Source organism: Crocodylus siamensis, chromosome 10 (genome assembly GCF_052110815.1).
Source record: "Crocodylus siamensis isolate JL-2025a chromosome 10, ASM5211081v1, whole genome shotgun sequence".
Lineage (NCBI taxonomy): Eukaryota > Metazoa > Chordata > Crocodylia > Crocodylidae > Crocodylus > Crocodylus siamensis.
Genome location: NC_143404.1, coordinates 43,601,725 through 43,724,592, shown reverse-complemented (window position 1 = coordinate 43,724,592; position 122,868 = coordinate 43,601,725). Strand labels below are relative to the sequence as shown.

The 122,868-nt window shown below is 48.8% G+C and overlaps 1 protein-coding gene, 1 long non-coding RNA gene and 1 pseudogene across 13 annotated transcripts; 1 reads left to right on the top strand and 2 right to left on the bottom strand.

The window, feature by feature from the left end:
* Positions 1 to 45,404: 45,404 nt before the first annotated feature.
* Positions 45,405 to 49,266, bottom strand: LOC149856523 (syncytin-2-like; annotated as a pseudogene).
* A 23,817-nt stretch (positions 49,267 to 73,083) lies between these two features.
* Positions 73,084 to 81,170, bottom strand: LOC149856522 (uncharacterized). The gene is made up of 3 exons (XR_016444383.1): positions 80,875 to 81,170; positions 75,824 to 76,202; positions 73,084 to 74,399 (listed from the first exon to the last, which is right to left on the bottom strand). It is a non-coding gene; the product is annotated as an uncharacterized LOC149856522 (long non-coding RNA).
* Positions 81,171 to 81,312: 142 nt separating this feature from the next.
* Positions 81,313 to 121,887, top strand: DELE1 (DAP3 binding cell death enhancer 1). 12 transcript variants are annotated; one of them, XR_016444381.1, is made up of 13 exons: positions 81,361 to 81,482; positions 85,362 to 85,488; positions 86,513 to 86,636; positions 87,301 to 87,436; positions 87,888 to 88,031; positions 94,648 to 94,703; positions 98,131 to 98,221; positions 99,813 to 99,955; positions 108,795 to 108,934; positions 111,170 to 111,303; positions 116,716 to 116,808; positions 118,329 to 118,485; positions 118,770 to 118,904. XR_016444381.1 is itself a non-coding variant. In XM_090064195.1 (12 exons), exons 4-12 carry the CDS (start codon positions 87,358 to 87,360, stop codon positions 119,024 to 119,026), a joined length of 1,179 nt encoding a protein of 392 aa, XP_089920321.1. In that variant the 5' UTR covers positions 81,355 to 81,482; positions 85,362 to 85,494; positions 86,513 to 86,636; positions 87,328 to 87,357; the 3' UTR covers positions 119,027 to 121,887. The 12 variants fall into 12 exon arrangements, 11 of the variants coding, with proteins under 11 accessions (XP_089920312.1, XP_089920321.1, XP_089920320.1 ...); XM_090064195.1 differs by lacking the exon at positions 108,795 to 108,934 and having other exon boundaries at positions 81,355 to 81,482; positions 85,362 to 85,494; positions 87,328 to 87,436; positions 111,145 to 111,303; positions 118,770 to 121,887; XM_090064194.1 differs by lacking the exon at positions 108,795 to 108,934 and having other exon boundaries at positions 81,355 to 81,482; positions 85,362 to 85,494; positions 111,145 to 111,303; positions 118,770 to 121,887.
* The last annotated feature ends 981 nt before the right edge of the window (positions 121,888 to 122,868 follow it).

The following is a 122,868-nucleotide window of genomic DNA, read 5'->3' as shown; positions in this document are numbered from 1 at the left end:
TACGGCCTTGAAGCCACCAGGTCAAGCCCCTGTAAGCGAATGGGGCCTTTCAGCCACCAGGTCAACTCACTCCAAGTGAATGGGGCCTTGTAGCCACGAGGGTTAACCCCAGGCAAGCGAAAGGGCCTTGCAGCCACCAGGTCAAACCCAGGTAAGCTAGTGGAGCCTGGCAGCCACTGGGTCAAGCCAATGCAAGCAAATTGTGCCTTGCAACCACTAGGTCAATCCCAGGCAAGTGAATGGGCCCTTAAAGCCACAAGGTCAACAACAGGGAAGCGAATGTGGCCTTGCAGCCACAAGGTCAACCCCCTGCAAGCTAATGGGGCCTTGCAAACACCAGGTCAACCCCAGATAAGCTAATGGGAACTTGCAGCCACCAGGTCAACCCAGTGCAAGTGAATAGGGCCTTGCAGCCACCAGGTGAAGACCCTGTAAGCGAATGGGGCCTTGCAGGCACCAGGTCAACCCACTCCAAGTGAATGGGGCCTTGCAGCCACCAGGTTAAACCCAGGCAAGTGAAAGGGGCCTTGCATCCACCAGGTCAACCCCAGTCAAGTGAATCTGGCATTGCAGCCACGAGGTCAACCCCAGGCAAGGGAATGGGGCCTTGCAGACACTAGGGCACCCCCAGGTAAGCGAATGGGGCCTTGCAGACACAAGGTGAACCCAATGCAAGTGAATGGGGCCTTTCAGCCACCAGGTCAACCCCCTGTGAGCCTATGGGGTCCTGCAGCGACCAGGTGAACCCCAGGTAAGTGAATGGGGTCTTGCAACCACCAGGTCAACCCCAGATAAGAGAATGGTGTCTTCCAGATTCCAGGTCAACCCAATGCTTATAAATGGGTCTTTGCAGCCACCAAGTCAGCCCCCTGCAAGCCTATGGGGCCCTACAGCCACCAGGTGAACCAGGTAAGTTAATTGGGCCTTGCAGCCACCAGGTCAACCCCAGGCAAGCGAATGGGGCCTTGCAGCCACCAGCTAGACCCAATGCAAGCGAATGGGGCCTTGCATACACTAGGTCACACCCAGGTAAGCGAATGGGGCCTTGCAGACACCAGGTGAACCCATTGCAAGCGAATGGGGCCTTTCAGACACTAGGTCAACCCCCTGTGAGTCTATGGCGTCCTGCAGCAACCAGGTGAACCCCAGGTAGAGTGAATGGGGTCTTGCAACCACCTGGTCAACCCCAGGAAAGCAAATAGGGCCTTGCAGCCACCACGTCAACCCCAGGTAAGCGAATGGGACCTTGCAGCCACCAGGTCAAAGGCAGGCAAACTAATTGGGCCTGGCCCAGGTGGCGGGTGCACTCCTTGGAGGCTTAAGCCTGGGTGGGCGTGGGACATGTTGGAGGGTTAAGGCCCTGGCGGTTGTGTGGATCCTGCGTCCACACTCCCGGTGGTTGTTTGGGAGTGAAGCCCAGGGCGGAAGCAAGTCTGGGCACCAGGTCAACCCCTGGCATGCCAGGTGGACTTTTGGAGCCCAGGTCAACCCCAGGCAAGTGAATGCGGCATTGCAGACACCACGTCACCCCAATGCAAGCAAATGGGGCCTTCCAGCCACCAGATCAACCCCAGGCAAGCAAATGCGCCCTTGCAGCCACCAGGTCAACCCAATGCAAGTGAAGGGGGCCTTGAAGCCACCAGGTCAACCCCAGGCAAGCAAATGGGGCCTGGCCCAGGTGCGGGGGGCACTCCTTGGAGGCTTAAGCCCGGGTGGGGGGTGCACTTGATGCAGGCTTAACCCCCTGGCAGTTGTCCGGGTCCTGTGTCCTCACTCCCAGTGGTTGTTTGGGAGTGAAGCCCATGGCGGCAGAAAGTCTGGCCACCAGGTCAGCCCCAGGCATGCCTCGGGGGACTTTTGGAGCCCACGTCAACCCCAGACAATTGAATGGGCCCTTCCAGACACCAGGTCAACCCAATGCAAGTGAACGGGGCCTTGCAGCCACCAGGTCAACCCCAGCCAAGCCATTGCGGTTTTGCAGACACCATGTCCCCCCCAGGCAAGCGAATGGGGCCTTCCAGCCACCAGGTCAACCCCAGGTAAGCGAAAGGGGCCTTGCAGCCACCAGGTCAACCCCAGGTAAGGGAATGGGGCCTTGCAGCAACCAGCTCAACCCCAGGCAAGTGAACGGGGCCTTGCATCCACCAGTTCAACCACAGGTAAGCAAAATGGGCCTTGCAGCCACCAGCTCAACCCCCTGCAAGCCTATGGGGCCTTGCAGCCACCACGTGAACCTCAGGTAAGTCAATGGGACCTTGCAGCCACCAGGTCAAAGGCAGGCAAACTAATTGGGCCTGGCCCAGGTGGCGGGTGCACTCCTTGGAGGCTTAAGCCCGGGTGGGCGTGGGACATGTTGGAGGGTTAAGGCCCTGGCGGTTGTGTGGATCCTGCGTCCACACTCCCGGTGGTTGTTTGGGAGTGAAGCCCAGGGCGGAAGCAAGTCTGGGCACCAGGTCAACCCCTGGCATGCCTGGTGGACTTTTGGAGCCCAGGTCAACCCCAGGCAAGTGAATGCGGCATTGCAGACACCACGTCACCCCAATGCAAGCAAATAGGGCCTTCCAGCCGCCAGATCAACCCCAGGCAAGCAAATGCGCCCTTGCAGCCACCAGGTCAACCCAATGCAAGTGAAGGGGGCCTTGAAGCCACCAGGTCAACCCCAGGCAAGCAAATGGGGCCTGGCCCAGGTGCGGGGGGCACTCCTTGGAGGCTTAAGCCCGGGTGGGGGGTGCACTTGATGCAGGCTTAACCCCCTGGCAGTTGTCCGGGTCCTGTGTCCTCACTCCCGGTGGTTGTTTGGGAGTGAAGCCCATGGCGGCAGAAAGTCTGGCCACCAGGTCAGCCCCAGGCATGCCTCGGGGGACTTTTGGAGCCCAGGTCAACCCCAGACAATTGAATGGGCCTTTCCAGACACCAGGTCAACCCAATGCAAGTGAACGGGGCCTTGCAGCCACCAGGTCAACCCCAGCCAAGCCATTGCGGTTTTGCAGACACCATGTCCCCCCCAGGCAAGCGAATGGGGCCTTCCAGCCACCAGGTCAACCCCAGGTAAGCGAAAGGGGCCTTGCAGCCACCAGGTCAACCCCAGGTAAGGGAATGGGGCCTTGCAGCAACCAGCTCAACCCCAGGCAAGTGAATGGGGCCTTGCATCCACCAGTTCAACCACAGGTAAGCAAAATGGGCCTTGCAGCCACCAGCTCAACCCCCTGCAAGCCTATGGGGCCTTGCAGCCACCACGTGAACCCCAGGTAAGTCAATGGGACCTTGCAGCCACCAGGTCAAAGGCAGGCAAACTAATGGGGCCTGGCCCAGGTGGCGGGTGCACTCCTTGGAGGCTTAAGCCCGGGTGGGAGTGGGACATGTTGGAGGGTTAAGGCCCTGGCGGTTGTGTGGATCCTGCGTCCACACTCCCGGTGGTTGTTTGGGAGTGAAGCCCAGGGCGGAAGCAAGTCTGGGCACCAAGTCAACCCCTGGCATGCCTGGTGGACTTTTGGAGCCCAGGTCAACCCCAGGCAAGTGAATGCGGCATTGCAGACACCACGTCACCCCAATGCAAGCAAATGGGGCCTTCCAGCCACCAGATCAACCCCAGGCAAGCAAATGCGCCCTTGCAGCCACCAGGTCAACCCAATGCAAGTGAAGGGGGCCTTGAAGCCACCAGGTCAACCCCAGGCAAGCAAATGGGGCCTGGCCCAGGTGCGGGGGGCACTCCTTGGAGGCTTAAGCCCGGGTGGGGGGTGCACTTGATGCAGGCTTAACCCCCTGGCAGTTGTCCGGGTCCTGTGTCCTCACTCCCGGTGGTTGTTTGGGAGTGAAGCCCATGGCGGCAGAAAGTCTGGCCACCAGGTCAGCCCCAGGCATGCCTCGGGGGACTTTTGGAGCCCACGTCAACCCCAGACAATTGAATGGGCCCTTCCAGACACCAGGTCAACCCAATGCAAGTGAACGGGGCCTTGCAGCCACCAGGTCAACCCCAGGCAAGCCATTGCAGTTTTGCAGAAACCATGTCCCCCCCAGGCAAGCGAATGGGACCTTCCAGCCACCAGATCAACCCCATGCAAGCGAATGGGGCCTTGCAGCCATCATCTCACCCCGCTGCAAGCCTATGGGGCCCTGCAGCCATCAGGTCAACCCCAGGCAACTGAATGGGTCCTTGCAGCCACCAGGTCAAGGCCAGGGAAGCGAATGGGGCCTGGTCCAGGTGCGATGGGCACTCCTTGGAAGCTTAAGCCCGGTTCGGGGGGGCACTTGATGGAGGCTTAAGCCCCTGGTGGTTCTGCGGGTCCTGAGTCCGCACTCCCGGGGGTTGTTTGGGAGTGAAGCCCAGGCGGCAGCAAGTCCGGGCACCAAGTCAACCCCACGCATGCCTAGGGGGACCTTTGAAGCCCAGGTCAACCCCCAGGTAAGCGAATGGGGCCTTCCAGCCACCAGGTCAACCCCAGGCAAGCGAATGGGGCGTTGCAGCCCCCAGGTCAACCCCAGGCAAGCGAATGGGGCCTTGCAGTCACCAGGTCAACCCAATGCAAGTGAAGGGGGCCTTGAAGCCACCAGGTCAACCCCAGGCAAGCAAATGGGGCCTGGCCCAGGTGCGGGGGGCACTCCTTGGAGGCTTAAGCTCGGGTGGGGGGTGCACTTGATGGAGGCTTAACCCCCTGGCAGTTGTCCGGGTCCTGTGTCCTCACTCCCGGTGGTTGTTTAGGAGTGAAGCCCATGGCGGCAGAAAGTCTGGCCACCAGGTCAGCCCCAGGCATGCCTCAGGGGACTTTTGGAGCCCAGGCCAACCCCAGACAATTGAATGGGCCCTTCCAGACACCAGGTCAACCCAATGCAAGTGAACGGGGCCTTGCAGCCACCAGGTCAACCCCAGGCAAGCCATTGAGGTTTTGCAGAAACCATTCCCCCCCCCAGGCAAGCGAATGGGGCCTTCCAGCCACCAGGTCAACCCCAGGTAAGCGAAAGGGGCCTTGCAGCCACCAGGTCAACCCCAGGTAAGGGAATGGGGCCTTGCAGCAACCAGCTCAACCCCAGGCAAGTGAATGGGGCCTTGCATCCACCAGTTCAACCCCAGGTAAGCAAAATGGGCCTTGCAGCCACCAGCTCAACCCCCTGCAAGCCTATGGGGCCTTGCAGCCACCACGTGAACCCCAGGTAAGTCAATGGGACCTTTCAGCCACCAGGGCAAAGGCAGGCAAACTAATGGGGCCTGGCCCAGGTGGCGGGTGCACTCCTTGGAGGCTTAAGCCCGGGTGGGCGTGGGACATGTTGGAGGGTTAAGGCCCTGGCGGTTGTGTGGATCCTGCGTCCACACTCCCGGTGGTTGTTTGGGAGTGAAGCCCAGGGCGGAAGCAAGTCTGGGCACCAGGTCAACCCCTGGCATGCCTGGTGGACTTTTGGAGCCCAGGTCAACCCCAGGCAAGTGAATGCGGCATTGCAGACACCACATCACCCCAATGCAAGCAAATGGGGCCTTCCAGCCACCAGATCAAGCCCAGGCAAGCAAATGGGGCCTTGCAGACACCAGGTCAACCCCTGGTAAGCGAAAGGGGCCTTGCAGCCACCAGCTCGACCTGTGCAAGGGAATGCGCCCTTGCAGCTGTTAGAAATATTATTAAAAATGCATTATCAATAGCTGTTAGCTCCCATCAATAGTGTTGTCCTTTGAATAAGCACGGCTGCCAGCCCTCCTTGTCTCCTTAATGACAGAGGGAAGGGGGGGTTGGAAACTGAAGGAAAAACTCCAAGAGCTCTCTTTGTTCTGCAAATTTACTATCTCTTTGTTACACTAAATCACACTTTCTTTGATGGCTCCCACAGTTCTTAGGCTAAGATAAGAATAATTGCAATCTTAGCCTTGAAGTTAAACCCTCCATAACCTCCAGTGCTTTCTGGGCAAGCGTAATAACCTAATACATATTAAGCCTATCCGCCCCGCATACTTAAGTAGTTAATTATAATACACATGGGATGCATGATCTGACGTATTCTCATGCATGTTTGTATGAACCGGAAATGAGTTGTAAGAGTTCCTGTTTCTGTACACGTGCCAGAAGAGTGGGGATAAAAGCCTGCTAATGATTGTACTTGGGGGCAGAGGGTTTTGATCTTTTGTCTTCTCCCTCTGACCCTATTTGCAAATATATACCTTTTGTCTCACCAACAATGTGTGCCTAAGGATTTGTTATTCAATGAGCCTCCAAAGAAAACGAACCGAGAGAGAGTTTTTTTACCTCAATCTGGCGCCCAACGTGGGGCTTTCTTTGGATGACTCCGGAGTTCGTCGGCACATCGTCTCTGCCCCCCTGGGGGGTTTGCGCGCCAAGCCTTTCTTTTTGGCTCGCCCTGAGGGGGGGCTTGAGGTGTGAGCCGGAGCATCCGGAACACTAAGGGCTCCTATGCAAATTTTGTTTTTTTTGGAGTCTCCAGGTACACATTTTTGGCTTTGGATCGAGATCTCTGGGGTATCTGAGTGAGTATACGAATTCCCTTTGCCCAATTTGGTTCTGGGTCCGGAGCAGGAGGTGTGCATGTTCTCATGGTAAATCATCTGCTGTAAGGGACTTTTTGGTATTTGGTGTGCCTTGGGTGCACTTTTGTGGGCAAAATGGGTACGGTTAGCTCCCGTGTAGAAAACACGGATACCCCTCTAAGGTGCTTATTACGTCATTTTAATAAATTTGCAAGGCCGGCCGATTACGGAATAAAAATGAAAAAAGGTGATTTAACTAAGTTTTGTCAACTCGAGTGGCCAACATTTGGGGTCCACTGGACCCCGAAAGGATCCTTTGTGCTAAAAGAAGTGATAGCTATCCATGAAATTGTTATGCAAAATGGGTATTGGAATCAGTTTCCTTATATTGATTGTTGGTTGTGGGTGGTTCAAAATCAGCCACCTTGGATTAAGAATTACTTAGTAAAGTCTCATGTGATGCTTGTTAAGAAAAAGACTCGGGGGGGGGGCGCCTGTACTTCCTGAGTCTAATGAGGGGGGGGATTCTGAATTGGCTGAGTACCGGACCCGTGCTCCGGTTGCCCTGTCGGGTAGCGAAGATGAGTCAGACGCCTCCTCGGCATCCAGTCCTTCTGCACCACTGCCCCCTCCCTTAGAGAGACCACCACCGACGTACCAAGGCATACCTAATGAGTTAGAGCGTGAGCCTCAGCCAAGTGCCTCATCTGAATCAGGAAATAAGGGTTATTATTTGCGTAAGCCTGTAGAGTCACAGCCAGTGTTGAACTGTCCGATGCGAGAGGTTATTGGGGAAGGAGGCACTGCAACTTTTGTCTACACCCCATTTAGCACTTCAGATTTATTTAACTGGAAGCATCAGAGCCCCTCTTTTCATGAAGACCCTGAAAAGATGAGGGATTTGTTTCGATCTATTGGGCAGACTCATCGACCCACTTGGGCTGATGTCCAGATGATGCTCCAGACCCTCCTAACCCCGGAGGAAAGGAGATTAGTGTTAGGTACAGCAGAGCGTATTGCGACAGCCAGAGTTGAGTCAGAGGGTGCTGCTGGTCGTACTCTGCGTGATACCTTCCCTGTAGAAGAGCCGAGATGGGATAATCACACTGCCGAAGGCAGAGAGCTGAGTGCACGGTATCTGGGAATTATAGTGGAAGCAATGGGAAAGGCAGTGCCTCAGGTTACCAATCTGTCTAAGTTGTATGAAGTGAGACAGGGAAAAGAGGAGGATCCCTCAGCTTTCCTTGGGAAGCTGTATGAGGCGTTTCGCAGGTTTTCGGATCTGGATCCAGAAGCCCCAGATAACCAGCACATGGTAAATCTTATGTTTATTGGTCAATCTGCTGCTGATATCCGTAAGAAGTTACAGAAAACTGAGGGAGGTGCTGGGAAACCGATTTCAGAGCTGGTGGAAATTGCATATAAGGTGTATGGGAATCGTGAGCAAGTGCAAAAGCGCAAGGAGGATAAAAAGGCTCAGCGACAGATGGCAGCACTAGCAGCTGCTATAACTGGAGGGAACTCTGAAAAGGCTGGGATGCAGAAGGGGAAAGGAGAAAGAGTGGGAGCAGACGTTTGTGCTTATTGCAAAGAGAAAGGACACTGGAAAAGGGAATGCCCGAAGTTGAAGGAGAAGAGAGAGAGGGAACCGAGAGGTCACCTCATGCGGGCAGAAGACAAGGGTGAGGATTCAGAATGAAGGGGACAGGGATCTAAGACCACTACCCTTTGGGTTGGAGCCCGAGAAGATCCCATGGTAACCATTAGGGTTGGTGGCAAAAACTTTGAAGCCTTGGTGGATACTGGGGCTACATTTTCAATGATTCCAGAAAAAAACCCCTGTGCAGGAACTAGTGAACAGCATGTACTTGTGGAAGGGATTGAGGGAATGCAAACCCGACTCCCTGTTTGTAAACCACTCCTCACCAAAGTGGGAGATCATTTGCTTGAGCACTCCTTTGTGTATTCTCCAAGTTGCCCGGTTGCACTCCTTGGGCGGGACTTACTCACAAAATTGCAAGCTGAGATCTTTTTCAGAGACGATCAGATGGTGGTCCAGCTACCTGTCAAGCAGAGCTCGAACTATCAGATGGCTCTCCTGGAGGACCGACGCCCTGCAGTAAGTCCAGAAGATCACATGACTGGAGTAGACCCCTCGGTATGGGCTGATGGAACCCCTGCGCGAGCTAAGTTCGTCTCCCCGGTAAGGATCGTACTCAAGGATGGGGAGGGGCCCGTTCGTGTAAAGCAGTACCCACTCAGCCGAGCGGCCAGAGCTGGACTCAAGCCGTTAATAGAGAAATACAAGAGGTACGGATGGCTAGTGGAAGGGACTTCACCCTATAACACCCCCATCCTTGGAGTGCCAAAGGCAGATGGGGTCTCATACAGACTGGTCCAAGACTTACGGGCAGTAAATAAGAAGGTCCTTTCAGACCATCCTGTAGTCCCGAACCCTCACACGATTTTGACACAAGTACCGGGGGAAGCTGAAATATTTTCAGTGCTAGATTTGAAAGATGCTTTCTTCTCTATTCCCCTTCACCGAGAGAGTCAAAAATTGTTTGCTTTTGAATGGGAGGATTCAGACACCTTCCATAAAGCCCAACTCATGTGGACAGTTCTCCCACAAGGATTCGTAGCAGCCCCTCATATTTTCGGACTTGCCCTTCAGAAGGACTTGGAGGAGTGGAAGGGATCACACCCCGCAGTGACTCTCCTCCAGTATGTGGATGACCTGCTAGTTGCAAGCCCAAACTTGCAGCTCTGTGAGGAAGCCACCAGGTCACTCCTAAACACTCTGGGGGAAAAAGGATATAAAGTTTCTAGAGAGAAAGCCCAGATATGTCAGCCTGAAGTCACATTTTTGGGATATAAGCTCTCAAAAGGAGTCAGAGCCCTAAGTGCAGATCGCATACAGGCAATCCAAGGTCTAACCCCACCTAAGTCACCCAAGGAGCTACGAGCATTCCTAGGGCTAACTGGGTTCTGTCGACTATGGATACCAGATTATGGTGGGAAGGCTAGACCACTATATGACTCACTGACTAAGGAGAGTCTCACTAAATGGAAATGGAATAAAGAAATGCAGCATGCCTTTGATCTGCTTAAAGCAGCATTAACCCAGCCCCCTGCCCTGGCCATCCCAAACAGTAAAAAGCCATATCGACTGTATGTTCATGAGAATCGAGGGGTCGCATCAGGGGTGCTGACACAGCCATCAGGCCCGACCTGGAGACCCGTGGGATATTACTCAAAGGTTCTAGATCCAGTGGCACTCGGGTGGCCAGCCTGTCTTCGGGCTGTGGCAGCCACAGCAGTGGTTGTTGAAGAAGCCCAGAAGATAGTCATGGGTGCGGATATGGAAATACTCACTCCTCATGGAGTTCCCCAGATCCTAGGGACTGAGGGAGGGAAATTTCTTAACCCCTCCAGACAATCACGGTATGAGATATTTTTGTTCTCTAATCCAGGACTTACTTTCAAACATACTACAGCCTTAAACCCTGCAACCTTGCTGCCGGAGCCAGGGAAACCGATGCATGACTGCCTTGAGGTCCTAAATCAAACCACACACGTGCGACCTGATCTTGCTGAGGACCCAATTGAGGACCCAGATGTTGAATACTTCGTAGACGGCTCCAGCTCTGTCATCGATGGAAAAAGACGAACAGGATGTGCAGTAGTAACCTTGGATAAGGTAGTATGGAGGGAGTCATTGCCAAGCTCATGGTCGGCACAGGCCGCAGAACTCACTGCGCTCACCCGAGCATTACAGCTGGGGACAGACCAGCGGGTTAATATATACACTGACTCTCGCTATGCTTTTTCTACAGTCCATGCACACGGACTATTGTGGAAAGAAAGGAGTTTTATTACGGCCTCTGGGAATAAAATTGCTAATGGCCCCCAGATTATCAAGCTACTAGAGGCACTCCACCAGCCTAAAGAGGTAGCAGTCATTCATGTGCGGGCCCATGGGAAGGCTGCTGAGGAAAAGCATAAGCTTGGAAATGCAAAGGCTGATTCAGCAGCAAAGGAAGCTGCATTTATTGGGGGAGAAGCGGAGGAGGTATCCAAGCAGGCCATGTCCCATGCCATATGGCCAGACATCCAAGATTTAGTCCCACAGTATTCCCCTGAAGAAGATAAATTTGCACAAAGAGCTTGTGCAGAAAAGAACTCCCAGGGGTGGTGGATAGTACCAGGAGGGAAAGTCATGATACCCAGGCCATTGCTTCGGGAGGTGCTGCAACAGCTCCATGCAAGAACCCATATGGGAGGCTTGGCCATGGGTGATCTAGTGATTCGCCAAGCAGTAGCCCCAGGGCTATATGTAGAAGCTCAGCGCATTGCTACCAAGTGCATCACATGCCAGAAAGTAAACCCCCGAAGGAAACCCCCTGTGCCAATGGGAGGTAGACCCTGGGCAGCGTACCCTGGACAGGCATGGCAGATTGATTTTGCCGAGCTCCCACGGTCCGGACATCACGGGTTTTTACTTGTCATGGTAGACCAGCTCTCTGGTTGGGTCGAGGCCTGGCCCACCAGGACTGCCACTGCGGCTACAGTAGTGAAGTATTTGTTGCAGGAGATCATTCCACGGTATTCCCTGCCTGAGTCCATTGAGTCGGATCAAGGACAACACTTCGTGGGAAAAGTGGTTCAAGGAGTCGCGCAAACTCTCAAGGTTACTTGGAAATTACACACACCATGGAGACCACAGAGTTCAGGACAAGTGGAACGTATGAATAGGACTTTAAAGACTTTGCTCACCAAAATCTGTATTGAAACACGTCTTAAGTGGCCTCAAGCATTACCGCTCGCCCTTACTTGCATTCGAAACACTCCCCGACGGGGCCTTAAATTGACCCCATATGAAATTATGTTTGGCAAGCCGCCTCGAGTCTTACCTCCTGGGATGCGAGAGAATGTAACTTTTGAATTAGGTAGTAGTGAGCTTCATATGTACGTTATTGCTTTGCAGTCTGTCTTGTTTTCTCTTCACAGGTATGCAGCCTCCTTTCAGCGCCTGCCTTTAGACGTACCGGTACATGACTTCTCCCCAGGAGACTGGGTCTTGGTGCAGCGGTGGAAAAAGGAACCTCTGACTGAGAGGTGGAGTGGCCCTTTCCAGGTACTTCTAACAACCCACACCGCTGTAAAGATCGCTGGCCATGACCGTTGGATACACCATACCCGTGTGAAACGACATCCACAAGCGTCAGAGGACAACAACTCCCAAGACGAACTCACTCCGGAAGCTGAGTCGTCTTCGGAACAAGAAGCCAGCAAGTGGAGCTGTGAACCTACTGGTGATCTCCAAGTGCGCCTGAGACGGCTTAATCAAAGTTCAGAAAATTAGTCCAGAAAGTAAAAGGAAAAATATGGTGGAAATTATAATGTGCCTTGTTGTTATCTGCATAATGAAAGAAGCAGGATTGCATAGCCTTAGCCACTGGCCTATGCCCCCGCTTTCCCAAATTACTCCCCCAGGGACAAATTTGTATGTTGATATGATGGAGAGGATTGCAAGTACTTTTAATCTTACCAACTGCTGGGCCTGTGGGGGGCTCCGAGAGGCCGGAGAACAGTGGCCTTGGAGGGCTTTTCCTTTGGCCCCAAAATGGTTGGTCAGTGACAAAGCAGATGTTAAGAGTACTGGTCAAGAATGGGATGAGAACCACAGCTGGGATCTTTCCCAAGTAGCATTGGGAGAGTACTGTATTAGCAGTAATGGTACAGGAAGGAGGTTAGGACATAGTCAGTGTACATGGACATTAAAATGGGCCCGAGTATGCAGCAGGTATGCTGATCAATGGAATTCTGCTGCCGTTAGGCTCCCAATCTCCACACAGATGCAAAATCTCAAAAGGACAAGAATATTACGTTTCGATCCTGACCCTACCAGATGTCAGGCATATGAAAAGACCCGAGGCGAACGATTTACCTACATTTATAAGTGGCAATGGGCACACCTGAATGGCACAGTGGCAAGGTTTAATGCATATTGGAGTGCCTTAAATGACACAAATGAAATAACCAAGTGCGAGTATAGGGATAAAGATGGCGTATGGAAATGTCAGCTTAAACTGAGTAACTATCACACTGGCCCTTTAGGGCATAAGGGCACCAAATACTATCCCCTTCTTTTCCACAGCCGTGACCCCCTAGCATTGGGAGGGGAAAACAGGGCCCTAAAAGGACATTATTGGATTTGTGGAAAGCGTGCCTATACGGTCCTACCACGAGGGTGGACGGGAACCTGCTATATTGGAGTAATTGTACCATCTTTCTTTTTGTTACCATCTGAGGTTGGAAATAAGCTAGGAGTCTCTTTGTATGATGATTGGAACAGGGCCAAGAGAAGTATTGATGTAAGTTTGACACAGGGTGGCTCCCAAAAGTGGAAGGAGGATGAGTGGCCTCCTCAGAGGATTATTGAGTATTATGGACCAGCTACATGGGCTAATGATGGGAGTTGGGGCTACCGGACACCAATATATATGCTGAATAGAATCATCCGGTTGCAGGCAGTCTTGGAAGTAATTACTAACCAGACCGCCACTGCTCTTGAGTTGCTGGCTCGACAAAGTTCTCAGATGAGGGAAGCCATATACCAAAATTGAATGGCTTTAGACTATTTACTCGCAGAGGATGACGGAGTCTGTGGAAAGTTCAACCTTTCTAATTGTTGCCTCCAAATAGATGATAACGAGAAGGTGGTCTTAGAGATTGCCAAAGAGATTAGAAAAATAGCCCATGTACCAATACAAACGTGGGAAACCACATGGAATAAGGACTGGTGGTTTCAATTATTTGGAGGACCCTGGTGGAAAAAAGTAGGGTTTGTGCTTTTGTGTGCTCTAACTGGTTTGATTTTTATCCCTTGTCTCATTCCTTGTCTTACTAGATTGATAACCACCACAGTAGAAGGAATGCAGGTTCCAGCAGTCCCTCTAAAAGCACAGACTGTAGCAAAAGTCATGGTCCTCAGAAAGATTCCTCGTAATTATCTTGATATGCCCAAATGAAGTAAAGATCAGAAAGCATCTTGAGGGGGGAATATTGTTAGAAATATTATTAAAAATGCATTATCAATAGCTGTTAGCTCCCATCAATAGTGTTGTCCTTTGAATAAGCACGGCTGCCAGCCCTCCTTGTCTCCTTAATGACAGAGGGAAGGGGGGGTTGGAAACTGAAGGAAAAACTCCAAGAGCTCTCTTTGTTCTGCAAATTTACTATCTCTTTGTTACACTAAATCACACTTTCTTTGATGGCTCCCACAGTTCTTAGGCTAAGATAAGAATAATTGCAATCTTAGCCTTGAAGTTAAACCCTCCATAACCTCCAGTGCTTTCTGGGCAAGCGTAATAACCTAATACATATTAAGCCTATCCGCCCCGCATACTTAAGTAGTTAATTATAATACACATGGGATGCATGATCTGACGTATTCTCATGCATGTTTGTATGAACCGGAAATGAGTTGTAAGAGTTCCTGTTTCTGTACACGTGCCAGAAGAGAGGGGATAAAAGCCTGCTAATGATTGTACTTGGGGGCAGAGGGTTTTGATCTTTTGTCTTCTCCCTCTGACCCTATTTGCAAATATATACCTTTTGTCTCACCAACAATGTGTGCCTAAGGATTTGTTATTCAATGAGCCTCCAAAGAAAACGAACCGAGAGAGAGTTTTTTTCCCTCACAGCCACCAGGTCAACCCAATGCAAGTGAAGGGGGCCTTGAAGCCACCAGGTCAACCCCAGGCAAGCAAATGGGGCCTGGCCCAGGTGCGGGGGGCACTCCTTGGAGGCTTAAGCCCGGGTGGGGGGTGCACTTGATGGAGGCTTAACCCCCTGGCAGTTGTCCGGGTCCTGTGTCCTCACTCCCGGTGGTTGTTTGGGAGTGAAGCCCATGGCGGCAGAAAGTCTGGCCACCAGGTCAGCCCCAGGCATGCCTCGGGGGACTTTTGGAGCCCACGTCAACCCCAGACAATTGAATGGGCCCTTCCAGACACCAGGTCAACCCAATGCAAGTGAACGCGGCCTTGCAGCCACCAGGTCAACCCCAGGCAAGCCATTGCGGTTTTGCAGAAACCATGTCCCCCCCCGGCAAGCAAATGGGGCCTTCCAGCCACCAGGTCAACCCCAGGTAAGTGAAAGGGGCCTTGCAGCCACCAGGTCAACCCCAGGTAAGGGAATGGGGCCGTGCAGCTACCAGCTCAACCCCAGGCAAGCGAATGGGCTCTTGCACACACCAGGTCAACCCCAGGCAAGCCTACGGGGCCTTGCAGACACCAGGTCAACCCAATGCAAGCGAATGGGGCCTTCCAGCCACCAGGTCAACCTCAGGCAAATGAATGGGGCCTTCCAGCCACCAGCTAAACCCCCTGCAAGCCTATGGGGCCCTGCAGCCACCAGGTCAACCCCAGGCAACTGAATGGGTCCTTGCAGCCACCAGGTCAAGGACAGGCAAGGCAATGGGGCCTGGTCCAGGTGCGATGGGCACTCCTTGGAAGCTTAAGCCCGGTTCGGGTGGGCACTTGACGAGGGCTTAAGCCCCTGGTGGTTCCGCGAGTCCTGAGTCCGCACTCCCGGGGGTTGTTTGGGAGTGAAGCCCAGGCGGCAGCAAGTCCGGGCACCAAGTCACCCCCGGCATGCCTAGGCGGACCTTTGAAGCCCAGGTCATCCCCAGGCAAGCGAATGGAGCCTTTCAGCCAACAGGTCAATCCCAGGCAAGCGAATGGGGCGTTGCAGCCAGCAGGTGAACCCCAGGCAAGCGAATGGGGCCTTCAGCCATCAGGTCAACGCGATGCAAGCAAATGGGGCCTTCCAGCCACCAGTTCAATCCCAGGCAAACTAATAGGGCCTGGCCCAGATGGCGGGGGCCACTCCTTGGAGACTTAAGCCCAGGTGCGGGGGGCACTTCATGCAGGCTTAAGCCCCTTGCCATTGTGGGGGTCCTGCGTCCTCACTCCCCGTGTTTGTTTGGGAGTGAAGCCCAGGTGTCAACAAGTCCGGGCACCAGGTCAACACCAGAAATGCCGAGGGGGACTTTTGAAGCCCAGGTCAACCCCAGGCAAGCAAACGGGGCCTTGCAGCAACCAGGTCAACCCCAGGCAAGCGAATCGCGCCTTGCAGCCACCAGGTCAACCCCAGGCAAGTGAATGGGGCCTTGCAGCCACGAGGTAACCCCCAGGCAAGCGAATGGGGCCTTGCAGACAGCAGGTCAATGCGATGCCAGCGAATGGGGCCTTGCAGCCACCAGCTCAACCCCAGGCAAGCCTACGGGGCCTTGCAAACACCAGGTCAACCCCAGGCAAGCGAATGGGGCCTTGGAGCCACCAGGTCAACCCCAGGCAAGCGAATGGGGCCTTCCAGCCACCTGGTCAAACCAATGCAAGCGAATGGGGCCTTGCAGCAACCAGGACAACCCCAGGCAAGTGAATGGGGCCTTGCAGACACCAGGTCAATGCAATACAAGTCAATGGGGCCTTGCAGCCACCAGGACAACCCCCTACAAGCTTATGGGGCCTTGCAGCCACCACGTGAACCCCAGGTAAGTCAATGGGACTTTGCAGCCACCACGTCAAAGGCAGGCAAACTAATGGGGCCTGGCCCAGGTGGCGGGTGCACTCCTTGGAGGCTTAAGCCCGGGTGGGCGTGGGACATGTTGGAGGCTTAAGGCCCTGGCGGTTCTGTGGATCCTGCGGCCACACTCCCGGTGGTTGTTTGGGAGTGAAGCCCAGGGCGGAAGCAAGTCTGCGCACCAGGTCAACCCCTGGCATGCCTGGTGGACTTTTGGAGCCCAGGTCAACCCCAGGCAAGTGAATGCGGCATTGCAGACACCACGTCACCCCAATGCAAGCAAATGGGGCCTTCCAGCCACCAGATCAAGCCCAGGCAAGCAAATGGGGCCTTGCAGACACCAGGTCAACCCCCGGTAGAGCGAATGGGGCCTTGCAGCCACGAGCTCGACCTGTGCAAGGGAATGTGCCCTTGCAGCCACCAGGTCAACCCAATGCAAGTGAAGGGGGCCTTGAAGCCACCAGGTCAACCCCAGGCAAGCAAATGGGGCCTGGCCCAGGTGCGGGGGGCACTCCTTGGAGGCTTAAGCCTGGGTGGGGGGTGCACTTGATGCAGGCTTAACCCCCTGGCAGTTGTCCGGGTCCTGTGTCCTCACTCCCGGTGGTTGTTTGGGAGTGAAGCCCATGGCGGCAGAAAGTCTGGCCACCAGGTCAGCCCCAGGCATGCCTCGGGGGACTTTTGGAGCCCACGTCAACCCCAGACAATTGAATGGGCCCTTCCAGCCACCAGGTCAACCCAATGCAAGGGAACGGGGCCTTGCAGCCACCAGGTCAACCCCAGGCAAGCCATTGAGGTTTTGCAGAAACCATGTCCCCCCCAGGCAAGCGAATGGGGCCTTCCAGCCACCAGGTCAACCCCAGGAAAGCGAAAGGGGCCTTGCAGCCACCAGGTCAACCCCAGGTAAGGGAATGGGGCCTTGCAGCAACCAGCTCAACCCCAGGCAAGCGAATGGGCTCTTGCACACACCAGGTCAACCCCAGGCAAGCCTACGGGGCCTTGCAGACACCAGGTCAACCCAATGCAAGCGAATGGGGCCTTCCAGCCACCAGGTCAACCCCATGCAAGCGAATGGGGCCTTGCAGCCACCAGCTCAACCCCCTGCAAGCCTATGGGGCCCTGCAGCCACCAGGTCAACCCCAGGCAACTGAATGGGTCCTTGCAGCCACCAGGTCAAGGCCAGGCAAGTGAATGGGGCCTGGTCCAGGTGCGATGGGCACTCCTTGGAAGCTTAAGCCCGGTTCGGGGGGGCACTTGATGGAGGCTTAAGCCCCTGGTGGTTCTGCGGGTCCTGAGTCTGCACTCCCGGGGGTTCTTTGGGAGTGAAGCCCAGCCGGCAGCAAGTCCGGGCACCAAGTCAACCCCACGCATGCCTAGGCGGACCTTTGAAGCCCAGGTCAACCCCAGGCAAGCGAATGGGGCCTTACAGCCACAAGGTCAACCCCAGTCAAGCGAATGAGGCCTTGCAGCCACCAGGTCAATCCCAGGCAAGCTAATACGGCCTGGCCCAGATGGCGGGGGCCACTCCTTGAAGGCTTTAGCCCGGGTGCGGGGGGCACTTCATGCAGCCTTAAGCCCCTGTGCGGTTGTGGGGGTCCTGCGTCCGCACTCCCGGTGTTTCTTTGGGAGTGAAGTCCCAGGTGTCAATAAGTCCGGGCACCAGGTCAATCCCAGACATGCCGAGGAGGACTTTTGAAGCCCACGTCAACCCCAGGCAAGCAAATGCGGCCTTGCAGCAACCAGGTCAACCCCAGGCAAGCGAGTCGCGCCTTGCGGCCACCGGGTCAACCCCAGGCAAGTGAATGGGGCCTTGCAGCCACGACGTAACCCCCAGGCAAGCGAATGGGGCCTTGCAGACAGCAGGTCAATGCGATGCCAGCGAATGGGGCCTTGCAGCCACCAGCTCAACCCAATGCAAGCGAATGGGGCGTTGCAGCCACCAGGTCAAACCCAGGCAAGCGAATGGGGCCTTGCAGCCACCAGCTCAACCCAGAGCAAGCAAATGGGGCCTTGCAGCCACCAGGTCAACCCCAGCCAAGCGAATGGGGCCTTGCAGCCACCAGGACAACCCCAGGCAAGCGAATGGCGCCTTGCAGACACCAGGTCAATGCAATACAAGTCAATGGGGCCTTGCAGCCACCAGGTCAACCCCAGGCAAGTGAATGGGACCTGGCCCAGGTGGCTGGGCACTCCTTGGAGGCTTAAGCCCGGGGGACAGGGCACTTGATGCAGGCTTACACCCCTGACGGTTGTGTGGGTCCTGCATCCTCACGCCCAGCGGTTGTTTGGGAGTGAAGCCCCAGGCTGCAGCAAGTCCAGGCACCAGGTCAACCGCAGGCATGCCTAGGGGGACTTTTGGAGCCCAGATAAACCTCAGGCAAGCGAATGGGACCTTGCAGCCACCAGGTCAACCCCAGGCAAGCGAAAGGGGCATTGCACCCACCAGGTCAACCCCAGGTAAGCGAATGGGGCCTTGCAGCCCCCAGATCAACCCCAGGCCAGCGAATGGGGCCTTGCAGCCACCATGTCAAACCAAGGCAAGCCTACAGGGCCTTGCAGACACCAGGTCAACCCAATGCAAGCCAAAGGGGCCTTGCAGCCACCATGTCAACCCAATGCAAGAGAATAGGGCTTTCCAGCCACCAGGTCAACCCCAGGCAAATGAATGCGGCATTGCAGACACCACGTCACCCCAATGCAAGCAAATGGGGCCTTCCAGCCACCAGATCAACCCCAGGCAAGCAAATGGGGCCTTGCAGACACCAGGTCAACCCCTGGTAAGCGACTGGGGCCTTGCAGCCACCAGCTCGACCTGTGCAAGGGAATGCGCCCTTGCAGCCACCAGGTCAACCCAATGCAAGTGAAGGGGGCCTTGAAGCCACCAGGTCAACCCCAGGCAAGCAAATGGGGCCTGGCCCAGGTGCGGGGGGCACTCCTTGGAGGCTTAAGCCCGGGTGGGGGGTGCACTTGATGGAGGCTTAACCCCCTGGCAGTTGTCCGGGTCCTGTGTCCTCACTCCCGGGGGTTGTTTGGGAGTGAAGCCCATGGCGGCAGAAAGTCTGGCCACCAGGTCAGCCCCAGGCATGCCTCGGGGGACTTTTGGAGCCCAGGTCAACCCCAGACAATTGAATGGGCCCTTCCAGACACCAGGTCAACCCAATGCAAGTGAACGGGGCCTTGCAGCCACCAGGTCAACCCCAGGCAAGCCATTGCGGTTTTGCAGAAACCATGTCCCCCCCAGGCAAGCGAATGGGGCCTTGCAGCCACCAGCTCAACCCCAGGCAAGCCTACGGGGCCCTGCAAACACCAGGTCAACCCCAGGCAAGCGAATGGGGACTTGCAGCCACCAGGTCAACCCAGGCAAGTGAATGGGGCCTTGCAGCCACCAGGTCAACCCCAGGCAAGCAAATGGGGCCTTGCAGACAGCAGGTCAACCCTCTGCAAGCCTATGGGGCCCTGCAGCCACCAGGTCAAGCCCAGGAAAGGGAATGGGGCCTTGCAGTCACCAGGTCAACGCCGGCGAAGTGAATGGGGCCTTGCAGCCACCAGGTCAACCCCGTGCAAGCCTATGGGGCCCTGCAGCCACCAGGTCAACCCCAGGACAGGGAATGGGGCCTTGCAGTCACCATGTCAACCCCAGGCAAGTGGATAGGGCTTTGGAGCCACCAGGGCAACCCCAGGCAAGCAAATGGGGCCCTGCAGCCACCAGGTCAACCCCAGGCAAGCAAATGGGGCCCTGCAGCCACGAGGTCAACCCCAGGCAAGCGAAAGGGGCCTTGCAGCCACCATGTCAACCCAATGCAAGCAAATGGGGCCCTGCAGCCACCAGGTCAACCCCAGGCAAGCCTACGAGGCCTTGCAGACACCAGGTCAACCCTATGCAAGAATCTTGGGCCTTGCACACACCAGGTCAACCCCAGGCATATGAATGTGGACTTGCAGCCACCAGGTCAACCCAATGCAAGGTAATGGGGTCTTGCAGCCACCTGGTCAAGCCTCGCAAGCTCATGGGGCCCTGCAGCTACCAGGTCAACCCCGGGCAAGTGAATGGGGCCTTGCAGCCACCTGGTCAACCCCAGGCATGCTAATGGGACCTGGCCCATGTGGCTGGAAGCGGGGCCACTCCTTGGACGCTTAAGCCCGGGTGGAGGGGGCACTTTATGGAGACTTATGCCCCTGGCAGTTGTGCAGGTCCTTCGTCTGCACTCCTTGTGCTTGTTTGGGCGTGAAGCCCCAGGCGGCAGCAAGTCCAGGCACCAGGTCAACACCAGGCATGCTTAGGCAGAGTTTTGGAGCCCAGGTCAACCACAGGCAAGTGAATTGGGCCTTGCAGCCACAAGGTCACCCCCCCGGCAAGTGAATGCGGGTTTGCTGACACCAGGTCATCCCCAGGGAAGTGAAAACCTTCTTTATGCAAGTGTTTCACTAGCCTCGACGCTGGATCCGCTTTGCAGTACCAGTATCCGGGTTTTCCGGAAGACCAGGTTCTGAATCCCTGCAACATCTTCTTTATGCAAAAGTTTCACAAGCCTCAGCTCCGGATCCTCTTCCCAGGATCCAGTTTCTGGGTTTTCCCAAAGACCAGGCTCCGGATCTGATTCCCGGGATCCAGTTTCCGGGTTTTCCTGAAGACAAGGCTCTGGATCCCTGCAATGTCTTCTTTATGCAAATGTTTCACAAACCTCAGCTCCGGATCCGCTTCCCAAGAACAAGTTTCCGGGTTTTCCAGATGACCAGGTGCCAGATCCCTGCAACACCTTCTTTATGCAAAAGTTTCACAGGAGTCAGCTCCGGATCCACTTTCTGGGATGCAGTTTCTGGATTTTCCGGATGACCAGGCTCCGGATCCCCACAAAGCCTTCTTTATGCAAAAGTTTCATAAGCCTCGACTCTGGATCCGCTTCCCGGGTTCCAGTTTCCCGGTTTTCCCGAAGACCAGGCTCCAGATCCGCTTCCCGGGTTCCAGTTTCCGGGTTTTCCGGAAGACCAGGCTTCGGATCCCTGCAACGTCTTTATGCAAAATTTTCACGAGCCTCGGCTCCGGATCCACCTCCCAGGATCCAGTTTCCGGGTTTCCTGGAAGACCGGGCTCCAGATCCCTACAACACCTTCTTTATCCAAACATTTCACAAGACTCAGCTCCGGATCTGCTTCCTGGGATCCAGTTTCCAGGTTTTCCCGAAGACCAGGCTCCGGATCTGCTTCCCGGGATCCAGTTTCCGGTTTTTCCAGTTAACCAGGGTCCAGATCCCTGCAACGCCTTCTTTATGCAAAAGTTTCACAAGACTCTGCTCCGGATCCACGTCCCAGAATCCAGTTTCTGGGTTTTTCCAAAGACCAGGTTCTGGATCCGCTTCCCGGGATCCAGTTTCCGGTTTTTCCAGAAGACCAGGCTCCGGATCCCTGCAATGCCTTCTTTATGCAAAAGTTTTACAAGCCTCGGCTCCGGATCCCCTTTCCGCGATCCAGTTTCTGGGTTTTCCAGAAGACCAGGCTCCAGATCCCTGAAATGTCTTCTTTATGCAAAAGTTTCACAAGACTCGGCTCTGGATCCGCTTCCCTGGATCCAGTTTCCGCGTTTTCTGGAAGACCAGGCTCCAGATCCGCTTCCTGGGATCCAGTTTCTGGGTTGTCTGGAAGACCAGGCTGCAGATCCCTGGAACACCTTCTTTATGCAAAAGTTTCACAAGCCTCGGCTCCGGATCCGCTTCCCAGGATCCAGTTTCTGGGTTTTCCGGAAGACCAGGCTCCAGATCCCTGCAAGGTCTTCTTTATGCAAAAGTTTTACAAGCCTCGGCTCCGGATCCCCTTCCTGGGATCCAGTTTCTGGGTTTTCCGGAAGACCAGACTCCGGATCCCTGCAATGCCTTCTTTATGCAAAAGTTTTAGAAGCTTTCACTCCAGATCCCCTTCCCGGGATCCAGTTTCCGGGTTTTCCGGAAGACCAGGCTCTGGATCCACTTCCCGGGATCCAGTTTCCGGGTTTTCCAGAAGACCAGTGTCTGGATCCCTGCTACATCTTCTTTATGCAAAATTTTACAAGGCTTGGCTCCAGATCCGCTTCCTGGGATCCAGTTTCTGGGTTTTCCGGAAGACCAGGCTCTGGAGCCCTGTAACACCTTCTTTATGCAAAAGTTTTACAAGGCTCTGCTCCAGATCTGCTTCCCAGGATCCAGTTTCTGGGTTTTCTGGCAGACCAGGCTCTGGATTCCTGCCACACCTTCTTTATGCAAAAGTTTCAGAAGACTCGGCTCCAGATCCGCTTCCTGGGATCCAGTTTCCGCGTTTTCCCGAAGACCAGGCTCCAGATCCGCTTCCCAGGATCCAGTTTCTGGGTTTTCCACAAGACCAGGCTCTGGATCCCTACAATACCTTCTTTATGCAAAAGTTTCAGAAGACTCGGCTCCAGATCCGCTTCCCGGGATCCAGTTTCCGGGTTTTCTGGAGGACCAGGCTCCAGAGCCCTGCAATGCTATCTTTATGCAAAAGTTTCACAAGACTCAGCTCCGGATCTGGTTCCTGGGATCCAGTTTCCGGGTTTTCCCGAAGACTAGGCTCCGGATCCGCTTCCCGGGATGCAGTTTCCGGGTTGTCTGGAAGACCAGGCTGCAGATCCCTGCAATGCCTTCTTTATGCAAAAGTTTCACAAGCCTCGGCTCCGGATCCGCTTCCCGGGATTCAATTTCCCGGTTTTCCGGAAGACCAGGCCCCAGATCCCTGCAATGCCTTCTTTAGGCAAAAGTTTCACAAGACTTGGCTCTGGATCCACTTCACTGGATCCAGTTTCCACGTTTTCCCAAATACCAGGCTCCGGATCCGCTTCCCGGGATCCAGTTTCCGTGTTTTCCTGAAGACAAGGCTCTGGATCCCTGCAACATCTTCTTTATGCAAAAGTTTCACAAGTCTCAGCTCCGGATCCACTTCCCAGGATCCAGTTTCCGGGTTTTCCAGAAGACCAGGCTCTGGATCCCTGCAATGCTTTCTTTATGCAAAAGTTTCACAAGGCTCGGCTCCGGATCCGCTTCCCGGGATCCAGTTTCCAGGTTTTCCAGAAGACCAGGCTCCAGATCCCTGCAATGCCTTCTTTGGCTATTGGGTGGTTCGAAATAAAGCTCAAATTGCTCTCTCCGAAGTACGATACCTGGGATTTCACATAAGACAGGGGGAGCACCAGCTTTCACGTGAACAAAAAGAGGCTATATGCCAGGTTCCCACCCCAAGTTACCGTAAGCGGCTCAGGGCGTTTCTTGGCATGGCAGGTTTTTGCAGAATATGGATCCCTGAATTTGGACTATGGGCAAAACCACTATATGACTGTGTGAAAGGGGCAGACCATGACCCCTTTTATTGGACTCCAGAAGCCGACAAGGCATTTAAGATACTAAAAAGGAAACTAATGGAAGCCCCCGCCCTGGGGTTACCAGACCTTTCTAAACCTTTCCAATTGTATGTGCATGAACGAAAAGGCATGGCTCTGGGAGTGCTTACTCAATTGTTGGGGGCATGGAAACGTCCCGTTGCTTATTTCTCCAAACAGCTTGATCCAGTTGCCAAGGGATGGACAGCATGTTTACAAGCAGTTGCGGCAACTGCCCTAGTACTTGAGGAAGCTGAAAAGTTAACGCTGGGAGGAGTTGTGCAGGTATATACCTCTCATATGGTCCAGGATCTGCTAGACGCGAAGAGGGGTCTCTGGCTCACCCAGGCTCAAGTGGCTCGGTACCAAGCTAAGCTGTTGGAGAACCCTGAAGTGACTCTGCAGCCCTGCCCCTCCCTTAACCCGGCTACTCTCTTACCTGAAACGGAGGAACGGAGGAATGCTGATTGTGAGTGGTACACTGATGGCAGTAGCATCGTTGTAGAAGGGCAAAGGAGGGCAGGTTATGCTGTTGTGACCCTCTATGATGTTGTTGAGGCCAAGGGTTTGCCTGCTGGAACATCTGCTCAACTTGCTGAACTGGTGGCCCTGACCCGGGTGCTAGAACTGTCAAAAGGGGAAACGGGTCAACATCTATACTGACTCTAGGTATGTTTTTGGAGTACTGCATGCCCATGCTGGCCTATGGAAACAAAGGGGGCTGCTGACAGCCCAAGGCTCCCCAGTGAAGTATGGACCCCAAATTTTCCGACTCCTGGAAGCTGTTCAACTTCCCTCGGCAGTGGCAGTAATGCACTGTAAGGCGCATCAGAAAGAGGATCAAGACGTAGCCAGGGGTTATGCCCGGGCAAACAGAGAAGCTAAAATTGCTGCCACCCTGAGGACGCCGAGACCTGCTGACATCCCTATGCATGCTCTCATTCCATCAGTGGGGGAGCTCCCGGATCCCCAGTACTCATATGAAGAAAAAGAACTAGCCGACAAGCTTGGTCTCCAAGAAAAGAAGGGATGGCTCTGCTCCACGGACAGGAGGATCCTCCTATCAAAGTGCCTGACCCAGCCGGTGTTGCAACAGCTACATCAAACTACACACGCTGGAAAAGAAGCTCTCATTCAGTTGGTGAACAAATATTTTCTAACCTCTGGACTTCGACCTCTGGCCTCCCAAATACAGGCCAGCTGTTCGATTTGTCAAAAGAATAACCCTCGACCCAGTCTCTCAGCACGTCCAGCCACTTTGGAACCTACTCCAGGCCCCGGACTGGTTTGGCAAATAGACTTTAGTGAGTTCCCCAAACTCAAGGATTTAAGTATCTCCTTGTTACAGTAGATCGATTCAGCGGATGGCCTGAAGCCTTTCCATGTCGCAACTGTACAGCCAAGACTGTAGCTCTAAAATTCGTCCAGGAAGTTATTCCCCGCTTCGGACTTCCCCAGTGGATGGAATCTGACAACGGAACACATTTCACTTCAAAGATCATCCAAAACATCTCAGATGCCTTACAGATCCCCTGGAAACTCCATACTGCATGGCAACCACAAGCTAGTGGTGTAGTAGAATGTACAAATCAGACCCTCAAGCGTCATCTATCAAAGATCTGCCAGGAGGCCTCTCTGCGATGGCCCGATGCTTTGCCCCTTGCTTTGCTTCGTATCCGTGCCCTCCCCAAGGGAAGATTAGGGCTTAGCCCCTTTGAAATTATGTTTGGAAGGGCATGGCCTATGAACGGGACGCTGGTTCCAGCAGGGGAGTGGGAAATAGGATGTAATATTTTGTCATGGTATATGTGCTCTCTGTCTGCTGTTCTTTCTTCTCTCCATAGGTACACTAAAGACTTGCAGCCTCTTCCGCTGGATGCTCCAGTCCACTTGTTACAGCCGGAGATTCCATGCTCATTCGGACCTGGAAGGATGAGCCCCTCCAAGAGAAGTGGAAAGGACCTCACCCTGTCCTACTAGTTTCCCACACAGCGGCAAAGGTCGATGGACACAAGAACTGGATTCATCACGAGACAGACTTGGCATGATCTTTCTCCCGGCGTACGGAGTGGGCCGGTTAGCCAAGCTGTATCTTCAACTTTCTGCGTTTCTTACAAAATTTGCCAATGACACTTTAGCTATTGAAAAGAGCCTTAACGCTGAGATTTAACAACTTCGTTTATTATCTCTTCAAAACCGTCAGACTCTAGATTATGTTTTAGCATCTCAGGGCGGGGTATGTGCTCTAATTGGGAACGAATGTTGTACTTATGTCCCAGAAAATTCCCAAGGTATTAACAAACACATTTCAGCTGAACAGGCTTTTGAGCTGTGGAAAAGTCAGGAACGTGAACCCCCTGTCTTTGATTCTCTCTGGAGCTGGTTGCCCAACCTTGGAGGCCTAGAAGCGGGCATCCTTCACCTCCTGATCACCAGTGTTGTGTTGTGTTTAATTACTCTCCTCTTATTTGCATGCTGTAACGCCCTCCTGCACAAAGTCTGTGCATCCCTCCCTGAGCGCCTCATTATACCCTTGCATTGAAGATTCCAATCCTCAAACACTCAATCACTTTTTGTCTTCAGAATACGAGAAAATTCAGCCAAAACTTTGTTGAGTGTTCTCAAAGAGGGGAGCTGTTGGTGTCACTGGGCATAACCCTGGGTAACTCAGAGGGATGGAAGACCACGAGTGTCGAGGAAGTCCTTCTGCTCCAGGCTCAGACAAGCCAAAGCCCCCCCTTGCCCAACCTTTGTAACCCTTTCCTTGGCGCCTGCAATCTCCTGTCCTTCTGGAAAGCAGGCGAGCTAAAACTGTTATCTGTGGAATGCAAAGGCACCGCTCAGAGAGAGAGAGGAGGAGGGAAAAGGGAGAAAGAGGGGGGCCAGCTGGTGGAAAATCACTGGCAGTGAAACTGACCGGGGTATAAAGATCTCGCTGTTGCAGGGTTAGGGGTGCAGGATTTGAGACAATACAATCTCCCTGTGCCTTTTACTTGAGCTCAAATAAACTCTGTCTGCTTCTCCCCCAGTGTGTTTATTTGGCGTGACGCACACCGGGCAACGAACCCAATTGTTGCCTCCCTCGGGCACCTTGTGCCGGCAACAACACTAAGATGTGGGGGGAAGTGAGCATGCTAGAAGAGAGGAATAGGCTGCAAACAGACCTAGACAGGTTATAGGGGTGGGCGGATGAGAATAGGATGGGTTTCAACATTGGCAAGTGCAAGGTGATGCACCTTGGGAGGAAGAACCAGCAGCATACCTACAGGCTGGGGAACTCCCTTCTCATCAGTGCAGAGGCAGAAAAGGATCTTGGAGTCATTATTGATGCCAAAATGATCATGGGCCGACAGTGTGGGTCTGCAGTCAGGAAGGCCGACCATACCTTGTCATGCATCCACAGATGCATCTCAAGCAGGTCCAAGGAGATAATTCTCCCCCTCTATGCGGCACTGGTCAGGCCGCAGTTGGAGCTGCATCCAGTTCTGGGTGCTGCACTTCAGAAGGGATGTGGACAACATAGAGATGGTCCAGAGGAGGGCCATTCGCATGATCGGGGGCAGCAGGGCAGACTCTATGAGGAGGGGCTAAGCAACCTGAACCTGTTCAGCCTCCACAAGAGAAGGCTGAAGGAGGATCCAGTGGCCATTTACAAGCTAGTCAGAGGGGACCAGCAGGCATGGGGGGAGTCCCTGTTCCCCAAAGGACTACCAGGAGTGACTAGAAAAAAAGGTCACAAACTGACAGAGGGTAGATTTAAGCTAGATATCAGGAGGTGCTACTTCACTGTCAGGGTGGCTGGGATCTGGAACCAACTTCCAAGGAAGTGGTGCTGGCTCCTATCCTGGGGTTCTGTAAGAGGAGGTTAGCTGAAAACCTTGCTGGGGTCATTTGACCCCAGTACTCTTTCCTGCCATGGCAGGGGGTTGGACTTGATGATCTGCTTAGGTCCCTTCCGACCCTACCAACTATGAAACTATGAAATTAGTTAGAATGCATTAGTATTAATATCCTGTGTGATGCAGTCACATATAATAGTTATATTCAAAAGCATTTATAAACAATAAAACAGAAAAGCCATAAAATGTAACCTACTTTTGAAAGGGACACAGATTCAATCAAATGACCTCTAGGGTTGGCTTAGACTTCAAGTTCATAGCTTTTCACAGATTCATAGCCAAGAGTCTTTTTAATAGTCCTCTCACCTGTTCTTTCATTGATGGCAAACGCATCTGGAATCCAGCAGAAAACAAAACATACCACTTTCTAGCACCTCTAGATATTTCATCACAATAATTATGGTTGAATTTCCTTTCTTGCAGTGACATCATTTATTTTGGTCTAATACTACAGGAAATGAGGAATACATGCTTTTACCATTCTTTCACCTTCAAAGGGGCATAATGGCTGACCATGTACACTGGTCTTGATCCAGTGCTGTAGTACCAAACTTTTGGGAAACTTGCAAAAACCATCTAAATAAATAACCCACTCCTGCAACAACAGTCTACTTTCTTCCCAAATTCTATGGTATAATTTTACTGATCAGGGTTAAAGATCATGTCAGGTAACCATGAGACTAAAACTATACTCTTTCCTTTAAACACTTTCTTTTAAAAGCAGTCTGCATACTGATGCCTGTGATTTCAGCATGCCAGGGTCTACAATATGCCAAAGAGATGTCACAACTTTCAGTCAGGATTAAGACACCACCAGTACAACCTATAAAGTTAACTGATACCAACAATTTGTGGACTCACATGAGGCAGATATCTTATTAGAGGGTTTAGTGTCAATTAAAAAAGGAGATTTTAACTTGTATATTTAAATTAGCATTGAACCATGGTTATAGTCTGTTGAGGAAGTGATTTCAGCCATGACAGGGAAATGGTCAGCAACAAAAATAAGTGAAGTTCAGCTTCACCTGAAAGAAACTGCCACTGACTGAAATCCTGACAAGTCTTTTTCTATAAGGTGCTCTGGTGCAATGAACTTAGGCAAGTCTATCATTTCCTAATATTTCATCAGGGCGAAGTTGATCAAGGGTGTACAATGGCATACCCATGCCAGGAATATGTTATTCCTCAAAGCCACTATTTATTAGTATGCAGAAAATGGGACTGAACTCCTTGAGAAGCATGTAAAGCCCCCATCAGCACTTTCACTCAAAGCCTGATTGTGTCAAAAAAAAGCATATTACCCTCTATTTTATTGTAATATCTATAATAATTATAATCACTACAGTGCTGATGAACAAGGCTGTACTTGATGTGGTTTTCCAACATGTTGGACAAATTACATATTTATTTAGGAAAAGTACTCAGAGATAAAAGGCTGGTAACTATGAATGAGCGATATTAAAGGATACTGAAAAAAAAGAATGTTAAGCCCTGTGTTGTGAGATAAACCAATACACTTATGTGATGGTGGACCTTGCCTCTCTGTATCCTTTTATTATCTCCCAAAGAGTTGTAAGTACCCCGACTTTCCCACCTGCCACATCTTGGATGTTATTATAATATGTTCCGCTTTATGTTGTCACTTGTCAGAAGGGTTGTTAAGTATATATTTGTTGTTTTATTTTGCTCTTTGGGTGTCTCTATTAGGAATCTCAGTATTATAAAGGAAAACTTCACTCAATTATTCCCACACACTTGCTGATATATATATTCACAATCAGATGCAGATTAACACTAGTCTTTATCTTTATTCTTTATAAACCATACGAGTGAGTTCCCTGCCTGCCTTTATAAGTCCAGATACCTGACAAGCGCAAATCCCTTTGCAACCCAATCAGGGAAGCAACGCTGAGGAGCCCACAAAGCCTGCCAACTTTCAAGGTGATAGGTGTGGGGGTTTGGAGGAAACTCACCTCAGTCTGCTGACAGACAAAACTCATGCTACAGACGGAGTGAGGAGGGTGGCATTCACTTCGCCTGCACCTGGAGCTTGGAGGACCCAGCAGTGGGAGGTTCACCTTGAGGAACACCAGTTGTTCCACCAAACCAGGATCCAAGCAGGTGTGGTGGGGTGTCACAACATCCGCAGCCATGCTGAACATTCTCTAGCTTGACACACTGGTCAGTGAACAGGACAGGTATTCCCAGGCAACTGTGGCCAGATCCAGCCACATCGGGCTGCAGGTTGCCTAGTAGGCCAAGGGTCACAGTCCAGGGGCTCCACAGGCTTGGCAAGATAGGCAGACACCACAGTGTGAGGGCTGTCTGCCTGATCTTGGGGTCTGGTGGGTCTAGACCCCCTAATGTTTGCCATGGACTTAGCCCATATTGGCAGTGCCTGTGGTGGAGGGGAAGACTGGCTCATGGATGACAGGCTGGGTTCAGGCAGTGGATCCCCCGTCCCACTTCCCCCCACCTCCGCCATTCCACCTCCATCACTTTCTTAATAAGTACCTCCCTCCAGTGACTCAGTGTCTCGCTGCCACATATGGTGCCCTTCACCCTTGGGTCACAGATGGCGGCCAGCATATGCACTGTGTTGGACCCCAAGGGTTCAAGGTTTTTCCTAAGGCCCTCCTTCAGCAGCCTCTCCAATGCCTGCACATCTGATGAAAGCGGCCTGCCCCAGCCAGAAACATTGGTCACCAGGAAGCTCTCCATTTGGCTGTGGAGCTCCTTCACTATGGGGATGACCTGGCTGAGGAAGGCATCAGCAGCACTGAGGGTCTCAGGAGCCTCGAGGAAGGGCTTGAGGACCAGCAAGATCTGGGAGATGGCATCCCATTCAGCTTTGGTCAGGGGGCTGCTGATCCCAATCTCCCCAAGCAAGGCCAGCTCATGGATGGCCTTCTGTTGCTCCACCAGCCTCTCGAGCATCAGGTATGTGGAGTCCCACCGAGTCTCCACATCCTGGATGATTCTGTGCTGTGGGACATTTAGCTCTGCTTGTTTGTCCTGCAGCATCTTGCCCCCCTTGATGCTCTGGTGGAAGTAGCCTGCCACCTTCTCACATCTGGAAACGAGCCTGCTGGTGTTGCTGGCGCCATCACCGGCAGCCCTGTCCCCCTCCAAGGCATCCCTCACAATCAGATGTAAATTGTGTGCCACACAGTGAATACCAGCAAAGTTGGCATCACAGACAGACCATATTGGCCCCATTGTCAGTGACCATGAAGCCGTGGGTGAGCTCAGCCTGCCCAACGCCCAGCCATCCCTGCACCATGCGGTTCATGGCCCCCCTTATCTCTGCTGCTGTGTGGGACTCATCCATCACCTTGGCATGAAGGAGAGCCCACCAACGGCCTGACTGGCCACACCAGTGCCCTGTGAGGGAGAGGTAAGCATGATCTTCATCTGGCTACTCCAGATGTCCGAGGTGAAGTGTATGGTCACCTGCAGACCTGCCTTGTGCAGCTCCTCCCTCAAATGCTCCCTGCATGTTTCATATAGGGAGGGCACCACCGTCCTGCTGAAGGTGGTGCATGCGGGCACCTGGTAGGATGAAGCCAGCAGTGCCAGGAGCTGCCTTAACCCTGGCCGCTCAAAAAAGGTGAAGGGCTGGCCATCCAGAGCAAGCATCTCTCCAATGGTCTGGATGACCTTACTCGCATTTGCAACTGATCCCTTTTGCCTCCAGTGTTCCAGGATGCCCTGCCTCTACTGTGGGGGGACAGGGGCTGTGGAGCAAGCAGTTCCTGTGGCAAAGTGGTGGTACCTGCGGAGATGATTCAGCATTCCTGAGGATGCACTTTGCTCCCTTGCCCTGGCTGATTTCGGCTCAGCAGTGCAGGCAGATAGCATACGCGGGATCATCTGCCAGCTCATAATGATCCCAGACCATGCTAGTACTAGGCCTTTCCCTCTGGTGTGTGGGTGCATCTGTGGATGCTGCTGAGCTCTCCCCCTCTTCAGCAGTCAAAGGCACAGCAGCAGAAAGAGCGGACTCAGCTGAGCCGCTTGCCTTCACCTGTACAGAGGCACCTTCTGAAGTGCCCTCTGGGAAAGACCTCGTGGCTTTGATATAAAAATCGCGGTTCGTTTCTTTGGAGGCTTGCGAATAATAATTCTTCAGGCACACATTGTTAGCAACACAAAGGATATATTTGCAAATAGGGTCAGAGTGAAGACAAAAGACCACCCTGCCCCCGAGGAAACCTCTCAACTCGCTTTTATCCCTCTTCTCCTGGGCACGTGTGCAGAAACAGGAACTCTTACAACTTATTTCCGGTTCATACAAACATATATGTAAATACGTCACTTCATGCGTCGCATGTCCATTATAATTAACTACTTAAGTATGCGGGGCGGATAGGCATATATGCATTAGCTAATTACGCATGCTTAGAAAACTCTCCAGGTTACCAAAAGTTCAAATTCTTCTCTTTCTCAAGGACACAATTAAATTGAATTACAGCTTCTGTAATCTATATAAGAAAGCAGAGGGAGTGTGTGATTTAGTGTAACAAAGAGATAGTAAGTTGAAGGAGAAGGAGGGAAATGTCCTTGGTGGTGTTTCTCCTTATCAGGTACGAGATACAAACTGTACAGTTCTAACAACACTCTATTCATTATGCATTTTTAATAATATTTCTAACAGCTTGAAAGGAAAAAACCTGAGGGGTGTCAAGCATAAACTCAACTGATTCCCCCTCCTTCCCTTGCTGGGGCACTGAGATCCAGATCCAGCACCAGCTCTTCTTCTGGCGCTAGATGGCTCAGCATAGGCAGTGACACAGGTGGAGTGCACTGCTGTGCTGGTTGCAGTTATGGTAGGAGAGGTTGTGGCTGCTGTGTCTGGACATGAGAGAGTCTCAGGCACAGGCAGTGGCTCTGGTGGCACTGCTGCTCCCCTCTCTTTACTGCTTGTAGCAGCTTCATCCTTTGTAGTGGGAGGAAAGAGGATGCATCTGAGTTTGGTGGCGGGGAGAAACTGCAGCTCTCCCGCTTGCAACCCCCCTTGCTCCCCTTCATTCAGGCTGGCCAGTGTGGCCACCTGCCTTTCCACCCCACTTCATAATGTGTTCCTTCATATGTAAACTGGAACCTCTAAGTGTGCTGTGCGCAGCGGATTAGATTTCTGGATGTTATGTAAATGTGTTTGCATGTGTAGATAATATATTGAGAAGCGTTGGTGTGGTGGAAAGAATGAATGATGTATAAAATATATATATATATAAACTAAATTCCTATATATAGAATAGATCCTAGGCTACTACTAACCCTATCCAATATAAGCGTAGACTAATATAAAAAGTAGTCATAAAATAAAAGCACCAAGTTCTCAGAAATCCCTGTTGCTAGCATCGCAAGCAGGGAATCTGTTGAAGATCAGGGCTTCCAGCTGTCGTGGTCTGATGCAGAAGTGCTGGAGAACACCAGCAGCTCAAAAACTGAACCCAAGGCAGAAAGCAGGAGAGCTGAAAAACTGCTGCCTTTTATGCATTTTCTCTGGCCCTCCCCCAGAGCACTGGGATTGGAAGGGACCTCAGAGAATGCTGACAGGTCACTGGCCAGCCACACATGTCAGTCATGGAAGCACTCCTTCCCCCTCTCCCCCTCCCTCCCCTTACTTTCCTTTTTTTTTCCCCCAGAAGGAATCCAGTATAGGCAAGTCAAATATTCGACCCCTGTCGAATATTCAACCCATGCTGTTAATATTCAACTTCCGGTATTCGATTCGACAGCTATGCAACCAGCTGCTATTCAACTCAACTTTCACTTTTCAAGGTTGACTATGTTGAATATTTGTCGAATTGAATATTAAGTCGAAGCTTTGCACAGCCCTAAACATCACCAGTGAAGACGCCCTAGCTAGCTGTTGGTGTGACTTGAGGAAGGTCATTTGATGCTCGAAAGTTTTTCCAACAACTCTCCCAACTATGCAGCTTGGCCAATAACTGGTACTATACCACCAATATCCCTTGCCTCAAGAGCAGGAAATAGCAACATGACTGACTGAGGGCTATAAGGTGTGGAACTTGTACAAGCATGACAGGAGTAAAGTGAAGAAGTCTACAAAGTCACATGGCTCCCTGACACCTTGAAGTGCTCCCTTTCCAGGCAGGGCAGGGCTTTCACTGCTGCTGTACTTTATGCAGCTGCAGGGAGTTGGGCTGTGGAGCCCAGCTGGCCATGCACATGGAAGGGCTGCCTCTGAAGAGGATGACTCAGGACAATGTGCTACTTGCTTCAGGGTAGGTAGGTTGCTTTTTCATTGCAGCAGCTGTATTGGCCATATGGAGGGGAGAGGGAAAGGGGGATGGGACTTCCCCTACCTGCCCTGGCTCCTGGATAATTCACCTTACCCCACTCCCTGCTGGCTCTGGCTTGCTCCATCATTGCAGCAGGTTCGTTGGCCAGGTGGAGGAAAGGGGGATAGGATGCTCCTCTGGAGCAGTATGTACCTGACTTTGGGCTTGCCCCACTTACCCCATTCTCTGCTGGCTGGCAGTTTGCTCCTATCTGGCAGCAGTCATGTTGGCTATGGAAAGGGGAGGGGCAAGGGACTTGGGGATTTAGGGACTGCCGATAAGTTGCCAACCCATGTCTGTCTATTTGTTATTTTAAGCAGCCCAGGGGCTGATATTCTTGCAGTGCCTAGCTGGCATGTGACAGATTGACATATTTATCTGTTGTTATTATCTGTTATTATTTACTATTAGCTCTTTAATATTGCATTATCTGCTTATTGCATTTATCTTTCTGTTAACTGTTGTGTGTGTGTAAGCTATAATAAATTTGCCGTTGTTTTACTCCCAACTCTGCCTCCTCGATCCCAAACCAAACAGCCAAGTGGCTAAACTGATATACTCACAGTGCCCAGCTGGCCTGTGACAGTAAGTTCTGAAGAATAAAACCTCAGAGAGCTGTAAAGCTTCACCACATCCCTTCTGAATTGTGGAGCCCAAAACAGGACGCAGTACCCCAGCTGCGGCCTCACCAAAGCTGAGTACAGCAGGAGAATGACATCCCATGAAATGAGATACTATATGTTATTCTTTTGGCTTGCTGATTTAAATCAAGCTTCAGCTGTACTGTACAGAGCTGAATACCCATCATAGATATATTTAAATGGGTTGTTGGTTTTAGTAACCTCCACAGATGGTAGCTACCATAATCATAATTAGCAATGCTTTTGCCAGTCTCAAAACAGGGAGAAAGGATAAATGGACAATGACCTAAAACTGCTCTCTCACATTTTAAATTAAGTCAGACTGGCAGAAAAAATACAAGAAACCTTGCATTACCACACCCTGAACTCTGCCTCTAAATAAATATGGCCCTTCCATACTCTTAAGCAGGTCATTCACTGTAAAGTTTAAAAATCATCTCATTTTTGTCATAGTTCTGAGTAAATCACTGATGAAAGCCCTATTACTGTTTTGAAGAAAGTTCTGGAAGGCTGTAAAAATGTCAAGGTAACTGTCTTCTCTTTCACTATGCCAACAACAAGCCTTTTGATACTGAATTGATGATAATATTGTAAAAATTTGCAGTTCGTTTCTTGGGAGGCACACGAAGACATTTTAGACACACACTTATTAGCAGCACAAAAGGTGTATTTGCAAATAGGGTCGGAGCAGAGTTAAAGGACTGAGATTACTCTGAACTCCTGAAGAACTTTTTCAGCTGGGTTTTATTTCTTTCTTTCTGGGCACGTGTGCAGAAACAGGAACTCTTACAGCTCATTTTTGTTTCATACAAACATGTATGTGACTACGTCACTTCATCCATCGCATGTATATTATAATTAACTACTTAAGTATGCAGGGCGGATAGGTGAATATGCATCAGCTAATTGTGCATGCTCAGAAAGTTTTCTAGGTTACCAAGAGTTTAAATTTTTTTCTCTTTTAAGGACACAGTTAGTTGAATTCCAGCTTTTGTAATCTGCATGAGAAGAACCAGGGAGAGTGTGGGGGAGGGAGAGTGATTTAGCATAAGAAAAACTGTAGCAAAGCTAGTTAAGAAAAAAAAGTCCTTGGCAGTGTTTTTCCTTATCAGGTACGAGATGCAAACTGTGCATTTCTAACAACACTCTATTTCTAACAATATTCTAACAATACTTCATTTCTAACAATATTCCCCCCTCAAGATGCTTTCTGCTTTCCATTTTCATTTAGGCAGATTAAGATAATTATGAGGGATTTTTCTGAGGACTATGACTTTTGCTGCAGTCTGCGCTTTAAGGGGGACTCCTGCAACTTGCATTCCTTCAACTGTGGTGGTTATTAATTTAGTGAGACAGTACTCTTCTAATGTCACTTGGGAAAGATTTTAGCTGAGGTTTTTATTCCATTCTTGACCAGTATTTTTAACATCTGCCTTATTACTTATCAACCATTTTGGGGCCAAAGGAAAAGCCCTCCAAGGCCACTGTTCTCCAGCCTTTCGGAGCCCCCCACAAGCAGTTGGTGAGATTGAAAGTACTTGCAATTTTTTTCATCATGTTAACATACAAATTTGTTCCTGGGGGAGCAATTAGGGGAAGCAGGGATATAGGCTGGCGGCTAAGCCTGCTTAATCCTGCTTCTCTTACTACATAGATAACAACAAAGCATATTAAGATTCTCACCATATTCTTCCTTTCTTGAGATAAAATACAGTCTAAACTTTTCCCTTTTTACTTTCTTGTCTAATTTTTTGAACTTTGATTAAGCCGTCTCAGGCGCACTTGGAGATCACCAGTAGGTTTACAGCTCCGCTTGCTGGCTTCTTGTTTTGAAGACAACTCAGCTTTCGGAGTGAGTTCGTCTTGGGAGTTGATGTCCTCTGATGCTCATGGATGTTGTTTCACACGGGTATGGTGTATTCAACAGTCATGGCCAGCAATCTTTACAGCGGTGTGGGTTGTTAGAAGTACCTGGAAAGGGCCACTCCACCTCTCAGTCAAAGGGTCCTTTTTCCACCGCTGCACCAAGACCCAGTCTCCTGGGCAGAAGTCATGTACCGGTATGTCTAAAGGCAGACACTGAAAGGAGGCTGCATATCTGTGAAGAGAAGACAAGACAGACTGCAGAGCAATAACGTACATATGAAGCTTACTATTACTTAATTCAAAAGTTACATTTTCTTGCATCCCAGGAGGTAAGACTCAAGGTGGTTTGCCAAACATAATTTCATATGGGGTTAATTTAAGGCCCCGTCGGGGAGTGTTTTGAATGCAAGTAAGAGCTAGTGGCAATGCTTGAGGCCACTTAAGGCGTGTTTTAATATAGATTTTGGTGAGTAGAGTCTTTAAGGTCCTATTTATGCGTTTTACTTGTCCTGAACTTCGTGGTTTTCATGGTGTGTGTAGTTTTCAAGTGATCTTGAGAGCTTGTGCGACTTCTTGAACTATCTTTTCCACAAAGTGTTGTCCTTGATCCGACTCGATGGATTTAGGCAGGGAATACTGGGGAATGATCTTCTGTAACAAATACTTCACTACTGTAGCTGCAGTGGCAGTCCTGGTGGGCCATGCCTCGACCCAACCAGAGAGCTGGTTTACCATGACAAGTAAAAACCCGTGATGTTCGGACCATGAGAGCTTGGCAAAATCAATTTGCCATGCTTGTCCAGGGTACGCTGCCCAGGGTCTACCTCCCATTGGCACAGGGGGTTTCCTTCGAGGGTTTACTTTCTGGCATGTGATGCACCTGGTAGCAATATGTTGAGCTTTTACATATAGCCCTGGGGCTACTGCTTGGCAGATTACTAGATCACCCATAGCCAAGCCTCTCATGGAGCTGTTGCAGCACCTCCCAAAGCAATGGCCTGGGTATCATGACTTTTTTTCCTGGTACTATCCACCATGCCTGGGAGTTCTTTTCTGCACAAGCTTTCTGTGCAAATTTATCTTCTTCAGGGGAATACTGCGGGACTAAATCCTGGACGTATGGCCATGTGGCATGGGACAAGGCCTGCCTGGATACTTCCTCCGCTTCTCCACTAATAAATGCGGCTTTCTTTGCTGCCATATCAGCCTTTGCATTTCCAAGCTTATGCTTTTCCTCAGCAGCCTTCCCATGGGCCTGCACATGAATGACTGCTATCTCTTTAGGCTGGTGGAGTGCCTCTAGTAGCTTGATAATCTGGGGACCGTTAGCAATTTTATTCTTAGAAGCCGTAATGAAACCCCTTTCTTTCCACAGTAGTCCGTGCGTATGGACTCTAGAAAAACCATAGCGAGAATTAGTGTATATATTAACTTGCTGGTTTGTCCCCAGCTGTAATGCTCGGGTGAGCACAGTGAGTTCCGCGGCCTGTGCCAACCATGAGCTCGGCAATGACTCCCCCATACTACCTTATCCAAGGTTACCACTGTACATCCTGTTCGTCTTTTTCCATTGATGACAGAGCTGGAACCGTCTACGAAGTATTTAGCATCTGGGTCTTCAATTGGGTCCTCAGCAAGATTAGGCCGCACCTGTGTGGTTTGATTCAGGACCTCAAGACAGTCATGAGTCAGTTTCCCTGGCTCCGGCAGCAAGGTTGCAGGGTTTAAGGCTGTAGTATGTTTGAAAGTAAGTCCTGGATTAGAGAGCAAAAATATCTCATACCGTGATTGTCTGGAGGGGTTAAGAAACTTTTCTCCTTCAGTCCCTAGAATCTGGGGAACTCCATGAGGGGTGTGTATTTTCATATCCGCACCCATGACTATCTTCAGGGCTTCTTTAACAGCCACTGCTGTGGCTGCCACAGCCCGAAGACAGGCTGGCCACCCGAGTGCAACCGGATCTAGAACCTTCGAGTAATATCCCACAGGTCTCCAGGTCGGGCCTGATGGCTGTGTCAGCACCCCTGATGTGACCTCTTGATTCTCATGAACATACAGTTGATATGGCTTTTTATTATTTGGGATGGCCAGGGCAGGGGGCTGGATTAATGCTGCCTTAAGCAGATCAAAGGCATGCTGCATTTCTTTATTCCGTTTCCATTTAGTGAGACTCTCCTTAGTCAGTGAGTCATACAGTGGTCTAGCCTTCTCACCATAATCTGGTATTCATAGTCGACAGAACCTAGTTAGCCCTAGGAATGCCCGCAGCTCCTTGGGTGACTTGGTTGAGGTTAGACCTTGGATTGCCTGTATGCGATCTGCACTCAGGGCTCTGACTCCTTTTGAGAGCTTATATCCCAAAAATGTAACTTGAGGCTGACATATTTGGGCTTTCTCTCTAGAGACTTTATATTTTTTTTCCCCTAGAGTGTTTAGCAGTGACCTGGTGGCTTTCTCGCAGAGTTGCAAGTTTGGGCTTGCAACTATCAGGTTATCCACATACTGGAGGAGAATCACTACGGGGCGTGATCTCTTCCACTCCTCCAAGTCCTTCTGAAGGGCAAGTACAAAAATATGGGGGGCTGCTATGAATCCTTGTGGAAGAATTGTCCACATGAGTTGGGATTTATGGAAAGTATCTGGATCTTCCCATTCAAAAGCAAACAATTTTTGACTCTCTCGGTGAAGGGGAATGGAGAAGAAAGCATCTTTCAAATCTAGCACTGAAAATATTTTAGCTTCCCCCGGTACTTGTGTCAAAATCGTGTGTGGGTTCGGGACTACAGGATGGTTTGAAAGGACCTTCTTATTTACTGCTCGCAGGTCTTAGACCAGTCTGTATGAGACCCCATCTGCCTTCGGCACTCCAAGAATGGGGGTATTATAGGGTGAGGACCCTTCCACTAGCCATCCGCACCTCTTGTATTTCTCTATTAACGGCTTGAGTCCAGCTCTGGCCGCTCGGCTGAGTGGATACTGCTTTACCCGAACGGGCCCCTTCTCATCCTTGAGTATGATTCTTACCGGGGAGACCGACTTAGCTCGTGCAGGGGTTCCATCAGCCCATACCGAAGGGTCTACTCTAGTCATGTGATCTTTAGAACTTACTGCAGGGCATCGGTCCTCCGGGAGAGCTATCTGATAGTTCGAGCTCTGCTTGACAGGTAGCTGGACCACCATCTGATCATCTCTGAAAAATATCTCAGCTTGCAATTTTGTGAGTAGGTCCCGCCCAAGTAGTGCAACCAGGCAACTTGGAGAATATACAAAGGAGTGCTCAAGCAAATGGTCCCCCACTTTGGTGAGGAGTGGTTTACAAACAGGGAGTCGGGCTTGTGTTTCTTCAATCCCTTCCACAAGTACATCCTGTTCACTAGTTCCTGCACAGGGGGGGGTTTCTGGAATCATTGAAAATGTAGCCCCAGTATCCACTAAGGCTTCAAAGTTTTTGCCACCAACCCTAATGGTTACTATGGGATCTTCTCGGGCTCCAACCCGAAGGGTAGTGGTCTTAGATTCCTGTTCCTTTCATTCTGTGTCCTTACCCTTTTCCTCTGCCTGCATGAGGTGACCTTTTGTTTCACCCTCTCTCTTCTCCTTTAACTTTGGGCATTCCCTCTTCCAGTGTCCTTTCTCTTTGCAATAAGCACAAACGTCTGCTCCCACTCTTTCTCCTTTCCCCTTCTGCATCCCAGCCTTTCCAGGGTTACCTCCAGTTATAGCAGCTGCCAGTGCTGCCATCTGTCGCTGAGCCTTTTTATCCTCCTTGCGCTCCTGCACTTGCTCACGATTTCCATATACCCTATATGCGATTTCCACCAGCTCTGAAATCGGTTTCCTAGCACCTCCTTCAGTTTTCTGTAACTTCTTACAAATATCAGCAGCAGATTGACCAATAAACATAAGATTTACCATGCGTTGATTATCTGGGGCTTCTGGATCTAGGTCCGAAAACCTGCGGAACGCCTCATACAGCCTCCTGAGGAAAGCTGAGGGATCCTCTTTTCTTCCCTGTCTCACTTCATACAATTTAGACAGATTAGTAACCCGAGGCACTGCCTTCCCCATTGCTTCCACTATAATCCCCAGATACCGTGCACTCAGCTCTCTTCCTTCTGCAGTATGATTATCCCATCTCGGTTCCTCAACAGGGCAGGTATCACGCAAGGTACGACCAGCAGCTCCCTCTGCTTCTATCCTGGCTGCTGCAATGCGCTCTGCCGTCCCCAACACTAATCTCCTTTCCTCCGGGGTCAGGAGGGTTTGGAGCATCATCTAGACATCAGCCCAAGTGGGTCGATGGGTTTGCCCAATAAATCGAAACAGGTCCCTCATCTTTTCAGGGTCTTCACGAAAAGAGGGGCTCTGATTCTTCCAATTAAATAAATCTGAAGTACTAAATGGGGTGTAGACAAAAGTTGCATTGCCCCCCTCTCCGATAACCTCTCGCATTGGGCAATTCAGCACTGGCTGTGATTTTACAGTCTTGCGCAAATAATAGCCCTTATTCCCTGATTCAGTTGGGGCACTTGGCTGAGGCTCACGTTCTGAATCATTAGGTATGTTTTGTTACGCCGGTGGTGGTCTCCCTGAGGGAGGGAGCGATGGTGCAGAGGGACTGGATCCCAAGGAGTTGTCTGATTCATCTTCACTACCTGACAGGGCAACCGGAGAGCGGGTCCGATACTCAGCCAATTCAGAATCCCCCCCCCCCCATTAGACTCAGGGAGTACAGGCAGTCCTCCTTGAGTCTTTCCTTTAACAACCATCACATGAGACTTTACTAAGCATTTCTTAATCCAAGGTGGCTGATTTTGAACCACCCACAACCAACAATCAATATAAGGAAATTGATTCCAATATCCGTTTTGCATAACTATTTCATGGATAGCTATCACTTCTTTTACTACAAAGGATCCTTTCGGGGTCCAGTGGACCCCAAATGTTGGCTACTCGAGTTGACAAAACTTAATTAAATCACCCTTTTTCATCTTCACTCCACAATCTGCCTGCTTTACAAATTTACTAAAGTTCCATAATATACATCCTAACGGCGTATCAGAGTTTTCTACACGGGAGCGACCCGCACCCATTGCCCACAAGAGTGCACCCAACGCACACCAAATACCAAAAGATCCTGGTTACAGACGGCTCTTATATACCAGGCTGAAAGTTTCTCGGTATCAAACCAAATAGAACACGTCTTTATTCCTGGATCCAGACCAAATTGGGCAAGGGAATTCATATACTCACTCAGATACCCCAGAGATCTCGATCAGAATGCCAGAGTGTGTGTCTGGCGTCCTCAGAAACCAAAAATTTGCACAGAAGCCTTTAACTTCCCGAATATCCCGACTCACGTCTCAAACCCCCGGGTGAGCCCAAAAAGTCGGCTCGGTGCGCACTCCCCGTGGTGCCGGAGGCGGTTTTGTCGCTGAATTTCGGGGTAGTCCACGAGATCTCCTGGCTGGCTAGCCAAAATTATTGTAAAAATTTGTGGTTCGTTTCTTGGGAGGCACACGAAGAAATTTTAGACACACACTTATTAGCAGCACAAAAGGTGTATTTGCAAATAGGGTCGGAGCAGAGTTAAAGGACTGAGATTACTCTGAACTCCTGAAGAACTTTTTCAGCTGGGTTTTATTTCTTTCTTTCTGGGCACGTGTGCAGAAACAGGAACTCTTACAGCTCATTTTTGTTTCATACAAACATGTATGTGACTACGTCACTTCATCCATCGCATGTATATTATAATTAACTACTTAAGTATGCAGGGCGGATAGGTGAATATGCATCAGCTAATTGTGCATGCTCAGAAAGTTTTCTAGGTTACCAAGAGTTTAAATTTTTTTCTCTTTTAAGGACACAGTTAGTTGAATTCCAGCTTTTGTAATCTGCATGAGAAGAACCAGGGAGAGTGTGGGGGAGGGAGAGTGATTTAGCATAAGAAAAACTGTAGCAAAGCTAGTTAAGAAAAAAAAGTCCTTGGCAGTGTTTTTCCTTATCAGGTACGAGATGCAAATTGTGCATTTCTAACAACACTCTATTTCTAACAATATTCTAACAATACTTCATTTCTAACAATAAGACTGGCCTTGGCCTCTATGATAGGATTACTAGACTGTACATGTCATGTAAGTCAGCAGAAGTAGCTGCATAGAGGCTTACAGTGAAGTGCTCTGTACCTGCAGATTTAGCAAAATGGCACCAATTTTTCATGGTCTCACTGACTTCCAGGCTATACATCTGCTGGGGAAAGCAGGGAGGGCTCTGGTTGTTTGGAGGAAGAACCTCAGTGTAAACAGTAGTAATGGAACTCCTGCAGGGAAGGAAAAAGAAACAAAACCTTAACAAAATCAGTGGCAATGCAACTAGAATTTCTACATTTATATACTTTTCTATTCCTGTTTATCTCTCTCTCTCTCTCTCCTACTTCAAACCCTTCAAAAGCACATTTCCCTGCACATTATCTCAGAAATGAATCACACTTTCATTTCAATATCTAAATGGATTTTTTTTTTTGAGTGTCACAATAAAGGTATTTGGTCAATTAAAACAAAAATATGTGAGCAAAATAATATCTTTTCTAACAATAATATCTTTTCTAAATCCTGATACTTTACTCATGCACATCCCATCTTTATCTGCTCTAAAGCCAGTGTTGTTCTTTGCGGGACAGAGTGTAGGGAGAGTTAAAGGAAGTGTGGAATACACAGTATTGAGAAGAAAAGTGAGTACATGGAGTATTAGCCCATGGCGAGCATTCTGTTATCAGAGCTTAACCTATTTGCAGTAGCCAAGCCACATTACCTAAAGCTAGCTTGGACATAGATATATGAGCTACAGTTGAAGCAGGAACTGTGATGTAGACACTCAAGTTAAACTTCTCCAAAGTTACAGCGAGAGCTAAAGTACCTACGGCAGCTCTAAGAAAAGATTAGAAGGTTAGAAGCACTGTTCTCTTGCACCTCAGTGTGGCTAGAGGTTTACCCCAGGGCTGTTAAATTTCTTAGCAGCCAGGGGCTACACATTGGAGGGGCCACACCAGCTGGCTCCCACCCCCAACATGCAGGTTCCCCCAGCATCATGTGAGAGGTTGCCTCCACACCGCTGATGGCACCAGTGGCTTCTTTGCATCCAGGGTGTGTGGGATTGGAGTGGGGGTGGGTCCCTGCATGAGCTGATTTGCCCCAGTCCTACACCCTCGGGGGGGGCACGCAGGGGAAGGTTAGCAAGCAGCTGGACATGAAGCTGGTGGCGGCAGTGCAGAGTCACCATGGCCACTCCATCTGGCTCTGAAGTGCTCCCCAAAGTGCAGGGCCTGGGACAGTTGCCCTGATTCCACCTCCCCCACCCCACCTGATGGCCCTGGCTGCTGCTGGTCCCAGGCAGCAGCACCAGCCTCAGCCTCCTGTGATCCAGGAGACAGATCAGGGGCCCACACCCCAGGGAACAGTCTGGCACAGCCCCTGCAGCTTTTCTGGGGGTACAGGCAGGGCCCCAATCTCCCTGACAAGAGGCTGCTGCTGCTGGCTGCAACTGGCACTGAAGCCAAGTAAGTCTGGCTTTGAAAATTGAAATATTTCAAAACTTTTTAAATGTTTTGAGTGCCCTTATTTCATTTTGAAGCTGTTTCAAAGGCTTTTTTCATTTTGATTGTGCTGTTTTGAGCTTGAAACACATTGAAACAGTTTTGAAATGAAACACTGGATGAAATTTTGCACAGCCCTAGTAACCAAGATTTTGATAATTAGCAATACATGATTCTGATCTAGTACTTGCTTGGCGCTGTGCTTTACTTTTACATTTACTGTGGGATGTAAACAGGGGTAGATCAGGGGATGGTGCAGTTGCACCTCCCTTTGATTTCTGCTTGATCCAAAGTTGAAAACCAACTGCCTGGCAAAGGCAGCAGCATTTCTAGTCAGGAAGCAGTGAGAGCATGAATTGAATTCATGGTTCATTGAAATCTACTTGATTCCTTGTAAACTTTTCATTCCACAAGTGTTAATGACCCCCTCTGCCTTTAATGGTCTTGACATTCCTCTAATCAAGCTGGTCTTTCTTTCTGCAATTCTGATGTCTCTTATCTGTTCCTGGTCACATAGCTCATATTTCACAGCCCTGAAGACTGTTTTTAACAGTGCCCTTATAGCCCACAATGAAAATCTACTACAAGAACACATGGCTCACCTCCCAAAAGCTTGCCAGGCATTTGCTCTCACCATCAGCTTAAAGAAAGCAGTTGTGCTAGGACAGAGAGTTCCACAAGATCCATCAATCTCTCTTAATGAGAACCAGCTGGAACTAGTCCAAAAGTTCAGCTACCTAGTAAGGCTGTGCAAAGCTTCAGTCCTCAATTCAATTCAGCAGAGATGCGGCCTGATTCGGTGGTTGAATCTCCAAATCTGAATTGAATCAGAGGACCCTTTACTCTTTTCAAATCAAATCAGAACCGTCCAAATTGATTCAGAGAGATTCAGCAATTCAGGCATAGACACAGCTTTAGATGTTTTTTCTACATATCTCAAGGTACCAGGCAGCTTGCAATACTGTGATGCTGGGGTGCATGGAGTGTGCCACAGAAGTCCAGTTGGGAAGTGAATGGGACTGAGCCCCCTGCCCATGTTGGGGCATCCTGCACCATGTGCCAGCTGGCACCTGCAGTCTAGCCTGGCCAGGTGCTGTTCTGATCCCCTCCACCCCTAAGTGGCAGTACCCACTCCTGGCATGCCAAGCAGCATCCAGCAGAGCTGTTCCCAATGTGCTGCATCCCCTTCTCCTGCCCCGCACCACTCCTGGCAGGAGGGTGGGCAGCTTCAGCTGGGCAGCTCCTGCCCAGCATAAGGGCTGTGGCTTCAGCTCCTGGCCACCTTCCAGGAGCCGGAGCTGGAGTCCTGCAAGCTGGGGCAGCACCCGGTGAGCACCGGGACTTTTTTTAAAGGGCTAGGAGCTGAGGTGGGTGGGGGCAGCCATGGGAAGGCTGGAAGAGTGGAGGTGGGTCAGAGGGACTGGCAGGTGTCCCCCCATGGTCCCCTTCCCCTTCCCCCATTCTTAGTACTTACCAGCTTGGAGTCAGCTGCAGCTCCCTAATGTAGCCATCATCAAAGCTCTCCAAATCATCAAAGCTCTCCGAATGTTTTCCAAAGATTTGGAGAGCTTTGAATCAATTCGGACCATTAAATTGGTCCCGTGATTCAACTCAGATTTGCATATTCAGCTACCAAGTCAGGCTGAATCTCCTCCAAATCGAATCACCACCCGAAGCTTCACACAGCCCTAGTTGGCAGTGTGTATCAAGGACAGCAAGGCATTCTGGAATTCTAGTTCACTGTTGCTGAAAGGAAGATTCACCCCGTTATTTTTTGCCCAAATCAGACTCTGTTTTTGTCTTTTCACCATTGGCTTCAGCAGCAAAAAAATGGGAAAAATTTCCCTTCTAGCAGCTGAAAACTCCACTGCTGCTCTACAGAACTCACTTATCTGCCCCCCACAATCTCTAAGCTGTCAGCCTGTTTCCAGCCCCAAGCTCCCAGGTTTCACCTTAACTTTCCCCCAAGTATCCCAGGTACCCCAAGCACACACATACACACTGTACCATCCAAGATAAGTACTTACCTGTGTTTATGTGTAGATGGGTTGTATGTGTGTGAACTGGGGGGGGGGTGTGCATGTCATTGTGTGCATGATATACGAATTACTGTGTATGTGTACTGAGTGTGAAGGCATGGACAACTGATTTTTGTCTAACTTTTGGGGTGCATAGTGTATTTGTTTGAATGGGTGATAGGTATGCATGTGTCGAGGCTGGTTTGGATGTGTATGTGCCTGAGCTGGTAGTGTGTGTGTATATACAACTAATTGATTTGTGTGTTTGTATATATGCAATTGTGTCACAACCTCCTGTCTAACAGCACAATATTGAGATCCTGAGAGTTGGCCTGACCCAACAGGGCAACATGACCAACTGTAGAATTGAACAGCCGTTGGTACAAGCTATGGGTTACACTCCACACTTTATTTTTTATGTTTTCCAGTTATAATGATCATATAATACCCCATACTACCTAGCCATTCTTGGTAATGGCTGTCTTCTGTTTCATAGACTTGTAAACAATTTTTAGCTCTAGCTAAAAACTTTAGCTCAGGTGTGGTAATATAAACACAGGTGTGGAAATGACTGACACTGAAGTGTTGAAGGCACTGCACTGTCAAGATGCTCAAGAAGGTTAGATTTTGTTTTATGAACCTGAGCAAGAGACATGTATAACTACTATGGGACTAATAACACAAACTCTTTTGACTATTTTTTGCCAGTTTGTTGTGTTTTTGTAAAATTTAATATATTATCTAGCTGACAAGTACATGTTCCATAGTTACTAAAGCTTCTAGTTTCTCTTAACTGGCAAAAAATATGTTGCGCTGCATGAGATGATGCACCACACCATCTGCACCCTTCCCTTTTCAAAATCCTAGATGTGCCCATACATGTAGGTGTTAGCACACCTAACGTTGCTAATATTGCATGGCACTCTGTGTAACCCTTAAAAGGATCTCATGGCACCAGTTGAGAATCACTGTTCTGGTTGGTCTCCCTTTCTCACCAGCACCCTCCGCCATGAATGCTGCATGCCTCTGCAGGCTGTGGGGAGCACAGTGAGCTCCCACAACCAGCAGCAGTGGCGTTGGTGGTGGGAGCATGGTGGTGGCGAGTGATGAGCTCCTGCAGGTGGCTGCAGCACTGTCAGTGGCAGGCGGGGAGTGGCAAGTGCCAACTGGTAGTCGGCGACCACCAGCAGATGCTGCAGGCAGTGGCGATCACAGACCACCCATAGATGCCACCAGCAGTGTCAGCAGAGAGAGAGGGGGAGTGACGAGCGGCAACTACCTGCAGGCACCACCAGCAGTATCAGTGGTGTCTTTTTGCAGGAGATGCACTGCCATGCTCAGGGGGTGCTCATGCACCCATGTGCTCCCCCTACACATCACCAACACCCTGCTCCCAAAAATCCAGTTGGTAATGCATGAGGTTTTGGAACAACTAATGTGTACTGCCATGACATACCCCAAGAGCAATTTACTAATTTCTAAAACTCTCATTTATTGAATGTAGATTATTGTCTGTGATGATATTCTAAAATTATATTAGGCAAGGTCCTCAGTAGGAGAGAATAATAATTATATATTTTCAGTACTTTTAATGCTTTCTTCTTTTTCATGCTACCCCACCATCGTGATGCATAAAAAAGCAACTAGCATTTAAATTATGCATCAGTGGTGGAGTTTTATTCTTGATTCATGACTGGTAAGGTGACATTAGTCGATGTTGATGTCTATGTCGATTTACATCCAAATAAGCATTTATCGACCTTGCAAATGTCAAACCTGCACTGAGGCACAGCACTGGGAAGTTCTTAAGCAGACACTCTCCTCTGGACCAACAGGTCAACACTTAGGATGGGTTTTTTTATGGCAGAACTTTTAAGGCGTCTAAAGAAATAACTGGTCAAGAAAATAAATGATAATATTGAAAAGTAAACTTGGTAAGAATAGTCAGATCAGAACTGCTGATTTTTTTAAATAAATATCAATGTACATATAGAAAACAGATTTAATGTTTTCCTAGCATTAATATAATGGGATGACACTCTAGCAGTTAGGGTGCCAGCCTTGGATTCATGACTCTGAGCAATCTGCATATTGGTTTCTCCTTGTAGTATTTTGGTTTTCTTTCATAATGCTCCTCCCCTCCGCCCAGAACCATTTCTGCTCATCTTTCACAGAGAAAAGTCAAGAACATGAGTTTTAGGTAAGACATATATTAGCTTCACCATGTTTTTTGTAATGATAGAACTATGTTTTCCTCTTTGGTTTCACGTGAACTAGCTTTAGGTTTTAAGCATCAAATGAACATCCACTGATGTGGAAATCACAACAGGATCACTGCTTGGCTAACAGAGCGCTTTACTTTATTTTACATGGCCACGGGAGAAGAAGCAAGGGCAGCTAAGTCTCTGCAGCTGTGGAGTCCAGACTCTGTTATATACTTGTGAGGAAAAGATACACAGAAGTCTCTCCCTTAATACATTCTTGGCAGTCTGACAATAAATCACCGTGTTTTCCCTAGCTGTCTCCCGATAAGTGTTATCTCAAGGCCCCTTTGTTTTTCGGCCTTTACTTGTGCTCCTTATTATGGCTTAACTTTATTTTTGCCTGCCCCAGTGCTTTTCCCCGTCATCTCCCCCCTTGTAAGCACTTGTGCTTACATCTTTATATTCATAAGACCTTTGCCATTTTCTTGACGCGCATGCTCGTAGGCCACTTCTCTGAGCATCATTATCTGTAACTCAGTTACAGACAACCTAGAAACACTTTGGGTGGTTTTTGCTAAGCAAAGGCCTGAACAGCACAAAATCATTTGGATAATAATAAAAAGAGCAAAAAGGCATAATACACTTATAATACACCACTTCAATAGGGATTTCACCCATCCCCCTATACTTGGCAGCCAACCCCACCAGTCAAAGAATTTCTGTTCAGCAACAGCATGAATCACCTGCAACTGCTTTCTTATGGTGCGGAGATCCCCCTGCACTCTATTCAAGTGCAGCATGTGTGGTTTACAACCACACATACCCCCCTTGGGTGGCTAGGAGATAGTCCAGGGCTATACAATTTTCAACAGCTACTTGCCCCACCTGGGTAATCTCATCATTGAGAGCTCCCAAAGCATCAGCATTAGCATTGATAAAGTTCTCCATGACTCCCAAAATATTTATAATGGCTTTTCTAATTCAGCTACCCCTAGCCAAGGGAGGAAGGCCCTGATAAATTGGTGAAACCCCTTGTGTTGGAGAACCATCAGGTTTTCAACCACATGCCGATGTCTGGGCAAGCCAGGTGGGAAGTTAGACATTTCATGCCAAGAGAGGCTAGAGTGCAAGTCAAATGTCAGGATGACTCTGCCCAAGGTACAGGTGCCAACCCAATTCCACGGTAAAGTCTTATGGGCGTCATCCCCACATAGCCAGTACAAACCGGGAGCTGCTGCAGTACTAAGATCCCTACAGGGTGTGTTGCCCTCTCGACATTTTTGATTGACCTGTAGGGTGTAGGAAGGGGCATGTTGGCTTTCCACCATTCTGGGATGAGATATTGATTGGTTACAGGAAACAGGACCTAGCACCACATAAAAATCAGAGCCATCAAGCATGTTGCAAAAATAGGACTGGACCTCTCCTGACACTTTCCCCCTTTTCTCAGTCCATGGCCAGGTGAAGGTCACCTTGCATCTGGGGTAATGCCCTACAAAGCAGCCAGCCTGCCCCGTCCTTCCTGTCCCATTAAACTTATAACAGAGGGCCGCTTCCAGCCCTGAGGACAATTTTCAACTGTTTCGAGCCACTTTCCACCACATAGATATTGACAGTTGGTTTCTGCTAGACCCCCCCCGTCAGGAAAACCTGACAAAGCTGGTATTGGAGTCAGTTCCCCAAACCTCAAGGGGGATCAGCACCCCAAACATTGGGATTCCCTTGGTCGGGTGCGTGGGCCCATGTATACATACCCAGCAATTTGTAAGGTTTCCTGCATGAGCAATGCTCTGTCTCAGGAATACAACACTGTTTTCTTCCCATGCCCCAACTGGAACCCTTAGCAAGAGGCAAAGCAAAAGAACGGACAACATCTTAGGGCCTGCCCAAGCACTGTTCCAACCCAGCTATCACTTGGAACTCTGAGGAACTTTCTTTGACTAAAACTTCGGTCTCCAGCACACTACTAACAACACAACATTCATCACAAAAATACAAAACAGCGTCACTCCCTGGGGAGTTTCTAAACCTAAGTAATTATCTGCAATTTTCCCACAGGTTAGTGCTATTCACACTAATATTACTAAAGTATATTAGTGCACAGAACTAAAGTTCATAGCTTCAAATGAAGCTCGGCTAGCCAGGTAGGCTATCTTCGAGACTTCGTCATCTGATCTTCACTCACAGGAACCTTCTGGATCTTCAGGGAGGTATCACAGGTGAGAGCAACCATCCACCCTCTTGGGGCAGATACTTTTTTTGCAGTGGGAGGTATGGATCCAAGCAGAAACCTCGGCAACCTTTATGGCAGTTAGGGTGGTTAGCAGGACCTCAAAAGGCCCCTTCCACCGAGACTGCAGGCAATCCTTCCTCTGGTGGACCTTAATCAAGATCCAATCTCTCAGTTGGATCAGATTAACAACTGAGTTGCCGTCTAGAGACTGATGTGATGCTGTTGCTTTAACCTGCAATGAAATAACCTTGAGGGCCTTGGTGAGCCCTTGGCAATAGGTTAATAGAGAATCATGGAGCTGAGACAGATGTTGGGGTGGAGGGCTGGCAAGCCCCCTCATGGGTCGACCCATAACAATCTCAAAAGGGGTCAGACCCAAAGACCTTTGAACAGAATTTTGGATTTGGAAAAGAACCAAGGGAAGGGATTCTGGCCACTTTAGACCAGTATGTTCACAAGTCTTTGTCAGGTGAAGCTTAATATCAACGTTTTTCTGTTCCACTTTACCTCCACTCTGAGGATGATTTGGGGTGTGGAGTTAGAATCAGATGGAAAGGGCCTTGCAAACACGTTGGACCACCTGGCCAATAAAATGAGGGCCTCGGTCGAGTCCAGGGAGAGGTGCAAACCAAAGCAGTGCACCAGGTCAAAAAGAAGCTTCTTGGTCACAGTGAGAGCATCAGCTCGTTGGCAAGGGTATGCCTCAGGCCAGCCACTGAAAAGGCAGACAATGACCAGCACATATTTCTGGGGTCATGTCCTGGGCAGCTCAATAAAATCCATCCAGAGGTGGGAGAAGGGATAATGCCCCAGAGGTCTGTGGGATGTGTGTGGGTGGCAGGATGGTTGACCAGGGTTGTGTCATTGACACTGTGGGCACTGGCGACAAAAATGTGCTGCCACAGCAGAAAAACCAATGATGGTCTACCTCGGCCAGCATCCTCCCTTTGGCCAAGTGGGCCACTGAGTAGGCCATTTGGACTAAGAGGGACAACAGGGCATGGGGGGATACAAGGCAACCAGACAGTTGTTGCCACAAAGAATCAGAGTGGAGAGAGCATCCCGCAGAAATCCAGGCGTCTTTTTCGGCATCCGGGGCAGCATCCTGGAGGGAGGGAAGGGAGGGGGAGACAGGGGAAGAGAGGTAGAGAGTGGCCTGAAGGACCGGAGCTCAGAGTTCCAACAAGGCAGAGGTCTTGGCCACAGCGTCCACCCTGTCATTTCCCAGAGACACAGGATCATCAGTAACAGTGTGCACGTTGCACCATAGGACAGCAAGGGTGGAGGAAAGAAGAATAGCTTCCAGGAGAGCAGTAATAAGGTGATGATGGGAAATGGGAGTTCCAGCAAACATAAGGAAACCTCGCTGCTTCCAGAGCTGCCCGAAGGAGTGGCAGACACCAAAAACATAGCGAGACTCGGTATAGATATTAGCAGATTGTTCAGCGGCAAGGTGGCAGGCATGAATCAAAGGAATGAGTTCAGCAGCCTGAGCATCAGAAACAGAAAGAGGAGCAGATTCAATGTCAGAGTGGTCAGAACAGACAGCATAACCAGCTCAGAGAACACCATGGCTATCTCAAAAACAGGAGCCATCCACATAAAGAATGAGGGCAGGGTCAGTCAGAGGGGTATCGGAAAGATCAGGACGGGGAAGAGAAACAAAGTCCACAAGTTGGGTACAGTCATGGGGTTGACCATCAGAGGGTAAAGGTAAAAGAAAGGCAGGATTGAGGGGGTCACAGCAAACAAGGGTCACGTGGTCTGCCACCAGGAGGACCACCTCATAGCAGGTTAAGCGGCTGGGGGAAGAAGAAGGGCACGGACACGTTGAAGAAGGGCAAGGACAGCGTGAGGGACAGCAACAATAAGGGGGTGTCCAAGAACAAGGTTATCAGTTTTAGAAACCAGCAGGCAGCAGCAGCGACAGCGTGGAGGCAAGGGGGAAATCCAGAAGCAACTGGATCAAGGGAGGCACTATAATAAGCCGTAGGATGGTGCGTGGAAGGCCCAAAAGGCTGGGTTAAGACACCAGAAGCAGTGCCTTGGTGTTCATGACAAAAAGGAGTAAACGGCTTAGAATAATCAGGCAAACCGAGAATGGGAGAAGAGGAAAGGGCTTGCTTGAGCTGGCAGAAGGCAGTTTCATGGCTTTCATCCCAAGGTAGTGAATCAGATGAAGAGTCACAAATGAGAAGGGTAAGAGGTTTGGAAAGTCCGGAGTAATTGGGAATCCACTGTTGGAATTAGTTCGCAGCACCTAGGAAACCACGGAGGTGGCGTTTAGTCTGAGGGCGAGGCAGAGAAAGGACAGCAGAAAGGCGATCAGAAGACAGGTGATGCGTACCGTGAGAAATAGTATAGCCCAGGTAGGTAACGGAAGCATGACAGAATTGGAGCTTAGAGCGGGAAGCTTTGTGGCCTCGCACTGCAAGTTGTTCTAAAAGGGTAACAGAATCAGCTTGGCAATGAGGGAGGGTATCAGAGCAGAGGAGCAAATCATCTACACATTGAACAAGCACAGAATCATGAGGCAGCTGGACTGTATCAAGGTCAGACTTGAGGAGTTGGCTATATATGGTGGGGGAGTCACGGAAACCTTGAGGCAGACAGGTGAAGGTATACTGCCGGCTCTGATAAGTGTCAAAGAAAAATCTTTGGTTTCAGATGCCGATGGCAAAAAGGTCAAAAGGCTAACATAACATATTTCGTCATTATAGTTCCGTATCCAAACCGCCCCCCCAGCTTAAATGTAAAACACATGCACAGTCAATCTCGCGTGAAACCTAAGAACACACAGAGTATGTTCACAGTCATGATTGGCAGTCCTGTAATTATTCAGGCCTGGCGTGTTATAATAGGCTACCCTGTAAACTATAACTTTGGAAAGATTTCCGCCTTCGGTGGAGACCTCCACACACGCCCAGGAGACATAGTCAGTGATTTGGCCAGTCGCTGACCTCTCCCTGCCGACGGTAAGTTTTCAGGTGTATTCGTTTTTGCCGGCTCGTCCATTTTCGTCAAGAGCTCATGAAAGTCTTTAGACCGAAGTTACCTGTATGCTTTGCTTAAAATCTGCACCACACTGTTTGTAATCTGTGCAACAAAAATATCTGCATGCTGAGCTGAATAAATCAACTTCTCTTTCTACACCGCACGACCACAACTTCCTTCCTACACTGCAATCTCCTGTGGTGTAAGCAAAATAAACTTTCTGTATAACCAATACATTTTAAAATCTCCTGACTCCAAGCTGCCACTAGCACCTGTCCAACTACCTACCCCACCCGCGTCCAGCCGGTCGTGCCAACCCAGGCTCACAGGTCAAGGGTACATCGGTCATCAGACACGACAATAAGTAAAAGCAAAAAGATACTGAGAATCAGGGTGAATTGGTATAGAAAAAAAAGCATTACAGAGATCCACTACAGAAAACGAAGAGGCAGAAGCAGGTATCTGAGAAAGAATAGTGGCAGGGTTAGGCACCACATCTGTCAAGGGAACCACAAAACTGTTAATAACACACAAATCTTGAACAAACTGATAAACAGGCAATCCTTCAGTGGTGAATTTCCCTGGTTTGTGGACCAGCAGGATTGGAGTATTACAACTAGAGCAAGCAGGTACAAGAACTCCTTGCTCTAGAAGCCCTTGTATGACAGGTGCAATGCCTCAAGAGGCAGCAGCCGACAGCGGATATTGTGGGACTGATGGGGGAGACAGACCTGGTTTAACTTTGCTAGAAACTGGGCTGGTACTCTTAAGAAGCCCCACATCAGTTGTGGAGTGGGACCAAAAGGACTCAGGAAGGTGAGCCAACAGCTCCTGTTGCAACGAGGAAGAATTGGGCTTGGGTTCTTGTTCCATTAGTGTCATCATCCAGGCAGGAATTTGGGTCTGGGGTAATGAGAGGAAAACCCGGACAACAATAAACTGCTGCTTGCAACTTGCAAAGGAGGTCTCGCCCCAGCAGGTTTACAGAAGCACAAGGACTTAACAAAAAGGCACTTTTCTCAGTAAGAGGATTTAAGGTAAACGAGAGTGGCTGCATAACAGAGTGGTCAATAGGTTGATCCCCAATACCTACAGCAGTGATTACTTTATCAGAAACAGGAACCTTAGAAACAAAATCAGACCTAAGCATAGACAAAGAAGCACCGGTAACAACAAGAAAGGGAACAGTCTGTTTTCCCACAGTAACAGGTATTGTAGCCTCAGAAAGTGTAGAAAGCAAAGGGGCTAGAGTCTCTGGGTTTTCTTGGCTGTCCTAACACTGATCTTCACCTTCGAAGGACTGGAGAGGAGCTGGTCTGGGTGGTGGAGCTAGGCGGGAGCCTGGCTGAAACAGAGGGGCACTAGCTGAGAGCGGGGGCCCCCGGGGTCTATTTGGGCATTCATTCTTCCAGTGGCCTTTCTGTTTGCAGTAGCAACAGACATCGTTAGGAATGTCAAAGGGTGGCTGGGTTGAGCGAAATGGTCCGGTAGAGCACCGTGGTCTGGTGTCACCTTGAAAGTCTCTAATTTGCAGAGTCATCAATTTTTCCTGAGCCTTTGATTTTTGCTGCTGAGCTTTGGTATAGAAATGAGTGACAGCAGCCAGAATTTCGGTGATGGGTTTAGCTCCCCATCCGATTACAGTGGTCTGCAGGGGCTCAGAAATCTTTGGTAACAGCCCTAAAACAAAGGTCTGGATGATCACGGCAGAAAGGTTAGCTTCTGGGTCTTCATTGCCAGAATGTGCCTTAAAGGCTTGGATCAGGCAAGAGTAATAATCTGTGGGGTGTTCTTCTAGCTTCTGTTTACACACAGAAATTTTAGACCAGTCTGTCTTTTGCGGGGAAACCTTAGGGACAGCGTCTAGGACCTGTTTATAGAGGTCCCACAGACCAGCATTGCTGGGGTCCTGAGCAGGCCAATGGGCCTCTTTGAGGAGGTCTCCAGAGAGAAGGCCACTGAGGAGCATCTGAATGTCACCGTAAGTTGGCTTATAGACCTCAAAAAGGGTTTTAAGATTTTGAGCAAACCCGGTAGGGTCTTCACAGAGCTTAGGGAAAGTAGTTGACCAGGAAATGATTTCTGAGGGTGAGAAGGGGATGTGGACTACCATGGATTGCCTGCCACCCCGGCACAGGGTACTCTCGGAGAGGATACTGTGCTGCAGCAAGCTTTCTGCCCAGACGAGTAGTAATCTTTCTTACAATGGCTCCTTTTGTGTCTATGTCAGTGGTAGCATTGCAGCGATTCTGAAGAGTGAATCTGATCAGGGAATCTGAAGGTGATCAATCTGTTTCTTAAATTTTTCCTCATTCTCCTTATAGAAAGCGATAAGGAAGCGCTTACGGCGCTTTTCGGACCTGTCTTCCCATAGGTTCCAGGCTTCCATTTGAACAGGGTGCTTGCTTTCCAAATTTCCCTGGAGGTGTTTGAGGATTTGGTGATCCCAGGATCCATCTAAGGGCCAGCATAACTTAGGGTCATCATTGGTATACTGATTCCATTTTGCTAAGTATTGAGTTGACTGGAGCACATATTTTAGATGCATAAACCGGGCAGGATCCCGCTGCGGGACTTTAGAGGTGCCACTACCCATTGTCACACCTAGGACTTACAGACACCAAAACAGACAGGTATACTCTCCCTGGCCAGGGACTTTTCTTTCAGAGCCAAGCAGGCAGATGACAGATCAGGGTCCGGAGCGTCAAAGCCACAGACCTGAAGAACTGGGTCAAGGAGAGCCTTCTCGGAGCGATGGAGTTAAAGAGCCAAGACGAGGGTCCTACCCAGGGCAGTCTGTGTGAGGACACATCGCAGACAAGCCCCCAAGATGATGTGGAAATCACGACAGGATCACTGCTTGGCTAACAGAGCACTTTACTTTATCTTACATGGCCACGGGAGAAGAAGCAAGGGTGGCTAATTCTCTGCAGCTGCAGAGTCCAGACTCTGTTATATTACTTGTGAGGAAAAGATACACAGAAGTCTCTCCCTTAATACATTCTTGGCAGTCTGACAATAAATCACCCTGGAGTCCTGCTAGATTAAACGTGTTTTCTCTAGCTGTCTCCCGATAAGTTTTATCTCAAGGCCCCTTTGTTTTTTGGCCTTTACTTATGCTCCTTATTATGGCTTAACTTTATTTTTGCTTGCCCCAGTACTTTTCCTCATCACCACCACATTTGAAAAATCCACGTGTGGTTCTGAAACCTAATTATCTATTTTCTATTACAACAGATCTCTTGAAATATGCAATGTATTTAGCCAGATATGTAATAAATGAAAAGTTTAGAAAGCGAGCATCCTATATTGTGTACCTGGCATTCATAAAACAAAGAAGATTCCTTGAGAAATAGGACAAACAACATAATGACTTTATATAAATGGCTATGCCTTCCTCCTGAAATACTGCAAAATTGGTCTTTCCATGCAAGAAAGACTAAAAACAGAAGGGGAGCAAGGAAGAAGATTTATGGAAACAGAATTATCCTCATATGAAAAACTGAAGAAATAAACATGGGGAAAAAGAGAAAAATTAAGAAATAAACAACATGGGGGAAAAAAATCAAAAACTATAAATGGCATAGAGATGTTGCATTAGAAACAACTGTTCTTGCCTCATAAGAAAGCAAACATTTTGAAGAGCATTCAGTAAAACTGATTTTAAAAAAAAGTATTTCTTATAGCAAAGGAACCCAAACAGATTTAAAGGGAGCCTGGACATTTATGTGGCTAACAAGAATACCAGACAAACAGTATTTAGAGCTTGCATAAATGCTAGAAAAATACAACACTTAATGTTTCAGGATTTAACACAACCTTTGATTTTTTTTGATTTTTTTTTAAAGCAATTAGGATGAGACCACATGGGATACACTGGCTTGGGTTTCTTGCATCTTTACCTGAAGCAAACACTGTCAGCCAATCTCACAGACAAGATACTGATATAAAGGAGCCACAACACAACTATTCCTGTTCAGACTACACTTTTACTATGCTTTACTCTTGAGGAAAAATATTGACCAAGACCAAGAACAAGCTGTTCCCAAGATATGATCTACAATCATGCTACTATGAGCCAATGCTGTGCCCTTTTTTCCATGAAGGCTAATGGCATACTGGGCTGCATTAGTAGGAATTTTGCCAGCATATCAAGGGAAAGGATTATTCCCCTCTATTTGGCACTGAAGAGGCCACATCTGGAGTACTGTGTCTAGTTTTGGGCCCCCTGCTACAAAAAGGACGGGACAAATTGCAGACAGTCCAGCAAAGGACAACAAAAAGAGTTAGGAGGCTGAGGCGCATGACTTCTGAGGAGAGGCTGAAGGAAATGGGCTTATTTAATCTGGAGAAGAGACGAGGATTTACTAGCAGCCTTCAACAACCTGAAGTGGGGCTCCAAAGAGTATGGAGCTAGACTGGTCTCAGTGGTGGCAGATGAGAGAACAAAGAGCAATGCTCTCAAGCAGCAGCAAGGAAAGTTTAGGCTACACATGAGGAAACACTTTCTTAAGAGGAGGGTAAGTAAGGCAGTGGAATGGGCTACCCAGAGAGGTTGTGGAGTCCCCATCCGCAGAGATTTTAAGACCTAAATAGACAAAGCCTTGGCTGGAATTATTTAGTTGGGAATGCTTGGCTCAATGGGGTGGGCTAGTGGACTTCCTGAGGTTCCTTCCAATCCTAATTTTCTCTGATTGTATGACATGGCAGGTGGGAGAGAAAGGAGCCAGATTAGGAAGATGGAGTAAGCAGCCAGGTGCAGCCCATCAACTAGGGGACACCTGGTGCTCCTGGAGGTGCACCCTAGTACTAAATCCTTGAATAAGGTAGAATTGACATCACGCTGGAATAGCAATACCATGAAATGTTTTCATTCAGTTTTTTAATTTGAAAAACCGGTCTGATATGTCTTTTATGCTTCAGAAGTATTTTCCTTAAGCAATATGAAATTTAAAAAAATCGTAAAGAGAGAGCCCACCAAAATGCAGTTCCAGCAGCTATGAAAGGACCTGAAATAAATCCCTGATCTTCCAGAGAGTTACTGCTGGTCTGAAACCACTGCTGGTTTTTTTAAATCAAAAGGAGGACTGCAAGGGGGAAACTCAAATTAAGGAATACATTTCAAATTAGACACAGCCATCTTTCCTATTAAATAAGAGAAGTTCAATTTGCTGAATTTGCTTCCTTATGCTTCCCACCAGCAGTTCACTTACTTCTTAATACCATGAGATCATGCAAAGTACATAATTCAAAAAGTTCCCTATGGATAGACTTTGTATTATTCCCCATGACATTTTATGAAAGAAATGACCTTCTGTAGTCAAAGTTGTCATGCAAACATTCTTTCTAACATGCAACTGTAAACAGGCATTTAAAATGCATTTGTTACATAGGATGCAAAGAAAAACTACAAGAAATGACAAAATCTTTTATGAAAATGCCTAAAAGGTAATCAATTAATTGAGGTGCTCAACTTGGGGAGAAAAAGGGAGCAGGTGAGAAATAGCATACAAAGCAGATGAGAAGAAAATAAACTATCCAGATGAAAGCTGACTTTGAGAAATGTAAGTTATTCTTGGAAACCATACTTCGTAACATAGCTTTGCCAAAAGCATTTTCATATTGAAAAGAAAATCATGGTACCTTAATTTAATTTCTCAAGCACAGGTTTTCAAGTCATATTTTGATGACCTAAAAACCCAAAAATACACAGATTCTATTATGCACATGATACATACTTATCAATATACTATCACACATTCATTTATCCAGAATGTTTCTACTGGGAAATTTTCCTAGTTTGTGAATCTCCCAGTCAAAAAAAGATAACTAAGAAGTCCCCATTAGTTTCAAGTAGATATTTCTACTTCACTGAAAATAAAGTGAGTTTCCAGATGTGTTGGAACTAGTCCCCATTATAAGTCTAGTCAGAAAGCTGCTAAAATATATTGGATTTACCCAAAGAACCTTGTCTGCCTATGTCCTTAGACTAACATGGCTACAACCTATATACTGATGAAATAACACTGAAGGTGAAGCATGCTTGAAATGAAATCTGTCAAGTAACTTCCACAATCAATTGCTCATATCTTTAGTGACCCTTGAGATTATTGAATTAAACCAAACAGATACAATATTTTAAGCAGATTTCTACCCTTCTAAAATGTTAGACCTTTATGCTTAACACCATTACTTTAAAGATCACTATATCAAATCTGAGCAGTTTTGACAGCTATTTTACCCTTATTTTCCTGTTATTTCTCTTTAATTATAAGTTTTGATAGTTTTCACACCAGCATTTTAGATGCTAATCCCCAACTCACTATTGACAATACATTACTAATATTATTAATATTCCTAATACATTAGTGCTATCCATGGCTCACTGATGAGATAAATGAGTATTAGAGAAGAACCAATGACGAGGAAAAGCCTCAGTCTCAGCATATGTTTGTGAAAATGAGAGTTCCCTGCATCTATCTATCAAGATCATAAGAAATTTTCTTCATTTTTTCCCACCCTTTTTTAGTATTTCTTTAAATGATAAAAATAAACAGGCTAGCCTCTCTCTATTTCCCTGAAATGCAGGTCATAAGTATTTGTACTATTTAGTAGGGGTGTGCAAAGTGGGCCCTATTTGATTCAGACTTGGATTCAGCCCAAATCAGGGACAGTGATTTGATTTGTTGATTTGGATCGCTGTCCCCAATTCAGTTTGGTCTAATCTAATCTGAAGATTCAATGCTGATTCAGAGAATCAGTGATTCAGACATAGACACAGCTTCCAATGTTTTTTCTACATACCTTGAGGTACCAGCGTGGCTTGTGAACGCTGCAATACTGGGGTGGATGGAGTATCCCACATGAGTGCAGGGGGGGCGGGCAGACCCAGGAGGCACCAGTCGTCAAGCTGAGGAGTGCAGGGGGGCCCCAGCGTACTCTCTGACAGACCCAGAAGTGGACCAGAAATGCTTCTGGTCCACTTTTGGATCTGCTGTTAAGCACACTGGGGAGTCCTCTGCCCTTCTGTGGGACACTCCATGCAGCCCAGCATCACAGCACTCATGAGCCACCTGTTATCTATAGTAGTTCTGCCCTCAATACCATACTTCTCTCTTTTTTTGATCTCAGCTTTCCTTTACATTGTGACCTACCAACCTCTCTCCAACTCCTTCTGCTGTCTTATGTTTGCAAAAACACAGATTCAGTGAAAATGAAGAGCCAAGTTGGGATAATGTCTTACCCTTCCAGCAAGCTTTTTGACTAATGGAACTTCAAAATCTGCCTCCCCTCCCCCACCAAAACAATGTTCCAATGGGATCTTTAAGGGGAAAATATGTCTTTTAAAATGCACTTCTGAAGACAATATGCAAGGGCAGTATCTGCTACATGTTGTTGATAGGAAAGAAAGGTACTGATCTTGGGGCCTCTGGTAATCTTCCCAACAGGGACCATGATCCTTTTGCTTAAATCTGCATAGAATTTAGACTGTAAAGACTAGAATCATTGTATTACTTTTACCTTAGACCAAATGTTTTTGCTGGTACTTTGAAGAAGCACACAATGGAGTGAACAAAATTTACCATTTGGGAGAGTGAGAACAGGGGCACTCCTGGCCCAGTGAAGATACCATTGAGCCCATGTGGGTGGTTGACTTTGTCACAGAACACCCTGAGATCCAAGATCCAAGCTGCCAGGAAACAAGCAGCAGAAGAGTCTAGACCACTGGTGATGTATTAGGTTTAGGGTTGACCTAAGATTTTCTGACCACAGCCCCAGGATAGAATATGCAAAATAAACTTCCTCCCCAAAATAAACTTCCTCCCCAAGTGCCATCCTGGAAGGTTTACTATGAGACAGAAATATGCGGACTCAATCCTGTCTAAGGCCTGACATGGATAAAGAGGAGAGAGCCCCTGGTGCTGCTCTGTTGATAGCATCTCAAAACCCTGTTTGCATGGGCTATATACACCAGCTACCTTTTCTTTATGAGAAAGAGCCTACCTCAACAGCCTGTTGCTTTAAGAATTATTTTTCTCTTAGTTTCATAGATTTCATAGATTTCATAGACATTAGGGCTGGAAGGGACCTCGGGAAATCATCGAGTCCAGCCCCCTGCCCAAGGGGCAGGAAGTCAGCTGGGGTCATAGGATCCCAGCAAGATAAGCATCCAATTTACTCTTGAAGGTGTTCAATGTAGGTGCTTGAACCACCTCCGCTGGCAGACTGTTCCAGACCTTGGGGGCTCGGACAGTAAAGAAATTCTTCCTTAATGTCCAGCCTGAAATGGTCTTGCAGGAGTTTGTGACCGTTCAACCTCGTCATCCCTTGGGGCGCTCTGGTGAACAAACGTTCCCCCAGATCCTGGTGGTCACCCCTGATAAACTTACAGGTGGCCATCAGATCACCCCTGAGCCTGCGTTTTTCCAGGCTAAAGAGTCCCATGGCTCTCAGCCTGTCATCGTAAGATCTGTTTTCCTGACCTCTGATCATGCGCATGGCTCTCCTCTGGACTCTCTCAAGCTTCTCCACATCCTTTTTGAATTGTGGAGCCCAAAACTGGACGCAGTACTCCAGCTGCAGCCTCACCAAGGCCGAGTACAAGGGGAGACTGACATCCCGGGATATGCCCGAGAAGCATCTATGGATGCAAGCCAGCGTTTTGGTCGCTTTACTAGCCGCAGCATCGCATTGCAGGCTCATGTTCATCTTGTGGTCAAGGATGACCCCCAAGTCTCTTTCTTCTGTAGTGCTATCCAATGTAGCACTGCCGAGCCTATAAGGAAGCTGCAGGTTTTTCCTCCCAAGGTGGAGAACCTTGCATTTTTCGGTGTTAAACACCATCGTGTTCTCATCTGCCCATTTGCTGAGCTTCTCCAGGTCAGCCTGGATCACCCGCCTATCTTCTGGCGTGGATGCTTTGCCCCAAAGTTTGGTGTCATCGGCAAACTTGGCCAGTCCACTCCTGACTCCAATGTCCACATCATTAATGAAGATGTTGAACAGCATGGGTCCAAGGACAGAGCCTTGAGGGACCCCACTGGTCACAGGGCACCACGATGAGTGACTGCCATCAATTACAACCCTCTGGGTCTGACCATGGAGCCAATTTCCCTGCCAGCGGATCGTGGTGGAGCCAAGGCCACAACTGGCCAGTTTGGCCAAGAGGTGATCATGGGATACCAGATCAAAAGCTTTTTTGAAGTCAAGATATATGACATCAATCTCTTCTCCCTCGTCCAGGTGATAGGTCACCTGGTCATAGAAGGAAATGAGATTGGTCAAACAAGACCTACCCGCAACAAACCCATGCTGGCTATCCCTTAGGATGTTAGCCTGGGCCAGTCCATCAAGGATGGCCTCCTTAATAAACTTTTCTAAGATCTTCCCCAGGATAGAAGTCAGGCTAATGGGCCTGTAGTTAGCCGGATCCACTCTCCTCCCTTTCTTGAAGATCGGCACCACATTGGCCTCCTTCCAGTCTTCGGGCACTACACCAGAGCACCAGGAGTTTTCAAAGATCCATGCCAGGGGCTGGGCTATGACTCTCGCCAGCTCCTTGAGTATGCTGGGGTGCAGATTGTCAGGGCTGGCTGACTTGAAGGTATCCAGCTTCTCAAGGTGTTCCTTCACGAGGTCAGCATTTATGGAGGGTAGGGGATCCCCATCACCCGGATCTCCCTGTTGCATAGCAGGCATGGGCGTCCCATGGGACTGATGAAAGACTGATGCAAAGTACCTATTTAATAGGTTGGCTTTTTCCTGGGCGCCGGTTGTCAGTTGCCCCATCTGGTTTAGCAGGGGTCCAACCTTGCCCTTGCTTTTCCTCTGGCTCCCCACATATCTGAAAAAGGACTTTTTGTTGTCCTTGATGCTTGAAGTTAGTTGGAGTTCAGTTGCAGCCTTGGCTTTCCTGGTTTGCTCCCTGCAGGACTGGACCAGCGCAGAATAATCCTCCTTGAAGGTGAATCCCATCCTCCATCCTTTGTAGGCTTTCCTTTCTAGCCGCAGGAGGTCCGCTAGGTCCCTGGAGAGCCAGGAGGGCTGCTGTGCCTTCCCTCCGTGTTGGAAGAGATTTAGCTTGTGCATTGAGGATCGCTTCCTTGAGAAGCAACCACTCTTCCTGAACTCCCATCTCCCTGGGGTCATGGTCCCTGAGGGCCTGACCGACAAGCCTCTTGAGCTTGTCAAAGTTGGCTTTTCTGAAGTCAAGGACTTCTGTGTTGCTGACTGACTTGCCAGCTTTACAGCGGATGGTGAAGGTGATCAGCTCGTGGTCGCTGTCACCCAGCTTCCCATCAATCACTAGGTCGCTGATTAGGTCGTCCCCCGTAGCCAGTACCAGGTCGAGCAGCGCTTTGCCTCTCATTGGCCCATACACTTCTTGAGTCAGGTAGAGTTCATCCACGCACGAGAGAAAGCTTTGCGACCGCTCGGATTTTTCTGAGTGATCTTCCCAGGAGATGTCCGGGTAATTGAAGTCACCCATGACAACCAAGGTCCTGGAGCAAGCGGCCTCAGTCAGTTCCCAGGCGAACTCCTGGTCAAGCTCAGGACTTTGAGTGGGAGGTCTGTAGTAGACTCCCACCGTTGTGTCCCCTGTGCTGTATTCCCCATGAATTTTTACCCAGAGGGTCTCGAGCTGTCCATGCTGGTCGCCAACATGTAGCTTTCCTTCACAGAGAGCTACACCCCCGCCCCTTTTGTCAACACGATCCCTCCTGTACAAGGTATAGCCCTCTATACCCGTGGTCCAGTCATGGGTGGAGTCCCACCAGGTCTCTGTTATCCCAATGACATCATAATTCTTTGCACTGAGCAGGAGGACGAGCTCCTCCTGCTTGTTACCCAGGCTCCTGGCATTAGTGTACAGGCAGGCAAGTGTCCCTTGGGGACTCTTGCCTTGCCCACAGATTGTGCCAGGGCTGGGGCAGGGGTGTGCTCCCTTAAGTGCCTTGGTCTGCTGGCTTTGCAAGGGTCGCTCAGCGGGCCAGCAGTGGCAGTAGTCCTCCCATCCCCCAGCGGGCTTAGTTTAAAGCCCGGTGGAGCAGGTCAGCCAGCCTGGCTGAGAAGAGCCTCCTCCCCAGGGGAGAGAGGTGGAGGCCATCTCTTCCCAGCAACTGCCTCTCTCGCCAAAGAGCGGGCTGTGGTCATGGAAGTCAAAGCCTTCCCGATGACAGCAGCACCACAGTCTTTGGTTCCCTGCATGGATCCTCCTCTCCCTCCTCAGCCCATAGCCCAAGACTGGGAGGATCGACAAAAACACCACCTGAGCTCCCAGACCCCTAAGCCCCACTCCCAAATCCCTGTAGCACCTCATGACCTGGCCGGGAGTGCTCCAAGCCGTGTCATTGGTGCCCACATGAATACGGAGCATGGGATAGTGGTCTGTGGGCCGGAGGAGCTGTGGGATCCTCTCCGCAATGTCTCGGATGCGGGCCGCCGGGAAGCAGCAGAATTCCCGGGCTAAGGGTTCGGGGCAGCAGATTGCCCCCTCAGTGCCCCGCAGGATGGAGTCTCACACAACAAACACCTTTCACTTTGATTTGGGGAGAGCGGGGGCAGTAGCTGTGGTTGAGCCTGGGTTGCTTGCGGGAGCTGGCAACTGAGCAGGCTCTGCTGGGGCTGCAAGAGGTGTGAACCTGTTGCTAAGCTCCAGCGAGGGAGGGGCCTTGGTGCGGCGGGCCTTAGGGCCTAGTTAATGTCACTCCTCCCACCAGTAGAAAAACAAAAAGCCATCAGCACTTCAAGGGCAGTGTATGATACTGTAACAAGCCCTTGAACCAAGGTGGCCGCAATGCCCAAGCTATGCCCTCACTTCTCAGGCTCACTCCCCTTCACCTCACTAGCCAGGCCTTATTGTTATTAGATCCTTGGAAAGGGAGGCTGCCCCAGGGATCCCTGATCCCATGCTACTGTTCAGGTGTCACTACTTAGTGTCTTAAGAGCATATTACATGGCTTCAACTACCCATTACAACAGGCTGATGGCTTGCAGATGTTATCAATTAGCACCACTCCTAGGCCTACACCAGGACCTAGTCTTCACTACCGCTGGGACGGCAGTCCCTATGCCCTTTGCTGGTCCCATCTCCACCCTATTCCCAAGCTCTGGCCTTGCTCCCAGTCCTTAGTCCACTGTAGCTCCATCTCTGCCCTTCTACCAGGCTTCAGCCTCCCTCCCTCCCCCCAGCTCTGTCTCTGCCCTGCTTCTGGGCTTGTTGAAACCACCACAGCCCCTGTCGATTGAGGTTCCTGATTTTGCTTGAGATGCATCAGTGGATGCATGCCAGAGTTTGATTTGCTTTGCCAGCTATGGCATCACATTCATGGCACATGTTCATCTTGTGGTCAATTAAGACCCCCAAGTATCTTTTGGTTGTGGTGCTACTGATCGTAGCACTGCTGAGCCTATAAATATGATGATGGTTTTTCCTCCCAAAGTACAGCACCCTGCACTTCTCTACATCGAATACCATCAGGTTTTGGTAAACCTACCTTGCAACCCTGTCCAGGTCAGTGTGTATCCCCAGCCTGACCTGCAGTGCGACTACCTTCCCCCATAGTTCAGTGTCATCCATGAACTTTGCCAGTCCACATCTGACACCCAAATCCAGATAATTTATGAAGATGTTGAAGAGTACTGGCCCAAATACTGAGCCCTGAGGGACACCACTGGTTGCCTTGCTCTATATTGATTTGCTCCTGTCAACTATTACACTTTGGGTCCGACCCCATAACCAGTTTCCCAGCTATTGGTCATAAAAGGAGATGGGGGTGGTCAGGCAAGACCACCCAGATTGTCAGAGTGATAGGTCTGTAATTACCTGAATCTTCCTTCCTTCCTTTCTTGAAGTTTGGGATCACATTGGCTCACATTTTGCATGTGGTATAAGTTTCTATTTCTAGTTTCAGAAGGTCCAAATGCTCTTTACTGAGCCAAGAAGGTTCCCCAACCTGCTGATTGCATTTCCAGAGGGATGGAATGGACTTTCCTTGTGTTTTGAGGATTGTGTTCTTAAGGAACAACCATTCCTCGTGGTCTCACCTTTCTGAGGGACCATGGTCTCTTAGTGCCTGACTGACCAGTCTCCCGAGTTTGTGAAAGTCAGCCTTCCCAAAAGTGGAGAACTTCTGTTTTACTGGGAGATTTTTCCACCCTGTGTTGGACAGAGAAAGTGATCAATTCATGGTCACTGTCACCAAGCTTCCCCTTGATCCTCAGATTGCTCACCAAGCCAACCCCAAGCCTGAGCATCCTCTCCCTGATGGCCCCGGCTGCACCTCACCAAGCCAGGGTACCCCACCCATCCCAAACCCCAGAATACAGCCTTCAAGCCACACACCTCTCCCTAAGTGTACAGGCTCCCTAAGCACCTCAGTCACTCCACCCACTTGCCACCGAATGTCCTGCCTGCATCCAACCAAACCAGCTCCCCTTCTCCCAAAAGTAGAGTCCCTAAGCAGCACCCAAAAAAGTCACAGTCCCTTAAGTCTCTACACTTCTTCTGACCATGGCAGGCCACACTGCACCAGTCCAAACAAAATCTGTATCCAAACAACCACGGGTCCTCTCTCATAACCCAAATCTCCATAGCCCTAAGTCACAGCCCCACAGTCTTCTGATTAAACCTTCTACTGAAATACCCACTACCCACACAGTCCAATTCATTCTTGTCCTGGACACATACCAGGCAACCACACACGGCCTTCCGAGCTGTAGCCATCCGAGCCAAGTGCCATGGGACCCACAAGTCTCCTACCAAGCCAACCAGCCAGGACCTCCTTCCTCAGCCATGGCAGTAGAGACCCCACACTCATCCCCAGCTGAGGCTACACTCCATCATGCAACCACATCAATTCTCTAATTGTTTGTGTCAGTCAGCTGCACCCAAGAGAGCCACCCTCAGGTGACTTCAGCTAGAAACAACCAGGCTTCAGCCAATATGCTAAAACCCACTTGTCCCAAGACTGAGGCAGCACTCGAACAATGCTGGCCTACACTGCCTCACACTGAAGTAGGGACCCCAAATCTTTGCCAAGCCATGATAGGACATGCCAGGCCATGACAGGACTGGCAGAAGCTAGTCAACACACACTCCCACCATCCAAATGCAGCCAACCCAGTCAAGACAACCCTTTCTACCACAACACCAGACTGAAACTAATTTAGAGCACTGCCTCAATGCCCAACATGCAGCCAACCAACCACATCAGGGTTCAGACACTCTGCACTAACTCCCCAGCACACTCAAACAACGTAAGCCTTTGTGCCTCGGCGCACAATCCAGACACACTATACCAACCTCTGTCTCTTCCCCATGCCACACATTTCAATGAACAGAAACTGGAGTTACCCCCATATGTTGCAACATCCAAGGCAGGCACTAAAGAGAGGGCAGGCACTAAAGCTGTAGGACTATTCATAGGAAAGCGCTGCCACAGAGCAGCCACTGTGTTTCTATTGTTGTTGTATCTTACCAGGAGAGAAGATAGGGGTCATGGATCCTGTTTCCTTTCCCCTTTCTTGTGGGAGTGCAATAACTGGTGGGGGGTGAGCAGCCCCAACAATGTTCTCTGGTGTCTGCAGTGAATTGTAGGAATGGCATCATGCCAGGGGGAGTATGCCCATGAAGCCCTAGGGGTTTGCTCACGACAGTTCAAACCACCACCCAGCCCCACTTGTTTTTTCTGTCTCAGGAGAAACATGGTGAAGCTCAGCCTGACTCACTGAGACACCTCTTGGCAATGGACCCCCAAACTCTGCAATGAAACACACAGACAGAGCACCAGTGAGTAGAATCATGGACAAGTTAACTCAATCCAGAGTTGGTGCTATTCACCTTTAGATCCCTATTCCCAACCTTGGCATCCACATGTGCATGAACAAGGTGAATGATACACTCCTTGGTGGGGTGGGAACTGAGCTGAGCTAACCCTGCTCTCAAGGCAAAATCAGAGCTGGGCAGAAGTGAAAGTCACTGTTAAAATCAGTGAAATGGTGCTGAAATGAAGCAGTGCTTCCATGCTTCTATGACCTCCACCATGGACTGGGTAGGTCACAGACCTCTGCCCATTTTCATACATGCCTCATATACAGTCTTGATTACCAAGAAAAAAAGATTCTGTTTGTTCCCTTTCCTCCTCTGTAGGAGCCTTGGCCACCTGCCCATGCCTGATTCTGGGTCTATAAAGCTGTGGAACCTGCATCCTGAGTTGTCCAGGGGGCTGTCTCCACCTTCCCTTCCCCTGGGCACTGTTAGAAAACAGTGGACAAAGGAAGCTTTGCTGTCAAGTTAAATGGTGGGGTTCTACTCACAACTCACAAGCTGAAAACCCCAGCTCCAGACTAGGGCTCTGGCCAGCTTGAAGGGATCAGGACAACTCCCTTTGGCAGGTCATCCCCCCCAAGTGTGGAACCGTGGACCTGCTTAGGGGTGGCTTTTGCTCCAATACCTGAACCTCTCTGGTGATATGTGAGGTCACAGCATGAGTGCCCACTGCAATCACTGCATGGGACCATGCAGGGTGCTGAGCTTCCTGTAAGGGCAGAGGCCAGGGCCCTGGCCTTTCTTTTCAGGCTTTATACACGCTGGTTGAGATAATCTCTCCTGCAGGGCTGTATCAGATGCTCATTGCAGGATAGGGCCTGTGGGGGGGAACCCTTGTCTGGGGAGAAGTAGTGGCCATACAGGAGAGTTGGATGCACATGGAGTTCTTGTGGGTCATGAGCTGTTGTCACCCCGCTCCACTCCACAACCCCACACCTATTCTGGAGCCTGGGAGTGGCTGCCCTTATGTGCCCCTCTTGCAGAGAACTGCTCACAGCTTCTGCCCTCCAACCAGATTCCTCTGACCCACAGGGGAACCCACTGAAGGCACTATCCAGTCCTGTCACGACTGGATGGTGCCTTCAGGCACTGCCTCATCGTTCCCCACTCCTCCTCCAGAACACAGAAGGGTGACCATTATCACTTCAGAGACAGTGGGGTTTGGAGGACTTTTCAGGATAGCCTCCATATGGGACAGGTTTCAGTGTTTAGCTTCCCAGCTTGACTGTCTGTGACCCAGCAGGTCATCCTGGACACATACAGTGGTGTCTACCCTTGGTACCTGCAGGGCCTCCATTACCAGAGAGTTTGAACACCTCAGTCTATACTGTCCTAGGCTCAGAACAGCACCCTTATTTCCCAGAAACAGAGACTGAAGACAAGATCTAAATGAGCACACCCCAAGTGATGGGCAAATCGTAACACCTATATGTTTGGGTGTGAGCAACAGTCCCATCCATCTATTTTGCAAGCAGTGCATCTATGTTCCCCTCCCTGCTATACTGCCAGTGAGTGGACGTGGCAGACGGCATGAATTGTGTATCACAGAAACCAACTGGCGGCTACAGGAATGGTGCTTCGAGATGGGCTTTGGCTTCCTCGGCCACGACTGGCACACCACGATGAGAGACATGCTTGGTTGGGATGGGCTCCACCTTTCCTCTAAAGGTAAGCATGTATTCTCTTCTAGGTTGGAGGACCTCCTCTGGCGGGCTTTAAACTAGGCTCATCGGGAGAAGGGGAAGTTGAGGGCAGAGGAAACATCAGACTGCCAGACCAAGCAATACCCACAACTACAGCCCAGCCTAGACCAATGAGCGAAACAAATAAACAGGTAAGTGACAGGGGCCAGGGCAACACTGGGACAAGGGGGGTCAGTACACACATCCACAGGAGGCCTCAAATGCCTCTACACAATGCTCATAGTATGGGAAACAAGCAGGAGGAACTCACCCTCCTGCTAGCTGACACCAGCCCAGACATAATGGGGATCACTGAAACGTGGTGGGACTCAATGCATGACTGGGCGGTGAATGTCGAGGGCTATAGGCTGTACAGGAGGGACAGGATAGGAAGGAGAGGTGGGGGCATGGCACTCCATATCAAGGAGGAATACACATCCTCGTCAATTAGCAAGGAGTCAGAGGAAGGGCACTCTGAAGTGCTTTGGGTTAAAGTACAAGGCAGTCGAGGGGAAAGAGACTTAACAATGGGGTCTACTACAGACCTCCCAACTGGGGGAAGAACTTGACCAGGAATTCTTAGGTCAGCTCACTGAGGTAGTGAAATCGAAGGATGTGGTAGTCAAGGTGGCAAAGGCCTGCAGTAAGGCAGCAGCCCTAGATTTCAGGAGGGCAAACTTCAACGAGCTAAGGAGGATAGTTGGGGAAGCGCTGAGGTCCCAGAGGGGAGGAGAGCCAGGTGTCCAAGGAGAGTGGTCGCTCCTTAAGGAGACGATCCTCCAAGCCCAAAGGAAGGTAATCCCAACGAGGATCAAAGGGAGCAGGAGGGCGCACAAGCCTCCATGGCTCACCAAAAGCATCCGGGAATGTCTCCTTGCTAAAAGGGTGGCATACACCCAATGGAAAGAAGGGGACATCACCAGGGACAACTATACTGCAGCCGCTTGGGGATGTAGGGGGGCGGTCAGGAAGGCCAAGGCAGACATGGAATTAGGGCTAGCTTCCCAGATTAAGGACAATAAGAAGTCCTTCTTTAAATACTTAGGGGTTAAAAAGGTTCCGGCTAATGTGGGGCCCCTGCAGGACACGTTGGGAAATTTGTTCGTCACACCAGACGACAGAGCTAACATGTTTAATGATTTCTTTGCCTCTGTCTTCCTAAGTAGGGACCAGAACAGTCACCTCCCTGCTGGGCTCCCCTTGGGCCCCAGGGGAGGCACACCTGGGCCAAGGGTTAGTAAGGAACTAGTTAGGGAACTTCTGGAGGGACTGGATGTATTCAAGTCAACCGGTCCGGATGATCTCCACCCTAGAGTTCTAAAGGAATTGGCCGAGGTCATTGCAGGACCCCTGGCACGGCTTTACAAGCACTGGTGGTGCCTGGTGTGGTGCTGAAGGACTGGAAGAGGGCCAAAGTGGTTCCCATCTTCAAAAAGGGGAAGAAGGAAGACCCAGGAAACTATAGGCCAGTTAGTTTTACCTCAATCCTAGGCAAGCTGTTTGAGAAAATTATTCTGGCACACATCCACAAGGGGCGAGCTGGGGACTGCATGCTTAGGGGCAGCCAACACGGGTTCATCAGTGGCAGGTCCTGCCAGACCAACCTGGTGGCCTTTTATGATCAGATCACCAAATCATTAGATGCAGGGGTAGCAGTGGACATAGTCTTCCTGGACTTCCGGAAGGCTTTCGACACTGTCTCTCACCCTGTTCTCATTAAGAAACTAGGGGACTGCGGTGTCGACACCCACACAGTCAAATGGGTTGCCAACTGGCTGGAGGGCCGCACCGGGTGGTAGTGGATGGGTCCATCTCAACCTGGAAGGACGTGGGCAATGGGGTTCCGCAGGGCTCGGTCCTTGGGCCCACACTGTTCAACATCTCCATCAGTGACTTGAAGGGGTAAAAAGCACCCTGTTCAAATTTGCTGATGACACTAAGGTGTGGGGGGATGTGGGCACGCTAGAAGGAAGCAACAGACTACAGTTGGACCTGGACAGGATACAATGGTGGGTGGATGAGAATAGGATGGGATTCAACACAGACAACTGCAAAGTGATCCACCTGGGGAGGAACAACCGGCACCATACCTACAGGTTGGGGAACTCCCCTCTTGTCAGCACAGAGGCGGAAAAGGATCTTGGAGTCATCATTGACTCCAAGATGAACATGGGCTGGCAGTGTGGGGAGGCAGTCAGGAAGGCCAACCGTACCTTGTCATGCATCCACAGATGCATCTTGAGCAGGTCCAAGGAAGTGATTCTCCCCCTCTGTGCGTCACTGGTCAGGCCGCAGTCGGAGTACTGCATCCAGTTCTGGGCGCCGCACTTCAAGACGGATGTGGACAGCATGGAGAGGGTCCAGAGGAGGGCCACTCCCATGATCAGGGGACAGCAGGGCAGGCCCTATGAGGAGAAGCTATGGGACCTGAACTTGTTCAGCCTCCAAAAGAGAAGGCTGAGGGGGGATCTAGTGGCCTGTTATAAACTAGTCAGAGGGGATCAGCAGGCATTGGGGGGAGTCCCTGTTCCCCCGAGCACTGCCAGGAGTGACCAGGAATAATGGTCACAAGCTGGCGAAGGGTAGATTTAGGCTGGATATCAGGAGGCGCTACTTCATGGTCAGGGCGGCTAGGATCTGGAACCAACTTCCAAGAGAAGTGGTGCAGGCTCCTACCCTGGAGGTTTTTAAGAGGAGGCTAGATGAACACCTTGCTGGGTCGTTTGACCCCAGTACTCTTTCCTGCCATGGCAGGGGGTCCGCCTAGATGATCTACTCAGGTCCCTTCCGACCCTAGAAACTATGAAACTATTAGGGACACGTTTCTAGGGTCTTGGTAATTCTATCAATGTGCTGCTTGTGTTACTTGTGTTTCTATATGGAGCTGTATATCTCCCTTCTGCAAGTCCTCACCCCCAATGGAGCTATCTTGCAGGACTCAGTTTCAATGGGGCTGGGTTCCTCCAGTCACCAAATCAGTCATACACACAAACACACACAGATTAACATGACACGCCTGACCTGGCCGGGTTGATCAGCATGGACAGGCTGACACCCTCATATGCCAAGAATCAGTTCATCAGAGCAACAATAAACTGCAGTCAGACCCAAGCACACAATTAAACAGAATACCTCTGAATCCAGCTGGGTGTCCAGCTGACACCCTCATGGGCCAGCATTCAGTTCATTAAGGCACGTCTGAGTCAAACTGGGTCAATCAGCCTGTACAAGCTGATCCCCTTATGTGTTTTAAACTCAGCACGTCCCAATCTTTAGCTTCTTGATGAGCAGACCCCACAGTATTTTTGGGCTTCACAGGGAGCTTTAGCTTAGGTAAAAGAAGCATTGCTGCAGAGTAAGTGGGGAAGGAGAAGTAGAGAAAGAAAATATACCCAGTTACTACCAGTGTGACTATAAAAGTTATTTATTGCTAAGTATATGAAATATATAATGGTACTAGTAGTAATAGACATGCAAAGAAAAAACAAACACAAACAAGTACAGTATTACCTTGGTTTCACTAAGTATTTGGGGAAACTTAGCTCAAGCTTAACTAATACAGTTCAGGTTCAGAAATTTATGCCTAGAGAGAGAAAAGAGAAGACAGAGAGAGAGCGCGCTGGGCTCTCACCAGTCTAAGGCATTTGGGTTGCAAAGCTGACAGGTAAAGTTCTCAGCATGATCCTTGAAGAGAGACAATCTGTTCTTCCAGTGTCCCAAGAACAACTGCGAGTAGTGTGTGAGAGACTTCTTCTCTTGAAGCACACACACTGCTGCTTTTTTTTACAGATTTTTATACCCTCAGTTCAGCTTCTTCAAAGCATTCTCAATAGTGTATATCATTGTCTTTTCTCTTGACAATGGGTTATTTGGTTTGGAACATCTCAAGAAACTGATACTCAGGAAAACATATGGTTAGGGAGTAACCAGACACTTAGAAGCCAGCTTAAATTCCTATGGATAGCAGATATACTGATGGGATATCTCATGGTTTCTTCAGAAACAACAGATAGCTTGCAGCATCAGGGTTTTGGATTTTTACTTGTGAACAAGCCTCAGCTTAGCATGACTTTTCCAGATCTTACTATAGTCTTTTAACAGACTTAAGGCAATTATTGGAGTGTTCATAATCTTCTGTGGGGAGAACTTCCACCAATCGTCCCAGGAAAAGTATGACAACACTTGCGGTCAGTGCTCCAATGGGCTGGATGCTGTGATGAACCCTTAACCATTGTTCAAATGTTGCCCCATACCCCCTCTGACTTGGTCTCTTTGCCTCAGCATTCTCTAACCTGGCAACCAAGTTTTAGCCAATTAAGTTTAAATAGGCCTCCCATAGTGGGACTGGGGAATGTACGGCCCAAGATGCCTATTAAACTTTACTTCTGCTTAGAGGTATGTGTCTGTGGGGCGGGGGGAGGGAAAGTCCTTCGTAAATCCAGATTACAACTGGTCTGATAAATGCTGAACTGGGTGTGTGCAGTGCTCCCCTGCTTCTCTAACCCCAGAATTCACTGCGGTCTTTGCTTCAGGCTTTCTGTTCTCCATCTTCCATGTAAATGAGTTGTTATCTGGTTCCATTTCAGATGCAAATGAGACCTAGGGCAGTTGGTGCACTCTTGTCACCCTTATCTGGAGGGTTTTAGGTGCGTCTCCCACTGCATCTTGGGTTCACAGCCCAATCTGTTGTTTTCACAGTTCTGCTGGGGCAACTGTACAATTCTGTAAAATGCAGAAAGAAGGACATTGTCCATTCTATCAAACATTTGAGCCCCCAGGATTAATTTAACGGTTACATAAATATTAGACCAGTCCTTCCAAGACACCAGATCAGTTGTAAATAATTTAAATGGTAAAACCCTAGTAAAAACCTAAGCAGCAGCAAGGGGACAAACTGTACCAGATTTTTGATTCACCTCACCCCTCCTCTCCCCACCCCCCAAAAACAAAAATTATGCAAAAACACCAAACACGAATGCTTACTTGGTGATTCTACACTGATTCCTCCAATTAAAGATAACTCACACTATGCATTTCAGTCCTTATAGATACATAAAGGAAGTTGAGTATGGAGAAGAGTCAACTGCTAATCAACTCACAGCACCATTAGATGCTTTCCTGCACTCCAGAGCCATTGCTCTTTACAGTCTTTCTGGTCAGGGACACAGAACAAAAACTATGAACAAGAAAAACCTTTGTAACTTTAGTGGAAAATACAGCTCCTCATTAGGGAATTTAAATTTTATGTAAGGGGGAGACAGAGAGCAAGAGAGAACGTATGAATCTATCAAAGCCTCCAATTCTCCTGCAGAAACTTTGATGCAGTTGAATCCTCACTTCCTCTATATTTCAGAAGTACTGTTTTCAGATCAAATTCAACCAAGCCCTGGGCTACCAGACTAAAATGCATGCTTATCTACCGCTTCATTACCCCTTGTGACAAAAACAAAATGGACATAATTAATAAATCAAAGCCCAGAGAAAAAGCATCCAAAATTGCAGGCAACCCTTGGGGATGGGCTCTAGTAGGTGTTAGGAGCAATAACACTGAACACTTTCAACATGAAAAAGCACTGAAAGCACCACACTGAAATGTGATTAGAACTCTTGATTTCTTACCAATAATCTCCTAATTCTTGGCACCCCTCTGTAGTCAACTTAATTAAAAAACTAAGTGTGTTAAAGGAACATAATTAAGTTTCCATGTTGCAGAAGTTTGAAACCACCCAACATTTGAAAATTCTAGAACTAGCTCACCTGATCAACAGTAATTAAGCCCCCCCATGCAGCTGCATTATGCTATAGATCTGCATTACTAATCACATTGTTTCCCCCCACCTTCTGGATTCCTGCCTATTCAGTGAAGGGGCAGCTATTCAGTATTTTTTTATTCTCTTTATTCAGTGAGTGGTCCTAGCTATTATTTAACACACAAATATACTGGTTTCCTCATGAGCAGGTATATAATGATACTACTTAAACATAAATGAAATTATCTCCACAAGTTTTCTGAGAGCTGAGAGATGGAAGAGTGTCCCTGTTTCACAGATGGGGTACTCAAATAGGAAACGGATCAAGGAGAAAGTCCCCTTAATTTCAGGAACCCCACTTGAGATACTTATGCCCTCATTTTCCAAAGTACTTACCATTTAATAACACTTTATATGCCTAAATTACAATCCCCCAAATGTGCAGCTGTGAATTTTCAGCACTTCTGCAAAGCAAACTCCAGTGTTTCAAAGTAGGTAACCAGAAAATGCAACACACCGCAATGGTGAGCAGGTATGAAAATTTTAGTGTCCCTTGCTGTGTATCACTTAGGTGCTCTGTGACAAACACAGGGAAAGAATCCAGTTTTTTCAAGGTGGAATTGAACTTCCTTGGCCTCAAAACCATCTTTTGTCTCCCTGCAGTCCCCTGCCTCCACACGTTCCAACCTCTGCAACAAATGAGGTAAGGATCCTACAGACAACAGCTTCCTTCCCTCAGCATTGTCCATCCTATGCATGGAATTAGGCCTGGGGCCTGTGGAAAAAATAGAGTATCATCAAGTTATTAAAAACTGTATCATAACACATGCATGCCAGGAGACCAAATAAGGGTTGCATAAGCATGCAAGGATTCAAGTGGTCTAACATTTATAATAGGGCTGTGCGAAACGGCCCTATTCAATTTGGATTTGGCTGGAATCGGGGACAGTGATTCCATCTTTTAATTTGGATCACTGTCCCCAATTATATTATAGCATATTATAATACAAAATGCTTCCAACTCTGCCTGGCCCTGCAACATTTCCTCCCACCCAGACTCCAAGACACTTGGACGTGGGTCCGAGGTCACCCCTGGGGATGAGAAACCAGCGGACAAGTTTCTGGCCTTAGCTATAGCAGGGTGATCCCTTCTGAACTCCATCCACATGGAGTCAAAATGGACAGAGGCTGGAGACACCTGGCCAGCAGAGATGAGATGCTAGGCTACACACAGGACATGTTGGGAACATGGGGGTTTGGAAGAGTAGGAGGAAGGGGTGAACAACAGAATATATGAACTGACTGCCCCTACTCCTCATCCCAAGTAGAGCCTACAATAGTGGGGCTAAGCTACTTTCAGAGAACATACCTTCCTTGTCTTCACTTCTTCCAGTTCAAGTTGCAACTCCCAGTTTGCAAAGCACTTTAAGACCACAGTACATGGTGTTTAAATGTCTATGAGTGATATAGCCATGATGATCCAGCAATTATGTGATAGGCAAGGATTTTTTAGAGTAATATCTTTTATTGTACCAACTAGGTAGTTGGGATAAAGTCAAAAAGGCACAGCTTGGCTCCCTTTGATCACAGACCTTGGGAAGAATGTCTTGCATTTGAAAGCTTGTTTAATTTTATCCCAGTTGGTCCAATAAAATATATCACCCTAAGAAATCCTTGTATCTTGCATGAAATGTTAAATAAATAGTTCTTTTGATTTAAAAACAACTAAACAGGTTGTCCTTTATACCTGGTCAGGCACTCTACCTGGACAGAGCTTGGTTGCCGGGGCCTCCCTCAGAAGAATATTCTGACAACTGTGGTGTTTCAGAGGCAAACTTTCTGGGACCTGGTACTAACCATGAGGCCTCTGCTGCCCAGGTTTCTACAAAAAAACACTTGTAGCTTCACAGGTGCTGTGCAGACACAAACCAAAATAATCATCCAGGGGAGGTATTGTCCATTAGCATCCTGCACTATAAATTGAGCGGCCCAAAAACACACTCAACAATCATCCAGCAGCTGCTCAGCCAGAAACTGAAATACTTAATCCTGCCATCAGAGTGTCCATTGTAGGTCTCTGTCTATCTTTTTCTGTAATGGTTCACAGAGTCCCCAAGCAGCAGTGCAGGGGAACAGTTGTCCTTTCCAGCACTATACTGACAGTAGCACCAGCAAACACACCCTACATCTACATGGGCACCAGGCTACAGTTTCTGAATGCTCAGTACCATGGACCTTGCACAGACCCCCATATGTGAATCATCTAGAGTAGTTCACAATCCTCTGTAGTATGATGGAAAAGTAGCTCAGAGCTACAGTACACTGGATACAAGATGAGAATATGTGCTCTTGTGGCAGAATACCTTTGGTGCCTGCCACTTTAAGGTTTGGGACCCAGCAGCAAGGCATCTAGCAGATCTGTGCTAGCCTTGATCCCCAGGAGGGCCCTGGAATTGGAGGAGGGGGTAGAGCAGCCTCCATTTTAACCCAGGCTTTCAGAGACGGAGCAGCTGTTTGTTGCCTGCAGCTATGGAAGCAACAACACCTGACTGAGCTGCTGCTTGTGAAACATCTTGGAGGTAAGAGCAGGAGCTGTGGGGATGGCAGGTGGTTCCTTCATCCTGGGTATGACTGGAATTGCACTCTGCCAGGGAAGGGTGGCCTGGTGAGACTCCCTGTGGTGCAGGAGTTTCTTAGAAATGCCAAACCAGTTACCTCCCTGGTGAAAGGTGAGGAGGGGCACCTTAAAACCTCAGCCCCAAAGAACTGGGAATAAGTAATAGGAAACCAGGAATAAGGAACCAATTTCAGGCTCATTACTGCAGGGCACTTGTAAATAAGATCTAGTAAGTGTACAGGGAGCAAAGGTTGGAGGGATAGGGGGTCGGGGAGAGGCAGGTGCCTGCCGGTACTAGGAGAAGGTGGCTGGATGTCCACGCACTGAGCCTGAGTGGGTGAGGAGGGGGCGGGGGACTGTGGGTCAGGTGCCAGCAGGGCCAGGTGGGGCTGAGACGGGACAAGCCATTGATCAAATAGTATGAAAAAGGTTAAGAACCACTGATCTATATGGCATAGAACACATCCCAGACAGCCAGTCAAGGATTTACCTGTGCTGAAATGGTAATGACAGACTAGAAATTACCAGGGACTGCCAACTTCCAATTGCCACTTGCTTCTTTCATGGTCATGGACATTCTCTTGTTGTAAGGAAGCCAGCTCAGCACTGATATTCACAAAGGTGGCCCTGCTCACCCTGTACGCCTGCAACAACTAGTTATCCCCTGTCCTTGAGACCATAAATTCCTACCAATTATTGCCCCACATCTCTTGTCCAGAAATGGTGGAACCTGGTTAAAGCTGGTCCCAGAAAAGACTATTCTGCATGGTGTCCCTTATTTCTTCTTCCTCAGGCCTCCCTGATTTTCAGATTATTAGATACTGTCTGTGATCCCAAGTCAAGGACCAGGACTTGGGATCCTCCCTTGACACCCCCCCCCTTACAACTCAGCCATCACCTGCTAGATTTTATTTACACGTGCCCTGCAGTAATGAGCCTGAAATTGGTTCCTTATTCCTGGTTCCCTATTACTTATTCCCAGTTCTTTATTCCTTATTCCTGGTTTCCGTTCCTTTTTCAGAGCTAATCTAGACCAAATAAAAACTTGTTATTAATGAATTACACATCCTAAAGAGAGAATTCTATTAGCTATGCGTATGTACTAATTAATATGTAAAAATAATCTCTCATCAATTACAGAGCCCTAAACGAAGGTCAGATTAGGGTGGGATTATGGGGCAAAATGCTTCTTGGGCCACCCCAAATTTTGTGGCCGTACCACTGGGGGACAGTCCCAAAAACCTTGACCACAGTCCTGCCCAGCCCAAAACACGGTTTGGCCATGCCAGGCTGCCAACTAACAGTCCCCATGCCCACTATACTATGTATAACCCTTTTAAATAAGGAACTGGCTTTCAGGCTAGGAGTATAGGTAGAAATTCTGCTTGGGCCACCCATCAGAATACATCTGTGCCACTAGGGAACTGTCCTGGACATCTGTGACCAGAGACTTGCCCAGCCCAAAGCATGGTTTGGGCGTGCCAGGGTGTCAACAGACAGCACCCTCCCAGACACTGCTAAGTATATGGATTTGAATAAGGAACTGGATTTTGGGCTGGGATTATACCTAGAAATCCTTTTTGAAACATGCCCTGCAAATTTTCTAGCCATAATCCCAGCCAAAAAGCTAGCTCATTGGGGTCCAGATAGTGCAAGTGTCTGGGGGGTGGTGTCAGTTGGTAGCCTGGTGCGGCTAAATGCGTTTTGGGTCGGGCAAGTCTCTATTCAGAGATGTCCAGAAGCATCCCCTAGTGGCACAGAGACATGGTTTAGGGTGGCCCAAAAAGGATTGTTGGGTATAATCCCAGCCCAATATCCAGTTCCTTAGTTCTATGTACTTAGCACAGAGGCTGGCGTGCTGGATGTTGTCAGCCTGGCACAGCCAAACCGTGCTTTCTGACCAGGGACTTGCCTGGATCAGATGTCCAGGACAGTCCCCCAGGACTACAGAGTCATGTTATGGGATGGCCCAAAAAGAATTTCTAGCTATCATCCCATTCCAAATTCTTGTTCCTTATTCAGATCCGTATACTTAGCACAGTGACTGGGATGCTGTCTGTTGGCAGCCTGGCATAGCCAAACTGTGCTTTGGGCTGGGCAAGTCTCTGGTCAGAGATGTCCAGAAGCATCCCCCAGTGGCACAGAGATATGGTCTGGGGTGGCCCAAGAAGGGTCCCAATTCCAAATCCAGTTTTTTTGTTCAATTCCATGTATTTAGCACAGCAGCCGAGGGTTGGGGCAGTTGGCAGCCTGGCACAGCCAAACTGCACTTTGGGCCAGGCAAGTCTCTGGTCACAGATATCCAGGACAGTCCCCTGGTGGCACAGAGATATTCTGATGGGTGGTCCAAGCAGAATTTCTAGCCATACTCCCAGCCCAAAAGCTGGTTCCTTATTGAAGCCATTATACTTAATATAGTGGGTACGGGGGCTGTTAGTTGGCAGCCTGGCACAGCCAAACCGTGCTTTGTGCTGGGCAGGACTGTTCTCAGGGTTCTTTGGGACAGCCTGCCAGTGGCACCACCAAAAAATTTGGGCTGGCCCAAGTAGTATTTTGCCCCATAATCCCATCCTAATCTGACCTTCATTTAGAGGTCTGTACTTGTTGTGGGATATTATTTTACATATCAATTAGTACATATGTATATCTAATGAAATTCTGTCTCTTTAGCATGTGTAATTAATTAATTAATAATTAATAACAGGTTTTTATTGGTCTAGATTACCTCCGAAAAAGGAACCGGGAATAAGGAACCAACTTCAGCCTCATCCTGCAGTACAAAAAAGAAATTGTACCCAGACGCCAGGATGATTTCATGACCCTAAAATACCTGCTTGCTGCCACCGCTGCGACGCTGGCGATTGCTCGGCTGCCTCACGTGACAAGTCTAGCCCACTGCAGAGTCCGCGCAAAGGCTCTCCAGCTGCCTAGGCGCCATCCACCCAGCGCGGCCGCTTCTAATTTCCTCTCTGCTGTACATGGTCTTTCGAACCTACATAGCTTTCTTTATGGCTTACGGGGCTAGTAAATCCTTCACGTCTTTCCTCGCTATGATGTATAACCCACGCAGTCGGCTTAGACTCGTTTGACTTCCTCGCACGCCGCTCTTCCCCCGCTGTGTACTGTTCTATGGCTCTTGCGTGACCTATCTAGCCCACATTTTCCACTCTATGGTCTTGTTTGGCATCGTCCTGCTTCGCTTCCTGTTTCCTCTCTGGTGTATATCCACTTACGTGTCCTTCATGGTTTTGGATGCTATATTAGTCTTCACAATTCCTCTCTATGGTCTATGTCACTTCCGCTTTCCATTCGTCTGTGTGGTCCATCTATCCGACACTTTTCCACTCTATGGTACAGCTGTAAACGCTTTGGCCTCATTGTTCCCCCTTATACCGCGTGCTTGGAGGATGTGGCGACTTCCGGGACTGTTGAGCCGAGGTCAGGAGGGAAGGAGTGGGGTTGGGGGCAAGAGCCAGGCGGGTGTGCGGCGCCGAATCACCTTGCTCCGGGACGCGGTGTTCAGTTGCTGCTTGGCTCGGGCATCAAGGGGCTCTGCCCGGGCACAACAGGAGTCCAGAGCCTGTGGTGCACCTTGTTCCGCTGTCCCCAGCTGAAGGTAGCTGGGAAAGCCTGACCAGGTGGTGTGATTTAAAGGAGGCTTAGGACACTGCGGCGTAGAATCTGGAGTTGTAACTAACATCGGGCACCCAATCTGCTGCCTCCTGCCCTAGGACTGAGCTGCAACTGGGAAGGCCACTCTGTTGTGGTGGGGCCTGTCAGGTGCAGGGAGTGGAGCTCCTTCTTTGATGTCTCTGAACACGGCAGGGAGCTGCTTGTAAGGGTGGGGCAGCCAGTGGAGACTCTTCCCCTCTTTCCCTCCTCTCTTTTCCCCCCCACCAGTAACTCATCAAAGGTGAAGGTCATAGTCTCATCTGAGGTGCAAGGACAACAGATGTAGTCAGAGGTTAACCACTGTCTGTGTCTTTCTGTTCTTGTGTGAAATCTGTGTGATGTGAAACTCTACCAATCACAATTCTGCATTCAACTGTAAACTGTAGGTATAAAGTATATTTATTTATCCTGTGCCCCACTGTCAGTGCCTGGAATGCAGGAGATCTAAGATCTACTCCCATCCCAGTGAGCAAGGCTCAGATGTTTCACCTTGCTGTGCCCTGTCTCCTGTCTCTTTTAAAGCACCTTAAATCTACTGATGAAAAGCAATAAATAAGAAATAGGTAGGGTGCACTGAGTTTTTTGCAGGGGGGCTGATACCAGTAGCCGGTCTTTAAAAGAGGCACATTGGTCAATACAATCAGATTTCCAATACACAGTTCTTCAACTTGAAGAGCTGCATCCAGCTTGTAAGTCTGGTGTGGTGGAAAGGGTGTGGGGGAGGCAGATCAAGGTCCCTGCAGTGAGGGAGGGTGTGGAGCTGGAGCTGGGTCTGGGGCAGGCATTGCCCAGCTGGGCTGGGGAGAGGCACGGGACAGCCACAAGTGGCTCATATGGGGGGTAGGGGGACATGTGGCCCCCGGACCTGTGTGGCACAAGGTGGGCAGCACTGAGGGGCCAGGGCAGGCATGGGACAGAGCTGCAGTTTGTCTGGGGAAGAGGGGACAGCTCCTGCCACTGCTCGTCTGGGAGGGCATGGGGAGACATATGCCACCGGATCTGGGTGGGGTGGGGTGGGACCAGGAAGAGCCTGGCACTGTCCCAGCCCTAGCCTGCCCCGCCCTGTCCCATGCAGATCCAGGGACACGTGCCCCCCCTCCCAGGCGAGCAGCGGGAGCCACCAGACAAGCACCGAATGAGCTGCAAGCAGCAGTGGGAGCCCCCCACTACCTATACCCTCCCTCACTGCAGGGTGCCTTAATCTGCCACCCCCATGTCCCTTCCCTCCCCTTTTACCACACCAGACTTGCCAGCTGCTGGCTGTGTTCCTCACTGCCTACATGCTGTGTGCACACAAATATTTATTAGACAAATTATTGGCTGTATCGGGCTGATTTCTGATGCAGACAATTTTCTTTATATTGGTGCCAATCCAATATCAGACTGATGTATCAATGCACCTCTAAAAGTAGGTAACACAATCTTTATGCAGACAGCATTGTTAATTTGACATTAGGCTTTTTTGGTACTTAGCCTAGTCATGAACTTCCAAAATGATAGTTTAATTTCCAAGCCCAAAAGCTGGCAATTGAGAAATGCAGAATTAACTTGATCCTTGCCACACATGTAGAGCCACAGCCACTTGGGATCACTGTCAACAGGCCTTCTTGGACATCATGCCTTACCCTTCCATCTGCCAGTCAGTAACAGTACTTCCTTGATCAGCCCCTTCTGCCAACAGCAGGAGACCCTGGTACATGCCTAACTTGAGTGTGCCAGACCGCAGCCCCTTTACTGCCTGCTCAGGAACCTTCTCCTGAGGTTCTGACTGCACTTCTCCCTATACCTTTTATTTTATGCACTCCCCATCTGTGGCTTGCCAGGACCTCCTGGTCAACCTCCTGTTGGCCCTAGCCAAGCTAGCAGTCTACCTGATCAGGAAGGAAGCTCTGCCTGGGGCAGGGGGGAGGACCCTGGGTGAGAGTGGGGCTGTCTTACCCTCTCTCCACTCTCACATATCTGAGCAGAGTGTCACTAGCTGGCATCTACAAGCTGCCTTGAATCATTGAGGGGACAGTAGGAACTGGCTGGTGTTCTCTGCTTGGTGTTCCTTTCCAGATTCCTTGTTTTGAACTTGTAACTCTTTATTTGTCATATGCAATCAGTTGTATTCTCAGTGGCTTCCCTCTTTCAAGGAGGCTTATAGTTGTTCATGGTGGGCCTAGGCTCACACTTCCCAAGTGCAATAAATAGGCCTCCTGTCATCCTCCTCCAAGCTCTAGCTAAACTAGCTACCCATCTGACCAGGTAGGAGGCTCTGGCCAGCAAGGAACCCAGGCAGTTGTCTTCCTGTCCCTCATCTGCACTCCTCTCCAGGCAGAATTTCACTGGGAAGCATCTACTGGATTCTTGGACTCATTCGAGGAGCAGTGAGCACTGACTGGTGTGCTCTGTTTGGTGTTCCCCTTGGAGAAGTCGTTATTAACCTTTGACCCACACTTTCACATTTGTTGTCTCCGGTATAGCTTAAGCGTGTAATGGCCACCCTCTAAAAACAAAGAAGCTTAAACTGTGGGCCTAGGCCTCTGGTTTTCCTTGCATAACAAATAGGGCTAGATCAGTGAACATGTAATAGAAGTGATGAGCACAGAGCCAGTGGCAGGCTTGGTTGGAACAATATAGGTTATGATGTGTTCCCAGTATCTTTTGCCAGTTCTGTGGGGATTTTGATCCAAGAAACCTTCAGTGGGTTTTTGTTTTTGTGTTTGTTTTGTTTCGTTTCCCCACCACCACCACCCCAATTTCTATCTCTGCAACCCCATGTCATCTTGACTGATATGTGGAAGATATAGCAAGAACATTTGTTAACGTGACAGTATCATGGCTTGATGTTGCAATGCTCCTGTTTATTTTTTTTTTCCTGTAAAATAAATACTTTAACTCCACTCCTTTAATTTCATAGCTCAGTCTATTTGCTTAAATTTCCAAATAAGGATGGAGAGAGAGTATAGGGCAAGAGAATGTGGGAGAGTTGCATGTTTTTCAAAATGGTGTGATTTCTAGTTGTATGTGTTATTCTGAGGCACTTGGGGGGGGGGGGGTTAGGATGGTTCCAAACCAGCCTCCTGCCTGCTGTTGCTCTTGGTGTTTAGGCTGTTTGGGCCTGTGCACTCTCGGAGCCAGTTGCCTGCAACCAACCACCTAGACCTCAGTTACGACACAAAAAGAATTTCTTGGATTCGTGTTCCGTGGCAGAAGCTCAGATAGGTTTATTGTCTTTTAGGATTGTATGCTAATGGATCTGTATAGTAATAAGCCCAGCTCCACAGAACTGTCCAGACAATGTTAAGCGACGCATTACAAGCATGGATGCCCACTAAGTCACTGCAAAAGGGCAAGTCTTGCAACACCTGTGCTGACTCTTAATCTCTGTCTTTGAGGTGCCCCATTTTTGATAAATAATTCTCTTGCTAAGTACTCTGTTCCTCCTGAAGAGAGTAGAAAACAGGATTGTTTTTGGCCTGTGGAAAAGAGTGTAGGCCTGTGAGAAATGGTAGCACAGACACCATGGTGTAGCCAGACCCCGAGCATAACCTTCTTCACACGGGGGTGGCCTCTCTGAACTCAAGCTATGTGCCAGTGTGTCTGCATTGCTTCCTTAGAATTATCAACATATTGGTCCCTTCTCCTTCTTACCCTTTACAGCCTTTCATCGTCTTCAGGTGCTGAATGTTTCTAGCCCTCTCCATGGGATCCCACCCATCACAAGCAGTGAGAAGTTCCAGAGCAACACCTCAACGTGCTGCACTGGATGCTGTCTGTCTGAACAGAGGTGAAGGTGAAGTCTTTTTATGTGGTAGACAAAAGGTTAGCGTGAGCAGTTCATACAGCATAGTACCTAGGCTGAGAGTAGAAGGGAGCACCAGTGAACCAAGAGATGGGATGTTGCTGTAGTCCTTAATAGCTTTTCTACCTGTAGGCTTGTGGAATTAATGTTGCCTGAACTTAACCTGTAGTCAAGGCAAGAGCTCAACAGGGGAGCCTCAGAGTTCTCAGAAAAGACTTGCTCTTTTGAGTTTGACATGAGTATATCATCCTCATGCCTTAGCCAGTATAGGATACTGGAGGGGAAAACATGACCAGCTGGTCTCAGCACCCTGGGTCTGCTACTGTGGCCCTGTAGCTACAAGTTTCCTGAGATGCTAGTTCTGGATCTTCTGATCCGTCCTATGACGCAGAACACCAGATCGTTTCTAGGCTCAGAACAAAATCTGTTCAATGTCAGCACAAGCTCAGTTCTCCCTATGTTTGCAACACTTATATAGAGGCAGGGTGGGGAGATATTCTTGAAACCCTGTTTCTGCTAGCTCTGCCCCTGTTCCTGCAGCTGCCTGAGAACTCCATGCTTCCAAGAGAATGTAACTGTCATCTGCTGTCCTGCCACAGTGCTAGCTCTTCATATGCTTAATTGTATGCCCATTTATGAAGATCAGGATTTTAGGAACCCGTTATCACAACTTCCAGACTTCCTATACCGGATATGTTGTTAATACATAAACCTTCATGGCCCTCTGACCTTTCAAGAGAATTGTATTCTGAATATGTTAAAGCAGTTCTGTTGAAAACTTGTATTTCTTGAATTCTCACACCAAAAAACCTTTGTTTTCCCACTGCTTAGCTGGCAGAGTAATATTTCAGACTAATTGAACTTCTTCTGTGTGTATGTTGAGAAGTATACCTAACAAAAGAAAGCTTCAGCTAACCTTAACCATAGTACAGGTTGAGTCCTGTTATCAAGACAGCTTATTCTTGTCCAGATTTGTATGAAATATGGGCTCCTGGTGTTTCTTTTTCAGCCATTATTTTCAGTCACCTGACTGGCACAGTGGACAGCACCAAGATGGCTGGAAACAAGAGTATGGAAAACATCTACTTTCTAACTTGCTCCCTCACTACACTGTTCTTCGTTCCTTCACTTGGGTGAGAAGTCTTTTCTTTATGGTAACAAAGTAGCAAGACCTGCTGCTGGAGTCAGGGAGGATACTTTTTGGCAGAAGGTAGAAAGAGATGGCAACAACACTTTTCAGGAGTAGGAACAGGGAAGCTATGGCTGGAGGGCTGCAGTTGGAATAGAAGAGGGATGAGCAGGGAGCTGGGATAGGAGGGAGAACTGGCCAAGATGCCCTGTGGGAGAATGGGGAGGATGCAGGAGCTAGAGGCTGTGACTGGAAAGCTGTCTGAAATACTCTATAGCAGGGTTGTCCAGTTGCTGTCCTGTGGGCCATATGCCAGCTGTGAGGGATTAAGTTGTTGCCCTTGGGCTCCTGCTCTGCCAGAGCTCCCCTTATCACTCCAGCTGCATTTCTCTCCTCCAGCTGCTGTTTTCTGCAGCTGCTTTACGGAGCAGGACTGCAGTGCAGCTCAGGAAGCAAACCGTGAGTTTGGGAGTGAGCAGTGCAGTGGTAGAAAAAGGTGCCCACAAGGTGTAGCAGCAGCCTGGGGGCCTGCATAGTGTTCAGTCCCCAGCTACTTGGAAGGTGGACATGACATAGCTGAGACAAGGGTCTGTGTGGAAGGTGGGGATCTGTAGCCTGCAAGTGAAGAGGTGTGCTATTGTTCTTGACTTATCTCTTCCTTCCACCAGGGTACATTAGCAATATTTGCTTTGCAGTTGACAAGGCAGATCCGATGGCTGAGTTCTATGCCAGTGGTAAGGAGAGAAGACAAACCACCCTGGCTGGATAGTTTTTACTCTTCATTGCTGTGCCATCAGCACTCAGGTCAGTTGTACCTAATGGTGGCATGGGGCCCAGATGTAGTTTCTTAGATGGAGACTGCAATAAAGGTGCTCAGCTTGCATCTCTGCCTCTGAGCAGTAGTGCTGCCCATGCCTCTTGTGTAGAAGGCATTTGTCATGCTGAGACTTATGACTAACTGGCTGTGAACTACTCTGCACTGAGGGGAGCCACCTTTCTGCAAAATGTGTAATTCTGCCCTAGTTTCTGCATCAACTGGCACAGCATCCCATGGCTGGTTTTCTTGTTTTGTGCCCTTTGCTCTGTCTGCCCTCCAGCCCCACATATAGAAATGGGAGAAATCTGAGCAGGTTCTCATGTGGGTTGGGAGGGAGAGGGTTGAGATGCTCACAGATGAGAGGGGAAATTCCAGGCTTTGTTCTGCAGATACCATCATGTAAGGCTTACAGGGACTAACTTTTACACTCTATTTCAGTGCTGGCTGCAGCTCCAGCTAACTGTCCCAGTGGCCAGAAGGGGCCATGCTTCCTGCTAGCAATGATTCCAGACATAGCACCAGAGAGTCCATCACCTGGCATCCCTTTGGGGCAAGAAGTGGATTGTTTCTGCTCAAAAACAGGTATGAGCCAGCACACTGCAGGACAGAAGGTCAGAAAAGCCTTCTGTTCAAAGTATTCTCTGTGGGAACAAGACAGAAGCCTCAAGGGGCTGGGTGTTTCCTAAGGATGCAGAAGGAGCTCTGAATGGGGCATCTCTTTGGTGCAGGAAATAAGTCTGACAGTAGGCTTGTTGGCTGGTTAGCACCAGTGTGGCCTTATAGATTAAGAAGCAATGTCCAGTTAGGGTTTCTTTATTGCAGCAAGAGTGTTAGCAATTGGAAAAATACAAGAAAGCCAAGTGTATCATTTGGGGTCTAGAAAACCTGTTTATAGTAAGAGACTAAAGCGGCATAATCAGTTTACTAAGACAAGGAGCCTAGATGAATGACCACTCTTATACCAGATAAAGTAGCATTTGAACTGTTCAGAACCCCTAAACTGGGATACATATACCCAGCTTGGCCTTTTCAATCATGGGATGTCATTCCAAGAAGGATTGCTAGGAAGATGCAGGAATCTGACAAAGAGGGAAGAGCATCTTTGCAGACAGGCTTGCTAACCTAGTGAGGAGGGCTTTACACTAGGTTTACTGGGGGATGGAGACCAAAGCCCTGAGGTAAGTGAGGAAATGACTGACCTGGGGGAAATACTAACAGGAGGCAGCAACAAGGGAGGTCACCTCATTCTTTCTGACCAGTGCCAGCAGATTGAGGGAAGTGATTATTCCCCTTTTTGCGCTGGTGAGGCCTCATCTGAAGTACTGTGTGTAAATCCCACCCCCTCCCCCCAACAGAGAGAATATGGACAGATTGGAGAGAGTCCAGCAGTGGACAGTAAATATGGTTAGGGGGCTGAGGCAAATGGCTTCTAAGGAGAGGATGAGGGAACTGGGCTTATTTAGTCTGGAGAAGAGAAGGTTGAGAGGAGATTTAACTGCAGCCTTAGACTACTTGAAGGTTGGTTCCAGATAGAGCTAGACTGTTCTCAGTGGTGGCATGTGACAGAACAAGGAGGAGTAGTCTCCAGTTGTAGCGAGAGAAATTTAGGTTGGCTATTAAGAAAAATTCTCTCACTAGGAAGCTAGTAAAGCACTGGAACAGGCTACCCAGAGATGTTGTGGAATCTCCATCCTTGGAGATCTGTAAGACCTAGCAGGATAAAGCCTTGGCTGGGATTATCTAGTTAGCGATGGGTCCTCCTTTGAGCAGGGGTTTGGAATAAATGATCTCCTGAGATCCCTCCCACCCCTAATTTTTCTATGATTTAACTTGGAAAATTAACCTGAGGTAAGTCTTTCATGGACAAGTTCTGTCAGTCCTGGGGTAACATTTTTGTAAAAGGTCCACAGGCACACAGTTGGCAACATACCTGGTGGTGAGGTATAAAAATAGCTGCCAACTGAGCAACTACCTGGCTATAGTTGCACATCTGCTTAGTTCTAGTCCTGGGCTCTCTTACAACAGTATCCAAATTTATATAAAATTTAAATCTTATATAAGGGGTAAGCATTGCTCTGTCCAGGGCAGAGGTTACAGAGTCTTAACTATGGTCTATAAACAATTCATTGTGGACATGGTGGGGGGCTCTTGTTCACCAGACAGGCATCATGGAATTCAGCAGCTGGCAGATGAAGCCAGGCTAGTTCAGATGGAGTTAAGGTACATCTTAAGAGTGCAGGGAATTGATCATTTAAGATGACTAGGATGAAGGTTGAGTTCCTCATTTTCTGAAACTGCTGGCAGGGGCTAGAGTAGGAATTGATTTTTCTCCCCCTGTGCTATAATCCTACCATGTTCCAGTAGTTTGCCTAATAATCTTGTGTATGCTTCACTGGTCCTTCATTATACTGCTTTCTCATTGATATTCAGTCCAGACTCCCTTTATTCTAGGTATCACTTGGAGACCCTCACTCCTACAACTTAAGTGTCACTGAAAGACAGAGGCTTCTGCCACTTAGTTCCAAGGAGAATAGGTGCAAAAAGCTCTGCCCTATTCTTATAGCCAAGCCCCTCCCTCTGCAAACATCAGGCCACGGCCAGGGGCTTCAGAGAAACAGGTGTATTTTCCCAGCAAAGTCAGGAGCAAGGAGAGTGTGCAGAAAAATGGAGGGGGGAGTGGAAGCAATGTGTTTCTGGAGGATTCCTCTACTGATGATCCCTTATGGTTATTTCTCCAGCACAGAGCTGATGTCACTAGGGAAGAAGAGAATATGGCAGTTAATGACAACAAAGTGTCTGAGTGTTTGGGGACAACAGTGTTGAAATGCACAGAGGTAGGAAGTTGCTGATACAATCTGCAGGGTGGTTACAGAAAGTCTCTTAATGTTTGCACTCTTTTTCATAGTCTTTGTTACTACCATTGGGCGATCTACTGCATCTGTCCCAGCACTGAACACTGACTTATTCACAAACGTTAGGCTTAGGTTTAGAACATAAATAGGTAATGAAGAATGGCAATTATGGCTGAAACTGACATGTGCCCAGGAATTTGGGATGTCCAATTAGGGAATGTGTAAGAACCTCTAGCAGTTTTCTTAGCATTGTTTTAAGTGAGCTGGTGAAACCCATTGTTAAAGAAACCAGGCAATTACAACTTTAAGATCTTTTTCCTGGTTGCTGATAACTTTGTGAAACTTTTGCCATTCAGAATTATTCATGCCAGGTTTCTGTGAATTTGCAGATAATACCAAGTTGATTGGAGTAGCAGACACTCTGGAGGGTAGGGTTAGGACTGCTAACTGGAGAAGTGATCAAAATTAACCAGATGAAATTCAATAAGGACAAGTATAAATGCATGCAAGTATACTATCCCAAGTGCAAGACAGATACAAATTGGGGAATGAATGACTAAACTATATACTGTAGAGAAGGGTCTGGGGGTTACTTTGGACCAGGGCTGTTCATCATTTGAGTGGCAAGGGGTCATAGGCTCCCTGGCCAGTTACTGCACAGGTGGCATGGTCTTCAGGTCTGTATACTGTTCCACACTGCACCATGTGAGAATTGCTCCCCCTGCCATGTGACAAGCACCCCCCAATTAAGCTGTACCACACCCCTGCATGTTGTGTCACCATCCCTACAACGCGAGTGCATTCCTGGGGTTGGACTAGATATCCTTGCAGTCCCTTCTAGCCCTACAATCTTATGTGACAGTGGAAGTTTCAACTTGGGGCGGGGGGGAAACAGGAAAACAAACAAGAATTTTCCTAGAATATTTGCTCATAAGTTATCTGCATTGGTCACTGGAACAGAGAGCAGGAGCTTGCCACTTGTCCTCAAAACTCCCCTTCCTGGTACCTAGTCATTGCAGACTAGGTAGTTCTGTGACCCAAGTATAAATTAGAAAAAAAAAAAAGGCTAATGTAGAGAAATTTCTAGAGAAATGGTGAAAAAATAGATTACTCCTAAGGGCCTGGGTAGGAGGCAGAAATGGAGACTGGAAAAGGTAGATACTGGGAACATCTGGATAAAGAGACTGGACAGTGAAGCTAAGATGAGAGTTAGTGTGGAGTGGGATTTTGACATCAGTTGAGGAAGTGAATAGGAAAAGAGTTGGGTCAAAGACTAGAAATCACTGAGCTGGGGTAAATCAAGGGGAGATGGATCTGAAAAAGACAAAAAGTAGGGACAAAACTGATTCTAGCTGGGCAAAGACCAACTGCAAGAGAAGAACGGTGCTGGGTTAAGCACCTGGAGGTGGAGAATAGACAGGACGTGGACAGGACAGCAGAAATCAGTCATTGGTGAAACTGGTAAAAGATTCTATGCCCCCAAGAGCATGGTGTTCTCCAGAGCATAAAATGAAACCTGAAATCCTGGCATCTCTCCAGTCTTCTGCTGCCAGCAAGTATGTGACCTTTGACAGCTTGTCCCTTCTATTTTTTTTTTTTTTTTTAACCCAGTCTCCCTGGTTCTTAATCTTCCATTAGTGCCAGTCCACAGAGGATGACAACTTATTATGGCTGTCAGTTACTTTCTTAGCATTTCTGTCTTTGTCTTGCTGATGAGCTAATCGGGATACAAATACAGTGCAAGGATCTCCTGGCTGTGAGCACAGGCACTGGCGCAGCCTGGTTACACAACTCCCTCGCTCCCTTCCCCCACTGTGAGGAGTGGGTATCTCCCCCACCCTGCTGCAGCCCAGTGCTGGGGAAAACTTTGATGCTGAGCAGAGCAAAATCCCAAATCCTAGCCTTTTTTTAAATCCGTAAAGTCTGGATGGAGATGGGAGGACCCAAAAAGAGAAAATCAGTGCTTTGCTGCCCTTCCATTGCCCTCTCTCAAATGTGTAATTGATGTTGGTAGCTTGCCACTAGAGCAACAGGGCCAGTTTGGTATGGATTGGAGAGGCAAACATTCTCAAAAAATGGTGGAAACTATGCCAGGTATGCACATAAGCTGGAGCGAAGAGCTAGTACATCATTGTGCTACTCTGAGAGCGGCTGGAGGCTGGGGAGACAGACATCTATTGTCTGCTCCCACTAGGAATGCAATGCACCTGAAACTGACCTCCCTGCAGTTGCAGAAAGTATGGTAGGATCTGATACCTCTGGGATCTGGCACATCCATTCAGCTGTTCTCTGAAGCCTCCAGGGAATTGTGGAAGAAATCTTGGGATAACTGATCACCTGCTCCCTAGTTATGAATCAGCACAGCAGTTTTGGATCTGGTGCATCTTGAGGTGCTTCAGCTGGAAGAGGCCAGTACATTTGTAAAGTACTAGTGTGCTCCAAATTAGAGGCCCTTCTAATAAATGTTGCATTTAAAGTACTTCATGGACATCTCTCCATACCTTAGGACAGTGATCGTTAACCAGGGTGACACTGGATGCCTTAATCCTTTCAAGGGTACTGTGGGGTGCTGTTATGTGTATAAACATAATTTATAAGGTAAACGCACAGATTTCAAACAGGAATCCTTAAGATTAAAAACATTCTAATCTTTTGTGCTCTTTCAGGGTTCTTTGTACCAGAAGAACTGTTCCATTATCTTTCTGTAGTTAGGAAAAAAAAAAAGAATTAAAAGCTAGCATTTTTCTGAGGGGACCCTCAAGTCTAAAGAGATTGAGAGCAATTGCCCTAGGGCATAGTAAAATAGCAAATAGTCATGATGTAGCAAAAGAGCTAAGCCTTGCATGTATAAAATGAGATGGTAGCAAATAGGGGTAGGGAGGTGATTTTTACCTCTCTGTGCAGCACTGGAGGACCAATATGAGAACATGGGGCATGTCTACACTAGATGTTTGCTGCGGAGTAGACTAATTAGTTCCACAGTATACATCTTGTGTCTATATGTGCAATTCTATTAGGCCACAGAAAACTAATTAACTCTGCATCAGGATAGTACTTATATTTACAAGTACTATCCTCCTGTGGAGGTTTGTTTTGTTTTTTACTTCGCAGCACCCGCATGTATAGATGCTGGTGTGGCTGACTAGAGCACGAGTGCCTCAGTGCTGTCTGCCAGCTAGCCGTGCACTGGAGCACCCTTGTGCCCTACCCAGCCCCTCCACAGCACATTGAGCCAGGTTGGAGCAGCCCCTTAGAAAACTTTCTGGGACTTAGAAAACCAGGCTGAAAGACCGACACCCCCAGGCTCCCTGTCAGCTGGGGCTGCTCTGACCCAGCTCAGCCTGTAAATGCGGCACCCAGGAGCAATAAACTCCAGTGCAATATGCGCCAGATTTTATTGCCGCATGCTAATACATGTGTAGACATACCCACTGTGTATAATTCTGTTATTAGAAAATGGATACCAACGTAGAAAAATTGGGGGTAGTGGGGGGGGAAAAAAAAAGCTTCCAAATTTAAGAGAGCTGGAGAAAATTCTTTAGTGAGACATTTAAGGCTCTTAACCTCCTTAGCATCTCAAAAAGATGATGATAAAGAGGATTTGATTGTAGAGTTTTGGTTCTTTTAAAAAAGGGAGACAAAGCCATGTACAGAAGTATTGTAATTCAGTGGTTCCTAAACTCTGATAGATTGCGCACCACCAATTTAAAATGATACAGCCTTAAGTACCACCAGCAAATTTTTGTCATATAAAGTACATTAATTATAATAAATCTGTTAACGTGTACCACTGACAGTTGTTTGTGTACCATTGGTGGTACAAGTACCAGATGGGAACCGCTGCTCTAATCTAACAGAAAGATGTCACAAAAACCAAGGACTGGAAGTTGAAGCCAGGCATATTAAAATTGGAGATGGGCACATATTTTTGACACAATGGATGAGTAACCATTGGAACAAACTACCCAGGGAAATGGTAGGTTTTGGTAGACTTCTCATTTCTCTGTATCTTCTAAATCAAGATTACATATCTTCCTGGAAGATCACCTTTAGACAAACGAGTAATTGAATCAGTGCAGAAGTCACAAGTTGACATGTAATGGTCTGTGATATATACAGGAGGTCAAACTAGATGATCTCATGTACCTTCTGACCTTAAAATTCTATAACGGATCAGTCTAACAAGTTTTATAATAAAACAAGTTGCATGTTCATCTCTGGAGAAGGGGATGTAGAATGGTCGGACAAGGCTAGAGCAAATGGGAATGGGAGGGAAGAGCAAGGTAATATGGAAAAGCAGCATTGCTGGTCCATCAGGCCCATTACAAACTAATTTTTCTTTACAGGGGACCTCTCATTTCCAGATTGCTCCAGCTTAAGGCCAGCCCACTCCAGCAAACAGGTATATTACTCTTTCATCTTCTACTCCTTTTGCAGCTCTTTGGTTTTAGAAAGGGTATGGTCACAAAGCACTAAGTACTGTCCCTAGTACAGTATTAGCAATATGGCTGTGTCCTAATGGAAGCATTCTCCTCCCCCCCCTTAGCCAGGGAACAGGAGAGTCACAGGTATGGTACTTGTGCCCCTTTACTTAAAGACAGACTGCAGGATCTATGTACATTCTGCAGGGTACATTCTCCACCCTTCTCCCAGGAGTTAGTATATAATACACATGCTGCATGGTGGCTTTGGAGAAAACTGCAAAGAAGGGCCAGCCAGATACCCCAGCTAGCAACAGCAGAGACTTCTGGCTATGTGGAAAACTTTCTGCAGCTCTGATTGGATCTTGCTTATGCTGTTCTGAAAATCTGTAACCCTTCTCTCAAAAATATGCTTTGACTTCATGGATACCCCTTTTCTCCTCTGCTCAGTCCCCTGGCCCCTTCTGTTTTACTTCTCTTTCCATTTATTATCCACTCAAAAAAGTGAGGGGGTGTTAACACCCTATTTGTTTCATCTTGTTGGTCATTGCTGGTATGTTCTTACCTTTTCCTCCATCCTGTGTCTGTTTATAATATATTGTTTTTATTGTCTGACAGTAGAGATTAACGTAAAAATGTAACTTAGCCAGCACCTGTGTTTTCAGAATACAGGTTTTCCTTGCTTTATGCTGTACATGCGTTCCTGAAAAACCGCATATAACTTAAATTCGCATAAAGGGAACCCACTTTACAAAGCAACAGACAGGGATACATTCCAAGACCTTGACTGTACTAACCCCCAAACCCATTTCTACTAGTGTTACAAGACAATTTTGGTACTTGCCAACAGCAGACAGTATACACAAGCAAAGGGCACTATCATAATGGAGATGACAACTACAGAAATGGTGTCACAGATGAATGAGGAGCACAGATCCACACGGGAGACTATATCTTAGTGCCCTGACAGCACCTGCAATCTTCTCAAATGATACCCAGACGTTTTGAAGGTTTGGGCCAATTTCCTGGTACCCATCATATCTATGTCAACCCAGTGGTACCACCAGTTGTACATGGGTGTAGAAAAATTCCCTATGCAACCCTAAGCAAGTTGAAGCCTGCTGTCAAAAAGCTGAAAGCTGTGGGAGTCATTACAAAGGTGAGTAAACCCACACCCTGGCTCAATAGCCTTGTGGTCACACAGAAGGACTGTTCAGTACAACTTTGTTTAGACCCACAAGACCTCAACAAAGCAGTGCCGAGGCAGCACTTTTTGAAGATTCCCACTGTAGAAGATGTGCAGAAGAGCTTGTCAGGTAAGAAGCTGTTCACCATTCTTGATGAAAGACTGCTACTGGCAAGTCAAATTTAGACAAGGAATCAGCAGAGTTGTGCATCTTTAAACACCCCATGGGGGTGATACCACTTCAATTGCCTTTGCTAGCTGACTTAACATTAAAAGAAAGTATTCCAGCACAAGAATTATGAGTGCTTTGGTGACATTCCAGGAATCCACGTAATCGTGGATGACATGCATATTGCAGCAGCTACCAAAGAGGAACAGCACACTATCCTGAAACGAGTCCTGGAGAGAGCACATCTGAAAGGAGTAAAGTTTTAATAAGGACAAAATACAGTTTTTAGTAGACAGTGTTGGGTATATGGGCCATATCTTCTCACAAGATTGCGTCAAACCAGATGACAAAGTGGAAGCCATCAACAGAACAGACAAAGGCCTTCAGAGACTCCGTGGAATCCTTCAGTACTCGGCACCATACATTCCATGTGTCGAGCCTGACGGCCCCGCTGAGAGCACTTCTCAGGAATGACTTTATCTGGCAATGGAAACCCAAGTATCAAGCAGCCCTGGATAAGCTCAATCAAACCATCACAATGGCACCTGTGCTCAGGTACTTCAACCCAGCAGAGCAGCTGGAAATCCAAGCAGACGTGTCCAAAGATCGCTTAGGAGCATGTCTATTTCAGCAGAATCAACCAACTGCATGTGCTTTGAGAGCTGTAACACAAACGGAGAGAAATTATGCACAGATTGAAAGAACTTCTGTCATGGTGAAGACAATTGCCAAAGTTCCACCAATATGTATATGGCACCCAGGTATGAGTCCAGTCAGACCACAAACCCCTGGAAGCAATTTTTGCAAAGCCCATAGGAAAGGCTCCAGCATGGCTACAGAGGATGCTGTTTCAGCTCCAAAAATATGACATCCAGATTCACTATACCAAAGGCAAAGACATGTTAGTGGCTGACACGCTTTCTAGAGTCACAACACTTATTCCTCCTCCTGAACCTGATCTTTTCTACTCAGAAAAGGTAATTCACAGTCTGACAGAAACCGAGCTACTCAGTGGCCATTTACTCCAATAGTTACGGGAGCACATTAAGGGCTTGTAAGTCCTTGTCAGACTTTGAGTGCAGCATCTTAATGGATGGCCAAGCAGGCAAAAACAAGTCAAACTTGAACTAAAGCCCTACTGGCCTCTCAAAGACCAAATCCAGCTTCAGGATGACTTGCTTATGATTGGGCAGAAAATAATCATTCCAGGTGGTATGAGAGCCAACATGTTGACATTGCTTCACATGCCCCATCAAACTTGACAAATCATGTATTGGCTTAAAATGAATGCCCACATCGAGTAATGGATTGCAAATTGTGTACCTTGTCAAGAGCTCCAACCCAGTAATTGGAAAGAACCCATGATCTCACATGAAATACCAGACCTACCTTGGCTAGAACTGGCAGCAGACATTTTTGACCTACGGGGACAGCTTTTATTTGATTCTAGTAGACCTATTACTCCAAATACACTCGCCTTCCACCCAAGTTTTTGTTTTTCTTGAGTGCCCCTACTCTGGCACCTTACAGGGTACACATTATGAGATTTTTGTACTCCAGCCAAAAATGTTGCCTTCCCCTAGTTTACACTGATTATTTTTCTGATTTTACAATTGTTTTATCTGGCTACTGTAACTGACAAAACCAATATTTTATGATTACAAGATGTTTTGTTTTAATACAAAGCCTATTTACCTATGTGTATGGAAAAAAAAATACTAGTGGTACTTAAGGGTGTATCATTTCAAATTGGTGGTACTCAGTCTGTCAGTTTTGGAACCACTTTCCTATGCCCCCCTCCCCCCCCACACCCCCACACAATACATGCACACAGATCCTCCCACCATACACACCCCTACCACCATACCCTCCTGTACCCCACCATTATGCACACACACCCATATCCTCCTGCACCCTACCCCCTGGCCAGAGGGGGCCTGTAATAGGAGGATTTTGTGTTGCCCTGAAAGCACCTAATTTTATGGTACAGGGGATTATTGCTGGTATGAGTGAAGTTAAACTGCCTTTTGGTGCCTCTTTCCTCATTCTGTAGGTTAAGACTCAGCAGGAGTGCCTGAAAGGAGCTGTTTCCCAGTTGCAGCAAGTTTTCCAGGCCAGTACTTCTACTGCACTCAATATCCTAGGTAATGTAGATTGCATCCATTATGTTCTTACACAGCAGATTTTTCTTTTCCTGGTAAAAACTAACTGTCCAGCTCTCTCCCTTTTTTGGAAAGCTTCAGACATCTTGCAAGGCTTTTGTAAAGACAGAAGGTGTAAACTCCAGAGAACTGCAATCCCTGTACAAGAGCAAATGTCAGGCATCTTAAAAGATCTACTGCCATAGGGCTCCTATAATCTGATTTTTTTTTTATTGTAATATCATATTTCTATTTAGGCATCCTTGTAGCAAGCCTTGCTCTTTAGCACTCTTTGGTACCAGCAATGGCCATCTCCATTTTGTTTCCTCTGAAACGACCCGTCCCACCTTTTGTAGCTCTTCTGCTGTCGTCCAACATGCTAAACTTTGGGACCAGTTGATGGAGAAATGCAGATTTGCACCACTAAGGAGAAGTTAAGGTTGTGGCAGTAGCTCAAGAAAAAGCAGCTGGTCTCTGGTAGCTGCAGGGCCAGGGAATGTGTAGGGAGCTGAGCTGGACATTAACTGTAAGAAACTCCTCCCCTGCACTCTTGAAAGGTAAATGAGAGAAGGATGGGGGTCTATGATATTCTCAACCACCAGACATGCCCCTTTTCTGGGATAATTCTTTCTGGGTCTGTTTTACATGAGATTATTTACTGTGCAGTAATCTATTGCACAGTAAAGTGTCAACATCTACATGTGTGCACTGCTTACTGTGCAGTAAATTAGTCTGTGCGGTAGTTTACTACCTGTATTTACAGGTAGTAGCTACCTGTGCAGTAAATACTGCATGGTAGTGCATGTGTAGACACTGACCAGGAGAAAATTTACTCCTAATCAGCCCCAACATGAGGGGGCCACAGGAGATGGGCGAACTCCCTCGGTCCTGGTGTTGCTCAGCTCCCAGCTCCCCCCCAGGAGCCAAGCAGCACCAGGACAGGGTAGCTCTCTGCCTGCATCCTGTCCCAGCACTGCTCAGCTCCCAGCTCCCACAGGAGCCGAGTAGCACCAGGACAGGGGAGCCCTTTGTTTCCACCACAGCCCGGCTGTTCAGGGAAATCCCTGCCCAGCCTGGTGCTGGCTGGGAACTGCCCCAGAAGTAGAACAGATCCCAGCTGCACAGAGAAGCCCTGCTGTAGCCAACAGAGCTCTCCTGGCCCCATGTGCATGGGGAGCCAGCTCCATGATGCCTGCCAGCCCCTGGGCTAGCACCCCAGGGGAGCCTAGAGCTTTCTCTGGCTGCTGCAGAGGACCAGAGCAGAGTAGGAGCAGCTCTCTACCAGGCTGCTCCCATTGAGAGCAGATTAGCTACCAACGATGAGCATGTGTAGACATGCTCCCAGGGAAGGCTTACTGTGCAGTATTTATTGCACAGTAAACCTTTATAGCATTAATAGCATGTGGCATTGAGCTTTGGAAAAAAGAAATGTTAGGGTGTTCAGAGCACTGATGGGGCTCACTGTGGGATGGAGGTCAGTGAGCTTGGTGGAGAAAAGTTGAGCAGAGGCTGACAAACAGCTGCTGTGAAACAAAAGTAACACCTTGTACGTTTTCTTGGCTTTTTTGCTGAATGTGCATTGCTTTCTTACCAGGGATCAAAAGCATAAAGGCTGGACACTACAGAGCAGCCTATATCTGCTTCAAGCTAGCAGCGGATCAGGGCTACAACAAAGCCCAGTTCAACGTAGGTCTGTGTTACGAGTATGGCAAAGGCACAAAGACTGCCCTGGGAAAGGTAACTCACTGCATGCTGGGCTGGGACTGGCCTACAAGAGGCCATACTTTGATGTTGTTGACTACAGAAATGTAGCTACTTGTATCTTCACATGCACTGGTGAGCCTTAGTGTTACCAAGTGTACTGATTCTCCCACTGGTACAAGTACTCAGACTGGACAGTCTTGCTGTTCTGCTCAGGTCACATCAAAGTAGTGTGTTTACCCAAATCCAAGATCACTTTGGATTTAAAAAGTGACCCCTCTCCTCTAGTGAATAATTTGGATTTTGTACAAGGAAAATTTTATAAATTTGCTTAAAATTTTCAATGTCCCCATCCCTGCTCCCCCAACCCCAGCACCACCACCACTGCAGTAGGGAGAAGAACAAGCACTGTCAGGGGAGCAGGTGTCAGGGGGCAAGAGACCTGACTTCTGCATGCCCTCTGCCCCATACTTCACCTCCTGTTGCTTGTGCTCCCCCACTACTTGTTCTTTTGGCCCTGCTTTCTTGTGCCTGGACCCCTTGGCACTTGCTTCTTCTCACCCCACCCCCGATCTGCCACTCCACCATGTGCTTGCCCTTGCCATGGGCGGAGCAGGGCTGCAGAATATAGTGCTCTCGTCAAAAAAAAAAAATACTAAATCAAAAGCTGCATGTTGCCAGCTTTAATGGCATAGTTTCCCCAAGAGAACTGTCCCTCCTGAGACAAGCCTTTGAGCTTTTGTAGCCCTTCCCCATTCATAGACACTCTCATCCTGTTCCAAATAATACATGCAGCACCTTTTAGCAGTTGGAAGTGTGCTAGAGAAACTTCCATGATTTGCATGTCAGTATATGTGCAGGTGCTGCTTCATACTGGGACCCCAGGGTGGCCATTTTATGCTAATCTATTGGTGCAAAGGAATTGCAAAATCATCTTAAGCATTGTTCAGGTCCACTGGTATGAGAGAACCTCTACTCTAGGCAACCGCATACAACCAACTTTGGAATAAGAATGGCTACTAGAAAGAGGGAGTACAGCTGCCATGTCTTTGTTCTCCTGCTGCACATTAGGATATTTGAACTAATATAGCTAGATACAAGTTTATAACAGCCTTGAGGCTTTTCTGACTTGCTTGGGGACCACATCAGCACCTAAAATTTGGACTGCATGAACATGTAACCGAGCACCATATTTAACTGCAGCAGGCCCAAAACAGACTTCTGTATATCTACACATGTAATTCATGAGTTTATTGCTTCTGGGCACACCATTTGAACATATGCCTGGGACTACAGCACTTTGAGCTGGGTCTGAGCAGCCCCAGCAGGCAGGGGACCCTGGGGCTGTCCCATTCCCCCACTCAGTGTACTGCATTGGAGCTGGCTAGGGCACAAAGGTGCTCCAGTATGGGGCTAGCCCTTGTGCCCCAGTGGCAGCATCTACACATGCACTGCTGTGGAGTTAAGATCTCTGTAGCAGGATAGTACTGATAAATACAAATACTCCCCTGCTGTGGAGTTAGTTTACTCTACCATGTGTAGATGCATAATGTTTACTGCAGAGCTAATTAATCCTCAGTAAATGTCTTGTGTAGATGTACCCAGTGACACCTGGATTAAGCCAAGTGCCTTGTTTTCAGATAAACTGGATCTTTCAGAAAGGCATGCAGTCTGGATTTGAATCCTTCCTTAGTGCTTTGTTTCTATGGTCAGTCACCTTCAGTGGTAAAAATGTGATGTCTTATTTCCGATTTGAATGTGCCTGGTTTCAACTTCTAGCCATTGATTCTGTTTGGTTGGGGGGGTTGTTTTTTCTTTGATGTCTCTGAACACCCAGTATTTCCTTTACCTCCATGGGTCATTTAGTCCAACCACCTGCCTGAGGCAAGATCATTCCACACAAATCTACATCTTAAACTCTGCATAAGACTACCATCACCCCTGACACAACACAGACATAACACCCTAACCTGCCATAGGTAAAGCAGGGGACCCAGCTAATGTCCTGCTCCTATAAAATGCTGTCAATACATGCTCAAGAGATCTCAGAGAGGGGCATGCCATAGAGGAAGGCAGACGCCTCCAGAGTCCACACCAATTTGACCATGAGATGAAAAATTTATTCCTGACCCCAAATATAGCAGTTGCTCTTACTCTAAATGGAGGGGCAAGACCCTCCAGCTAGGGACCTCCAGCTTTTGGTCCTAACAGGACCATGGGCACATTCCAGTCAAAATCCCCAGCCTTGCCTGTAGCCAAAAAAAAAGCTCAGTTAGGCTCTGGAGCGGTGAGAGATGCGCGGGTGAAGCCTGCTGCGCCCCCGCTCCCCCGAAGCCCCCCAGACACCCCTCAGCAGCCACAGAGCCCCCTGCCGACCCCCAGCACAGCCGGAGCTAAGTGGGCTCGTGGTGGGAAGGGGTTAACTCCTCGCTTCCTGGGAGGAGGCAGCTACGCGGAGCCGGGCTGGGTCAAGCCCCTGCCCAGGCCCCTACTTGGCCCACCCCCCAGGGAGCCACGCGAACAGGCTTTGTAAACAGGCGCTTGAGTTAGGGCGGAGTTCGCACAGGAGAGGGCATGGGAGGGCACAAGACCCTGCCTGCGACCCCCCCGCAGAGTAGTCAGTCCCAGCCATAGCCAGCCTACGAGAGGCATGACACACATGGGCACGTCCCACACCCCGAGGGTCCCCGAGGGCTCTGCGGCCCCGCCATTGGGCACCTCAGAGACGGCCACCCAGACAGAGCCCATGGTTCCGGGCTCCATGCAGACGGACCCCTGGCTCTTGGCTGCAGGGGCTGCCTGTCCCTTTTTCAGGCTCTGGGGCCTGGGAGCATAGCCACCTCCCCTTGCGGGGTCTGCTCCCTACTGGGGTCTCTGGTGGGCCAGCTGGAGGAGCTCCAGGCCACAGTCCAGGGACTGCGAGCTGGAGATGGACTCCTACTGCCAGGCCCTGCTCCCCCGGGAGCTGCAGGGGAGAGCACAGTCTCCCTCCAGGATTAAGGAGGACTCTGGGACCTCCTGCTCTGCCCAGTCAGGGGCATGGACTAAGGTGGTCAAGACCCCTAAGGCCCACCACACCAAGGGCCCTCCCTCGCTGGAGCTTAGCAACAGGTTCGCACCTCTTGCAGCCCCAGCAGAGCCTGCTCAGTTGCCGGCTGCCACAGGCAACTCAGGCTCAACCACAGCTACTGCCCCCGCTCTCCCCAAGACGAAATGAAAGGTGTTTGTTGTGGGAGACTCCATCCTGTGGGGCACTGAGGGGGCAATCCGCTGCCCTGACCCCTTAGCCCAGGAAGTCTGCTGCTTCCCGGGGGCCTGCATCTGAGACATTGCGGAGAGGATCCCAGAGCTCCTCCGGCCCACAGACCACTATCCCATGCTCCTTATTCATGTGGGCACCAATGACATGGCTCGGGGCACCCCCAGCCAGGTCATGAGGCGCTACAGGGATTTGGGAGCGGGGCTTAGGGGTCTGGGAGCTCAGGTGGTGTTTTCGTCGATCCTCCCAGTCTCGGGCTATGGGCTGAGGAGGGAGAGGAGGATCCACGCAGGGAACCAAAGACTGCGGCACTGGTGTCATTGGGAAGACTTTGGCTTCCATGACCACAGCCCGCTCTTTGACGAGAGAGGCAGCGAGCTGCTGGGAAGAGATGGCCTCCACCCCTCTCCCCTAGGGAGGAGGCTCTTCTCAGCCAGGCTGGCTGACCTGCTCCACCAGGCTTTAAACTAAGCCCACTGGGGGATGGGGGGACTACTGCCACTGCTGGCCCGCTGAGCAACCCTTGCAAAGCCAGCAGACCAAGGCACTTAAGGGAGCCCACCCCTGCCCCAGCCCTGGCACAATCTGTGGGCAAGGCAAGACACTTGCCTGCCTGTACACTAATGCCAGGAGCCTGGGTAACAAGCAGGAGGAGCTCATCCTCCTGCTCAGTGCAAAGAATTATGACATCATTGGGATAACAGAGACCTGGTGGGACTCCACCCATGACTGGACCACGGGTATAGAGGGCTATACCCTGTACAGGAGGGATCGTGTTGACAAAAGGGGCGGGGGTGTAGCTCTCTGTGAAGGAAAGCTACATGTCCCTGCAAGCTGATGTTGGCGACTGGCATGGACAGCTCGAGACCCTCTGGGTAAAAATTTGTGGGGAATATGGCACAGGGGACACAACGGTGGGAGTCTACTACAGACCTCCCGCTCAAAGTCCTGAGCTTGACCAGGAGTTCGCCCGGGAACTGACTGAGGCCGCTTGCTCCAGGACCTTGGTTGTCATGGGTGACTTCAATTACCCAGACATCTCGTGGGAAGATCACTCAGCAAAATCCGAGCGGTTGCAAAGCTTTCTCTCATGCGTGGATGACCTCTACCTGACTCAAGAAGTGTATGGGCCAACGAGAGGCAAAGCGCTGCTCAACCTGGTACTGGCTACAGGGGACGACCTAATCGGCGACCTAGTGATCGATGGGAAGTTGGGTGACAGCGACCACGAGCTGATCACCTTCACCATCCACCGTAAAGCTGGCAAGTCAGTCAGCAACACAGAAGTCCTTGACTTCAGAAAAGCCAACTTTGACAAGCTCAAGAGGCTTGTCGGTCAGGCCCTTAAGGACCGTGACCCCAGGGAGATGGGAGTTCAAGAAGAGTGGTTGCTTCTCAAGGAAGCGATCCTCAATGCACAAGCTAAATCTCTTCCAACACAGAGGAAAGGCAGCAAGAAGGCACAGCAGCCCTCCTGGCTCTCCAGGGACCTAGCGGACCTCCTGCGGCTAAAAAGGAAAGCCTACAAAGGATGGAGGACGGGATTCACCTCCAAGGAGTATTATTCTGCACTGGTCCAGTCCTGCAGGGAGCAAACCAGGAAAGCCAAGGCTGCAACTGAACTCCAACTAGCTTCAAGCATCAGGGACAACAAAAAGTCCTTTTTCAGATATGTGGGGAACCGGAGGAAAAGCAAGGGCAAGGTTGGACCCCTGCTAAACCAGATGGGGCAACTGACAACTGATGCCCAGGAAAAAGCCAACCTATTAAATAGGTACTTTGTGTCAGTCTTTCATCAGTCCCATAGGACGCCCATGCCTGCTATGGGACAGGGTGATCCGGGTGATGGGGATCCCCTACCCTCCATAAATACTGACCTCATGAAGAAACGTCTTGAGAAGCTGGATACCTTCAAGTCAGCCGGCCCTGACAATCTGCACCCTAGGGTACTCAAGGAGCTGGCAAGCATCATAGCCCAGCCACTGGCACGGATCTTTTGAAAACTCCTGGTGCTCTGGTGTGGTGCCCAAAGACTGGAAGGAGGCCAATGTGGTGCCGATCTTCAAGAAAGGGAGGAGAGTGGATCCGGCTAACTACAGGCCCATTAGCCTGACTTCTATCCTGGGGAAGATCTTAGAAAAGTTTATTAAGGAGGCCATCCTTGATGGACTGGCCCAGGCTAACATCCTAAGGGATAGCCAGCATGGGTTTGTTGCGGGTAGGTCTTGTTTGACCAATCTCATTTCCTTCTATGACCAGGTGACCTATCACCTGGACGAGGGAGAAGAGATTGATATCGTATATCTTGACTTCAAAAAAGCTTTTGATCTGGTATCCCATGATCACCTCTTGGCCAAACTGGCCAGTTGTGACCTTGGCTCCACCATGATCCGCTGGCTGGGAAATTGGCTCTGTGGTCGGACCCAGAGGGTTGTAATTGATGGCAGTCGCTCATCGTGGTGCCCTGTGACCAGTGGGGTCCCTCAAGGCTCTGTCCTGGGACCCATACTGTTCAACATCTTCATCAATGATGTGGACATCGGAGTCAGGAGTGGACTGGCCAAGTTCACCAATGACATCAAACTTTGGGGCAAAGCATCCATGCCAGAAGATAGGCGGGTGATCCAGGCTGACCTGGAGAAGCTCAGCAAATGGGCAGATGAGAACACGATGGTGTTTAACACCGAAAAATGCAAGGTTCTCCACCTTTGGGAGGAAAAACCTGTAGCATCCTTATAGGCTCGGCAGTGCTACGTTGGATAGTACTACAGAAGAAAGACTTGGGGGTCATCATTGACCACAAGATGAACACGAGCCTCCCAATGCGATGCTGCGGCTAATAAAGCGACCAAAACACTGGCTTGCATCCATAGATGCTTCTCGAGCAAATCCTGGGATGTCATTCTCCCCTTGTACTCGGCCTTGGTGAGGCCGCAGCTGGAGTACTGCGTCCAGTTTTGGGCTCCACAATTCAAAAAGGATGTGGAGAAGCTTGAGAGAGTCCAGAGGAGAGCCACGCGCATGATCAGAGGTCAGGAAAACAGATCTTATGATGACAGGCTGAGAGCCATGGGACTCTTTAGCCTGGAAAAACGCAGGCTCAGGGGTGATCTGATGGCCACCTATAAGTTTATTAGGGGTGACCACCAGGATCTGGGGGAACGTTTGTGCACCAGAGCGCCCCAAGGGATGACGAGGTCGAATGGTCACAAACTCCTGCAAGACCGTTTCAGGCTGGACATTAAGGAAGAATTTCTTTACTGTCTGAGCCCCCAAGGTCTGGAACAGTCTGCCAGCGGAGGTGGTTCAAGCACCTACATTGAACACCTTCAAGAGTAAATTGGATGCTTATCTTGCTGGGATCCTATGACCCCAGCTGACTTCCTGCCCTTTGGGCAGGGGGCTGGACTCTGATCTCCCGAGGTCCCTTCCAGCCCTGATGTCTATGAAATCTATGAAACAGCCAGTGCCTCTGAGGGAGGCTTAAAAACTCATTGATATGTAATAAAAAGCGGGGGGGGCTGGAGCAACCACCAAAGCCCAGAAGCATAGGAAATCCCCATAGTACAGTGGTCTCCAACCTTTTAATGAAGATCACTTTTTGGAACTAAAGGACACCCCAGGATTTAACACATGCCTGCCCCACGCCATTCCCTGCCCCATGTGCCCCTGGACTACAGAGTGTCCCAGACCCGGCCAGGCCTGGGCCCAGTCCCACTTCTGTGCCACAGCTGCACTGAGCTGTGCTCACCTGGCAGCCAGAGAAATGTGGTGCAGAGCCCTGGCCTGGCCCAGCCAGTTCTGGAAGTCTCCACAGTCCAGGGTACATTGGGGGTGGGCTCCCACTGCTGGGAGAAGCCCTGGGGGCCCATGCTCCCCCTCAGTCTGTGCTCAGGATGAGGCAGCTGCTGCAGGCCTCCTGCTGTGCCCCGGGCACAGCAGGGAGGCACAGGCTCATGGGACCTCTGCCAGGCTGAGTCATGTTCTTCCTTCTCCCCCTCCCCCCCGCCAACAGTGTGCCCTCAGAGGACCAGATCTTCCCATACGTAGCTGGACCGGGGCTGCTCCCACATGAGTCTCCACTTAGCCAAGCCTCGCTGCACCCGTACATAGCCAGCTTGCAGTGGGGCTTAAGGTGCAGCAGTGGCAGCCTCTGCCACCCCCACACCCTTGAAGGAACCCCTCAGGCTCCAGTCCTCCCAGCACCCCGCCGGGCTGGGGCCCCACGGTCAGCCACTCACCACAGAGGCCTCAATCTGGCCCCATGCCTTCCTTCTCCCACAGATTGCCCTGCTGGGGCTGGAGGCCGCAAGTGTGCATGTGCATACATCCAGCTGTCCCCCCAGCCCAAGGTCTACCAAAAGAGGCTCCGGGATCCACCTGTAGATCAGGAACTCTGGGTTGGTGACCACTGCCATAGTAGAACATAGGTATAGTTACAGCTAGATCATCCCTGACCAGTGACTATCTGATCTCTTCTTGAACACCTCCATTGATGAAGAGTTCACAACTTCCCTAAGCAGTCTATTCCACTGCCTCACTATTTTAACAGTGAAGAAGTTTTCTGGCTATCCAATCCGAATTTGTTGCTGCAACTTCAAGCCATTGCTCAGCATCCTACTTTCTGCAGCAAGAGAAGAAAGGTGCTTTCTTCTTCTTTATGACAGCCCTTCAAATATTTGAAGGGTGCTATCATGTCCCTCTTAAATGCCTTAATCCCAAGTAGTTGTAAAAAGAAATACAGATTAGGGTTCTAGGCAACATATGTGCTTGTGACCAAAGGTCCTCATCCTGTTGCACAGCAGTGCTTCTCTCTCTCTTTTTCCATTACTGGAAGGTGAAGACTTCTAGCCCTAATGACTATAGAGATAAGCCTGAAATCACAGCTGAAGTGTCAGTAGCTGTGACAATGCCCATCTCAGTCTGCAGCTAGTCTGAGCCAAGAATTTCAACGTACAGAAGAAACTGTACCTCTCACCTCCAGGGGTAACTCTGAACTCTAAAGATGACAGTTAAACTGCCAGCATTCAACTATTCTCTATTGATTGTACAGGTCATACATCTAAAAAGCTTCTCCCACAACAGCTGCTGCATGGTTCTGAGCAAGTCTCCCCTCCCTTTTTGAAATGGCTTTAAATGTATGCATCTGTACACTGTGATGTTACACTCTTACCTTCAAGAGGTTTAGCATGGTTTCAAGTGCAGGGAATGTGGCCTTCAGACAGTCTAAGTACTGGAACCAAAAGGATCGTATCCTACTCTGCCTTCCCTGCTTCTGATGCTATCCCGCCTTCAGATTCCCAAGCTGCAAAAGTGCTTTGAAAAAGCTTAAAAACATAAGCTGCTTCCTTAATATTGCTCTTTTGTATCAACCATTTCTCAGGTTACTATGAGGATATAATAGGGTGGCATTGTGAGGGTTGGGGGGAGGTATCAGTCATCTATTCTGTGAACGTATGGATTTGGCTTTCCTTAGACGTAGCACCTGTTCACAGGGAGACCACCTCCCAGAACAGTTCTTCTGGGATCAGGGATCTGGGTTTTCCATTTCCCACAGAAAAAACAGATTTTCCCCCCTCCCCCTTACCTGAATAAAATGTAAATTTCTCATTTTAGCAGAGAAGCCCATGGATTTTGCAGTTTTGCAATGAGTCCTCTCAGGCTGACAGAGTTGCAGCCTGTAAGGGGCTGGGGAGAGCAGGAGGGCGGTCATGCAGGGGACGCCTGCCAGGCAGCCTGGAGAGCAGCTCCTGCAGGTAAGCTGGGGGTGGGATTGAGGCCCCCATAAGGAGGGAGGGAGGGAGTTGGGCAGGGCTGGGGCTGCTGCCTAGCCAGGTGATGCATGGGGCTTGGGGCCCAGACCCGCAATGTGTGGCTGCAGGGCCCCAGCAGGGAGTGGGGACCAGTTCCCCACCGTTGCATGCACTCCCAGAGGAGGAAAAAAAGATGTTTTCCCCAAATCTGTGCTTGGATTGGATGTGGGCTCAGGCTCCTGCCCTCCCCTGGGGCCCCTACAGCCCAGCGGGTGTGGCCGAGCGCTGCAGGCACAGTGTGGCCTCACAGAAGAGCTACTTGCCACTGAGCTCTGCACTGCCCTGGTGATGCATATCCCATGCACACCCCTGCACCTTAGCCCCTGATCGTGTAGGGGCTGCATTATCAGGGCAGCATGTAGCTTGCAGCATTCCTGTGCACAGCTGTGCTGTGACCTGCAGCACTGGGTCATGCATGCTGTGCTGCAGAGGCCCTGGGGTAAGAGAACATGGCAGGAGACTGAGCACACAACTGCACCTGCCCCATGCACAATGTGGGGGTGTGGGTCCCTTGCCCCCCACAGGCAGCATCAGGGAAGGTGGGGGTGGAAGCCAGGCTCCACCATTGCAGCAGCTGGCTGCAGACCCAGGTCCCTGGCCCCATAACTCTGGCAGCTGCCCCACCCCACAGGGCTGGGGGAGCAAGGGACACCCCTTTAAATTAAAATACAAGTCTTAGATTTTCACGGGGGAGGGGGTGTTATTAGAGAATTAAGTCAGGGAAAACTAGGATCCCTGGTGATCATACCTCAAGCCACTTGAGTATGTGTGTGAATGGTATGTTACAATTTGCCTGAGGGCTTCAGTGGGTGATTGTGGATGGGGCTGTGCAAGTCAGGTAGATGTTTCTACTACTTGGGAGAACAAGCCAGTTTATGGTGTAGTGGGTTCGGAGTTATTGCTTAGCTCAAAGTTCTTATACACTATATAGTCCTTTATTCCCAGGGCACAGTTGTCCTACTATTATACCAATCAGTCCTCAAAACACTAACATAAACACAGTCCATAAGAGGGTTAATTCACAGGTCTGAATCCTCTTCAGCTTATAACTGCTCCTTCCTCGTGTTACAAATTGCCAAGTGCTCAAATTATGAGTGAGACCTTATGAGGGAAGATAAGCCAAAAGACCGCGTTTCTTGATTAAGCACTTTATATGCACACCCACCATATTCATACCCCAATTTCTGTTCTGCACTGGTATATGTTACCAGTTGTATTGGTGCTCAGATCAACTTAGTGGCCAGCCAAGTTGCTCTGTCAGGAGCCTAGCTCCCACTTGTGATCATCTGGTCATTCTGGAGCATTGGTTCATCTGCCATGCAGAACAAGACCTAAAATTGATGTTTCACCCCATCTTTTATAGCCTTGTCAATTCACCCAGTCCTCTAGGCTTTTGCTGGGTTATCATGGTGTTCTCTTGAAGCTGTTGTTCTCACTGTTCCAGGGCAGATTTTTCTTGTTTGGCCTTTTATCTGTCTGCATTCTTCAGCCAGTCACCAGCTGTTTCCTTTTCCACAAATACATTCTCACCCATAGAGCATACAAAAAAAAAAAAAGAGTAAAAAGGTCAAGCACTTACATCAAGCTACACTCCAATACAAAATGGCATTTAAGGCAATGCAAAATTCAAGAAAATACGCAAGATTGAAAGCAGTAGACAAGGATGTTATTTAATCAAGCTAGTATCTATGCCATTTGCATAGTACTCACTGCAGTCTTTCCTCTGAAGCTAGCTGTGGCTCAGCTCTCTGCCATGGTGGTGCTGCTCCTAGTCTCATAGCCCCTAAATCTCTCCTCAGATCCTGTGAGTTCCTGGTCTAGCCAGGCAATATTCTCTCATTTTCCTATCTGTCTGAATCCCCTGGCTTCCCCTTCCTAGGAGCCTTTTAACTTCCTGTAGCGACTAATTATCTCCCTCAGCTGGCCTGGTCCTGAGCAGTCTGTACCTAGCGTTACTGCCTGCAGCTGGGCTGTAGCCTCTGGCTCTAACAGCCTGCTACAGATGGGAGCAGGCAAGAAAATTGAACTGCAGAAGGCTACAGTGGCACCTATGTCAGAATGGATCCCTGCAACTTTCCCATCAACATCCTTAGGATATTGCAGTCTGGTGCACATACCTCCTAGGTGTCATAAGGATGTTTCTCTGGTTTCAGGCAGCTCTCTATTACTGTCATGCAGCCAGGAGTGGGCACCTCAAGGCCCAATACCGCTATGCCAGGTGCCTCTTACATTATGGGTCCAAAGCAGAAAAGGCAGACCTGCAGAAAGCAAGGACTCTTCTGGAGCAGGCAGCAGCAGCAGGGCTGATGGAGGTGAGTGTCTGTGTACAGGGGATATTGAGTAGTGCCATACCAGTAGAGCTCCTCCCTTTTCTCCTGTCCCTGGAAACAGTGCAACACAGACCATCCTAGAATGCAGTACCTTTTGGAGCACCCCTCCCCAAATATGTGGCATGTACCTACTTGCCATTTCTTTAGCTTTAAGTGTTGAGCTATTTGCTTGTTTGTTGGGTTTCTTTGTTAAAGATTGTGTTAACCTTTCTCCACTTTCATATGAGTTTTAACTATAGTGTGCCCAAACCACTAGTTTTCATCCTGGTACTGATCACTCTGTGTTTTTTGTATGAAGGAGGTATGCAATCACCATCTTTGCCCCAGGTTTTGGATATTTACTTCATAAAAAATGGAAGAGAGGACTTTTCCTCTGCAAAATGTTAGGAATTGGTGTTGAGAACTCTTGTCCTGTTTTTCTGAGTCTGACACTACCAGCCTTGTATATCCCGTGCCCAGAAGAATCTGCCACTAGGGAAACATCCATTTTCAGTAACCAGAGGCATGGTTCATCCAGGCAAAAGACATACCTCATTATCAGATGTCATCTCCCATGAATTTGGGAGTCTGACACCACATTTTGGAGTTGGCTTATCATGGCATCAAGCTCCCAGGTCTCAGTAGGGAATCAACACTGCTCAGTGTGTCACTACCCAGAGCTCCACTTTGAGAGTGAAGTGGGGCAGGGACACCACCCCTGCTGGTGCTGCCTCCAGGATCCCAACACCAGCTGTTTTGCCATGGCTGCCAAAGTGAGGTACCCCCTGCTTGGTGCAACAGTGGAGGGCACAACTTTGTGCTGCTGCCCCCCCCCATCCCCCCCACCCCGACACGCACGTGCGTGCACGCGCACTCATGCACTCACTCTCTGCTGGGCAGGCAGGGGGCATGTCACCATGGTGGTGTGGCTGACACAGGGCTCCTGGCAACAGCACTTGGTCTCCCCACAGTTCTCCACCCTCCCATGCTGTGTCCAGTCTGCTGGGCCACAGGGATGGCTGCTGCCACATGCCAGTCCAGCCAGGCTGCAGCCCCATGCCCAGCACTGCCCATGCCCATCCCCATGACCATGCCCATGGTCACGGCAGAAGTCTGGGGGGGGGCATATTCCCCCCCATAGTCCCCCATGTCACCAGTGGGTGTGCCCAGAGAAATGGTCCCCAAGCCAAGGCCCTCCAACTCTCCCATTCCATAGACTTCCCTGTATAGTATCCAGCTGCTGGGGCTGCTCCCACCACTGTGCCTGGCTGTATTGCCACCCTTACATGTGTGCATGCATATGATGCCCCCTGTCTCTAGTCCAGTCACCCTCCCATTCCCTCCAGGCCCAAGCAGCTCATTGCAGGCTGGAACATTGCATTTTTTCTCCTTTAAAGGGGAAATTCCATACTTTTCCATAGAAAACACAAAACCTAGGTCCCTGGTCATAATAAAAAATGTGCTTGGGGCAAGAACCGCCCCAGCTGATTTACAGCTGTGTCTACACATAGTAAAATTACTGTGCCTGGCAGCAGGGCCCTAAAGTTCACTAGGCTGCCCCATACTGCCTAGCTCCTAAACCAGAAGCAATGCAGCCATTTCTCCACAGAAATACAGGAAAGTTGGTTAGCATAGGCCCAGCTAATAGGCATAGTCACTCAGAACTGGTAATATGCTAACTTTAAGCACTTCATTTACATTGCTTCCAATTTGGAAGGCAGTGCACACAGAACAATGTGGATTGTTTGCTGCCAGGTGTGGAGAATTTACTGGATAGATGTGGCTTAAGAGATCCATTTCCCTTGGACTGTTGTTAGATGTCCTTTTTCACAGCTAGCGCATGAGCCTTCATATTTCATGATGCTGAGAAACATCACACATGACACATGTATGAGAAAGATCACTCTGTTCTCGGCACCAGCTTGGACTTCTCCCACCTGCTGCACCTGTCTCTGGATTCATCAAGTCTTACCAGTGGGTCTCCTGTCTCAAAAGTAGGGCCAGATGCTACAGGCCAGATACTGTTTTTGATACTGCATAATCTACTAGCCATGGTTGCCCTGCAAAGGTCAAGAAAGTTCAGCAGGAGCCCCTCCCACTAACATCCCTGCTCTATATAAGGTGCAAGGGGTTTTCTGTTAAATGTCCTCTTCCCATCATTTGGGACTACCCACTTTGTCCAAGGCAGTCTCACATTTTACTCAGTGAAATGAGAGTGCACTTGGCTGGGACTCCAGCCTTCCATCCACTAAAATGGACCCTACCACCTCCTGCTGCCTAAAGTAGTAACATTTTGGAAAGCTTACTTTGTGTGTATATTCATGCTCAAAAATTGCTCTTCAAATTTTCTGTCCAAGGAAGCTGTCAGTTTTACTAATAAATTCTTGAACCTTTTTTAGTTTTGGGCTGTAGCATCGGGAGGTTTGGACATTCAGATACTTTTTGAAGAGGTTGAAGGGATCCATATATTCGTTACACTAGCAAAAAGGGATAGTAATAAGAACCAGTCAGTTTCCACCCCGAATATTACCAGAAAGTTAAACTGTATGCATTCTTATTAGGAAATGGCTGGGATCCCAGTATTAATAGGGTTTGAGAGCACGTGCCACATCAGTTGCCTACTGTCCTTCTCCAAGATATTCCAGGACACTTTTGTTTGGAGTTCCAGCCATCCATGCTGACAACTGGACTCTGGTACGCTCACAAAGCTGGAAGCACTGATCTGCTAGTTAGCCCTGACCACACCTTCAGTTTAAGGCAAGATGGGGAGTTTAGTGTATTAACTTTGTGGCTTATTCCGTGTTTTATCATGCTATTAATTGTGTGGCTAAAAGTAAGAAGGAGCCTTGGGCTTCTGTTACTTTAATGAGAGAAATAGCAATAGAAAGATCCCTTTTTTTGCACCAGTCCTGGAAGCACTGCAATACCAGGTCAATGCATGGAGTGGACGGAGCACGCTCCGGTTCCACCAACCAATACCAAAAAGAATTTGCTCAACATGAGCGGAAGGCAGGGAGAGGCTGAAGGGCTGCCCTGGGAAAACCACCTTCAAGATCATGGTATCTCCCCTGCCAGGGAGCTGAACAGGGGCCAGCCACAAGAAGAAAGGAGCAAAGCAACACTGCTGCCTAAGCAGATAGCTGCCTATTAGAGGGAAGGAGCATGCATCTCCAGCCAGTTAGGAGAGCTCTGCCTGGGGAGGAGTTAGCTGCAAGGGAATTGACAGCTAAGGTAATAAGCCCTTAGGGCAAAGCCTAGCTGGGAGGCTGCTAGAGCATCGGTCAGAAGCTGCCATGGCAACCAGCCTTCAGGCCCTAAGGAGAAACCCCTGCTCAGCTGGAGTGCCACCTGGCTGAAAGGGGCAGAGCTCAAAAAGTTTATAAACCTAGGACGTAAGTCAGGAAGATTAGTCCTAGCAAGCTGCAGAGTGGCCAGCTTCTGGCCACAGACTACAGGAAGAGGGTCTGCTGACTCCTGGAATTCCATAAGGATGTAAGTAGGGTGTTTCTGTCGGGGGGTATAATCCAGGGCAAGGAGATGTATGGCTGCTCTGACAGTAAGCAACTGCTGATGTTTGGACTGTGCACAGATTTAGTTTGTTATAGCCAGTGTGCTTATACTTTTGTTACGGTTTGAGCTGGTGACTTGGGACTGGTGGAGGTCCCAATAGTGCCACAGTGTACGTGGGTGTCCTGAGCCCACCAGAGGCTAGGGGGCCAGGACATGGAGTGCGTTTTGGCCCCCAAACAGGTGCCAGCCCAAAGGGAGAGGATAGCCTAGTTCAGGCATTAACCAAGCAGAACCAAGGGGTTCAGACAAACCAAACTGAAGTAGACTTAATGCCGTGAGCTGGGTGGAGAGTGCCCAGAACAGGGCAGAGACAGGACCAGGGGTCTAGACGGACAGAGCTAAAGTAGACTTGGCACCCCAAGCTGAGTGGAGAGCACCCAAAGCAGGGTGGAAGGACCCAGACAAACATCAAGGGCAGGGCCAGGGCCAGGAGCGTCCAAGAAGAACTGACACTAGGTCCAGTGGGCCCAGGATCCAAATAAGAGAGAGATGGGGGCTGGAACCCAGAAGCTCAGTCTAGCACAGTAGACTGGAGCTAGAGGGCCCAGCAGAAGAAAAGGGACAGAGGCTGAGGCTCTTGCCACTGTGTAATCACTCCTTTGTCATCTGTAAGGCATGAGCGTGGTGTAAAGGGTGGTTGGAACCACATAATTAGCCTTTAAGGCCAAGGGTGGAAACATCTAAGCTCAGGAGTGTGAGACCAGGCTTGGGAATCCCTGGGGCAGCCTCTGGGTTTTTTTGTTTTGTTTTTTTGTTTTGTTTTTTTTTAAGAAAGATAATAGCATGGCAGGAAATTCAAGGGGAGGTAGGCTGGACAGGGCTCTCTCTCTTTAGGCAGAGGGGGCTGCAGAGGCATCATGGCCACACTTGACACTCTCCACCCAGCTCACAGCACTGAGCCTGCTTTGGCTTTGTCTGTCTGGAGCCTTTGGTCCTGCTCTGTTACACCTGGTTACTAAAGATGTGATTATCTACTTAATCATGTTTTAAGTGTAATGTCTGCCAGGGGCCTCAGGTTTTTCCAAACCAAAGGTCTGATGTAAAGGCTATCTGAAATTGAAATTCTTTATCCTTGCCTCTCTGCAGTCCTGCTGTAACCTAGAGTGCAGATCACTGCAGACCATGTTTGAAGGATGAACCATCACTTAATCTTATAACTTGTCCATCAGGATTACTTGTGGATCTGTGCTCCTTCATCTTTTCCCCCGCTGGTCTGTAGCTATTCCAAGATGCGCATTCAGTGGCAGAAAGTAAGAAATATTTGGGGCTTGAGGCATAAGTGATCTAGGTAGGAACTTGGTTGCCAGGTTATTTATTATACACATGCCTAGTCCCTAGGGACAGTATTTCTGAGAATGTGGGGTGTTGGTGCACCAAGGAGAGCTCTCTGCTTAAGTAGCAGTCATGGCAGTACAGCTACTCTGGTAGGTTCCTGTCAAATAAGGCTTTTTGGCAACAGGCCCAGTACGTTTTTGGTACACAGTCTTTGCTACAGTGCAGTATGAGAAAGTAACCTTGGTTGAACAATAAAAATCATTGTGTAAAGTACAGTACTTAAGGTCAAATCATATTTTCCCAAATACATTTTCTTTACATATATTCAAGGCTTCCTGTTTTTTGCCAAGACAGAGGACAATCCCTTATTCCTTAGAAATAATATATTCTCTTCCCAGAAAGCTGTACAGAAAGGAGGATGTTTCCTTCCTCAGTCTTGTTGTAAAGTCCACAGGACATCATGGCTTGATTCTCTGACAGGGAGCCAAGTACTAGGCATCCTGATAGTAGCGCTTATGAAAAATTGCGAGCCGACTATCCTGAGTGACTTGTGTGTGTGGCTTGCTGCAGGCACAGGCCTACCTTGGGGTACTCTACATGAAGGGGATGTTTCCTGCAAAGCAGAAGGCTCTGAAGTATCTGTGGCTGGCAGCCAAGAATGGGGTATGTGCTTCTTTTCCCATGAGTACGATGTTATACCTGCTGTGGTCTTGTATTCTCCATCATTCATTCATCTCTGCACCAGGGCTCATTGGTTAGGAACCAGGACTGTAGACTGTCAGGGAAATGAGATTCTCTCCAAATAGCAAGGTGAGCTGCACTGGCGTTAAGGAAAGGAGGGGCACTGAAAAAACTCAGAAACAGGGTGAATTTGTAAATTCACCCCATCCATTCCATGACCACCTGCCTCCCTTCCCTGCCCACCGCCGCCTCCTCCTTGCTGGCTGTTCTGGGGAACAGTGGGGGGCACCTCCACCAAGATTCCCCACCCCGCTTCACCCTCCGACAGGGGGAAGCTCTGCAGCTCAGGCGGCCGGGGCATGTTTGCCACTGCCACAAACTTTGGCCTGTGCAGCCAATTGCCTCCCGCCCTCTTAGCGGTGCATGCGCAGTTGGCCAAAAGCGTTTTGGACAGACGTACACACTAAGCCCTTTTTAGATATAGATAAAGAATTCCATGGGCTAATCACTTTTCTAAAAAAAAAAGTATTCAATTTAACAGGTTTAATGATAGAATCATAGAGAAGTAGGTCTGAAGGGGACCTCTATTGTCCAATGCCTGTCAGTCTTTGTAAATTAGAGTGCACAAGTGACTTTCCGCCAACCCATTTATTCTTTTGTATGTGCGCCACATTAGCCCTTGAACCTCTCCCCAGAGTCTTATTCAGGCTTCCTTTCTAGAGAAGCTTTTGCAGGGCTATGCTTCTTTTTTTTTTTAACCCATCTCTAGGCCCCCTTTTTCCCCCATAAGATGTCTAATGCTGCATATAGAGCCATTCCATATTTAGATACCATTTTAATGAGATACTTGCAGTGAAGCCTACACCTTTCCAGTTAACTTTCAGTGGTCACTGTGTCTGAGAAATTTGGATTGCTCACTCCCTATTTAGTTTGGAGCAGAAACTTGTGTGGCAGACTTTTAGAAAACAGTGGTGTATGGGTGGCCAAAAGAGAGCTTTTTGTTGATGAGGAAGAGCAACTTCTCAGTAGCTATTCACTGCAGTTTTCCAGGACTTCCATGATTCTGTTCTGTGGGAGGAGTATGCTCTGTTCACCATGAGTTATAGTTAGGACCACATATGTTTCCTTAGCTCTGACCTTTGTTCCTTAGCTCTTTCTTAGTTCTTAAGCATTTCATTATGCTGTTTGATTGCTCTGTGAAGTCAGGAGTTTGGTTTGTTTCTATATTGGAGTCCTAGAAATCCTAGAGTCCAAAAAAAAAAAAATGATGGGGGAGGAAAGGGAGATGGTTTACAGTGAAGATATTCCTCAGGAGATACTTAGAAATGTAACTTGTTGATGGGGGACTAGTCTAGGCAGACCATGTTGGACAGTAGAACAGTAAGTCTAGTGGAGTGTCAAGATTTGGGGTCTATACTGTTTATAAAGGCTGTCTTTTCCTGTACATGTATTCTAATATTCTGTCCTTGCTGGGCTGACTACTATGTGTCTGTTACATTTAGGATTCCCAAAGCAGGTACCATGTTGGTGTTTGCTATGAAGAGGGCCTTGGAGTCCAAAAGAACTTGGCAGAAGCAGTGAATAATTACCAGCAGTCAGCTGCTGCAGGAAACTGGCTTGCTTGGGAGAGAGTGCAAGCCCTAGAGCAACAGTGTGCAGGTACCATAAGCCTGGGATGCCTCACAGAAGGAACGTGTAGAGGTGTGTGGGGAGGAGTGGGAGAGCTCCCACTGCCAGCAATCTGTGTCAGTGAGTGGTGAGACCCTGTGCCTTGAAAAGGAGAGCATCCATTGCTGCAGGTATTATTACAGGGGAAGGGTTTCTCTCCCCTCAATCTCTGTGTGCTCAGTGCTCATTTGTCAGTTCCTGGAATATTTGAATAGGGGGACCACTCCTGTGAAGCTTGAGGTTTTCCTAACATCTTGTGTGTATCGTTCATGCAGCCTCTGGAACCAGCTGCCCAGCATCTTATCCAAGGATAAGAACAGTCTCCTCCAGCCCCAGCCTTTTGGTCCATGAGCAAACTTCCCTAAAGCCTCAAGCCTCTCAAGCAAATTGTCCTGGTCTAACTGTGTCCCACTCCTGGAGCACAGGCAGCTGTAGTGCAGCCACCGTAAGAAACCTGAGAGGAAGGCCTGCTCTGGAATACAAGATGAGTACACTGGACTTCTCTCACCTGGAGAAACACTCATGGCTCTAATCTCAGGAGATGGCAGTCCACTAATAAAGACTGTTAGAAAAAAATCCCCTCCTTTTATATAAAGTGTATAAAGAGAATAACTTTAAATTAAATTAAAACAATGTAACACTACTGAGCATGCAGGCAAGGTAGGGAAGTAGGTGTGAGCATTTATTAAACAGGGTGGCTGTAGACTGGATTTGTTAAAGAGAACCAGAAATGCAAATCTAGGCCTCCCCAAGCCAGACAGACGTACTGTAACAAACCCCTGCAGTGTCAGCTACAATCACTACAGCTGATGAGGAATTTACAGGCAGTCCTTGGACTTATGACACAATTGGTTCCTGAAAACTATATCTTAAGTTGAAACGTCATAACTCAGATCCAGTTTGCCCATAGGAACAACGTTGTGCATGGGGGACTGGTTCCTAAACCAAGGTCTGATACCCTATTTTCACCAAAAATAACCCAGTATTTCGTATTCAATTATAGATGAGTAATATAGCTACATTAATGTATTTATATTGTAAATTGCAATCATATTGATTTGGAAGGACTTGTTTGAGATGACTTTGCTGGACTTTTTGAAGGGCTCTTGGCTGGAATCTTCTCAAGAGTCTTGGCTGCAGGTTTTTCTGGAGTCTTGACACTTTCTTAAAGAAAGCAGACCAAGGAAGTTTGGATAGATGTTCTCCAGGGAGATGGGCGATGCAGCCAACTTGTTCACTGGCATCATGTCACATCAGAACAAGCATCGTAAAGTCAAAACTGACATCAGAGTCAAAATGGTGTCAATTTCTAAACGTTGTAAGTGCTGTTCATTGTAACTTGAAGTGTCTTAAGTCAAGGACTGCCTGTACTTTATATAGAGTGTCCTAGGGGTTAGGGTCACAGGCCAACAGGGAGGGAAAAATACAAGTAGATAGGTATCCAAAGTATAACAGCATGCACTTAGAGGGCTAGTAAACAGGTAGTGGTCAGTACCGCTGGGGTACATACATTCAACGCATGCAGTCCCTTGCCCACCTCCAGAAGCATCCCCAAAATTCAGCCTTTAGTTCAGAGTTGCTCTGTAGGTCTGTAGGTTGTGGACTCGTGTGTAGTCAGTCTGTGGCTCATCTATCTCCTTCAGTCCATCTCACAGCAGGCACCAGGGCTGTGCCAGGGCTCAGAGATTGCCTCCTCTTCCTCCTGCTCCCAAGGTCTTCAGTCTAGCAGCAGGGTTTCTCATCACTGCCTCTTCCTGCTTCCAGCTGCCTCTGGGATTTGTAGCCCATGGTCAGTCAGCAGGACTCCACAAGGTTGCTCCCTTTCTGTCACATACTCGTATCACATTTTCAGTGCACACAATGCATTACATTACACACTGCATATATTACAATACTATCTGCACATCATGTTTGTGATTCCAGTAGTTATGGAGGAGCCACTTCAATATTTGTAACAAAGCTACTGAAGCAGAGCTGGCAGTATATTTAAACAAAGTGCTGCTAAGCTGTAACTAGTGCAATAGAGGCTTGCTGTGTCTGAAATTCTCTTTAGCCTTCCATATAGGTGCAGAGCTTAGCATTGAGTATTTTGTAGGCAGTGGTGGAATGGCCCCCTCCTTTCACAGAGTTACTTTTTTATTTAGAAAACTAGCTGTTCTGCTTCATGCTGCTGTTTTACCTCCCAAATTCTCTGTTGTTTTTGATGGCTGATCACCAGGGATCCCAGTTTTCTCTGTTAAAAATCCAAAATTCTCTGATTGAAAACCCCCAAATCCATGTTTTTTCATGATTAAAGTGAAATTTTGGCATTTGATTAGGATTTTTTTATCATGGAAAATCAGAGCTCCCCCTGCCCCCTTTGCTCACCAGGACATGGATCCAGCTGCCCCCTTCCCCACACTGAGCAGTCCTGATATGTTAGTGCCCCTCACTCCTAAGCTACAGCCCTCACCAGCCTTGCCAGTGTCCCTCACTCTTGACCTGCAGCCCTTGTCCACCCTACAGAAAATTGCAGCAAGCCTTACCAGAGTCTTGGAACACGGAGACAGGAGCTTGGGAGCAACACAGGACTACCAGGTACCAGCTGGCATTATATTCAGGGTTTGGCCCCTCACCAGCTGCTGCAAGATCCCAGGCAGAGGCCATTCCCCACTACAGAAAAAGGCAACCCCTCCCACACACCCCCCAGTCCGTATCTACCAATCTAAGGGAAAATTCAGTCCTGACTCCAATGCAACATAAGCCTGACCCTGAGCCAGAGGGGAAAGACCCTGTAGCCAGACCTGCTCCAGGGCTGAGTCTCAGTTGGAACATAGGAACATCCCTGACCAACCTCTTCATGAATACCTCCAGTGCTGAAGAGTTCACAGCTTCTCTGGATGTTTGTTTCACTTCCCCCTGCTCTAAATGAGAGTTGAACTAGAATTGAACCAGAACCTAAAAACTGGTTTGAACTGGTGTTTTGACTTGAACTGGAACTGAACCATCATTTGCCCTTTCCTGAACTACAATGCGAACCAAGCTGCAAAAAAAAATCACTGGGGTCACCAGTGTAGGGGTGAATTTAGATGGGCTTCTGGCCTCCCTGACTAGAAAAACAGACAGAAAAAGTGCTGATACTGCTTATTTCAGTTATATGTTTTGAGATGAAAAAAATCCTGCATGTCTTATTATGTGCACAGAGGTCCTATTAAGTAAACTTGTTTTAGTTTCTCCAAGGTCATATTTTTTTTCTCTGTATCTGTCTTAAGTATAAAAATGTTTGAAAACTTAGAGAGGGGGAGGATTCCTTGGAAACAGACAAGTGAGTGATTGCCCTTGTCGTAAGAAATCCTCCCTGTGATCACAGTATAGCCCTAAATAAAGAAAAGCTGGCTGTCAGTTCTGATTCAACCACAACACAAAGTTTGATTTCTTCCACACCAGTTAGACTTGTGCCACTGGTTAGAGCAGGGTTATTAATTAAATGGGGGTCACCAGGTAATCCACCAGTCAGATTGTGGTGACTGGTTCAGTCTTCATTAAAACTGCATTAATCCTCCCACTGGGGCCAGAGGATGGCAGGACCTGCTCCCTGCAGCCCTGCCAGTGTGACCTGCACCCCTTGTCCTGGCACCACCAGCACTGCTGGCATGATCTACAGGTGGGTATATGGGGCAGGGGGTGGGGGGACATGGAGCTGGGGGAGTGCTTTCTGGAGCTTGGCCCCTGCCCTGATGGTGCAAGGGTGGTCTGGACTCACCAGAGCTTGGCCCCTGATGACCCAGACTGGCCCTGCACCATTGAGGGGGGTCCTGATGGTGCAGGGCTGGTTCGGGCTCACCAGAGCTTGGCCTTTAGCCCCAGTGGTGCAGGAATGAGCCCAAAGCCATGGCTCTCCAACTCTTTCCACTCCCCCCAATAAACTTACCTGCACGCAGCTGCCCTGTCTGGCTATATTCTCACCACTTGTATGTGCGTGTGCATATACACACGGCACCCCCTGCCTGCAGCCCTAGTTTTTTCCCCCTTAACCTCCCTGGCCCTGCCTCTGCTCCCCTCAACCCCAAAGCAGCATGTTGCAGGTTGGAACTTTGCCAGCCTGCAAGGGGAACCCCACAGTTTCCCACCGCAATGCGATGCTGCGGCTAATAAAGCAACCAAAACGCTGGCTTGCATCCATAGATGCTTCTCAAGCAAATCCCGGCACGTCATTCTCCCCTTGTACTCGGCCTTGATGAGGCCGCAGCTGGAGTACTGCATCCAGTTTTGGGCTCCACAATTCAAAAAGGATGTGGAGAAGCTTGAGAGTCCAGAGGAGAGCCACGCACATGATCAGAGGTCAGGAAAACAGATCTTACGATGACAGGCTGAGAGCCATGGGACTCTTTAGCC

Excerpts from the sequence above, each read along its gene's own strand:
- DELE1 (XM_090064185.1), top strand. The coding sequence starts at position 81,452 with ATGTGGCGACTTCCGGGACTGTTGAGCCGAG. Across the intron at positions 81,483-85,361 it reads TCCGGGACTGTTGAGCCGAG|CCTTTCATCGTCTTCAGGTG; the intron begins GTCAGGAGGGAA and ends TACCCTTTACAG. Across the intron at positions 111,304-116,715 it reads CAGCAGCAGGGCTGATGGAG|GCACAGGCCTACCTTGGGGT; the intron begins GTGAGTGTCTGT and ends GGCTTGCTGCAG.